The following is a 144,179-nucleotide window of genomic DNA, read 5'->3' on the forward strand; positions in this document are numbered from 1 at the left end:
GTGGATTTGATTCTTCTTTGGGCTAGTCATAGTGTTGATACAAAAGGAGAGAGAAGCACCAAAATTGTTAACGCCTACCCCATTGGCTGTTTCTGATGGCCAGTTTCTTTACCAGAAATGGAAAGTCTTTCACCAATGATACTGAATATCATGGCTGGAAGAAAACATTGCATAGTATCAGTCACTTTATAGGATAGAGACCCTAAATTCATAGGTACCCTCCTGACTGAAACGGACAGTAACCCAACACAAACTAGTAAAGCAATAAAGGAAATTTATTTGCTTATATTACTTTGACGTCCAGAGAGGATCACTGCTTTGGGGAAGTCTACATCCAAGGATTAAAAGCATATTGTCAGTGCTCTGATTATGTTTGTCTCTGAGAACTACCTGGTAGGCAAGATGGAAAGTCCAGATTTTTCCTACTGGAAATTTCAGATTTACACCCTTTCAGTTTTAGTAGCCCCAATAGAAAGAGAACAGCTTTCTGACAGCAGCTGTAGAAAATTCTCAGAGGTTTTGTTGTAACTAGTTCGAGTCAGGTGCCCCAATCAACACTATGGCCATGGAGAGAGCATTTTAATTAGGCAGGTCTAGGACACATGTCCACACCTAGAACTGAGTGCAGGGGTGGGGGGTGTTAATCCCACTCATACTACACAGAATGGGTTTCCTCAAAAAAATGGCATTCGGTTATCAGAAGAAAAAGAGAAAAGAATTGCTGGCCAGACATTTCTCTTGCTGATATATGTGGGTGTATATAAGCATATATAAATATATATATGTATATATACAATAAATAAATATATATATATGTATATATACATATGTATTTGTTTTGTTTTACAAAAGGTCCCCTCTTTAAACTCCCTTCAAGTTTGAGGATTTAAAAGATGGCAATTTCTTACACTTCTCTGTTACCCATTCCAATATTTAATAAATTTCTTCCTTTCAGAAAGCATCTCCTTATTTCTAACAAAAAACACTCGTTTTAATTTACAAGCACATTTACTTTTGTTGTACTCTTGATAGACATCAAACAGCAGTAACAAACTTTGCTTCAATAACCTTATAGCTTGGAAAAAGAGAAAATTAGAAAGAAAAAGAAAAGACAATCAAGGAGAAAAATTACAAATAAAATAGATGCAAAGTAACTCCAAGAGTAAAGAAATATGGTTCTAGGATAATCAGTAGCCTTGGTTATCATTGGAGTGAGTGCTGGAGATGGCTGAGGTTAACACTGGGGTAGAGAGTTTATTACAGAAATTTTGTCAAGTTTTATTTCTTGCCCAATTGAGTTTGTGGTTTGAGATTTGTATCCACTACATATTCCATACTGAACTCATGATTTCCATCTTCCACCTAACCTGTTTGCTTTGGTCTCCTAACTCAGGGAATGCCACCAGGATCAACCCACGTGACTAAATTAGAAACTACATTTAATAATTGACTATTTTTTTCCTTGCCTTATCTTCACAAACATTTAGATATAACAATCTCTGGATCTGGATCTCTTGAATTTGTTCACCTCTCTCCCTGCCCATTCACTTACTCATGCATTCCTCATGAAATCTAGAGTCCTGGGGATAAGGCACATATCCATAAGGCACATACCCAACAAATAATCATATAAATGTTTAATTTATAACTATGTTCAGTGCTATAAAGGAGAGTACAGGGAGGCAGGGTGTCAGAGGAGGCTGTGACATTTAGGGTGAGGCTTTAAAGCTTGTAAGAACTGGTGGGAGAAAGTGGAAGGCCACATGTGTTCCAGCCAGAAAGACCAGTTTGTGTGATGACCCTTCACACAATTGCCTGTGTTACAAGAAAAACGGAGGGGGATTACGATGTGTAGGAGAAACCGAAACCTTTCATTTGGATTACTGCAATCACCCCTTAGCTTCTTTTTCTTCTAGAATTTCATTTTCCTAATATTGTTTATTAGGTCCTTTGTAAAGAGTGAACCCAATCATGTCTCTCTTGCTTAAAATACATTAGTCTCGCCTTATCCAGAGATGTGTTCCAACAACCCCAGTGGATGCCTGAAACCACAGATAGTACCAAACACTATATATATTATGTTTTTTTCCCATACATACATACCCAGGATAAAGTTTAATTTATAAATTTTAGTCACAGAAGATTAATAATAATAAATCATAATAAAATAGGGCAATTATAAAAGTTAGTCCTTGAACAACGTGGGGATTACGGGTGCTGACCCTGCAAAAATCTGAATATAACTTTTGACTCCTCCTAAATTTTACTACTACTGTTGACCAAAACTTTACTGAGAACCTAAACAGTTGATTAACATGTATTTTGTAGGGATGCCTGGGTGGCTTAGTGGATGAGCATCTGCCTTTGGCTCAGGGCATGATTCTGGAGGCCCTGGGATCTAGTTCCTCATCGGGCTCCCAGCATGGAGCCTGCTTCTCCCTCTGCCTGTGTCTCTGCTTCTCTCTGTGTCTCTCATGAATACATAAAATCTTAAAAAAAAAAAGGAAAAAAAACCCCATGTATTTTGTTTATGTGTTACATACTATATTCCTACAATACAGTAAGCTTGATGTTAAGAAAATCATTAGGAAGAGAAAATACATTACGGTACTGTATACTGTATTTATGAAACAAAACAAAACAAAACCCATGTATGAGTGGACCTGCACAGTTAAAACCTGTGTTGTTTGAGTCAATTGTACTCTGTAATTAAAGTTATGTGAGACGGGGCTCTCTCTCAAAATATCCTATTACTGTATTCACCCTTCTTGTGGTGATGTGAGATGATAAAATACCTCTGTGATGAGATGAAGTGAAGTGAATGATGCAGGCACTGTGACAGAGAGTTAGGCTACTACCAACCTTCTGATGCTATGTCAGAGGATCATCTACTTCTGGGTCCCAGTTTACTGTGGTAATGGAAACCTTGGAGAGGCACCTGGGTGGCTCAGGCAGTTAAATGTCCGACTCTTGATTTCGGCTCAGGTCATGATCTCATGAGTCATGAGATCAGGCCCACGTTGGGCTCCATGCTCAGTGGGGAGTCTGCTTGGGATTCTCTCTCTCCTTCTCCCTCTGCTCCTCCCCCCACTCGCTCATTCTTTCTCTCAAAATGAATAAGTAAATCTTAAAAAAAAAAAAAAAAAAAAAAAGAGGTAGAAACCTTAGAAAGCGGAACTGCAGATAAAGGGGTACAGACTGTAAAAGATTCTCCCAAACTTTCAGGATAAACATGTGGTCTCCCTAGTACAGGGTCAAAACCCTTTTTGATGTGGTCTCTGTGTTGTTCTCCAGCCCTCTCTCATGGTTCCCAATAGCCTGTATGGAGACAGTTGATTCTCTTTGCATCTTTGTCAATGTCTCATTTGGGCTTATTTCCATCCTTGCACTTTTGGTTTTACAACCGCTTCTAATTAGAAAGTTCTTTACTCCTGGAATTCTGCTCAACTCATCACACTCAGTGTTTTTTTGTTTGTTTGTTTTGTTTTGTTTTTAAGTAATCTCCACACCCAATGTGGGGCTCAAACTCAAGACCCTGAGACCCTGAGCTCAAGGGTCACATGCTCTACTGACTAAGCTCATCAGTCAGTCTACCCATCATTTAGTCTACTGACTAAACCAGGCATTCCCATCAGACTCAGTTTTTAAGGCTTCTTGGAAAGCCGTGTTATAGTACTCTGTGCATGGCTCTAGCATAGTACTTGGCACAGTCTTGGAGTTCATTCACTTGGCAAAGAATAATATTGTGTAGTTATTATTACTAGGCCCTGCTCTACACACTCAACAAAATAGATACTATGTCAGCTTCATCCCTCAGGCTGTAAGAATCTGGAGGAGAGATTGTGTCTGTATCATTCCCGAACAGATAGCACAGCAGCAGGGCCTAATATAATAAATCTGAACTGAACTGAGCTAGGATCAAGCCCAGGTCAAATTCCAAAGCCCATGCTATTTCCAGGACTATGTGGAATCCAGATTAATCTGAGTCTATAAAATATAAATAGTAGCACTATTAAGAAAAATGGTAGCATGGATCACAACTAACTGGGACCTGGTTCATTATCATGCTAAGTAAATGATGTTATTTTGCCAAATTAAAACTATCATCCTAAAAAACAAAACAAAACAAAAATAAATAAAAATAAACTATTATCCTTGGCTTAATGATTTACCCACTGGCATATTACCATAATTTTTCCACCACTTCCTTCTCCTTCCTTTCCAAACACACTCTGAATTCAGAAATATTTATTACTACATGGTTTATAGGAGGAGAAATTAGATGCAACCTAAATATCTTTCTAGAAGGCACTGGTTAAATAAGATAAGGTAAATTCTTTCAATGGGTTCTTACATAATTCTTTTTATTATTACATAATTCCTAAAAAATTATCAACTGTACTGACATGGAAAGATGTCCATATATCACCTACTGAAAGAAACAAATTACAGAATAGTATGTATAGCTCAATTTCATTAAAATATATATGTGTATAACATGTATAGGAAAAAATCTAGAAGGATCACAAAAACTTCACTAAAGTTTCACTCTAGAGGAATAGTTGGACATTACTTTTAATTTATATACTTTTATATTGTTTGAATTTTTTATAACAAGCTTGTATTATTTTTCACAATAAAAAGGAAGAAAAAGGTGAAAATATAATCAAAGATGCTCTCATAATAGAAACCACTGTTACTTTAATTCCTATGAATTTTAATTGAAGTCAGTTAGTGTGAACACAGTTTCTAGTCTTAGTAAAGTTGGAGTGATCTATGATTACTCTAATTCTGAAACTTGAAAGCTTAATAGTAGGTAACAGAGGGAGAAATTTTCAGATTTTACTCCCATCTCTGATTTCCTCTGATTGGCTTTTGATCATGCCATTTAGCTTCTGTCTATATCTCTATATGCTAATTAGGTAATTAGGCTCAATGTTATGGGAAGCATTAATTCATTTAAGTAGGATGGTTTGGGAGGGTTGCCACTTAGTTACACTTGGGAAGCTACTGTCTGATTCAATAAAGTTTCTGATGGATGATGGATTTCCTTTTATTAAATGGGCATTCAGAGTCAAAAGTGGAGGATAGTATCCCAAAATGAACTTGAAAACCCAAGAGGATAAAAAGGGAAATCCCACCACAGAGAATATTCTTAAGCTGTATCCCACGTTTATTGTACCTAGAATCAAGTTAGCAAAATAACCCAGTTTGGATTCAGTCTCTCACACATATTACAGTCTGTAACAAGGTGCAGCGGATGGGGATGATTACATGTCAGGGTTCATTGTATTCCATTTCTAGAGATGATTAAGCATAAAACATTGAAATAGAAATCCTTTAAAAATATGGTAAAATGTGCTTTTCACGTTATGTACAACAATTTACATGCTTATAGACCTGCTGTACTTTTAAAATTGTTAAAGCTGTGTAAAAAAAGGCTGTGTTTTTGAAGTCACATATGGGCAGAGAACACTTAAACATTTTTGCTGATAATTTGTGCTTATGTTAATGGTGTTCCTCCATAGTTCCTAGTACAGAGGGAGGAGTACAGAAGTGGATGTGCCAATTAGGGAAACTGGGCCATCCATAACTGAAGCCTGGAGGAGTATTTGTCAACCTATGTATCTATTTTGTTTAAGAAGTAAGTGGTTAATTTTCCAGTGTTAGTCCTATATGAGATTTATTTTTTTTTAAGATTTTTTTATTTGAGAGAAAGAGAGAGAGAGCAAAGTGTGTGAGCAGGAGTGTGGGGAGGGGCGAAGGGAGAAAAAATCTCAAGCAGATTCCTTGCTTGGTGAGGAGCCTGACATGGGGCTGGATCCCTTGAGATCATGACCTGATTTGAAGACAAGAGTCGGATGCCAACAGATTGAGCCATCCAGATGCTCCAATCCCATATGAAATTTTAAAACTGATCATAGGAGAAAAATCTTGATAAATTTAAATTTATAATCATGGATTATACTGAGGAAACCTTAATGGAATCAGGAACCTTTTCTAATGGAAAGAAGATTGGAAAAGCTCAAAAATAGTAATCATCCTTATTATGTTCAAATAAAGAGATAATAGGACTAGTACAAAATGTTTTAAATTAAGAAATAAAATCTTATGTTAATTTTTAAAATGGAACATAGGAAAAATGAAGTTTTTAAAATATGGGAATTTTAGAACATATGAAATAATAAATGGGCATAGAAGTGTATATATACTATGACAAAGATATAACACACAAGGAACAAATACTTGATAAAATACATTAAAATTTAAGGTTCATTATTTCTGGGGGATGGACTATAGGTAATTTCATTTCTTTATACTCTTCTGTATCTTTTGAGCTTTCTACCATATATACTATTTTTATACTTAATTGAAATGAATGAACACCAGATTTATTGATCCAGTTTATCATTACATGTTACCATAATTAAGGAGGAGATCATTTCAAAGTGAAAACTATATACTCAATCATTTTTCATGTTACATAACTTAATTAAAATAAACTTTATTTCTTGTAGAACACAGTTGTTTCTGAAACATTCCTCTTAAAAATGTTTTCATTTTTATTAAACAGTCTTTCTTTCATTCAGATAGTATTTTTTTTTTTCATTCAGATAGTATTTATAGAGTACTTACTCTGTGCCCAGCCTTGTGCCAGGTGCTAGGGACACAGCAGGGAACAAAATGGGCTTGGGCTCATGCCTTATTAAACCCACTGAGGAGAGGGACTCATTAAATCGATCAGCACAAAATTGTGAAACTTGCTAGAAAAAAGAGGAACATGCAAATATTTTTAAAAATTATATCAAAGAGAAAGCCTTTGTGAGTTTGTAATTTTTTCCAAGTTAGGTAGTTAAGCCTCAACTCACACTGTCTGTGAAGCACAAGAGTGCAATAGCAGGCCCACAACTGGTAGTCAACAGAGAACAAGAGAGGACCTTTGCACTTGGGCAGTGACTTGAAACAGGTAAGGCTGTGCTGGTGCATGGAACAGGGGCTGAGTGGGTTATGGAGGCTTTAGTCATCTATGCCACCAGTTATATTTACTGAGGACCTTTTATGGGTTGAGTATTGTTTCAGAGAAAGGGAATGAATGGAATACTGTCCCTGACAAGGGTCACAGCACCTAGAAAGGGGGACATACAGGAGAACAAATACTGATACAAATAAGTGTAAATCCATATGAGAGTCCAGAGAAGGAAGTTCTGAGGTCTACCTGATTATGGTTTACCTGAATGTTATCTGAACAGGCTCTCCAGAGACAAGAAACAAGCATTTATAAAGCAGAGAGTGGGAAGGAGAAAGGCAATCTAGTTAAAGGGAATAATATTTGCATAGAATGTTTAAGAATAAGGGAAATTCTGAGAACTGCAGTTAGTATGGGGCTAAAATAAAGACTACATGTGGGGAAGTGATGCATCTAACAAAAATTGGAGAGTTTACATCTGGGCTGAAACTTTGCTATTGCTATGAATAAATAAGAAAAAGGCATAATTGCTGCTTTCAAGGATATTTCAGTTCAGTGGTAGAAATAGTAAGAAAATCAGCAATTACAATCTAGTGTTTACTAAGTGTAGGAGAAATAATAAGGAAGGTCCTGGACCTTTTCAGGATCAAGGTAGAAGTAGGAATGGGTAGATAATTAATCAAGAGGGAAGCCTAGGATTGTACAATGGGAACACAGAAAAAGATATAGTTTCGAAGGACTCAAGGTTTCCGACACAAACATAATTGTTCAGTTCACTTTTTAAAAATGATTAGAAAAGTAACATAGTCTCTTATCAAGTATAAAGAATAAAGATCGTTTGTTATTGTGCCACCTAGACATGCGCATGGTTAACAGTTTTGTAACTATTCAGTTAGATTTTGTTCTTTGATTTACAGTTTACTTAGCCAAGCAATGGAACATTAGGTAGTTTCGTAACTTTTTCTTACTGGTAGGCTGTGAAACTGATTTCATGCCACCATTTTCTTTTTACCAAGAAGCACATCATGATGTTTGTTTATCTTTAAGTTATCTCTACACCCAACATGGGACTTGATCATGGACCCTAGGATCAAGAGTCATGTGCTCTACAGACTTAGTGGTTCAGGTGGCCCCACATCATCATTTTTAATGGCTTCGTATTTTATATATGAATGTACTGTGCCATAATTTGTTTACTCGGTCTCTTCATTTATAGGAATTCAGGTTGTTTCCCAATTTTTTTGTAGCTATAAACAATATATCAATGAATATCTTTAAAATTGTTGAACACCTTTCCCACTATTTTATTAAAATTAATTCGAAGATGTAGAATAACTGGGCAAAGAGACTCTTAAAGACCTTTTTTAAAAAATGAAAGCCAAACTATTTTCCAGAAACGCTGTAGATTTTGATTCTTTTTTTGCTTTTTCTAAAGATTATTTATTTATTTATTCATGATAATCATAGAGAGAGAGGCAGAGACACAGGTAGAGGGAGAAGCAGGCTCCATGCAAGGAGCCTGACAAGGGTCTTGATCCCGGTTCTCCCTCCCGGGTCTCCAGGATCACGCCCTGGGCCAAAGGCAGGCGCTGAATGGCTGAGCCACCCAGGGATCCCCTAGATTTTGATTCTTGATAGAGTTAATGCAAATACGTATTCCTTATAGCCTCATCTGGTTCTGTTCTTTTAAAATCTTTGCCAATCTAACAGGTGAAAAGTAGTATCTCACCATTTTCTTTTTTTTCTGATTTCTAGCGAAGTAGAATATCTTTTCATGCAATTTCTGACATACACATGACTAGCTTGTTTTCGTCCTTTGACTTTCTAAGAGTATGGTTATCTTTTCTGTCACGATTCTTAAGAGCTCTTAACATATTTTGTAAATCGAACATTCTTAGATACCACGGGTAGAACTAAGTATGTATAATTAAATACTAAACAGTTTGCAGTAAATACAATTGTTTCTCCATTTTGTTATTTTTTAGCTTTATGTCTTGTGCCATTGGAAAGGCACAATTTGTGTGTGCTCAAATCAACAATTTCTTTTCTTTTCTTTCTTTTTATTTCTTGAATTGGCATCATGCTTAGAAATAGATGCTGAAGCAGGTCTTGTCCCAATACCTCAATTACTTCTACTGAAGTACTGTGGTGTGGAGGAAAGAATGTGCATGAAGACCCTAGCACATTCATGATGGACCGCCAAGTTGGTGGCACTCGGCTTCCCTGTCGCGCAACCTTAACTACGTTACTTAACCTGAACCAGTTTCCTCATTTGCAAAACGCTACAAATAACGTCCACTTCCTAAGCTGGTGTATGGACGAAGTGCCTGGCACAGATGCGGCATCCAGCTTGTGAAAATGCTCTTTTCCTTTCTTTGCTCTCGGCGAGGTATTATTTGCCCCAAATATCTCTCTCCAATGCGCCTGAACCAAAAGATTGAGAGGTGTAATTTTTGTTAAGTTTGCATTCAAACATCCTATCAGGGAGCGTTTAGAAGCAGTCCATTAAAATACAAACCCCATAACGCATATAAAAGGACCATAAAGGGAATCCCCGGGTGGCTCAGCGGTTCAGCGCCCGCCCTCCGCCCAGGGCGTGATCCTGGAGACCTAGGATCGAGTCCCACGTCGGGCTCCCTGCGTGGAGCCTGCTTCTCCCTCTGCCTGGGTCTCTGCCTCTCTCTCTCTCATAAATAAATAAGATCTTAAAAAAAAAAAAAGGACCATAAAGTTTCTGCGCACGAAGCCCTTGTGGGCTGGGGGAGTACGGAGAGCCAAGGACTTCTTGTTTACTGGATTTTCTCTCTTTGAGACACTCCCCGCCCCCCCAAGCACATGTGGTTACTTTTCTACCTCTTAGAAAACTAACTTCACAGGTTTCAAAGACAGCCTTGAGTTACAAAGCGAAAAAGCATCGCTATTTGAGAACCATGACTACCAGGAAATCCACTGAAAAACAAGCAAACAAAAAACCAAAACTGTGTGGGGTGCGCGGGCCAGGGACCCCGTGGAATAAGAATGCTCACCTCCTGCAGACTTAGCAGGAAGAAAAATGATCAGCACCATCACACCCAGCAGCCGTTTTTGGCTCAAAGGGAATCCGAGCTCAGCTCCCACCGAGTCGGTCTCCGCCCGGCAGCCCGGGCTCCCGTACGTGTCATTTACGCCCGACACACTCGTATTTGCATAAGATGGTGGATCCCCTGCTTCAGGGCGCCAATTAGCCCGGCGCCCGCGCGGCCAGCGCTCCGCCCGCGCAGGGCAGCGCGCCGGCGAGCATGTGATCTGCCTTCCGCCCAGGCCCGAGCGCGGAGCCCGCGAGCCGAACGCGCCGCGGCTGCTGCGAGCGTCCAGGCAGGGATCCCTGCACGCCGCGGCACGCGCCACTCCGGCTCGCGCGGCTGCCGGCCTCCCGGCTCAGCCAGCCCCTCTCACCCTCCCGCAGGCCCCGCCATCCCAGGCTCCCCGCGGCTCCGGGCGGGGGAGGGGCGGGGGGAGGGGGCTCCTGAGCGAGCGGCGGGGAATTCCCCCTTCCACCGAACGTTCCCGATTGTTCACAGTCCTCACGTCAGCAGCAGGGGGTAATCCCCGACTCCAGCTGCTCCTGACGTCACTGCGCGGAGCCACCGCCCCCCACGCGCCCCTGCCTCCGGGGCTTCCTCGACGCCCCGCCCCTAGACGTGGCCACGCCCTGTTCCCCTCCCCCCACCCCGCCGCCCGACGTAGAGGGCGGAGCTTTTCCGGCCGGGGCGTGAGCGGTTGCTTGGGCCAGAAGGTTCTCTGGTGGAGGCGCTCCTCCTGCTGCCCCGCCCCGTAGGTTCGTTCGCACCGCTTCTTCCACACCCTTTCTCCCTCCTCCTTTTCCTCGCCCCGCCTTTCCCCTCCCTTCTCCTCAACCCCTCTAGTTCCTTCCCCGCCTCGCCACCTTCCACGATCTCGCGAGACTTGACCCAGAACATTGCGGATCGGGTCGGCGCCATTTTGGGACTGAGACTGGTTGTGGGGGAGGGAAAAGCGGCAAAAGGGGATTATTCAAAGTACCGAAAACCTCCTCCCGGGATCGAGCGCAGCGGCACCCCCAGGCCAGGGGCACCTCTGGTGTGGCAGAAGGTAACGCCGTCCCCGGTGCTCCGCGCTGGAGTCTGGGGGACGAAGGGGGGCGCCCCTGTCGGCGTCGGGGTTTGAGGGGGTCGGGAGCGGCGTTGGCGGCGCGAGGTGTGAGGCTGCCCGCGGACGCGGCGTGGGGGGTGGCGGAGAGCAGGGAGAGAGACGGCCGGCCGGCGCCGCGGCGCCCCTCCGGGTACCGACTCGGCCCCGGCGGAGTGGGGGCGGCGGCCGCGGGGAGGGGGTGGGCGGCTTAGGCTTGGCGGCTGGGGGCTGCTCGGCGGAGGCTGAGAGCGGGCCCGCCGCCCCCGGCCGGGTCTTCTCCCCCCGGCCTTCCGCACGCGCCCGCCGCCTGTGGCACTCCTGCTCCTCTCCGCGGGCCGGGGGAGTCGAGGCCGAGTTGTGGCCTTCGGCGTTTCCTCAGTAGCGCGCCCGCGCGCTCCGCCTCGCCGGGTCCGCGGCCGTGGCGGTGCCCCGGACTCGCCGCTGCCAGGTCCCCGGAGTCCTTTGGGGCCTGACGGGACCGCTTGTGTTTGCGGGGAGCGCCGCTCCTCATGTGATTCCCGAGGACGGCGTGGCCCCTTCCGCCCCCTCGGTGCCGGGGGAAACCTGTTTTCTTAATTCGAGGAAATCGGGGACCGACACCCTGACCCCACAGCCGCCCTCGGGAGCCGGGCAAGTCTCCCCCTCAGGCGAACTGAAGCGATGGTCCTGCCCCACGTCTCACCTCCTTACTTTCTACCCTCAGTCGGGGAAAGGTCTCTCTCCTTTCAGGCATTCTGCCTCAGAGAGAGCGTCCTCTCTTCGTAGCCCCTTTTCTCTTAAGTTGCATTTGATGCTCCTGGCCCCACACCTGCCTGTTCCATTTCTCTGGGCCCAGAGAATTGAAAATAGAGGTGGTCTTTTATAAGATTCTGGGCCGGTTTCATGGTCTTAAATCTTACTCGAAAACTATAGGAAGGTTTATATAATCTCCTTGTATTATATCCGCACCCCCTTCCCAGTTGAGCTCACTTCTGGTCTCGGTAATAGCCTCTCCTACCTTTCCCTCTCCGTCTAAAGTCTTTTTCATACAGCAGACTGTTTTGGGGGCGATTGCTTGGGCAAAGCTGCTTTCAGACCCCAGTATAATTACGTAGAAGTGAATTTCCCTCCAGAAGTTGACTCTTGGAGGTGGGGGTTAATTTTTAGCTCAAAATTAAAATTCGTTGTGTAATTTAAGGTTTGTTTGTTTTTTTGTGTGTGTGTGACTTTTACAGGTGATCGAATTACTCATATATGAAGATCATCTTCTAGGTTTTGTGTAAAAGGCCCCGGATATTTGAAGTGGCCATTTTGGGATTACAATGTTTTTGGATAATTTTGCCCCAGAAGTTTATTAAAAGTGGCAAGAACCATCTCTGAAGTCAATTTGTAGTAGTGAACAATTCTACAAGCTACTTAAAGAGACCCAGGCATTTCTTCAGTATTTTGGTTCAAACGGATTATATAACTGGTTAAATTATTTCAGCTGGTTTTTTTTGTTTGTTTGTTTTGTTTTTTGTTTTTTGTTTTTTTCCCCTTCCCCCCCCAACCCCCACCCCTCTCCTGTAGTTGTTCTTCAGCCAAAAACTGTAAGATATGTTTGATTTGTGTACTGAGTAGTTTCAGCAGTTTCAAATTACTGTTTAAATATTGCTGAAGTTTCATGGCAGTTTATTTTTACCTTTATTAAAAGTTTTAGGAAATTTTGACCTCAGCCCTTTTCATGTCACAATGGGACAACTTTTCTAAATGAAGACATTGAAAGAATCCAGAGTTTTTTTCATTTTATCTTTTATTTACGTGGAAATTTAAGATGTTGCAGTTTTCCAGCAGCGTGGTAGTATTGAGATAGCTGTATGTCTCTCTATATGCTGATATTTAGGAATGCTCTTCAGATGTGAAATTTTCTTTTTGTTTTTGCTTTTTGGCTCATAAATTGGATATTTCATCTGGAGTGGATAAATACAACAGTGACAAGTACATGGAATAATAAAGAAGACTTTAAAATCTTAAATCCAAGGAACTTGGCTAATTCTGGAGATAGCCATATGAAAACTTTAAAACAGAAGTATGGGTAGCTGACTTGAAGTAACTCTATGTCAAATAGTCATAGGTTAAGTATCTTCAAAGAACTTGGATATTATTTCAGAGGATACAAAATAAAAAAACAAACTGGAAAACATAAAGATTACAGAGAAAAACCCAACACCTTCCTGTGCAGTCCTTTTGGAATTTGTAAGTATTACATGGTGAGCAAACAAATACTCATTTGTAAACTGTAATGAGAGTCAAGTTTATCCTATGTTGGAAGCCTTTCAGTTTCTTGGAATAATACTGCTTGGCTTCAGTTTCCTGGACAGTGTGAAGACTACCATTAAGTGGATTGAAATGCCGAAAGAGTTAAGAATATTTCAGATCAAACAGTCCCTATGTTACCTTTTTTGTGCTTCTGAAGTAAATGAAATCTCTGTGGTCATTATTCATCTTAATTTTTATAGCTTCACAGATTGGGAAAAGGAAAAAACATATTTTATGTGTCTTGCTAGCCAGTTTATATTTTATAAATGTGAGTTTAGGCTGCTTTCTAATGGGAGTTTAGTGTTGCAATTTATTTAGGTAGTTTAGAGTAAATTATAACATGGCTTGGTTTTTAAACCTGATTCACAATAATTCATAATTCTTTTAAATAACTTGATATATTTTCTTTTTGGAAGGTTATGCTGGCTTAAGTTTATAAACAAAACTTGTTTAAGAAGTTGGAAGTAGGGCCACTTGGGTGGTTGAGCGCCTTTGGCTCAGGTCATGATCCCAGTCCCGGGATCAGGTCCCCGCATCAGGCTCCTTGTGGGGAGCCTGCTTCTCCTTCTGTCTCTGCCTGTCTCTCTGTGTTTCTCATGAATAAATAGATAAAATCTTAAAAAAAAAAAAAAAAGTTGGAAGTATTGCTGTAATAGAGATCCTTTGACGAGTGAGAACTATATTTTAATAATTATTACATTTTTCAGTATGGAATAATAGTGTTTTTAGTGACCATTAGTTATTATCTGGTTTTTCAGTGACTCCTAGGCATAGGAATGTTTGTTATTTAAAAACTCACTTATATTTATTTTTTAGACCGTTACTATTAGTGAATATGTGTAGCTAAAATTAGAATTTTTCATTTAATCAGCATTCTGAGGTAAAAGAATGTAGTTTTGAACATTTTGCCAAGATGGCTTTATAACTTGTCAGTTGCTCATTTGTTTCAAAACAGACCTTTTTTTGCTGTGCTATTGAATTATTTCACTTAGAGCATAAGAGATAGTAGAGTCCAGAAGAATGGTATCCAAATAAAACATTTTCTGATCTAAAATTGAGATTAGAATTCAGTAATTCTCTGTTAAAATAGACTGGGCTTGTTTGTGTTTTGTCTGTCAGAGCTGTGTGTAGTACTTCTAATTGAGGTTCCACGTTGATTTATATTAAAAAATGGTGGGACCATTCTCTGCCTTCTTGCTTCAGAGAATATGCTATTTTATGCATCTCTCAATGGGTTTTCAAGTTACTCTTCTAGGAATATGCGTTTTAAATGTGATTAAAAAGTTGAAGTGGAAAAAAAATAAAGTTGAAGTGGAAATGTTCTTTTTTCACTGAAAGGAACATTATTTGATTATTTTCCTTTAAATTATTCCTCTTGATCATTACTCAGAGCTGTGGTATCAGGATAAAGATAATCGAGAAACAGTTTTTAAGAATTAACTTTATAATCTTTGAATAGCTTAACATTGGTGAACTTTGCTTGCGGCAATTGCTCGAGGACAGAGTTACTTGAATGTTTTGATAAATATGTTCTTGGCATCAAAACAGATAGCAATGGTAATTGAAACAATTGCTGGGCTGCCTCTCCCCACCCCCTACCCCTCACTTCTTTCTTCTCTACTCCATTTTTTAAAATCTGTGGTTTAGACTACAGGTCTAAAAACTATAACCATAGTAATTAACATTTGTAGGTGATTACTGTGTCACTTACTTTGCTGTGGACTTTACATTGTATACTTTAGTTTTTAGAATAGTTCTGTGAAGAAAGTCTTAACTAAGTTGTATAGGTGAGAAAACTTAAGATTTTTGGGAGATTGAGACTGGGAGAAAGTAACTTGGTTAGGATCTAGATTAGGGTAGGAATCTTGGGCTCCATATTCTTTTTTTTTTTTTTTTTTTTAAAGATTATATTTATTTATTCATGAAAGAGAGAGAGAGAGAGAGAGGCAGAGGGAGAAGCAGGCTCCTCTCGGGGAGCCCAGTGCAGGCAGGACTCGATCCAGTCATGGACCCCAAGATCATGCCCTGAGCTGAAGGCAGATGCTCTACTGCTGAGCCACCCAGGTGTCCCATTGGGCTCCATATTAATCACTATGCTATACTGCTTTCTTGTGAATTATACTTCATTAATTCATTCTATTTGACATTATCTCTGGTATTTTTGTTTTTTCATCTCATATACTGTTTCTCTTTGATTAGTACTCATTACTAGTGGAACTTGGAGTTAAGCTAAAAGTAGAAGGTATTGTTGGTGTTGCTATTTGTTAGTAACTTATCTGGTAGAACTTAGCTAAAATTAAAGTGTAGTTTCAGGTTGTATTCCTGTCTTATACACCCACATCCTCTTTGCACACATATGAAGCTAAATGCATGTCAGCTTTGATTTACTTTTTCTCTGGTTTTGAACTGAGATAGGTCCATAGATTTATTTTGTGCTAAAAGCTCCTGACACTTGAGAACAGAGTAAGGGGAGGAATAGTAAGGAAGTAACAGTAGTGAGCAGAAAAAGAAAAAACGAAATTTAGAGAGGTACACCGGAAATAGGGATGGGAACTTCTACTCTGAGAGTGAAGTTAGCAGATGAGGATACAATCTAAACAGGCCAGATAATGACTTGGATATAACTAACTTTTTGTTGTTGTTGTTGTTTTATTTTTGGCAAAAATGTTTAGATAGCAATTTTGATCCAGGTAAGGATAGTGATGTAGAAATGTCTGGGAGTTAGGAGATTTTGGTTTAGGGTTTGGAAGATCTAAAAAAGGGCTTAGTGACCCATGTGTATTTACCCAACATCTTTGGTGTTAGCATTCCATAAAACTAATGGAAATAATTTTATATGAAGGCTTTATGTTAATTGTGAAGTGTAATTAATACGTGTGTAACATTTTATTCTAACTTCCAGTATTTTAAGATTCTGATTAATAGATGTCAAATCAGTATTTGTCATAGTCTGAAGTTGTTTCTCCTCTTGTTTCTGTTAATGGCATCACCTGAAACCCATTCATGCTCTGCCCCTCCCCATTTCCAGTTTATTTATTATCTAGCTTGGTCCTTCACTAAGAAAGTAACCAACTAACTCATCTCTGCCTTTTAGCTGCTTTCTCTTTTTCTCCATAGTCTCTTATGTGGCCAGAAATATAAAGTACAGTGGTTTTGTTACTTTAGCAGCCCATACTTAGGGTGGTAGATTTGGCATGTTTAGGGGGACCAGGTTGGAAAGAGATGTATTCCTTGTCCCCTTCTCCCTCTTTTTAAATGTTTTATGTCAGGGTTTCCTAAGGGTTTTTTGATTTTTTTTGGCTATGTAGGTGGGTGTGGGAAACAGTGGTTTGAGAATTCTCTAAAATAGGTCATTTTGGGGATGCTTACATATTTTTCTGGGGAGCGGGTCCATTACTTTGAACAGGAACCTCATGAGAAACAATGTTAGTGTTACTGATAAAACTTTTGTGGTTGGAGGTTTTTCGGTTTTACCTGCTTGCTTTTCCCCTTTTTTGTTAGCTGCCACACCCAGCAAAATAGTTACAAGGGCTTTTGCTCTATATCCTTTCAAGTAATTGCTAGCTTCTGCATCTTTTTATACGAGGTATCCTACTCATTTTCTTGTTCTTGAGTCATCTTTCTGTTCACAGTTTGGTGAGTGCCATGTTTTGGTGTTTCATTTTCTGCCCTTAAATTCAATTTATAGTTTATATTTTTTGAAACCTTTTAAAAAGGTTTTTTCTGTACTTACTTTTAGTCAGAAAAAGTTTTAAAATTGTTAAATATGTACTGTTTCCTTTAAAACTCAGAACTTGCAAATACACTTTAAGAAATTCTTAAACTGAGGGGTGCCTGAGTGGCAGTTGATAGGTGTCTGACTCTGGATCTTACCTTAGGTGTGGTGGGTTTTGTTTTTATTTATTTATTTTTTTTTGGAGAGAGAGGGAGGGGAGAGCGGGAGGGGCAGAGGTGGAGAGAGACTTCAAAGCAAGCTCCATGCTGAGTTCCATCTTACAACCCTGAGATGATGAAATGAGTCTGATGCCTAACTCGATGAGCCACCTAGGTACCCCTCAGCTCAGGTCTTAATCTCAGGGTGGTGAGTTCAAGCTCTGTGTTGGGCTCTATGATGGGCATGGAGCCTACTTAAAAAAAAATTAAACTGAAAAAAAATATTTTTAAAAGATTTTATTTATTCATGAGAGAGAGAAAGAGAGGTGGGGGGGCGGGGCAGAGACGCAGGTAGAGGGAGAAGCAGGCTCCATGCAGGGAGCCCAACATGGGACTTGATCCCGGGTCTCCAGGATCAGGGCCCGGGTCAAAGGCGGCGCTAAACTGTTGAGCCACCAGGGCTGCTCCCTCCCCCCCACCCCCCCCAAAAAAACTGAGAAATTGTCAGGAAGTTCTCTTTATCTTTACATATGCATTGTAGTAAAAGAAATTAGTTTCCAGTGAGTACAAATATTTTCTTAATGAATACGTTTAAAATAATTGTTATCTCACATGATACCTGTGGTTCAGAAGTTTGGCAACAGTTTACCTAAGTGGTTCTGGCTCCCTCTAGGGCTTTCATAAAATCTCCAATACGGTTACCAGGGCTATAGATATTGTTTGGGGCTGGAGGATCCTTTTTGAGATGGTGTACTCCTTGGTCTCTCAGCCTTTGATGCTGGCTGTTGTCTGGAGGACTCTCTCCCTTACTGTATGTGGATCTCCTTTGAGTTCATTGAGTTGTGTGTGTTTTTTTTTTTTTTTTTTTAAAGTAATGTCTACATTTATCTTGGGGCTCCAAGTCACATTCACTGAGCCAGCCAGGCTCCCCTCCTCGAGTTTCTTTAAAACATGGCAACTGCAGCTCCTAAGGCAAGTGATCTGATAGGTAGAATATCTTTTATGACCTATTCCAGGAGTCATTTCTGCCACATTCTTTCTGTTACAAGCAATTCATGAAGTCCAGCCTGAAACCAAGGGATTATAGTTAGGTTTCATCTTTTCTCAAAAGAATTTGTGGACATTTTACAGAACCACAGTAGGAGGTAATCGTTCACAACCAGTAGTTGTCAGCATAATTAGAATTAGCCAGTCTTCACAATTAGTAGGTTGGGCTGTTACAACTTTAGAGAAGAAAGTGTATTCTAAGTTTATATAAATATAGGAGATTTAAATCTTTATACTTTTATAGCCACAGTCTGAGCTTTGGAGGTAAGGTTTTTTTCCTCTCCTTTCCTGCTAACCTTTCAGTCAGTAGAATGAGAGAATTTTTTTTTAAAAAATCCCAAAATTTACCATTTTAGCCATTTTTGAGTACATATTTAAGTGGCATTGAGTATATTCACATTGTTGTGCATTCATCACCACCTTCCATCTCCAAAACTTTTTTCATCTTCCCAAACTGAAATTATCTGTACCCATTAAACATTAACTTTGCATTCCTCTCTCCCTCACCCCTGGCAGTCACCATTCTACTTTGTATTTCTATGAGTTAGACTATTGTAGGTACTTGGCATAAGTGGAATTGTGCAGTATTTGTTGTTTTGTAACTGGTTTATTTCACCTTGCATACTGTCTTCCATGTTCATCCATGTTGTAGCATATAGTAGAATCAAATTCCTTCCTTTTTAAGAGAAAAGAATAATCCATTTTATGTATCGTATGTTTATCCACTTATCTGTAAATCGACATTTTGGTTGTTTCTACTTTTGATAGTATGAATAATGTTGCAGTGAACATGGGTGTACAAATAACTTGTTTGAATCCCTGCCTTTTTTTTTTTTTTTTTTTTTTTAAATTCCTGCTTTTAATTCTTTTGGGTACATACCGGAAGTGGAATTGCTGGTTCATACGGTAATTCTCTTTTTCCTACCAGCAGTGCACATGGATGGGTTCCACTTGATCCATATTCTTTCCAACATTATTTGTTGTCGATGTTTTTAGTAATAGCCATCCTAATGGTTGTGAAGTGATATCTCATTGTGTTTTTTTTTTTTTTTTTTTTTAAGATTGATTGATGATAGATAGAGAGAGGCAGAGACACAGGAGGAGGGAGAAGCAGGCCCCTTGTGGGGAGCCTGACGTGGGACTCGCTCGGGGGACTCCAGGATCGGGCCCTGGGCCAAAGGCAGGCGCTAAACCGCTGAGCCACCCAGAGATACCCTCATTGTGGTTTTGATTTGCATTTCTCTAATGATTACTGATGGCTTCTCATTTGCTTATTGACCATTTTATATCTTTTTGAAGATGTGTATTTAAATCTTTTGCTCATTTTAAAATTTGAGTTGTAGGAGTTCTTTTTGTATTCTGGAAATCAACACCTCTCAGGAGGACTAGATTTTGATAGCTACTGTTTATCAGTGCTTACCATGTTGCCAGGCTGTTCTGTGCCTTTTAACTTGAAGTGAATTAACTAAAGCTCATGGATGGTGTGGGTGGGAATGTCTTACTGTTCTTATTTTACAAATGAAAAAATGAAAGCACAGAGATTTAAGTCACCAAAGTCACACAACCAGTAAGTGATATTTCTGAACCTACGCATTATGTATATCCAGAGCCTAGACTTCAGACTCTGATGGCTCATAGTTAAAGTTTTTAAGGTGATAATATGAGGAAAGTAGAAGTACTACTGTTTCAAGACTGAGAAGATATATTAGCCAGCCACTAACTTTTCTTTTCCTTAGTGAGATAGTTATGACTTTTTTTTATAATATACCCTTAACATGGGTTTATTCTCATTTAGAAGTATATTACTTTTGTATCACTTCATAATTAATGTTTACAATATTTTAGATTAGAAAGTGAAATAAGTGCTATTTCCATTGAATGATTTAAGAAACTTTGAGATTAATTTATGTAAGATCATCAGTAAGTGACAAAGTTAGTATTTGAATTCTGCTCTAAATTCTTCTGTTACGGTGGATTTTCTTAGTGTTCTAAGTAGATTTTACTCTGGAGCAGTGCTGTCCAGTAGAACTTTGAGGGAAGCATTCTTTGCACGGTTAAGTATGGTAATTGCTCGACATAGGACATTATTTGAAGTGTGGATACTGCAGAAGAGGAACTGTATTTTATTTTTATTCATTTATTTTAAAGATTTTATTTATTCATGACAGACACAGAGAGAGAGAGAGAGAGAGAGAGAGAGGCAGAGACACAGGCAGAGGGAGAAGCAGGCCCCATGCAGGGAGCCTGAAGCGGGACTCTGTCCTGGGTCTCCAGGGTCATGCCCTGGGTGGAAGGCGGCGCTAAACCACTGAGCCACCCAGGCTGCCCTATTTTACCTGTTTAAAAAAGATGAGATTGTCTTGTTGAATTGTAAGAATTATTTATATATATTGGGTACATGTATATGAGACATGTTTTGTACATAATTTCTCCTCGTCTGTGGTTTGCCATCATTTTCTTAATAGTGTGTTTTGAAGAACAGGCATTTTAAATGTGGAAGTAAGATTGCTGTGTGCTCTTTTGTGTCCTAAGAAATCTTTTTCTGCCCAAGGTCACAGGATCCCCTGTTTTCCAATAGAAATTTTGTAGTTTAGCTTATCCTTTTAGGTTTGTGATGCATTTTGAGTGATTTTTTTGCATGCCATGTGAGCAAAGGGTTGAGGTTCTTTTTTTCCTTTCATTTTTTTTTTTTTTTAATTTGTAGATAAAAAAAAATTTGTAGATGATGTCTAGTTGTCCCAGTACTATTTGTTGAGAAGGCTTTGTTTCCCATTGAGTCGCTTTGTATAACTGTTGAAAATCTGTTTCCCGTATGTGTGGAACTACTGGTATGCTTGTCAATGATACATATATATATATATGTATGTATATGTGTGTATATATATATATATATATATTTTAAGGTTTATTTAATCATGAGAGACACACAGAGAGGCAGAGACAAAGGCAGAGGGAGAAGCAGGCTCCTCGCAGGGAGCCTGATGTGGGACTGTATCCTGGAATCTGGGATCATGCCCTGAGCCAAAGGCAGATGCCCAACTGCTGAGCCACCCAGGCGTCCCTCTGCTTTATTTTAAAGTCTTGTTGGCATCTTTTGTTTTCTAAAATCTTTTATAGGAAATGTGGACAAAAAGGAGAAATTGTGTGAAGTAAGACCTGTTGCAAAATAATGCCATCTTGAATTGATAGAGCAATCTTTTGTGTGATTTGAAATGTTAGGTATTATCTAATTTATACTTGAATATACTTTAAATGACAATATTTCTATTTTGGAAATGAGAAAGGAGGGCACAAACTATCAACTTACTGACTTTAAAACATTGATTCCCCAGTGTTTCTGGGATTTCTTGAGTGTTAGTCTGCTAGAGAAGATGTTCATTGCCTCAGAAGATGTTTAAGTGCCTACTGTATGCCTGCTGTTTCCTTTGCACTGAGCATTAATTTAGTAGCAAGGCAAAAATATAAGATCCCTGAACTCCTCCAGTTGGTCTGCTCTGAAGTTCTGTGAATGCAGAGTAAATAGAATCCTTAAATTTGAATTTTGGTTTCATCCCTTCTAGTAAATAATAGCTATTTGATCATGGCCATGGCTGCGTTTATAAGACTCTTAATTCCTGCCCTAATAAAACTGGTTCTTTTCCTGCTTCACAAGGTTATCATTAGACTCAGGTAAAATATAATGAGTGCTGAATGTTTTGAAATTGTAAAATGATACAGACTTTATTTAGCAGTACTGTTATGGCTGCATCATGTAGATAGTAGTGATTGAAGGCCATTATGATCAACTAGGAGGGAGAAGACTGGATGGGGAGCAGAGATAAACTGAAAAGACAACTAAACAGAAACCAGGTATATTTACTTATTTATTTATTTTTAAATTTCATTTATTTATTCATAGAGACACACACAGAGGCAGAGACCCAGGCAGAGGGAGAAGCGGGCTCCATGCAGGGAGCCCGATGTGGGACTCGATCCCTGGTCTCCAGGATCACACCCCGGGCTGCAGGCGGTGCTAAACCGCTGCGCCACTGGGGCTGCCCTACTTATTTATTTTTATTTATTTTTTATTTTTTTAAAATATTTTATTTATTTACTCATGATTGGCATAGAGAGAGAGACAGAGAGACACAGGGAGAGAGAGAGAGAGGCAGAGGCACATGCAGAGGGAGAAGCAGGCTCCATGCCGGGAGCCTGATGCGGGACTCAATCCCGGGACTCCAGGATCGTTCCCTGGGCCAAAGGTAGGCGCTAAACCGCTGAACCACCCAGGGATCCCCTACTTATTTATTTTTAAGAGAGATTTTATTTGAGAGAAAACCAGGGAGAAGGAGGGGCAGAGGGAGAAGCAGATGCCCCTGCTGAGCAGGACCCTGGGATGGCAGCCTGAGCCAAAGGCAGATACTTTTTTTTTTTTTTTTAAGATTTTATTTATTCATGAGAGAGAGAGGCAGAGATACAGGCAGAGAGAAAAGCAGGCTCCATGCAGGGAGCCCGATGTGGGACTCATGCAGGGACTCCAGGATCACTCCCCGGGTTGAAGGCAGATGCTCAACTGCTGAGCCACCCAGGCACCCCAAACCCAGGTACATTTAGATTGCATTTTATAGCATGTTTAAAATTGATGTAAACATAATGCATTACATTCTTCTGAGGCAACATTTGTGTAACCTGGGATATAATACCATAGTTTATGGTACGCATTTGAGCTCAAATCTAAATCTACAATCCAGATCTCTTTCTCATATTCTACTCTTGTAATTTAATATTCTACTCTTGTAGTTTAACTGCATTCTTGAGCTCTCTACTTAGTTTACAAATTTGATATGTTCAAAACTGCACTCTTGAGTCTTTTTTAGCTCCATACTTTCTCCATTCTTTTCTGGTTCAATAAATGGATGTACAGTCCATCTAGTCAACCTAAAAAACTTGGAAATAACCTTTGATTTCTGCTTTTCCTCTTGTCTAATCATTTAGCAAATCTGTTTGAAGTAAGTACTTTTTTATTCCACTGCTATTGGACTTGTCCAAGCCCCACCATCTCTGTAACCTGAACTATTGCTGTAGTCTTGTAACTTTGTTCCTCTGCTCTTCTTGCCCCTCTGTAGTTTATTATTCACAGAGCAGGGTGTTCCCACTGGACCTAAGAATAACATGCAGACTATAGCCTTTAAGAATTACTTGTTCCCTTCATTTTTCTGCAGTCTTCCTTAATGTCTTCCTAAACCATTTGCCTTTGGCCCTCTTCTTTCTTTCTTGAACACACCATGCATTTTCCTTCCCGTCTTGGGGCTGTTATGCTTGCTCTTTCTTCTGTTTTCCCTTTGTTAGCTCAATTTTAGTTTATGTGTTACATTCTAGGTGACCATCTAATCATTTTATGTAAAGTGGGCAACCCTGCTTCCTATATACCCTTTGGATTCTCTTGTTTATTCTAAGTACTTCTTTCAAAGTACAGTCTCTTAATTATTTGGTTTACTTTCACTCATATTTATATACTCTTCTGAGGGTGGGGGACCTTGTCTCATTTATTTGTTATGTTAGTAGTTACCTGCAGAGTAAAAGAATGAATATCTTAGATGATTTAGGTTAATGAATGTTTCCCCCCAGAATTGAGTATGTGCAAGTGGTATTTTTATTATAGAACTGCAGTTTAACTGTTTGGGGACTAGGAAAAATTTATTAGGGGATTATTATTATTATTATTATTATTTTAAATAATAAATTTATTTTTTATTGGTGTTTAGGGGATTATTTATAACTTGGTTTGTTAGATTATTTAAAAGTTGTTTTATCTGCCTAGATTTAAATAATTTGTTACAGGAGCTTCTAATCTACTTGCAGAAGACCTGCTTGGGATTTGCTGTTAGCTTCCTGAAAGAACTGCCTGATAAGGACTTAACTCATTATGACCCTTGCCTTTAAAAGGATTCCTTAGGGACACTAAGGCGCCTGGCTGGCTCAGTCAGTAGAGAGTGTGACTGTTAATCTCAGGGTTGTGAGTTCGAGCCTTCTGTAGGATGTGGAGATTACATAAAAGTAAAATTTTGAAAGAAATAAAGTGTTTCCTTGTTTGAACTGGAGGGGTTAAAACCTAGTGAAATTGTCCTCAGGTTTAAAGAGATAAAACAAACTTTAGGTTTCAAGGAGTAACTTTGAAATAAGTGAGCGAACAGAATTTTTGGCTCCTAGTGTCTTTTTTTGAAGAAGAAACATAACCTTATGTTTGCTCCTCAGAGATATAAAAGGAAGTTTGTGCCACAGAGTTTCAATTATTTTTGATATTACAAATTTTCTCAGTGTGATCTTGCTTTAGGTATAAGAGGAGCATGATAAAGGTTTCTTATAAGGGGCCTTTTTATTAAAGCTCTACAAGGATGCTACACTTGAGGCTGTTACAATGAGTGATGAGATAATTTTCATGGAATACTAGCTAGGTTGAAAACTACTTGAAAAATGCATTCAGCTGATAGGACTTCGTAAGGACTTTTCCTATGTAACTTGGTTGCCTTTGTTTTTCTAAGTGAACTGGTAGTTTTCAGATTTTTCACATGAATTACTCTTTGGTTTCTTCCATTAAAATGATTCCTTCTTACAGGGACATTGTGGAAGTGGGGAAAAAAGTGAGTGAAAATGTTATCAACTTAGTCCTTTAAATTAGGACCATCAAGGACAGTTTGAGAGGACAGTCTGTTGGAGACTTAAGTTGGCTTATGTTGGTAGATAGCAAGTTAATGACTGCAGTTGGTACCTCAAAACTATATCTCTTTTATGTGTTTGGGAGATTAAGATCTGTATTTTGTTTAAGGCTCCTTGTAGCTATAGGTCAGTACCTAACAGGTGAAACTAAAACTTAAGCTCAGAGTTTAGAGATTTAAATAGCTATTATAGACTAAAATGTTGTATAAGGTGAGCTCTCTACCTAATAATACCTAAATAATCTCAGTTATTTACAGTACGTATGTGTATAGTGGTTAAGAATTTCACCTACCAGGGATCCCTGGGTGGCGCCTGCCTTTGGCCCAGGGCGCAATCCTGGAGACCCGGGATCGAATCCCACGTCGGGCTCCCGGTGCATGGAGCCTGCTTCTCCCTCTGCCTGTGTCTCTGCCTCTCTCTCTCTCTCTCTCTCACTGCGTGCCTATCATAAAAAAAAAAAAAAAAAAAAAATTTTCACCTACCACTTAAGAGTGCTCTGACACTGGGGACTTGAAAATGCGTTTGTCTATATAAAAACCTGTTTTTTTGTGACGCCTGTGGCTCAGCGGTTTAGTGCCTGCCTTCGGCCCAGGGCGTGATCCTGGAGTCTCAGGATTGAGTCCTATATCGGGTTCCTTGCATGGAGCCTGCTTCTCCCTCTGCCTGTGTCTCTGCCCCTCTTTCTCTGTGTCTCTCATGAATAAATAAATAAAATCTAAAAAAAAAAAAACCAACATGATTTTTGTTGTTGTTAAGATGTAAAAAAAAAAAAAAAAAAGCTATTTGAGAGAGCATGTGTTCACGAGCAGGGGAGGAGCAGAGGGAGAGGTAAAATCAGACTCCCCAGCTGAGTTGGGAGCCTGATGTAGGGGGTTCGATCCTACAACCTGAGATCATGACCCTGAGCCAAAGTCCAACACTTAACCAAGGGAGCCACCCAGGTGCTCCTATAAAAAAACCTTGTTTGAAGAAGAGATTACGTCAATCTCCTGGGGATGTACTGAGCACTAAATGAGATAATACTTATAAAACCCTAAGCAAATTGTTTAGCTAATTGTGTGTGTGCACACATGTGCGTCTCTGTGTCTATTCAGTATATATCTTTGGCTTCATAATCAAGAAGTTAAGGTACTTGCATTTCCAAATCTTTCACTTCATGTCAAGGATCCTGTCCCGGTTTGAATTCTTCTTCTTTTTTTTTTTTTTCTGTTTGAATTCTTTATGAAATGACTAGTTGATAGTGTTAGGCTCGTTTTATAAATTCATTTGTTGAAACTTGTTTATTGGTCTTGGAATGCTGCTTTTCAGCCTGCCTTGGCTTAAGAAAAAGATGGGTAATGTTAAAAGTTAGAGGATTCAAGAAAAGGTAGTCAGAGCAAAGAAAATTACTTTGAATATATACCCAGTGCAGATTACAAAAAGCACAATGATTTTTAGAGAGCAGTCACCCCCTCATCCCCTCATGCCTGTTTCCCAGCGGTAGTTCGTTTTGTTTGTTTGTTTTTTTTAAGATTTTATTTGACAGAGTGCACACAAGCAAGAGGGAGAAACAGGCTTCCCACTGGGCAGGGAACCCAGTGTGGGACTCCATCCTAGGACCCCCGGGATCATGACCCGAGCTGAAAGCAGATACTCAACTGACTGAGCCACCCAGGTGCCCCCCTAGCAGTAGTCTTTATCTGAAGAAATCGCTCTTTAGGGAATCCCTGGGTGGCTCAGCAGTTTAGCACCTGCCTTTGGCCCAGGGCGCGATCTTGGAGTCCTAGGATCTGAGTCCCGCGTCGGGCTCCCGGCATGGAGCCTGCTTCTCCCTCTGCCTGTATCTCTGCCTCTCTCTCTCTCTCTCTCTCATGAATAAATAAATAAAATCTTTTTAAAGAAATCGCTCTTTATGTATTTTTCTGGAGAGACCTTATGTGTATGTAAGCACATACTCTTTTTGATGTAAGCAGTAGCATGAGGTCCACCTTGCTCTACAGCCTTCTTTTATTTAAGGAAATATTTGGAATATTATTCCATATTAATATATGTAAAGCTACCCTGTTCTTTTTATATTGATGGCTTAATGTCTACTTAACCAACTCTTTTGCTGTGCATTGGTTCCTTTTTTTTTTAACTGTTAGAAACAATGCTAGTTGTTATCCTTATAGATGTGAGGTACATTCTTCAAAGTGGAATTTCTTTTAAAGATTTTATTTAATTAATTAATTAATTAATTTGAGAAAGAGGCGCCACAAGCAGGGGGAGCGGCAGAGGTGGGGGAGGAGCAGGCTCCCCACGGAGCAGGGAGCCTGATATTGATGTGGGGCCTCAATCCCAGGATGAGGGATCACGTCCTGAGCCAAGTGCAGGCACTTAACTGACTGAGCCACCCACGCGGCCCCTAAGTGGGAATTTCTGAGTGTAATTTTGAGAGCTATGCTAAGTTGTTCTTCATAGAGGCATACCGACTTACAGTTCCAGCACTAATGTAATGTGGTTTCATACTTTTTCGTGGGTATTTCGCCTGCTTGCTTTCTTTCTTTCTTTCTTTCTTTCTTTCTTTCTTTCTTTCTTTCTTTCTTTCTTTCTTTCTTCCTTCCTTCCTTCCTTCCTTCCTTCCTTTCTTTCCTTTCTTTCTTTCCTTTCTTTTCTTTTCTTTTCTTTTCTTTTCTTTTCTTTTCTTTTCTTTTCTTTTCTTTTCTTTTCTTTTCTTCTTTCTTTCTTTCTTTCTCCTTCCTTCCTTCCTTCCTTCCTTCCTTCCTTCCTTCCTTTCTTTCCTTTCTTTCCTTTCTTTCCTTTCTTTCCTTTCTTTCTTTCATCTTATTTATTTATTCATGAGATACCCACAGAGAGAGGCAGAGACACTGGCAGAAAGAGAAGCAGGCTCCATGCTGGGAGCCCAATGTGGGATTGGATCCCAGGACTCCAGGATCATGCCCTGGGCCGAAAGGAGGTGCTCAACCGCTGAGCCACTCAGGCGCCCCATGCCTTTTTCTTTTGAATTAGAATGAAAGTTTTTCACATGTAAGACCCTTTTCTGTCAACTCTGTATGTTCTTTATTTTTCTTTTCTTTTGATTTGTAAGAACATTTGATGTATGAAGGGAAGTCAGCCCTTTGTGCAATTTATGACAGGTTTTTCCCCCATGTTGTTTCCTTTGACCTTGGTTGTGAATTTGTCATGTAGAATGCTTTTATGTGTTTATACTTATAATTGAATATATAAATATATTTTTTATTTTTATCACTTCTGTTTTGTGTATTATACTTAAAAAGGCTTTCCTTCCCCCTTCTGAGATTATAAAAAATTTTCCCACATGTTCTCTTTTCACACTTAACTTTTGTCAGTAATTTTCCATCCCTTTCAGTCCTCAAATTCAGGACTTCTAGTCTTCTTTGTAAATAAATCTGATGTGAAGTTTCAGCACAATGTAACCAATTCTGGAATTAATTTGATATATCATAATTTAGTCTGCTACATTTCACATTTTAGTAGTTTGAGGATAATCTTTACCATTAATTGCTCCTTTTTTGCTTGTAGTTACGAGGAAGAATGAGCTAATTTCCCTGCCTTCACTTTTTTCCTCCCTCTTTACTACATTCCTTAGTAGTATGCATTCTTCTGGAGGGAGAATATTGTTTAAAGTGCTGGTTTAGAGTAGCTGCTCCTTAAATGTTGATGATTTATGTCTCAGCAAACAAATATATCAGAAATGTTTCTTTATGGGAAGCAGAATTTTCCCAAGTTTATAAAGTAAAATGAGACTTGAAGATTAAGTTATTTTGGTTACTTTCTGAAAATATGTTTGTTGGGGTGGGAGCAGTGCAGAGCAGGAGGATGAGTTAACTTTCAGTAATTTGTGTGGGAGCACTTGAGACATACTGATAATGAACAAAAGAGCATGATTTTTAAGGCAGAAGGATGTTAATTACTTACTGTCCAGGTCTTGTCATTACTGGTCATGTAGCTTAGGGGTAAATTACTTATCTCTTATAAATCTGCCCCTTTTTTTTAGAGAACGTGTTTAAGCTGATCCTAGTATATCTTTTGTCCTTTTTTTTTTTTTTAAGCATATCTGGTTCCTTAATTAAAACCCTCATAACTTTGGCATTTTTCTCCTGATAAATACTTCAGATGAGTAATTTACCTATACCTCAACCTTTCTGATAAAGGATTTGATTCTGCAACTTTTTTTTTTTTTTTAAGCATTTGTTAACTGTTTAGAATGTTCTGGGGGACTGCTTTCTTGAGCCTTTTGAGTATTTTCACTGTTTAGCTAGCACTTTGCTTTGATCACATTGGCTAGTTTATTTGAATTCAGTTTATTCCATTTGAGTCCAATTTGTTTGCAATATAATTTTTAAAATGTGCCATTACCAACCCTTACAAGAAAAAGGGTCCTGTAAGCAGAATAGAAAAAAATTCAGGGATGACTTAACCCACTTCAGTTATAGAGTAGCGCTTATTTTTTGACAGTGAGTTTCACTTTATTTATTTATTTATTTATTTATTTATTTATTTATTTATTTATTTATTTTTGGTAGTGAGTTTTTATGCAAATTAAGTCCTGGGGTTCCTGGGTGGCTCAGTCATTTACACATCTCCCTTTATGCTCTGTCTTCTCGCTCACTCTCAAAATCTTAAAAGAAAAAATTAAGTTCATTAAAGTTTCACAGCTCTTGAGTTACATTGTGTATTATACCTTTAGTAGTCTAGAAATTCGAGAATTAGGGGCATCTTGTTTCCAGTAATGCTTTTTTTTCCTCTTAAATTCTTTTTGGAGGGTGAATGTAGCAATTTTTGTATATAGCAATTTAACAATTTTTTTTTTTAATCAAAGCATGGAAAGATTTTGAATAACTTGAGGTAAACTTTTTTTTAAAAAGTTTAAAGGAAAAGTTTTTTAAAAAGTTAAAAGGAAAGATTTTAAATAACTTGAGGGGCGCCTGGGTAGCTCAGTCGGTTACGCATCCCACTCTTCATTTTGGTTCAGGTCATGTCAGGGTTCTGGGATTGAGCCCAGTGTCAGGCTCTGCACTCAGCAGGGAGTCCCCTTGAGATTCTCTCCCTCTGCCTCTCCCCCTGTTTGTGCTTGCACTTTTCTTTCTCAAATAAATAAATCTTAAAAACAAAAAGGTAAACTGAGAATGAAAAGGGTCTTAGAAATTCCAGGTTAAAGAAGCATGAAGTTAAAACTTTTAAAGGATGGGCATTTGTAATACTCTAGATTTCTTGTGAAATTTATTAATCTGTTAAATTTGAATGCGATTTTAAGTATATTAATAATAAGATACTGGACATTGTTTCATGGTCCAAACTGTAAAAAATAGTCAAGCAGTAGAATAATTTCCTTTAGAGGCCATATTCTGTAGGCAATAATTTTTTCTTTATTTTTATTTTGCAAATTAGGATTTTTAACTTCTAAGTCTTTTGAGAAAGAAGGATTTTTTTTTTAAAGACTTCATTTATTCATGGGAGACACAGAGAGGCGGAGACACAGAGTGGCAGAGACACAAGAAGAGGGAGAAGCAGGACCCATGCAGGGAGCCCGATATAGGACTCGATCCTGGGACTCCAGGATCACGCTCTGGGCCGAAGACAGGCACTAAACCGCTGAGCCACACAGGCGTACCTTTCTTGATGTTTTTTGCAGTATTTACCATCCTTTCCTGATCATCATTACTTTATCTATTTTTTATTTTTTTATTTTTTTCATCATTACTTTAAATACTGGCTTAAAAACAGAATTATAGGGACTCCTGGGTGGCTCAGCGTTTGAGCGTATGCCTTCCACTTAGCGTGTGATCCCGGGTCTGGGGATCCAGTCCTGCATCGGGCTCCCTGTGATGAGCCTGCTTCTCCCTCTGCCAGTGTCTCTGCTTCTCTCTCCGTGTGTCTCATGAATAAGTAAAATAAAAATCTTAAAAAAAAAAAAAACAATTGTAGGTCCTGTTTAATTAGGACCTGTGCCATCAGAATCTACAGGGGGAGGGGCCTCTTAGGAAAGTCTGTAAATCACTCAGCACTTAACAGTGTGCATACTAAATAAAGTTTCATTATGGTATTAGAGCAACGAAAACAAAATTCAGTGGAACAAAATGTCATAGTTTTTTTTTTTAAGATTTATTCATAAGAGATAGCAAGACATAGGCAGACACTCAATCCCTGAGCCACCCAGGTGCCCCATCATAGTATAGTTTTTATTTATTTTTTTTAATTTTTTTTTCATAGTATAGTTTTTAAAAGTTAAAATGTGACTTACAAAAATATGGGATGAACATATGTCACAGACTGATCATTTTTTAAAAATAATTTTCCTTTTATAACTTGATGCATGAAGATTATGGGTCAGTTATGTCTCTCAAGTTGGCATTTCTCGTGTTCAGACAGGCTGTGCTGCTTTGGTTATGCATCTTTGGCTAGAATATTATAGCAGTAAAGCAGTGCTCCCTTTTGCTTATTGCATTCTGTCATTTGGCACACAATTTCAGTTTGTTCCATCACTGATGATGTTCACTTTGATCTGTTCATTAAGGATTTCCCAGGCTATTTGGCTATTTCACTGCAAAACTGTAATAAGTGGTTTTGTTTTTGTTTTGAGGGGTAGAAGGTAACTAGAAATGTATAACCTCCTCCTCCTGTAATTTTTCACTTTATGCATTTATATCCTGATTGATGGTGTTTTATTCATGGGGTTATTATATAGTAGTATTTATTTTTATTGAAATGAAAGTCACATTACATGACCCATTTTAAAACATACAATTTAGTGGCATTTAGTACATTCACAATGATGTGAAACCACCTTTATTAAGTTCCAGAACATTTTTGTCACCCAAAAAGAAAAATCTGTATTCATTTAGCAGTCACTCCCCATTCCTCCCTCCCAGCAATCCTTGGCAACCACTAGTGTGCTTTTCATCTTTATGGATTTACTCACGGATATTTCATATAACTGGAATTGTGCAATATGTGATCTTTGGTCTGGCTTCTTTCATTTAGCATGTTTTTTAGGTTAATCCTTTAGCATGTGTCAGTACTTCATGTCTTTATAATATATATACCACATTTTGTTTATTCATTGATGTATTGATGGATGTTTGGTATACTTCCTCTTGGCTATTGTGAATAGATCTGGTATTGAACATTTGGTGTACAAATATCTGAATACCCATTTGCAATTCTTTTGGATATATACACACATGTATACACATAATACATATACTTAGTATTGCTTGGTCATTAATATATATTTAACTTTTTAATAAGGAGTTATTGAACTTTTCCACAGTTTGCACCAATTTACCTTCCCACTAACAATGTACAGGGGTACTAATTTCTCCCATATCTTCATCAGCACTTGCTATGTACTGGTTTTTTTTTTTTTTTTTTTTTTTTTAAAGATGTAGGTGAGGGGGGAAGAGAGGTCTATCAAGTCCTTTGCCCATTTTATTTATTCATGAGAGAAACAGAGGCAAAGAACACAGGCAGAGGGAGAAGTAGACTCCATGTGGGGAGCCTGATGCTGGAGTTGATCCCGGAAGTCCAGGATCACGCCCTGAGCCAAAAGTAGACACCCAACCGCTGAGCCAACCAGGTGTCCTGTTTGCCCATTTTAAAATTGGGTTGTTTTTGTTGTAGAATTGTAAGAGTTCTTTATATATCCTCGATACTAGACCCTTATCAGATGTTTTGCAAGTATTTTCTCCCATTCTGTCAGTTGTCATTCACTTTCTAGATAATATCCTTTGCCACAGAAGTTTTATATTTATATGAAGGCCATTTTTTTCTATTGTTGTTTATCCTTTTGGTGTCATATCTAAAAATCTAACGCCAAATCCAAGATCATGAACCTTTACCCACATGTTTTCTTCTGATAGCTTTGTAGTTGTAGCTTTTATAGTTAGGTCTGATCCATTTTGAGTTAATTTTTGTATATAGTGTGGATAGGAGTTCATTGACTATCCATTTGTCTCGGCACCATTTGTTGAAAAGACTATCATTTCCCCCATTAAATGGCTAGTGCTTTAAAAAAATTAACTGGCCATATGACTTTATTTCTGGACTCTCATTTCCATCCTATTGGTTTATATATCTTTCCATATGCCATTGCGATTTGATTTTTGTAGCTTTTTAGTAAGTTTTGAAATACAGAAATGTGAATCCTGTAACTATATTCTCCTTCTCAATATTGTTTTGGATGTTTGTGATCCCTTGCAGTTCCAAATGAATTTGAGAATGGCTTTTCTGTGCAAAAAAGGATGTTGGAATTTTAATCGGTAGTATGCCTATATTATATACTCATGTGATTGGTATGCTTGATGGTGTCCTACAGGTCTTTTTGTAGCTGGGGTGCAGAGGTGCAAGAGCAAACAGGCTGGTTTCAGCCACTCGCTGCTGACAAAATCTATAGGCAGAGATATGAGTGGTAGTGAAACAAAGGAATTTATTTTAGTGAGGCCAACACCAAGAAGACATTGGACTAACGTTCTCAGAGACTGTCTCCAAAACGCCAAGAATACTTCAAGGTTTATATAAGAAAAATGTGTGGCAAAGATGAGTGGTTCTGTGCAGGTAGGTAGTCAAGGTCAAATCAATCACTGTCCTGGTGTCATTCACTTGACAGAGGTGTCTTGCTGGCTCAAGGCAGTCTTTAATTGCTTGAGAGGGTAGTTTTCTGTTCCTTTCTGGGTATGCTTTGCTCTTAGGGTCTGCTGACTGAACTAAGAGACAAGCTGGAACGAAGAACCCAACTAGAAAGTTTGAGGTCAAAATTGAGGTTTGACTCTTCCGTAGTTTTTTTTTTTTTCCTTCCTGCTCCAGACTGATAATTTTAATTGACCTAACTTCCACTTAATCTGATTCTTACTTCTGTTGGCTCTTCCATTGCAACTGTTTAGTGAAATTTTTATTTCAGTTACTAATACTTTTTTGGCCCAAGAATCTGTTTGGTTCCTTTCTATGATGCTTAATCTCCTTATGGATATTCTGTTGATATTGCTCTGTTTCCTTTAGCTCTTTGTATTTAGGACAGTTGGTGTCTGTGTTCCATCAGAGGGACTGTTTTGCTAATTTTCATTTTTCCCTCCTGGTGAGTGGGCCATATTTTCATAGTTCTTTGAATGCTTTGTAATTTTTGTAGAAAATTGAGCATTTTTAATATTGTAATTTGGAAACTTTGGGAACCAAATGTTTTTTTCCCTCCTATCCTCAGGGTTGCTTACAGTGGGCATGTAGTTGTGTGTTCATTCAGTGACTTTGAAACCAGTTTTGTAAAGTCTGTGTTCTTTGTTTTGGGTAGTCTCTGAAGTCACCGTCCCTTAGCTTGTGGTCACCTAGTGTTTCTTGTTTTTGTTTTTTCAGATAATATTTTAGTGAAGTTGAAAAAATTAATGCAAAAATTTGTGATGAACAAAATAAAGTTTGAATATGAGGATTAGTATGTTATCTTGTCCAAAGATTACAGATGTTTTCACATGGCTCAAACAAGGAACCAACTCTTACAGTGATTACAGCACAGCTGAGACAGGTTGTAGTCTTTATTTATATATTTTTAAAGATTTTATTTATTTAAGTCAAGAGAGACAGAGAGGCAGAGACCTAGGCAGAGGGGAGAAGTAGGCTTCCTGCAGGAGCCAGATGTCGGACTCGATCCCAGGACCCTGGGACGGCGCCCTGAGCCCAAGGCAGATGCTCAACCACTGAGCCACCCAGGTGTCCCCAGGTTGTAGCCTTCAATAAGATTTGACTAAAGGTTCATGAATGTTGTTACAGAAAGTAATTTCAGGGACACCTGGGTGGCTCAGTGGTGTGTCTGCCTTTGGCTCAGGGCGTGGTCCTGGAGTCCCGGGATTGCGTCCTGCATCAGGCACCCCTGGAGGAGCCTACTTCTCTCTCTGCGTCTCTCTCTCTCTCTCTCTCTCTCTCTCTCATTAAATAAAATCTTTTTTAAAAAATTTAAATAGCAGTTTTATTTCTATTGTCCATGGATACTACTGTTCTGAGAGCTCTTCAAATAAGAGCCATTTTACCAAGGTAGAGACACCGTTACCATGTTCAGCTAGTGTTTTGTTGCCAATGCATGTCAAGCCAACAAGGAATAGAAATAAAGGGAAATTAAAAAGTAACTCTCCCAGTCTTTGCCCATTAGGTCTGTGTTAGGGCATTTCTTCAGTGGTTAGCCAACCATTTATAACTATCTTAGTTCTCATATCCTCTTTTAAATTGAATATAAAGATCAATCTGAGGTGAAAGCTTAGGGTCTTCTGAGGTTTTTGTTTTGTTTTGTTTTGTTTTTTGAGCATGTGTCTGGCCTTGGGGCTCTGTGTGGTTTTCTAAGCTTCCGGGTTATACGGGAATTCTTTTCAGTGTCATAATTTCCCAAAGAAAATTGTCTCTCAGCCTTTCTATGTTTTGGGTGTGCTACTGTTTACTTTTTTAAACCTTTTTCCCAAGGCAGAGGAGATTCATGCACCTTACGCTATTTGTGAGAAATGCCCTCAACATAGCAGCATTTCCTTCCGTGTTAGGTAAAACAAAGGCGAGTACCTCTTGTGATTCCTTAGGTAACCCCCAAGGGGTTATCTGTAACAGGTTTATACAGACAAACATAATTCTGTGAGAATAAGATTTCTAGGGCTCACTCTAGAACCAGAGACCTGGGTCCCACACTGTCTTTTTGGGACTTCTACTGTGCTTGGGAGAGATGGGGGTCAAGGGGAAGTAAAAATGCCACAAAGCTTTTATACTGTTTCAAAGTTTCCGTTTTCTGGATTCAGTGTGCTTGATTGCTGTAAGCCTTTGTTTCAGAGTTCTGACAAAGATATTTCTGACAGATTTTGCTTCATTTTTGCTGTTCTGTTGAAGGGGTAGGTAGGCCCTTATAGTTCCCTGTTTCACCATTTTGTGTTAGTGGTCTTCACATGTGTTTTCTTGTTTTTAATGCTCAAATTGTCCCTGATTTGGCCAGTGGGAACCCATTCAAGCTTGTTTCTATGCCCTTTTGGTATTTCATAATCTTTTTGGACATTTCCTTGCTTTTTGCTAAAGTGAAATATTTTAGGCTTATTTTGTCATCTTTCCCCAGCCTTGGAAATCAGCTATTTCTCAAAGCCCTGGTTTTGTTTAGTGGAAAACGGTTTTTAGAAGCCAAGATCCTGTGTTAAGAATGTTTGTTTATTGGAGTCACTCAGGCCCTCTCAGTGCAGAGTTGGGAGAGGTGTGTATATATACACACACACACACACACACACATACATACATACATACATAAACAAATATGTACCTTTGTGGTATATGTGAACCTTAGTATCTTAGTATGTGCCTGTGAATTAATCATTGATTCTACTGATAGAGTATAACACCACAGCATTCACTAGTTTTCACCCTGTTACTAGTTACTGTGTTCTTTGACAGTATGAAACTTAGCTTTCATTATTCTAAACACTTATTTGATTATTTCTCCTGTATATAATCGGTCTTCTTTTGTGGCCACTGCCACCACCTGTATGCGGACACCCACCTCTCCTTGTTTATCATCTTGACTCTTCTCACTGATGCCCCCCCCCCCCCCCCCCCGCCTTCCTCACTCTTTTCAGCTCAGTTCCCCATACCTGACTGTCCCTCTACGTAGGTGCCTTCCTCATCCTGCTTTGACACTGACATCCTTTTTTTTTTTAATTTATTTTTTATTGGTGTTCAATTTACTAACATACAGAATAACGCCCAGTGCCGTCACCCATTCACTCCCACCCCCCGCCCTCCTCCCCTTCTACCACCCCTAGTTCGTTTCCCAGAGTTAGCAGTCTTTACATTCTGTCTCCCTTTCTGATATTTCCCACACATTTCTTCTCCCTTCCCTTATATTCCCTTTCACTATTATTTATATTCCCCAAATGAATGAGAACATATAATGTTTGTCCTTCTCCGACTGACTGACTTCACTCAGCATAATACCCTCCAGTTCCATCCACGTTGAAGCAAATGGTGGGTATTTGTCATTTCTAATAGCTGAGTAATATTCCATTGTATACATAAACCACATCTTCTTTATCCATTCATCTTTCGTTGGACACCGAGGCTCCTTCCACAGTTTGGCTGTTGTGGCCATTGCTGCTATAAACATCAGGGTGCAGGTGTCCCGGCGTTTCATTGCATTTGTATCTTTGGGGTAAATCCCCAACAGTGCAATTGCTGGGTTGTAGGGCAGGTATATTTTTAACTCTTTGAGGAACCTCCACACAGTTTTCCAGAGTGGTTGCACCAGTTCACATTCCCACCAACAGTGTAAGAGGGTTCCCTTTTCTCTGCATCCTCTCCAACATTTGTTGTTAATTTGCCCCATTCTCACTGGTGTGAGGTGGTATCTCATGGTGGTTTTGATTTGTATTTCCCTGATGGCAACTGATGCAGAGCATTTTCTCATGTGCATGTTGGCCATGTCTATGTCTTCCTCTGTGAGATTTCTCTTCATGTCTTTTGCCCATTTCATGATTGGATTGTTTGTTTCTTTGGTGTTGAGTTTAATAAGTTCTTTATAGATCTTGGAAACTAGCCCTTTATCTGATATGTCATTTGCAAATATCTTCTCCTATTCTGTAGGTTGTCTTTTAGTTTTGTTGACTGTATCCTTTGCTGTGCAAAAGCTTCTTATCTTGATGAAGTCCCAATAGTTCATTTTTGCTTTTGTTTCTTTTGCCTTCCTGGATGTATCTTGCAAGAAGTTACTGTGGCCGAGTTCAAAAAGGGTGTTGCCTGTGTTCTTCTCTAGGATTTTGATGGAATCTTGTCTCCCATTTAGATCTTTCATCCATTTTGAGTTTATCTTTGACACTGACATCCTGTGCTGGGCTTTAGTCCTGAATCAGAAGACCTACTTTTTAAATGAAAACTATTAATATATTAAACTAAGCTTATACCAAAGGAGTATTTCACAGGCTTATTTTCAAAAGAGAATTAAGGTTGAATTTGAATAGTCATCTTCTGGTTCTTATTAATGAAGGGATTGGAACAGTTGGGCTAAATGAAAAATTTAACCTTTTTGAAAGATTGTATGTAGATAGTCTGGTAATAAAGGGTAGTTGTCTTTTAGAACTTTAATAGTTTTCAAGGTGAAAGGTAAGTAGTAGTTATCTAAATTTTAACGAAGAGAAGAAAACAGTCTGATACTAATTTGCCAAAATCATCCAGTCTAGTAATTGGTTGAGTTGATTTGAATCCAGGACCATTGGACTCTGATGCCTGTGTTCTTTCTTAAAAATCTGCCTTAATTAGTTGAAATGCCTTAATCTTTAGTTGATTTTGCATGTTTTTGGTGGGCTTTGTGACTTTTAAAGTTTTTGGTGTCTGAAATTTAAATCATTATAAAGATAGTGTTGGATGTTCATTATGATGAAATCAATTTTAGTTTTTCATTGAAAACATTGGGCATGAACTTGATGGGTTCAGAAGTAAAAACATTAAGGAAATAGGAAAAATCTTATTCATATTTGTGTACTTTTTGCCAAAGTGCGTTTTTCAGTATGAAGAAATCTGTTTTGGATTTTTAGTTAATCAGTGAATTTTGGGGCCCCTGGGTGGCTCATTTGGTTAAGCGGCTGCCATCTTAGGTTGATCCCCACATGGGGTTCCCTGATCAAATTATCATTTTAAATAGCAATGAAGTGGTAATTTATATATTAAAGCTTTTGGTGTCTGAAATATAAATCCTTATAATTCCGAATCTTTGGGAATTTTCTTATAGTTGATGTTTTAGACTTCAGGCATTTATTCAGAAATAGGTTGTAAATTGATTGAGATTAGAAATTAGGATTTTTGTGCCATCAGCATTTAAAAATCTTTATGTCCATATGGGACCATCAGACCTTATAACGGAATCTGATGGGAGATTCCTAATAATCTGGAATTACCATTAATAGGACTACTAATTTGCTCCCCCGCACCGTAGCAGTCTCCTATAAGTACCACTTAATACATACATTTTTGATGAATGTATTTTTTTTGATGAATGTATTTTTAATACTTGTTTGTATTAGTCTTTGTTAAAAGACAATTTATCAGTATATTTAAAGATCAAATTGATTTTTTTAAAAGATTTTATTTATTCATGAGAGACATGGAGAGGCAGAGGTAGAGACATAGGCAGGCAGAGGAAGAAGCGGGGGAGCCCAATATGGGACTCAATCCCGGAACCCCAGGATCACACCCTGAGCCAAAGCAGACGCTCAACCAGTGAACCACCCAGGCATCCCTCAAATTGATTTTTTTCACCATTTTATGAATGGGGCAGCCTCCTACCTGTCCAAAAGAAAGTAGCTCCAAGGAGCTGTACAAAATGGAGCCTTTTATAGGCAGAAGAGGCCAGGGACAAGGAAAAGGTGGATAACCTCCTCTTTCATTAGGAAATGGTGGAAGGGGTCTATCAGGTGATTACCTCACTAGTGCTGACCAGGAAATTACAGATTGACCAGTTAAGATTTCCTATCTGGGAGGGTCATTTCCCCTCTTTTTTATAAAGATTTTATTTGAGAGAGAGAGATCATGGGGGGTGTGGGGTAGGAGCTGACTCTTCACTGAGCATGGAGCCCAACATGAAGCTTGATCTCAGGTCCCCAGGATCCCCAGGATCATGACCTGAGCTGAAGGCAGCTGTTCAGCAATCTGAGCCACCCAGGTACCTCTTTTTCTGGGAGGATCTTAAAGTGCAATCAGGTAGGTATTCTTGTTGATGGGGTCTTAGCACAGGTGGCTCAATTTTGGGCCTTTTGTTTCTTTTTAACCTTTGCTAGGGAAGCCATAACAAACTACTGCAAACTGAGTGGGTTAAGTAAGTTTATTTTGTCATAGTTTTTTGGAAGCTCAGAGTAGTACAAGGTCAAGACTTCACAGTTGGTTTCCTCTGAGACCTCTCTCCTTGGCTTGCAGATGGCCACTCTCTTTCTGCCTGTTTACATGGTCTCTTTTCTGTGCAGCCTTGGTGTCTCTGTGTGTCCAAATTTCCTCCTCTTAAAAGGACAGAGGATTGGAATGGGGCCCACCCTAACAGCCTCCTTTAAGTTAATCATCTCATTAGGGCCTTTATCTCCAAATATGGTTACATTCAAAGGTGGGGAGAGGTTTCAATTTGGACTCAAGAATCTGTGTGTGTGTAGTGGGGGCACAGTTCGGCTCCTAATATTACACAGGGAAAAGAAGATAGAATGAATTTGGATGGCACTAAGTGTACTTAAAAGTAAATGATAGGGTGGTTCTTTTGAAAGTTTAATTGCCTTTACACTGGTTAAGGGAGTAAAATTTCTTTCTTTTTCTATCCTTCTAGGTTCCCGGGTTTGGGGACCTGTAACTGTAAAGTAGATTAAAAAAGACAGATCAACAAGAGAAAACAAAAGTTTGTTAGAGGGTGCTCCCACATGGGAATAACTCAGGGATGGTTAGAATTTGCCAATTCTACCTAATTCCATAGGGGGAAGTGGGGGGGGGGGGTGAAGGGCACTTAAATGGAAAAACAGGTGACTTCTTGAAAGATAGGTAAATGGGCCCTTAGGAGAATTGATGGGAGAAATGATAGTTTGTGGCAATGTCTGGGTGTGGTGCTGATTTTGTACCTGTGTCTGTAGGGAAGAGTTGCTCCAGGGAAGGGGACTGATAAATTCTTTTTGGAGGCTCTGTTTTTAGGTAGGTAAGAGATAGCAGGAATTAAAATGCCTTCGTGAAACTTAAAGCTATTCTTATGTTATAAAGTGGCATATTTTGGGGTGGCATATTATGATTCTTAAACACACTTGTGTAAATGTCTTAGTATTAGCTAATAGTGTTCTTTACCTTTTTTCAGAACTTGAAAACTTTTGCCATTAACTATTCATACTTTATTTTTTCAAAACTAGATTTAAATTAAAAAAAAAACGAACATTGCAAAAATGAATAGGTAATATTAGTGGTTAGCCTCCTAGGGATTATTTTTAATATATAAATTACCACTTGACTATTTAAAATGATAAGCTTTAAATTCTTCATTATTTTAGATTCTCCTCAATTTTTGTGAAATTTTTTGGTACAAACTATAAAAATGATTTTTCATTCCCTTTAGCTATTGAAAGTGTAAATTTAATGTAGCATCGTATCATAAACATCACAAAGCAGCTTAGTATGTAGCTTAATGTCAGAATGGATAATATCCTTTATCCAGAAACACTTTAGTTTTCATTTTAATTTTTGAATACTTCAAAATGTATAAGATGGTCTAGAGCTTAGAATGCCTAAATTTTTATGTAGTTTCATTTTTGTTAGGTATACTCTTCCATTTGTTTCATAAATGTATTACTGGAATTGGTCATTTCTGGTTAATCAAATTGTATCAGGGTTTTTCCCCTTTTGCTCATGGCTCATATCATATGAGCTTTTACCTAAAGTTTAAACATTTTCATTGCCATGGTGAGTTAACCATTTGTGTCCATTTCTTGTATTTGTCCCCACTTAACCTTTTCTTAAATAGTTCTCTGCAGTTTGTAATAGTGAAAATGGAATATTTCTATAATTTGAGAATTTTTTAAAAAGTATTTTAGCAAGTTGGTATGATGTTAAAGGATTCTGCTATAGAAGCAGAAAAGGAAAGATAAACAGTGATATTCTTTTGTTTTTTAAAATTTCACTTTTGAGATTATACAGTTTTAAGTATAAACATTTGTTAATAGTAAACTCATTGTGATGCACAGAAAATTTGATTCCTTCATCAGTTGATAGCTTTATATTGAAATGAGTACAGTTGCTCAGTTGACTTCTGCCTTATTTAAAGAAAAAAACAAAAACCACTGAATTTGCTGTTTACATTGGGCTGGCAACTTGAAACTTTCAGTGATGCAGTTGATAAAGGCTCCCAAAAAGTTAAATTTAGAATGCAGAAAAGGAGTTCTAAAATACTTCAGATACTCATCGTGATGATTGTAATTAAAAAAACAACAACAACAAAAAAAACCTTTTCATTATGGAAATTTTTAAACATGAATGTAACTAGAGAAAAAAGTGTTTACACACCTCCTTGTACTAACCTTTATAAACATGTGCAACCTCTTTTCAACTATCCTTATTAGCATTCTGTGGTTTTTAAAACAGATTCTAGATATATCCATGTAATTGTAAAGACTTCAGTTTTTTATGTACCACCAACACACTAACCATTATCACATCTAAAATGAGTAGTAATTTCTTAATGTCATTTAATGTTCCACTAATGTTTAAAATTTTGATTCATAATTTTCATTTTTTTAAAGGTTGATTGGTTTGAGTAAGGATTTGTATAAGGCCTGCATGTTTGATCTACATGTTAAAAGCCACTTATTTGTTGGCGGGGGACCCAGTCATTTCACCTATCAAGTATCCTGTGATCTGAATTTATTGGATTACTTCCCTTCGATTTCCTTAATTTCTCTCTGTTGAACTTCCTGAAAGTTAGTAGTTAGATCAGATTTCAGATTCCCTCTGGGGTATACAAGAATACATTATAGATGATGTCATGTACATCGTAGTGTGTCACATCTAGAGACACTTGATGTCTATTTGTGATGAGAACATAGTAATTTAAAAAAATAAAGTTTACTGAGATAGTTTATTTACAGTGAAATTGGCCAGTATTAAGGGTACAATTTAATCTTTGAGAGATGTGTACCTTTGTGGAACCACAGTTAAGACAAAATCAAGAAAAACCCTCCCTTTGGGTCATAGCCCTATACCCCTAAACTTCAGCCCCCCCCCCATCTAGTTTCTGTTATATTTTTGCTTATTTTAGAATTTCATTATAATTGGAGTCTTATAGTAGTATGATCACTGTCATTTAGAAGAGCATAAGAAGATAATTTTGGCAAGGAGCTCCAGGTCTAATTCCTTCCATTTTTATATGACAGGGACTTGCCATGAGGTGTTGAAGCCTTGTTTCACTGAGTTGGAGAGACTGGACCTAAATGGCGCAGCATGACTTTGCTCCAGCCTGGCTTAATTTTCCTACTCCACCATCATCAACAAAGGTACTCTTTCTTGCATTTCTCTCTTTGTGTCTACCTCTCATTTGTTCTTGCTGTACACAAATGTAGTTGAAATGCAAAGCCTTTAATGTTTTTGTGGAGAAAAATTTTTTGTATTACCATCTATGCTATTTCATATGGGATCTGTTAGTTTTTATTGTTTAAAAAGTTAGTTTTCCGTCATCGTCTGTACCATTTATTTCAGTTGTCTTTTGTACTAATCAAAGTTCCGCATATTTTTCAGTTAAATCCATTGGACACATTGCGTCTTACCTTTATTTGTACTATTCTTTAGATAACTTGCTTTACTTTCTGTTCTATAGGCAAATATGTTAAAAAATCTGATGTTTTTGAGGTCTTTCCTAATACCCCAAGGACTACTTTTTCAGATAAATAAGACTGAATGAGGCTTCACTAAAATTTCAGGAGTGATGAAAACTTTGCATCATTGTTAAATATCATACATAAGTAATCTAAGAAATACTGTCATTTTACTTAAAAACCAAAACAGAATAGTTTGAATAAGACTTGCTAGGCCTTGCAATTGTTTTCACTTAAAAGACTTGCTAAAAGAGGAACCTTGGAATTTGTTAAAATCAGTCTAACTGGCTTAATAGCGGTCCTTTGATTTTTGTTCTTTTTTATTGTGCAAAGGAATCAAGGGAGAGTTTTGATCATCTGTTTGCCTGTTAATCATGCTCCACCATGATAAGGGGTTCATCTAACACCTTTTGGGGTATAGGCAGCTGTTACAAAAACAGTTTATTAAAAGCAACTCTTATGGGAACAGTTTTTATAATTTGCAAAGTTGTTCCCCAGTAAGGACTTGTCAGATCATAATAAATTGGCCCATATTTTGGCCCATAATATTGTACAGATGGATTCTCTGAAAGGTTAATTGACTTGGCCTGTTTTTCACACAGTGACTATGAGTCTAGACTAGAGTCCAGGATGCATTTCCTATTCTGTACTCTTTACATAGGACTCATTTGGGAATGCTGCCAAATGGTTAAACATCTCATTTCATAGCCTATGCAATGGGATTTGAAATGGTTAGAAAATGGTGGCTTCTACTGATTAAGGTGCTGAGATCACTTCTTAATTACAGATTCTTTGTTTGCCCCTTTTCCTCTTACCTGCAGGTCTTTGCAATTTCCTCCCGCCTTCCCCCTTCTTTTTAAACCCAGCTGCTCTAATCTCGCCCCTAGCCAGCTCATTTTTCAGGCTTACTTCAGAGCCTGAACACATGAGTTTCCTGCTACACACTTTTCTTTTTTCTATTTTGTTTAATTTCTCTGAAATAGGTATAAGACTTGTTTTCATTTTCAAGCAAGTTGATAAATTATCAACATCTGGAAAGTTATAAAACATTGAAAATATTGAGAATAATTTTTGTCTTCATTTAGATGTTAATCGGAAGTTGATTAACTTTTTTTTTTTTTTTAAGATTTATTTTTCATGAGAGACAGAGAGAGAGAGAGGGGGGCAGAAACATAAGCAGAGGGAGAAGCAGGCTCCTTCGCAGGGAGCCCAATATGGGACTCAATCCTGGATCCTGTGATCACATCCTGAGCCAAAGGCAGAAGCTCAACCGCTGAGCCACCCAGGCATCCCTAACTGTTTGTTTATATGGTGAAATCCTACTGCTTTGCAGAACCTGACCCTTGATTTGGGTATAGGTCTTCATGAATGATGATTTTGAGCATTGGGATTGCCTATTCTAAATCTGTTATTCTCATTTATTCTACAGTACCTACAGAAAATTTATTTGAACTCCTCACTACTTGAAATTATTTATTTTGACCTTACACAGTGTGATTTTGACAAATACAGACCTTTTGTAATGACTTCTTACACCTTCCATCTTATCCTTCCATGTCTCAAAATCACTATTTATGGGTTCTCATTTATAATTAACCTCTAGTTTTCTGCCAGAGCCCTTTTAATCTTACCATGAATAAATGGAACAGAGATTAATTTACTGGGGTTGGGGGACTCTCTGTTGCAACTTAATGTAAGTCTTTCATTTACTTGTTCAAAGGGATGAGGATGTGAAATAAAAAGTAAAGACAGTTTTGGAAGTGCACTTTTTCGTGGTTTTCTGAGGTGTATAGAATTTTAGCCCCATCATGTGGTGAAATTTTAAACTGCATGTGGTTGATTTTATGTGGAATAAGGCATGGACATTTGAGCTGTTGATTGGGATCCAATAAAAAGTAAATTTTACATATGTTTTTGTATATACATAGGTTTAACTAAAATAATTGTCACACATCTGTAGTGCATCAGTACTTTATCTTGTGGTCTTCTGTTCTCTTATTCCATTAGAAAATGTAAATTGATACTGCTACTGTGATCCTTTAATAGGTCTGTAGTTCCATTTTAGGGAGTAACATATATTATTGAAGCAGTACTAAACTGAAATGATTGTAGATACTGGAAAAGTTTAGATGCCTCTTTGTTTTAGATGCTTCTTCTGGCCATCTAACTCTAGGAAGGATAATAAAATCATCCCTTTAATCAGGTTGAGGTATTCTTTCATAGTCTTTTTAGAAGAAGGAATATTCCAGGAGCACCTGGCTGGCTCAGTCAGAAAGGCATGTCACTCTTGATCTCAGGGTTGTGAACTCAAGCCCCATGAAGGTTGTGGAGTCTACTGAAAAAAAAAAAAAAAAAAAAAAAAAAAAAAAGATTCCAGGGGTGTGAAAATACAGGAATTTTTATCCTTTTTAAGTATAAGGTAATACCTGTTTTAATGATATTCCACTACAGAAGGTACATATTCGTATTTGTATTCAATATTCTTTAGTTACCTCTCTGGCTAGAGTGTAGCATTAGTGCTAGCATTAGTAGCATTAGTGATGGATTCTTCTGAAAGAATGGATTCTTTCATGGTAACATCTAAAAAAGTGATTAATATTTTGCCAAAACTTCTTTTAATAATGCATAAACAGTGTCGGTTTGCATTGAGAATGTGTATTTAAAGTTCAGGCTAAGAGAGAATTGGAAAATTCAGTCAGACTGATAGTAGAGTTCATTGAAACTTATTTACTATGTAGAGTTTTTGTTAACTAGTGGCTCATATTGTGGTCATCAAAGAAGAAATGGCTACATTATTTTTTAAAGGAATCCAGAGAAAGATTTTAAGTATGTAAAGGGATAGGGATGGTCTCTTTCTTGCCCATAGTAACATGTTTCTTTTTATTCATTATTACATACCAATGATTGTATAAAACAATTTGTGTGAATAAGAGGTAAATTCTCTGTTTTTTTTCTTCCATTTACAAAAGGCTATTTTAAATGGTTTGAAGTTGAGAGAAGTAGATAACATGCCCCAAAGTGCTGGAGCTAAGATAGGCATTCATGTGTGCATGACTTTAATACTTACCAACTTACTAAATTTCTTTTCTCGACTATTAGGTAGTACACTAATTTTCAGAAATGAAATACTATCATGCTTTTATGCATACACCAGAATGTATTTTTATCCTGGTTTGGATAAATGAAATTTTTTTCACTTCAAAGATGGCATCTCCAATTTCTATCATCACTGCATGCACATGTAACTTTTCAGTGTCCATGCGTAATCTTTTATTGAGCAGATATACATGGATAATTTGATTAGTTTACCTATTGATGGACTAAGCTGTAGGAATGTCTAGGCATCTCTTGAATATATTTGTAGGGTAAATTCTTAGTAGAATCAGTAAATCAGAGGGTTTGTACATATTGATAGATAATGTCTAATAGTTCTCAAAAAAGGTTGTACTGGGGTGCCTGGGTGGTTCAGTCAGTTTTAAGTGTCCCAACTCTTTAATTTCTGCTCAGGTCTTGATCTCAGAGTTGTAATTTCAAGCTCTGTGTTGGGCTCCATGCTAGGCGTGGAGCCTACTTTAACAAAAAAAAAAGTTATTTAAAAGCCCATCAGAATTTTATGAGGGGGACTAATGTTTTCAGTTTTGGCAATGCTGCAATTTTTAAAATTTAACAGAAAGGAGTCTTTCTTTTTTTTTTTTTTTTTAATAAATTTATTTTTTATTGGTGTTCAATTTTCCAACATACAGAATAACACCCAGTGTGCATCCCGTCAAGTGCCCCCCCCTCAGTGCCCGTCACCCATTCACCCCCACCCCCCGCCCTCCTCCCCTTCCACCACCCCTAGTTCGTTTCCCAGAGTTAGGAGTCTTTATGTTCTGTCTCCCTTTCAGATATTTCCCACACATTTCTTCTCCCTTCCCTTATATTCCCTTTCACTATTATTTATATTCCCCAAATGAATGAGACCATATAATGTTTGTCCTCCGATTGACTTACTTCACTCAGCATAATACCCTCCAGTTCCATCCACGTTGAAGCAAATGGTGGGTATTTGTCATTTTTAATGGCTGAGTAATATTCCATTGTATACATAAGACCACAGCTTCTTTATCCATTCATCTTTCGTTGGACACCGAGGCTCCTTCCACAGTTTGGCTATTGTGGACATTGCTGCTAGAAACATCAGGGTGCAGGTGTCCCGACGTTTCACTGCATCTGTATCTTTTGGGTCAGTCCCCAGCAGTGCAATTGCTGGGTCGTAGGGCAGGTATATTTTTAACTCTTTGAGGAACCTCCACACAGTTTTCCAGAGTGGTTGCACCAGTTCACATTCCCACCAACAGTGTAAGAGGGTTCCCTTTTCTCCTCATCCTCTCCAACATTTGTGGTTTCCTGCCTTGTTAATTTTCCCCATTCCCACTGGTGTGAGGTGGTATCTCACTGGCCCCATTTCCCTGATGGCCAGTGATGCGGAGCATTTTCTCATGTGCTTGTTGGCCATGTCTATATCTTCCTCTATGAGGTTGCTGTTCATGTCTTTTGCCCATTTCATGATTGGATTGTTTGTTTCTTTGCTGTTGAGTTTAATAAGTTCTTTATAGATCTTGGAAACTAGCCCTTTATCTGATACGTCATTTGCAAATATCTTCTCCCATTCTGTAGGTTGTCTTTTAGTTTTGTTGACTGTATTCTTTGCTGTGCAAAAGCTCTTTTCTTGATAAAGTCCCCCGGGTTGCTTTTCGTACTGATTTATGACAATGTACTTCTGTACACACTATGTATTGTATGTATGTATGTGTGTCATTTTTAATGTCTTTAAAGTTATTTTTTTCAGTCTTGCATATATGTTTCATTAGGTTTATTTGAGTACCTTATAATACTTGTTGGCTATTTTATTTTCTTTGTTGGCTATTTTAAATGGTATTGACTTAATGTAATATATTTTTTATTAAGTAAATTTTCTGTCCAACGTGGGGTTTGGGCTCATGACCCTGAGATCAAGAGTCACACGCTCCACAGAGTGAGCCAGCTAGGTACCCCTAAATGATGTTCTGAAGAGCTTTATTACTGGAGTGTGTGGCTGATTCAGTTGGTAGAGGATGGGACTCTTGATCTTGGGGTTGTGAGTTCATGCCTCATTGGGCATAGAGCTTACTATTTATTTGTTTATTGCCATTTTGTTTTATTAAAAAAATTTTTTTTATTGGAGTTCAGTTTGCCAACATACAGCATAACACCCAGTGCTCATCCCGCCAAGTGCCTCCCTCAGTGCCCATCACCCAGTCACCCCAGCCCCCCCACCTCCCTTTCCACTACTCCTTTATTATTTATTTGTTTTAATTTTTTTCCCCACTACTCCTTTAGAACTTAATTTAAAAAGCTTTATAATTAAGTCTTTGTCACAGATACATCTTGTGGTAGTGTTGTATCTAGCAACTTTAGTTCATACTCTGTTATATTTTGGATTTTTCATTCACAAATAACAGTTTCCTATCTACCTTTTTAGCCTTATTACTTGTATTTCTTCTTCTTGTTATTGTGCTGTGTGTCAATCTGTGAAGGGTCTGGGTTTTATCCTACTTGTAAGCTAACATAGGTGCTAGCAGGAGACATGAGATTCCTAGATCAAGGGCCAAGAACTTTATTACTTACTAGCATGATAAGCATGATTTTGGCAGTGGTTCTTCATGCCCCCTAAAGCCTTTGATGGTTGCCATGGAAGGGTCCAGGTGGATGCTACTACCCTTGGTGCTGAGTGGGGAATCTTCCACATTTATAATAAGCCTGCTCTTTGTCCCAAAGATGGATGTTACCTGTCATCTCATAAATGTTGCTCACTGTAAACATAACCTTGAGAAATGGGCTATACAAAGAGTGGTGGAAGCCTTGCATTCTTGGCACACAAGGAAGAATGGAAGGGAATGCTTAGAGCCCATGGTGGGTTGCCTGTACCAACAATCAGCTGATCAGCCCTACATGTTCTTGTCCAAACTTGAATTTTTGTATGGTTGTACTACTCTGTTAGCCACTCTGATTATTCTAACAGAGACTAGGACCAAATCCATTTAATTGTTTTATACAGCATTTAATTAAAGCTTCTATTAACAAAAGTTGGTGAATTCCTTAGATTTCTTTTTGACCAGACCATCACCTTGAGAGGTAGCTTGGCCTGTACTTTCTCTTAGGGGAAAGAAGCATCATGTCAAGAAATAATCAGGGCAGAATCCTGGTATTTTAAAAGTATTAATAACTTCATTTTTTTTTAAATCATAATTCCTACCTAGGAAGTGGTTAAGAAGAGATGATCTCTTTTTTGGATGTGCTACATTCATTGACCAAATTGTCTCATTAAAGTGTATGAAGAGTTGAGGAATGTAGGTTTATAGGTTGTTGTGAGTTGAATGCTGAGACTATTCCTATTGTTTGACGATACTGGATGTCTTTGGATAGTATGGAGTGTAGAATAACTTGAATATTAATACTTGAATATTGACGCATTGCAGGTTGGCCTTTATGACAAAAGATGTACTATTATTGGAATGTTGATGGCCTGGAACACCAAAAAAGTGACACCAAAATATATGACATGGATTAATTTCAAGGGTCACATTCCTATTAACCAGTCAGATTGCAATAGCAACACTGTAACTGAAAATTTTCAACAGTGATGAAACACTGTTGATAACTCTTAAGTGATCAAAGGTTTCATATCTAAATATGGCCTCCTTCACAGTGGGACAAATGGATCAACTTTAGGCAGGCTCACAGACTGGCATGCAGAGGTGGCTTCTCCATCAGGAAGAAAAAGTAGTCTTATTTTGTGACCAGTCTATGGTGGTGGACAGTTAAATATCTGGTGTGACGCATGCTGCGGACTTAAGCAATATTCTGATTTTAGTTGTTCTTTATGCCAGCAATCTACTGTAAGTATCTGAGTAATTCAGATTATCTCAGCAGCAGCAATATTTTCACAGTTTATAACCCCAAAGAATTACCTTGAAATATGCCAGTCTCTAGTTTTTAAGGTGATCAATCAGATGACTGGGACATTGGCAACAGTCCCAAGAAGCAGAAAAACATAAAATATGTAGTTCTTAGACTTATCCTAAGGCCAGGGTTGTTGTTGTTTTTTCCTCCTCCATTTTAGCCCATTGTGATGAATGACAATCTACTTGGTCTTCCAGAGTTCTTGGGGTCAGATGGCTGCTGCCACCCAACGGACAATGCCCTCTTTTAACATGGTTGAATCAGCAGAGAATGAACCGACCCAGGCGTTTAGGGGATTATGATTTGAGAGCCTTATTGAACCGGGAGCTTGTTAAGGTATCAGGAAAGGGATAAGGTTTACCCTAGAGGGTAGTTGTCATTTCATGCAAAACAGATGTCTCAGTGGGGGTCAGCTGCATTCTCAAATACTTTACATTTGATCAAGAGTTCAAGTGGGCCCCCTTTTCTGTTCTTAGTTTGAGTTCACTTTCTTTTTTTTTTTTTTAAGGATTTGGGGGGTTTTTTGTGTTTTTTGTTCTTTGTTTTTTGTTTTTTATTTATGATAGTCATACAGAAAGAGAGAGAGAGGCAGAGACACAGGCAGAGGGAGAAGCAGGCTCCATGCACCGGGAGCCTGACGTGGGATTCGATCCCGGGTCTCCAGGATCGCGCCCTGGGCCAAAGGCAGGCGCCAAACCGTTGCGCCACCCAGGGATCCCCTGAGTTCACTTTCATTTTGAGAGCTCAACAGTAGGGCAAGAGCCGTATTCCCTTTGAAAAAGGGATGTACATGTCAGGCACATGGTACCGCTGTACTGGAAAATAGCCTCCAACTACTATATCTCTGCTTTTTTTTTTTTTTTTTTCTTTTTTTTTTTTTTTTCTTTTTTCTCTCTTTCCTTCTGGGAGCCTGTAGTGCTTTTGCTAGACTACCTGAAGGGGGACAGGAATTACCTGTCATCTTGTGGTATTCCGAATGGAAGAATCTTGAGCATTTTCAGTACAAGCATGTAACATTAGTACCAAGCTAAGACACAACAAACAATAGTACGTTGAATTGGCTTAAAAGCCTCACCAGCAAGATCACCCTAATTTCTCTTTCCTGCTGCTGAATTTTCAAACTCCAAAATCAGTTAAATTGAGTCATTGGGGCACCTTATCTCTCAGTGCAGGGCACAAACTAAGAAGTTTTGTACATGCACTTCAGGGTTAAAAATCAAGCTTACTGGAGATTACATGATTTCTTCATCAATGAATGTGGGAAAGTACAGGGTGGAGGAGAAAATAACTCCTTTGGGGATTGCATGGATGGTTTGTAAACTTACTGTTTCTCTTCTGATTCCTCCACCCAAGGTTGGTGTTGCTTCCTACTCTGTGTACCTTCTGGCTTCAGCAGACTGCCAGGATGGGGTCTTTCCTGTGCCATGCACTGCACTGACATGTCTTTGCCCACATTCATCAATATTTTCAGCAACCCCTACTTTCTGTTGTCTCCTCATGGGAGTGGGTAGCTCATGAATTGTGCATGTGTGTCTAGCAGAGCTATAAAAGTTTGTTCCCTTCTTAAACACCAGCATGTTAGACATTCTCATTAAAGTAAAGCTGCTGAGGTTGATGTAGTGGGGAAGAGAAAGGGACCAGGAAGTACAAAGCGCACAGAACACTTCCACTACAGGAAGCTAGGTTCTGCATTTATTTTGTTTCCAAGTAGGCTGTAACCTTAACTTTTCTTTTAATGGGTTTTTAATCTTTCTAAAACTGTATCCTCATTGTTGGCATCAAGTGTTTCATCTTTGGAGTTACCTTGACTCAGCAGCCACAACAGTATTGTTGCGTTTCAGGTGGGACCCCGTTGTCATAATAAGAAATCCAATCATCTAACTTGGGAGAGTTAAAAAACCTAAAGCACCGTTTGGGCACCTTGTTTCCCTTCCGCCCTTTGCCAGTTAGCTGCTAAGCACATTGAGGGACCCTTGCTTCCACCTATCACTTGGATGACAGCACTTGCTGCCAAAATCTTGAGAGTCTTTGTTTACACCCTAATGTGGCCTGGAGACCCTTGTATTTGTTTTTTTTCCAGGAAATTTAGGTTCTGTTAGCATTACATCCTAATCACCAGAACTGTTAGGGGGCTGTGAATGGTTTGCTTTTTTAACCCTACTTGGAGGCTACTGTGGTAATGTGTTAGTGTTTCATGTATGCTGGCTGAAGGTATGAGACGAGACTATCTTTCATGGTGCAATACATAGCATGAGGCTGAGGCTGGGGGCAATAGGGGGGAAGCACCAGTAAGTCCTGCAAGTGACACTGTGGAAGGGACTAGTGGCTGACGTGGGTATGTGCACTGGGTTTACATTGCAAATGAAGAACACTGCTCATTGTCCTAGAGGCAGTTGTAACGTAAGTCCAGTCCAGAGAAATGGTCAGGGCAGCTTATTATTTTATTTTATATTTTTAAAATTTTTATTTATTTATTTATTCATGAGAGACACACAGAGAGAGAAGCAGGCCCCATGCAGAGAGCCCGACACGGGACTCGATCCCGGGTCCGCAGGATCACACCCCTGGCCGAAGGCGGCACTAAACTGCTCAGTCTCTGGGGCTTGCCCGGTCAGGGAAGTTTAAAAAGAGTTTTGAAGTTTTGATTATGATCATAAGAGATTAATGGACTGATACAGGGAAGAACAGCAACTTTTATAAATAGGTGTGACTTTTTATGGGTTTTCATAGATTCCTAGTTTTTATTTTTATTTTTTTTTAAAGATTTTATTTATTTACTCATGAGAGACAGAGAGAGAGAGGCAGAGACACAGGCAGAGGGAGAAACAGGCTTCATGCAGGGAGCCCGAAGTGGGACTTGATCCCGGGTACCCAGGATCAGGCCCTGGGCTGAAGGTGGCGCTAAACCGCTGAGCCACCAGGCTGCCCCTATAGATTCCTAGTTTTTAGAAATAGTTTTTATACATTATTTTTTTTCTTAAGATTTTATTCGTAAGTAATCCCTCCAGCCAACATGAGGCTTGAACTTAGAACCCTGAGTTCAAGAGTCGCCAGCCCCACAGACTGAGCCAGCTAGCTGCCTCTATATTATTATTTTGATAATTTAAAAGAAAACCCAAACATTTGTTTTGGGGAAGAGGAATTTGGAAATAAGTCTGAAGAACTTAGAATTTCAGCTTCATTTGTCATGACTTTCTGATGTTGAAAACCTTGAGCTACTTAAAATCAAGTAATATATGATAGAGTATTATATTTTGTTACATAAGAGAAGTACACTAAGTTTTGCCTTGTTTTCCTTAGAATAGTATTTTACTTTTAAAGTTTTTGGGTAAGTATATGTGGTTATTAAACTCTTTCAGAATGGTTTCCATTAGACAAAATAGACCAACGGTGCAATCTATCTTAATAAGTTACCAGTTACCAAATGTATTGAAAGTAACTACAGAATATTCTTAGCCATTTAGAATTCTTGGAAATAAATTGAGCCAGGTTTTATACATATGTTTACCTATGTGCTTATTTTGTTTCAGTCGTCATTAAATTTTGAGAAGCATTCTGAAAACTTTTCATGGACAGAAAATCGTTATGATGTGAATCGTCGACGACACAACTCTTCAGATGGCTTTGATTCTGGTATTGGACGTCCTAATGGAGGTAAAATTTGCTAAGAAATGAAAGTTTAAGGATAATTTTCTTGATCTTTTAAGAATGTTGATAGTGATTGAATATTTAAACAGAACTATCTTTAAATTTATAATACTTTACCATTATTAAATAAAGGTAATTTTGGAAGGAAAGAAAAAAATGGATGGCGGATGCATGGAAGAAATGGTACTGAAAACATAAATCATCGAGGGGGATACCATGGTGGAAGTTCCCGTTCTCGTAGCAGTATTTTCCATTCTGGAAAAAGCCAAGGACTACATGAAAACAGCATACCTGACAATGAAACAGGGAGGAAAGAAGACAAGAGAGAACGCAAGCAGTTTGAGGCTGAGGATTTTGTAAGTTTCTAATAATTTTAATACAACTGAGGTTTTGACAAGTGCCATTTTACCATCAAGGCTTTCTCTCTCTTTCTCTCTTTTTTTTTTAAAGACTTTACTTATTTATTCATGAGAAATCCCTTATTTATTCATGGGGGTGGGGGCAGAGACACAGGCAGAGGGAGAAGCAGGCTTCCATGCAGGGAGCCCGACATGGGACTCGATCCCAGGTCTCCAGGATCAGGCCCTGGGCTGAAGGCGGTGCTAAACCACTGAGCCACCCAGGCTGCCTGCATCAAGGCTTTCTCAGGAGATTTTATCACTATGGTTCATTTTCTATAGAAATCAGACCTGACAGGTTCAATTATTTCTTATGTTTATTTTAAAGATTTATTTTTTTATTTTAGAGAGTACACAAGTCTGCTTGAATGGGAGCAGGAGGATGGGCAAAGGAAGAGGGAGAGAATCTCAAGCAGACTCCCTGTTGACTACAGAGCCCTACTCAGGACTTAATCTCATGGGATAATTATATGAGCCAAAATCAAGAGTCAGATACTCAACCCACTGAGCCTTGTGTTTCATGCCTGGTAGTTTATTTTTCTGTATATGCTCATTTTTCATTCTGTACATATTTGAGTGGTTGTCGGTAGATGGGACAAGATAGGAAGGTCCTTACTCTCATTGAGTTTCTATTCTATTTAGATGCATTATTGATGTAAAAAGTAGTATTTTGCAAGAGAACTTAGACAAGAAGTGACTTGATGGTTACTTTGAGAGGTCAGGAGAGGTTTCCCTAGGAAGTGACATTTAATTTGGGACCTACTTTGGTTAAGAGGTGAGCTTTGTTAAAACTGGAAGGAAGAGAGCAGCCCGGGTGGCCAGGCGGTTTAGCGCTGCCTTCAGCCCAGGGTGTGATCCTGGAGACCCGGGATCAAGTCCCACGTTGGGCTCCCTGCATGGAGCCTGCTTCTCCCTCTGCCTGTGTCTCTGCCTCTCTCTCTTTCTCTCATGAATTAAAAACAAAACAAAACAAAACACAAAACTGGAAGAGGGGAAGGCCTCTAACTAAGGTTAGAAGTGAGCTAAGGCCTCTAAGGTTAGACGTGAGCTTGTAATGTTTAAGGGATAAAAAGGTCAGTATGGGTAGTGACTATTAAACCAGGTTAGAGAGGTTGCAAGGGGTTTTGATTGAATAGGACTTTGGCAGATAAAGGTAAATAATCTTCAATTATTTTAAACCTTTAAATTCAGTTTAATTACAGATGTAGTAGGAGGAAGCCCCTTTGGAGGAAAGTCATGTGATCTCATTTAAATTATATTTATTTTAAAATATTTTATTCATAAGAGACACAGAGAGAGAAAGGGTGGGGGGCAGAGACATAGGCAGAGGGAGAAGCAGGCTCCCGAAAGGAGCCCAGTGTGGGACTCAGTCCTGGATTCTGGGATCATGCCCTGAGCAATGGCATATGCTCAGCTGCTGAGCCACCCAGGCGTCCTTCATTGAAAAAAATTTTTTAGAAGACTATTTCAGTTGGATCTTGAATGGATTACAGTGAGAGGAGGGAGACCAGCTAGGAAGCAGTTGTAGTAGTTCCAGAGAAAACAATGGCTTAAACTGGGTAGCTATGATTAGCGAAGATAATGTTTTGGGTATGGTTTAATGGTAAATTGGGTGGAGGGTGGAAGTGAGTCAAAGGGTTTGATAGATTGGATTTAGGGCAGGGGAGTGGTGAGAAGAAAGAAGAACAAAATATTATTCTTAGGTCCTGTAATGAAGTAACTGTGTAATTGCTATGCCTTCCCACTTTAGTGGTTCATTTTTTCCACTTGCTAGTTGCCATAAAATGGAATTTTTGTAATATAAGTAAATTAGTAATGATAATAGTATGATTTCATAGTGTTGTAGGGTTAAATGAGTAATGCAGTAAATCACTTAAAAACAGTGTCTTGACACATAGCAAGCACTCAATAAAACCTTGTTGCTATTGTTACTGTCTCAACCCCCACTACTGAGTTGGCCTAGCCCTGTTAGAAATCACCTATAGCCTCCACCAAAGTCTTCTGACGTCCTATTTAGTCGGTATCAAGAAATCATACTGGTATGCATACATACTCGTGTGTGTGGGGGGACTTCACAGTAACGTCAGTATAGTGTTAAGAGTTCACTTTTGTGGGTAAGTAAAATACATGAGGATTTCTTTTTTTCAGCATGTTAAGTACCTTTAAGGTATACTGTGTTGCTAGGTAATATGGAAAAATATCTGACTGGAAATTTAGGATCTTAAAAATTAGCTTGTAGAATACACATTCAATGCTGAACTCAATTTTCTTTTTAATATCCTGTGAATCACTTGTTGAAATAAAAATTTGTACTTTGCTTGGAGAATGTGTGTGTTAACTAATTCATGCAGCAATGAAAACCTGACAACTGTTGGGGAGTAGTCTGACTTTTCTCTTCTTTCCTCTTGACCTTAGGCTGAAAGAGTAATTTTTCCAGTTGGTACAAAGACCACATTGCCTTGAGTTTGCTGTGGTTTTTCTTTTTTTAAATTCACATATTATCCTCAGATAGTTAAGGATAAAAATATTTAAAGATTATTTCTGTGTTTTCCTTCTAGAAGTGAGAATAGACAGTAACCATTTTGATTGTTAGCAGAGTGAGCTGAAAGTAAGGTTTATGAATAGACTTTAATAGTTGATTGTATCATGCCAGGTTTTTTCTGTGTGTGTATATATACACATATACATACGTGTGTGTGTGTGTGTGTGTGTGTGTATATATAGATTTTATTTATTCCCTGAGAGACACGGAGAGCGTCCCATGCAGGACTCGATCCCAGGACCCTGGGATCACGACCCGAGCCAAAGGCAGAGACTCCACCACTGAGCTACCCAGGCATCCTTGTATTATTATTTTTTAATTAATTTATTTGAAAGCTTGAGAGTTGTGTGCCTGTGGAAGGGAAGGGAGGGGGGCAGGGAGAGAATCTCAAGCATACTCCTGAGTGCTGAGCCCCACATAGGGCTCCATCCTACAAGTCATGAGATCATGACCTAAGCTGAAACTGAGTCTGCTCAACTGAGCCACCGAGGTGCCCCTTCACTGTGGTTTTGAGATTACTTTAGAAAAGGTTTATTTTTTTAAAATGTGAGCAGTGTTAACATTTGTTTTATTTTTATTCCAATTTCTTTCAGCCATCTTTAAATCCTGAATATGAGAGAGAACCAAATCAGAATAAATCTTTAGCTGCAGGTGTATGGGGTAAGTAATTTTAAATCTATCTTTGAGGGGTATAAAATGTTATTTGTAGATTTCCCTTTTTTTGTGTGTTTTTAAAAATAAACAGGCTAGAATTAAACTTTTTAAAAATATGTTTTTGAGTGCTCAGCTACATATAAAGGTAGCACTTACCTTTTAAAAACAGGATACCAGGGATGGAGAGTTTGATTTGAAATACTTGGTTTGCACATATAAGTACATTAAGTATACTCATGAGTTTTGTTTGTTTTTTAATGGTTGTAAGTTAATGTAATTGAATCAATGTCATTTCAAGAGCAGCCTGATAATCTAAGGAAACAAAAACTTAGTTTAATTTTTAGTTTTTCACAGTTGAAAACTTAGTTAACTGAAAACTAAGTACTTCTAATCATCATATGACATAAAATTAATCTTTTTACGTATGAAAATGGTTATACATAAAGAGTGTTAAATAATTGTATAAATTTGCCTATGAAACTAATCTATGATTGAAATTATTTGCCTTTTTGATTGTCAAAGCTTAATGACATTTTTGGGTAATAACTCCCTTTTCATTAAAACTGCTGAGTTTAATTTGATAGCATCTTACAGAAGATTAAACTGCACTCATTACAAATCAGACAGCTTCTTAAAGATTCAAGTGAAGTTTAAAATAATGGAAAAAATTTAAATGTGAAGATTTGATATCTGAAAAATAAATTTAATTATTTGATGCCAAATTCAAAGGTGATGAATCCACTTTGGAACTTAAACACATGTTCATTTGTATTTTCCTATTGAAAATTATCAGCTTACCAAAAGAAAAGAAGGATTGTGGCTTGTGACACCATACTAGTCCTAATGACAAAGGCATTATTTTAAACTTTGCCACTTCCTGTGCTGTTCTTTATTGTATTTATGGGGTTGATACTCTGGGGAATTATTTTGTTTTCTTTTGATCTCCCGATTTATTTAAGGGCTTTTTAAGGGTGGGGGTGGGGGTGGTCAGACACTTTTGTTAGAACCATGTGAATGGCATTGTTTTTTCTGTATTGCAAATTAGTATTTCTACCACTCTCCCCAGGCCTACACGCCCAGACACACACATACCCAACCAAAAAAATCTCCCAAGCTCCTCTCTTAGGTATGTTTCCTTATTATTCAGTTTTTCTGGGAACAGCTGATTGCATAAGAATATAGAACCACCTGGAAGGTGTTAAATAGAATCTCTAAGAAATTAGGAATAATTTGGATTTGACTAGAATGAAAGTAAATTAAAAAATCAATGTCAGTGAGCATTTGTCATATAAAACTACCTATAGATACTATTGGTACTGATCCTTGGTTAATTTAATAATTTTAGAGATGATTTAAAGGCAAATACATTTTTGAAACTATGAGAATAAAATGTATTAATATAAAGATTTTGGTTCTACTGTTTCAGGGTTGGTCTAAGGATTTTGAGCACTAGTTGAAAAGATGTTTAAAAGGAAGATGTACTCTTTACTGTGCTTTAGGTAAACTAAGAAGTGTGTCTGCATTAGAAAAAAGAAAATGGTTAATTGTGGTTTGATTAACTGTTAAATTCCCAGTACTTCTCATAGGAATACAATGAAGCTTTCATTGTATTACACTTCACTATTCCTTTCTCACCTCCCCCCCCCCCGGGTTCCCAAATACTGTTTTCCCCATTGCAACATTTAAAATAGCAATGTTCCTGAGGAAGACATGAGAGAATTTTAGGAAAGACTTCAATAGAACTTATCTAGTGCTACTTCCTTCCAGGTAAGTAAAAATTTAATAACGGGAATGTAATATGTATTAAAAAAAACAAACTAGTTTGTCCCTGAAACTATCCTTTTGTAGATCAGAAATTGCAAGAGTCTAAACATAATATCCCAGCTAAAAATAATACCTTGAGGGAAAGTAATTACACTGTTTAAAATACAGTTACATAAGTTTAATTCTACTTAGAACTTAATTAGTTTTGGATACACCTTCATGTAGCTTTTATCATGTCTTTATTGTTTTGATCTTAGGATCACTTTTTGAATGTCTACGAGTAATACTAAATCTATCCCTAGATCCTTAATAATTTAAAATTAAAAGAAAAATTAAAGGTACTTGAGTGTGCCTGTGACAGTTGTAAAATATTAAGTTATGTAATTTTTTGGGATGTGAGAAAGAAAAAAATGTGTTTCTATGCTACTTGAGACGTGATTAATGACTGTTCATTTGTGTGTTTTCAGAAGTCCTACTGGCTGTTTTTGTGTCGATGAATTATGTCAGCAATATATTATTGGCAGAGGCTAACATTTAGTACTTAAAATGCTAAATAGTGAAAATTTCATTCACTAGTAATTAAGCATAATCTTTCAGCTCAGCATTTATTTTTGTGTCTATTTCTTGATAACTTGATGGACTTTTCTGATTTTTTGCTCATATCTGATAATACTACTTAAAAGCATTGAGGTTAATTTTTAAGATTTTGTTTAGCTTTCTAAAAGCAAATTAGTGACTATTTCTTAAAGGTGGGTTATTTTCTAGAGAATTCCAGTGATACTAGCCAAAAGTATACAGATGGGTGACAAGATTGCATGGAGTTAGATGAAAACCAGTTTTTTAAAAAATGAAGTTTGTAAATAGAATTTAAGAGAAAGGAATAATCTTTATTGAATTTCTTTGTAAAAGCATTGTTGGTAGTTTATACATGGAAAAGACTCAACTTTCCTTCAATATCTTATGTGAAAATAATTGTTAAAATAACAACAAGAAGGTATTGCAACATATGTTAAGTTGAGAAGGGAAAATTAATAGGACTTTATTAGGCAACCTGACAGAAGTAAATTGGACTAATGGATTAGAGTTAGAAGTTTTATTTATTCATCATGTAAGTTGTTTCAGAAGTTTTGAGTAATGTAGGGGGACCTTGTTAAAGAAAAACACCATACATACCCTTACTTTTGACATAAATTATTAAGTTAGTGAAACTCATTTGTTTGAAACTCCTACTATATCAAATTAAAAAAACGAAAGCCAAAAAAGATGTAAGTTGCATCAATTTATGTAAATCAGAAACTCTAATTTTCTGCATTAAAATTAGTGTTCACAATAGGAATTTTTTTTAATTGCTGTGGTACAGATTGAGTTTGATATTTGTGTATTACTGTGTTTTATGTGACTAAATTTCCTTTTCAAATTAGTGTGAAAATTTAATTCACATGTAGTTAACCCTTTGTTTGGCTATATGCTATTGTTCACGCATTCAGGTTGCCTCTTATATCAGGATGATAACCTTAATCAGTAATTTGGCATCAGAAAACAGTGGACTTTGACTTCATTTGATAGTGTACACTTACAGGCTTCTCATTCTGAACAGTTATAGGCTTCTTGTATTTTTAGTTGGGGATAGTAAACATTTTGAAGTACTTGGCCTAGCTATACTTTAATTCTGTTTTGTCCACTGGTATAATAATGTAGTGGTTAAGGGTATTTGCTTTGGAATCAGACCTGGGTCTAAACTTTAGGTCTTTTACCTAATGGTTATTTAGACTTTGGGCAGATGACTTAATCTGAGTGAATTTTCTGTGAGATGAGAATGTTTACAATAATTATAATGAGAAAAGCGTTGTTAATAATAAATTGTGTAAGAGGTTTAAATTGTGTAAAGTTGATCTGTTGTGTAAAATCTTTGATCACATTACAGGTATGTAATGAATATTAACTACATTATGTTCAAATCTAGTAAGCAGTACATATTCTAGTAGATTTATTAAAAAACAAAAAGAATTTCTAAGTGAGATCAAAGAATAAAGTAGTAAGTGACTGAAACAAAATATATACAAGACACCTATATGGAGAGTATAGTGAAAGACAAAGAGGATGAAAAATTGAGATGCCTGCTCTGAACCATACATGTTACCAAATTACTTTGTATTATAGATGGCACTATTTTATTTTATTTTTGCATTTTTTAAAAGATTTAATTTATTCCTGAGACACGCAGAGACAGCAGAGAACAGGCAGAGGGAGAAGCAGGCTCCACGCAGTGAACCTGAGCCAAAAGTAGACACTCAACCACTGAGCCACCCAGGTGCCCCAAGATGGCACTATTTTAATTCTGATTTTTTTCTCCAAAGAATTGAACTAGTCCTCTTCCCACCATTGAATTTGTATTTAAGGAAAAAATTTAAGATCACGTATAATTTTTTACACCCCTAAAACTTAGTACTAATAGTTATTATTGACTGGAAGCTTTACTGATAATATGGTCAATTAACACGTATTTTGTATATTGCATGTATTAGATATTCTTACAATGAAGTAAGCTAAGGAAGAGAAAATATATTTACAATATTACACTGTATTTGTCAGAAAAAACTGCATATAGGTAGACTGGTGCAGTTCAAACCTTGTTATTCAGGGTCAACTGTAATATAAAGTGAATATGAATAACTCAGGTTTGGTAATTAGTGCTGCCATTATCCTTTACATTGCTGTTATGTAATCATTGCTATTAAGAACACTGTTTTTATTTTTATTTTTTTTTAAGGTTTTGATTTATTTTGAGAGAGAGAATGAACGTGCAAGTAGGGAGAAGGGCAGAGGGAGGAGAGAATCTCCAGCAGACTCCACGCTGAGTTGCAGAGCCTGACGTGGGGTTCGATCTCATGACCCTGAGATCATGACCTGAGATGAAATCAAGGGTTGGATGCTTAACTGAGCCATCCTGGCGCCCCCACTTTGTTTTTAAATGGGCAGGTTTATGTGGTATATTCAGGGTAGTTGTATAGGACATAAGTTAGTCTCTGTTATGTTTATTTCTGTCAGTGTTTCTCATTTTCTATAATGTAAATCAACCTAAAATTTGATATAATATTGAAATATAATTGGGAGTGTATTTTAGTGGGGGACAGTCTGACTTTTTTAGGACATTTCTAGTATTTTTGAAAAAACATTTCATAGTAACTGTGACACAGGAACTATTGTTTTTAATTTTATAGATAAGATAAATTCATGTGATTGGAGCAAGATTCTGTAAATTTGGTACAAAGTACATGTTTCTTAAACTCTACTATAAGAATTGAATATGAATGCCTAATTAGTGCATTAGCACTATGTCTGCTTCTCTTTCCTTGCAAACCATATCATCTTCCTTTGGGTACCTTTATTTTACATTGCTCTTGTCTTTTTTTTTTTTTTTTTTAAGATTTTATTTATTTTACAAGGAGAGTGCACACAGGTATGTGTGCTCACAAGTAGGCAGAGGAAGAGGGAGAAGCAAACTCCCCTGCTGAGCAAAGAGCCCGATTCGGGGCGTGAACCCAGGACTCTGGGATCATGACCTGAGGGAAGGCAGATGGTTAACTAACTAAGCTACCCAGGCTCCCTGCTACTTAGCCTTTTATAATTTATTTCTTAGGCTTCATCTTTCTTTCTTCTTTTTAATTCTTCACATCTGTGGAAGCTTGAATCCACTACTGTGAGATCCAGTGTTGCGTGCTCTACTGAGCCAGCTAGACATCCCTTCACCTTTTTTAGAGTATTCTCTCTTTGCCCTGAAGGCCTTTTTGAGGAAGAAGCCAGAATATTTCTTGCTCTAGATGTCTAAGAATCAAATTTTAGGAAAGTGAACTTTGTAGTCAGGAACTATGTTGAGGCTTACAGATAAAATATGTTTGCTTATCCTTTTCTATCTTTTAATTTTGATTGTTTATGCACAATAATTTCTTGTTAATTTTTTGTTCTTGTACCTTGTCAATTTTTTGTTCTTGTACCTCAGCTTTCTATGTGGGACCATTCTACTTCTTGCAGTACCTTGTTTAGAATTTCCTTCAGTAGGAATTTTTTTCTTAGTGATTGATCTTTGAAAAGTTTCACTTCTGTCCTTTGCCATATATGGTTTTTTCGAGTCCCATTTATAATCCAAGATTCTGTAGGGTAAATTAATCCCATCTTCAGCTGTTAGGTTCCTTTGTGGATACTCTAAAGTTTTTTTCTTTACTACTTTTTCTAAAAATGTGGGTTGACATGACTCCTTCCAGATGACCCTTTTCCTGTTGTATTTGTTTTCTTCTTAGAGTGACTTTAACGTAAGGACCTACTATAAGGTAAAGAAGAGATGAGCTTGTGTGCTTAATGGGCCTTGTTGAACTAGAAGTGCCTATGAGTCATGTTTGAACTCCTTTAATTGTGATGTACTGATAGAAATGTCCTCTGTTTCAACACTTGAATTCCTCCGGGACCTTGCAATGCTTAGTACCTTTTCTCAGTTACCAATCATTCTGATTCTTGAGTTTCATTTAATTTAGAGTTTGAGTACCAGGCTGTTAAGATTTTCTCTTACATTTTAATTTTTAGAATTGCTAATTTAAATCTTTTTTTTCCCACAATTTTACTCACACACTTACATCATCTGTTTACCAGAATAATTTACGAAACTTAAATTGTTGAGTGCTATTTCTAGTGTTCTACATTCACCTGCATTTGAGATCTTTATTCTTAATTTTTGTTTTGTTGACTTAATTGTGTAGGTTCTTTAGAAAAGCTATGTATTACCGATTTAATATCTGTGTTGCGTGCCTGAAGATTTCTTCCTTAGCCCTTAAGACCCTCAAGAAGTTGAAATGTTTGCCTTAGTAGTTGAGCCATCTGTTTATTAACTTTTAGGAATATTGCTCATTTTACTTTAGGTCCTTGTTCTTTCGTACTTTACCATTAAAATAAATGAAGCATCATACCAGCTCTATATTTTGAGGAGTTTGAAGCTCAAATGAACTTTGAGAGTACCTTCGTATCCCTACAAATCCTTGTTTAGTTTTTAAAATGGTCCATAGGAAGTTTGGTTTGGTTTGTTTGAAGTGAGGCATCCTCACAAACATGTAGACAACTTGGCATCTCACAGGATCTTATCTTATTTCATACACAGTGCTAATTTTGTTTTAGATTTTCTGAGCTTTCTCTCAGTTCTTTTACCCTAAGCTCTCCAATTATGATGAAACTGATACTTTGAGATTTTTTCTAAGGGAAGAAAGACATTTTACCACAATAATTGTGAACAAGCTCATGTGTAATACTGCACTAAATTCTAGGAGTGTGTAGAAACTAAACTCAGTTTTTTTCATGTTTTAACAACTGCAGTTGGTCTTGAGAAGAAAGCTTTCCAGTTGTTGTTGCTAGTACTATCTTCAGAACGATTGAGTTCTTAGCCCTGTAGTATATATAATGCCTTCATTGTAGTTAGATGGGCAATGAGTATTTGACTTGGTATTGTGAAATAGAATCCTGTTTTCTGCTAGTCATAACTTCAGGGAGAAATTTAAAAATAAGGGAACTATATAGTTCTTTGTTTATTGGTGATAACTTTTTAAGTGAGATAAAAAGAATGAGAATGGGTTAGGAAAAATGTCTTTTTAAGGAGAAGGCAAAAATAAAATGTACTCTATATTCTGAGCATTAGGTGCAATTAGGGTGAAGTTTGCATTTAAAAAAATTAAAAATATGCTAAGAGTATAAGTTAATCTTGAATTGGTCATAGTTAACATTCTAGGCCACTAGTGAGCTGAAATCATCTGTATTACTTGACATTGCTCAATTCTTGCTATATTTTTAATTATGTTGTAGCTTTATTTTTGAAGCAGGAAGCTCATGCTTATAGCTTATATAGCTCATGCTTATATAACTTAATTATTTTACCCTGGAAGCAGCTATTATTCTTAAACATAATCCAGGTTTGGAATATGCTGCTTTTTTGGTGGTTTAATTTTTTGCTAAAATATAAACTGTATGTAACCCTTGCTCGTGCTTTATTTATGCAGAGTATCCTCCGAATCCTAAATCTAGAGCTCCAAGGATGCTGGTCATTAAGAAAGGTAATACAAAAGACTTACAGCTATCTGGATTCCCAGTGGTAGGAAATCTTCAGTCACAGCCAGTTAAGAATGGGACTGGTCCAAGTGTTTATAAAGGCTTAGTCCCTAAACCTGCTGCTCCACCTACAAAAGTAAGTTCTACATTTTTAAAAATGCAAGTTTTAAGTTGGTACCAATTAAGTTACTTCAGGAAAAGAATGTTAAAAATTTTACACCAAAGTGTGGGGGTGGGGGTTGTTGGTGGGTACTGACTTTTAAGTGCAAAGACTTGGCTCACTGTATGTCATTAATTTTAATTATCTTTTAGATGCTGTGTGTGTTTGTCCATGTATGTTTTATCTTCTTTTAATAGCAAGTGAAATCTAAAATTTTGTTTTCCCAGATGGATCTATGATATATTTGCTTAATAATATATAGTGCTGTTTCCTTGGTGTTCACTTTTAGGTTTTTGGAACTCCTACTTGTATTTTCTTGATAGTAGGCAAAGTAAATCTAACTTTAGATTAATAGAACTTTGAAAAAATAGCATAGTAGTCAGATATTTTTATCTGAATATGAAGCTTTGGTTTGATTTGTAGAAAGAGAAATAAGTAGGAATGATTAAGATACATTACAAAAATGATTGTCTTTATGAGTCTCATAGTAGTCATCTTTATTTTATAGAGTTCACTTTTTCTCTATGTTCCAGATGATCTGTTTTCGATGCATATTAATACTTGAATATTTTTCTTTAGCCCACACAATGGAAAAGCCAAACTAAAGAAAATAAAGTTGGGACTTCTTTCCCTCATGAGTCTACATATGGTGTTGGCAACTTCAATGCTTTTAAATCAACTGCCAAGAATTTTACTCCATCAACAACTTCAGTGAAAGAGGTATGTCATTTAAAATTATTCCTGAGGAATGCAACATATCTTAATCATGATAATTCAATTAACTGAGCAAAGGGCATAGATACATTAAATGAGTACATTTAAATGAGATATTTCAGTGTTTTCAGAATACTTGATTCAAAAACTTAGCTCTTGCTAATGCTAATCATTTTTGCACTTTAAGAATAATTTAAGTATTTTTATTTATTTAATTTTTAAAAGGTTTTATTTATTTATTCATGAGAGGCAGAGACACAGGCAGAGGGAGAAGCAGACTCCATGCAGGGGAGCCTGATGTGGGACTCAATCCCAGGACTCCAGGATCATGCCCTGGGCTGAAGGCAGGCATTAAACCACTGAGCCATCCAGGGATCGCCAATTTAAGTATTTTTAAACAAAATCCCCAAGTATCTTAAAATGTAGAGAAACTAATAGAAATACCTAGTTACCAATCAGCTATAAGTAAAAATTTTTAAGAAAAGAATGATGACAATTGCAATTTTGCCATATGTGATAGAGTTACACTATGCTCTAAGATTGAACCTTGACTAAAAAAGGAGGATTTGTATTATATAATCTTCCTTTGGGGATGATTAGTGTTAACACTCAAGGGGCCAGAGAGGAAGAGAAGAGGAAGAATGCATATTATTATTTTATGGACTTTGGCTGCTTTTGGTAGCTTAAGTATTTTTTTTGTCATTTGACCAAGTTTCTGAAGCTTCTAGATCAGGGAGTTCCATGATGAGTTCAGGGTCAAAGGCATTTGTTTCTATGTTGCTACACTGGAAATTGCTCTGTGTATTGTATTGGAACATCATAGCCCCTCATTTTACTGGTTTTTAGTAATAGAAATTTAGAACTGGGATGAAAGGACCAGCATTCTCAGTTGGTATTATGGCTTAGATTCCTTATAGTCTATAGACATTTATTGCCAACACTTTGGCATTATGGTAGTTTTCCATAGATAAAAATCTCTAACATGGAGTTTTAACATTCTGTTTTCTACTGTGTTCCACTGTCAAAACAAAATAAAAAAAAGGACTCTAGTACATATCCCCCCCACCTCCTTCCAGCCCTACCACAAACATTTTCCTTCATGAAATCCTACTTGATAAACTCTGTATCTGTGTGTATATAATTATAAAATAGATCTTATTGGAGTTGTTATTAGGACCTTAGAACTCTGTGGGACACAGTTTTAAAAACCACTCCAATATGTATTATAGGCATATTTAAGTAGCTTTAGAATGGATTTTACGAAATTATTTAAACTCTCAATTTAGAACAGTGGTTGTTAGTAGTGCCAGACCTTAATTGTTTTATGGGATAAAAAAAAAAAAGAATTAAAAAAAATTCTTTTGTTTACTTATTCAGTGGGATAAACTTATACAAGTATAGAGGGAAATAGGCTTTAAAATCAATTTTGTATTGTGAATAGGGTGAAATAGGAAGTTGTAGTAGTTAAACTTTATATTGATATTCTTTGTCTCTGTATTTATTACTATTTCTGAATTTTTTCTTAGTGTAATCGCTCAAATTCCTCTTCACCTGTTGACAAACTTAATCAGCAGCCTCGTCTAACCAAACTGACACGTATGCGCACTGATAAGAAGAGTGAATTTTTGAAAGCGTTGAAAAGGGACAGAGTAGAAGAGGAACATGAAGATGAAAGTCATGCTGGCTCAGAGAAGGTAATTGAACTAGCAGTAACTCTTGGTTTGACATTAACATGTCATTGGAATATTTGGTCAGATATCATTCAAGACCTTTGAATAAACTTTAATCAAAATAGTCATCTCCCTGAAAGCAAGCTAGTTTACTATATGTATAAAGAAGGACTTCTTTTCTGAAGTAGATTTTTCTCGTTCTGTTGTTGCTGTGCAGAAATAATGTTTTGTTTTGTATTTTCTGTCTTGCCTGCCTTCATCCTTTTGATTTGCCTTTGTTGAATAAATGTGAAGACATAGAGTCAGAAAACTGTGGGTATTCTTCACAGCTTACTTTTATATTTTCTGAGAATATCTCCTAAATTTAATGACTATAATATTTATGTATTATCTGGAATCTATTAAAGTTTTCAACAGATGTAATCTCTAACTCCTTTTTCTTTTTTAACTTCCTACAAATCAGGATGATGATTCATTTAACTTGCATAACAGCAATAGTACTCATCAAGAAAGGGATATAAACCGAAATTTTGATGAAAATGAAATTCCACAGGAGAATGGCAATGCCTCAGTAATTTCCCAGCAGATCATTCGGTCTTCAACCTTCCCACAAACTGATGTTCTTTCAAGTTCACTTGAGGCAGAACACAGGTTAGTGTTCATTTTTACTTTTTTCTTAGCATTTTTTACATCCAGGGTTTTGATATTATTATAGAATTGTGACTTATTTGAAGTTTTTTTGAACTGTTTACCAAATTCCCTCCATCTTACATGTAGAGTTACATGATTTTTGATACATTCAGAGCTGTGCAACTGACATCACATTCTGATTTTACAGCATTTCTGTCCCCCCTAGAAGAAGCCCTGTGCTCATTTGCATTTAATTTCTCATTTTTCCTCTATGTCCTGGGCAATTACTAATCTACTTTCTTGATAGTTTTGCCTTTGCTGGATATAAATAGAATCATATATTGGTGTTTTATGCCTGGCTTCTTTCACTTAGCATAATGCTTTCAAGATTCATGTTGTATCTTGTGTCACTATTTTGTGTATCTTTAGTGACAAGTATGCGATATGGCTCTGTCACATTTTGTTCATCAGTTTTGTTGGGTATTGAGTTGTTTGTACTTGATGAGTATTCAGGATAATGGTACTTACTATCTGAAAATTCCTGTACACGTTTTTGTATGGACATGTTTTTGGCATTTTGGGTGTGGGTAGTTACAGGAGTGGAATTGCTGGGACATAAGCTCAACATTTTGAGACTTCAAACTATTTTCTAAAATGACTATACCATTTTACGTTCTTATTAACAACATATGAAGGTTCCAGTTTCTCCATATTCTTACTTAACCACTCTAATGTTGTTTGTGTTGAGTATCTTTTCAAGTACTTGTTCGCCATTTGTATGTCTTCTGTGAAGAAATACCTATTGAAATTCTTTGTCCATTATTAAATTGTATTATTTGTCTTACTGATTGTAAGAATTCTGTATGTATTTTGAATATAGGTCCATAATCACATGATAATTTGCAGATATTTTTCCCCATTCTGAGTTTTTCACTTTTTCAGTGGTGCCTTTTGAAATGCAAAAACTTTAAATTTCGATAAAGTCATTTTATCATTTTTCCCCCTTTTATTCTGTTTTGCACATTTTTTGAATGTTCGAAGTATAGAGGTCCAAATTCATCCTTTTCCATATGGATATCCAGTTGTCTCACTATGTGATTTATTTTTTTATTGCAGGCTTTCAAGAGCACTTTATGCTTCCATTATTGCAGTTTTTAAACACTTTTTAAATAGTGAAGTCTTAAGTGATTTAGTAGTCTAAGAATTGAAGAGTATTGAAGTCTAGTGTGAACTTTTAGGTTTTTTTTTTCTCCTATGATTCCCTAGGTAAGATAAGAGCAGGTATTTTTTAAGAAATAAATGACTTACCCTTCATATGGTCTTGAAATAAACCACGTAGTTCAACATTAGTAAATGAGGCATTTATGGACTAAAGCTTAATTCCTTCTGATTTTTTTTGTCGTTTTAATTAAGCAGATTTTTATTGAAGCTTAAATTGTGGTACAGAAATATACTTCAACTGATTGAATTACCAACACCATGAAGGGAGAAATGATGGCACCAAAACTTACCTCTCTACTATGTATACTAGTATTAGATTACTATTCAGTCTGTAATCTTCATTTTTTTCTATTACAGATTTTATTTGAGAGAGAGCTTAAGTGATGGTGGTGGGGGTAGCAGAGGGGGAGAGAGAAGCAGACCTCCCCACTGAGCAGGGAACCCATGGGGACCTTGATCCCAGGACCCTAAGATCATGATCTGAGCCAAAGGCAGACATTTAACCAACTGAGCCACACAGGTGGCCCTGTAGTTTTCATTTTTATAGGCTTTTTCCCATACATATTTATGCAGTTTTTCAGTGTAACTACTAAAGCAATAAAATGCTGATATGTGTAGTTATATTGTCACATATCACTCTGTAATTGCCTTATGTAAATTGAGTTGTTCTTCTGTTAAAAAATTTTTACATTGTTTAGGACCAGGCTCAGTGAGGAGTGATATGTATATGTTAACAGCCTCGGTGGTTGACTTGACTTTCTGTTTAGTTTAATGCCATTTCTCCTAGAACTTTATTTAATTCTAAGACAGTGGGGATGTAAGCTATACCTACCGTAGAATAACTTTTAAAATATTTAGATTAAAGACCTCTTTAAGTCTTTGTCTTTCAGGTCCAATTCATACATTATTCTTTATCTCCATAACGGTTTTTGCTCCCCTTTACCAAATGATGTCCTGCCCTTTTTAAATGTAGCTGTAACTATTATATATGAGAATACAGGCATTTGTTTTAATTTTGTAATCTTCCTATACTAACTTGAACTTCTTTTTGCCTAAAATAATTTATTGGGTGGGTGATAAATGTTGAATGTTCATTTGCTGAGAGTTAAACTAGATTAATTTGGGCTAACTTAACTAGGTAATATCTATAAATTTACTTATTTGGGCAAACTGTATTTTGTTTCTATGCATTTAGTATGAATGGATCAGTAACCATACTTTTTATTCCCACCCAAAGGGTAGAATTCCCTTTTACTTCATGCTGTAGTTACTGACTTGTAACTCTGATCGTAGGCCAAGTAATGGCTGCAGTGTCATACAGTGCAGAAAATGGTAAACACTAATTCCTTTTTAAAAAGATAGGCAGAGGTAGACATTTTGGTATTTCCCCCCCATTATTCTAGTAGACCATCTTATATATCTCATTTGCAGCTACGGTTCTGTAGTATGAATATAATTCATGAAACTTGTTTACCTATTAATTTGGGATCTCTCCCTGTACTTTTGTTTGTTTTTTTACAAATAATGCTGCTGTGAGGCACCTGGGTGCCTCAGTTGGTTCAGTGTCTGACTCTTGATTTTGGCTTAGGTCATGATCTCAGGATTGTGAGGTCAAGCTCCTTGAGTTTTGTGCTTAGCATGGAGTTTCCTTGAAATTGTCTCTCCCTCTGCCCCCTCTCCGTGCTTTTGCGCGCTCGCTCTCTCTCTCTCTCTCTCTCTCTCTCTCTCAGATATATAAAATCTTAAAAAAAAACCCCAGATAGTTCTGGTGTGAACATCCTTGTATTTATATATCCTTAAACATATGTATAAATGTGTATAAAACAGACTACTAGGAATGAAGTTAAATGGTCAAATGGCACACAATTGTAATTAAAATAATCAGATTTTACTTGAAGATGTTTTTCCAGTTCCCAGTCTCACCAATAGTCATTTAAATATTTTTAGTCTGACAGTTAAGTCCTGTGCAGAGAAAAGAAATTATACAAACCCAGATGTTCTAATGATTATAGTAAAAGAGGAATTACCTTTTAAAAGGAGATACAGGGTATCCCTGGGTGGCTCAGCAGTTTAGCGCCTGCCTTTGGCCCAGGCCATGATCCTGGGGACCCAGGATCAAGTCCCATGTCGGGCTCCCTGCGTGGAGCCTGCTTCTCCCTCTGCCTGTGTCTCTGCCTCTCTCTCTTTTTCTGTGTCTCCCATGAATAAATGAATAAAATCTTTAAAAAAAAATTAAAGGAGGGACGCCTGAATGGCTCAGCAGTTGAGTGTCTGCCTTCAGCTCAGGGTGTGACTCCGGGGTCCCGGGATCAAGTTCCGCATCAGGCTCCTCATAGGGAGCCTGCTTCTCTCTCTGCCTGTGTCTCTGCCACTCTCTCACTCATGAATCAATAAATGAAATCTTAAAAAAATAAAATAAAGGAGATACAGCATAGGCAATAAAAGAATAAAGATAAATTTTTTACCTGTAGAAACTGTGTTAAGACTGTAGTAAAAGTTGAAACTTAATGGTAAAGTTGGAACTTAGTATCTTTTTTGTTTTTGTATTTGCCTGCAGTATTTTGTAGCAAAAGGAAGTTGAGCCACACAGTTACATAGAAAATACTCACTCCAGTACCTATAATGAATGATTTAACTTTATTAGTTCTTCATCTGCAGACATAGTAATGTAGAAAGCATTTTGGTGTTTTCTTGCTTGATTCATGAAGATGCGGGGAAGAGAGATTTGCCATTCTATACCTCAGCAGAGTGTGATCTTCTTCAGGTGACTACTAATGGGAGAAAATGGAGAGAATAGGAATTCAGAACTAAGCCACATAGAGCAAGAAGAGAAGTTCCAAAATTGGGATAAACTCTAGGGGGTTGGTAGGGAACCCATAGTGCATAACGAGATTAACAGTGATGACTACCTGAATGAATATTTCACTTTGTACGTCATCGTCCTTTTTATTTTTTTTTTAAGTCCTTATATTATTTTGTGGAAATGTTGTACATGCTAAAAAAGATCTCAAGTCAATAAAAAAGGAAGTAAATGTGCTACTACTTTGGAAGCATTTTAACTTAAATTTCTTAGTTTGAGTTTTTTCTGCTTGGTGTATAGTATATGTTTAGAAGTATTCCACAGAAACACATTAATATATATTTTGAGGTAACAAAGTTAATGGCTTCTTTCAGATTATGAGTTTTATTTCTCTGAAAATGGTGGAGTGATACTTCTTTTCCATGGCTTCAAATTTCCATAAACTTTATGTGCATATTAAGTATTTACATTGGTTGAATTTAACAAATCAGGTGTCAGTGATAAAGTTCTCAGGGATAACAATTCTTAGTTCGTATGTGTAAACTAAAATACAAAATGAAAAATACGAAACATATACAAAAAACACGTTATTATTAGTTTTCTTGTCAAGTTTCAATATTTCATCACGATAGTGAGGATAGTTTGAATGTTAAGGGTGGGGAGTAGGTAAGCATCAAATGAGTGCCAGAGAAATTCAAGGGAGTTTGGGATAGATCTCATGGCTTGAGTACCAGTCAGAAAGAGTAATTCAGAGCTAAATTAAATCTTTAAAGATGAGACAATAATAGGACAGGAAGGGGATGTGAAAGGATATTTAGGGTTGAATACATACTTAAGGGGCAGTGAGTGAAGTATCTTGAAGGAGTGTGTAGTCCTTACTGGAATTAGAGATAACATTGAAAAGGCAGGGCCTTGGAGATCTTTGCAAACTCCTTGATTGCTTCAGATGAAGAATTAGCTCAGGGAAGTGAAGGAATTTGCCTTTGGCTTATATACCTATTTGTGATAGAATAGGAATTGGGACCCAAGTACTCTGCTTCTAAATCTATACTTTTTCTAATGTAAGAAATTTGAATTTGTGGTCATGAAGTTAAGGAGTTTATTCTTTAGAATTGGGAAGCCATTAGAAACACTTAGCAGAGGCTAGTTATTGTGAAAGTATAAGATGTAAGGGTGATAGTCAAAGTGTAAGATGTAATTGGTGTAATAGTTTGAGGGAATGAGGAGAAACACTAACAAAAAAGGAAAGGCGTAGATCACTGTCACAGTATATTCCTAACTGTAGGGCAAAGCATTTGTTTTGAAAGCTCTTCCAGAAACAGTTAATAGTTACACCTTCTGGAGGGAAGGGGGAAGGTGAGATTGGACATTTATACTAACTTGGAAAGAGAAGACTAGAATTCTGTTTGCTTCTTTGCCATCAAGTAAGCAAGTTATTTTACCTGATCTTGATTATGTGTAAAATATGGGTGTTACGTTAAATCAGTGCTCAGATTCTCTGAGCACTGATACTGAGATTATTTGAAAAGGTACAAGACCCTTGTGGCTGGTTCAAGTTAAGAGATGAGTTAGGTATAAATAGAGTAACAAAATATTAAAAAACCAACATGGACCAATACAGTACATGTGGCTATGTAAGAAACTTTGAAATAGTTGAGTCAGATGCATCAGCTGTGGCTGGTTTTCATATTTGCCTGACTGGAGAAAAGTCATTGGCTCCCTGTTACTTATTTTTTAAAGCTCACTGTGCCTTAGATGGAAATATTCTTTTTAAAAATTGGAAGGAGGGCAGCCCCAGTGGCACAGTGGTTTAGCGCAACCTGCAGCCAGGGGTGTGATCCTGGGGACCCGGGATCGAGACCCACATCGGGCTCCTTGTATGGAGCCTGCTTTTCCCTCTGCCTGTGTCTCTCTCTTTCTCTGTGTATCTCTATGAATAAATAAATAAAATCTTTAAAAAATAATAAATAAAAATTGGAAGGAAAAGAGAATAACCATATTAATTATTTTACTTAGATCTCTTCATCGGAAGAGCTTTTAAAAAAGTGGTCTGCTACTGTAGAACATAGTGCCCCTTTCACATTGAAATATATGTTGAGGTTGATGATTGGCATGTACGTAAGAGGTGATACCAACTATAAAATGCAAGGTAGGGGTAAGATAGCTCAACTTTTTCTTTCCAAAGTAAAAAAACTTAATGAGTAGCTAAGAATATGGTAGATTGTGGTGATATTAAAAAAAAAGAAGAAGGGATCCCTGGGTGGCGCAGCGGTTTGGCGCCTGCCTTTGGCCCAGGGCGCGATCCTGGAAACCCCGGATCGAATCCCACGTCAGGCTCCCGGTGCATGGAGCCTGCTTCTCCCTCTGCCTATGTCTCTGCCTCTCTCTCTCTCTCTCTATGTGACTATCATAAATAAATAAAATTTAAAAAAAAAATTAAAAAAAAAAAAGAAGAAGAAGAAATACTGCTTTTACTTTCTGTATAAGAATTTAGCAGTTTTTGTTTTATTTTTACGTTTCTGGGCTAGAGACCCTTTCCTAAATTTCCAGCCTAGAGAACCTCTGAGGACAAACTTAAAACAGTCGCACACAGTTCATTCTGATCTTCCTAACAGTTTATTGGGCTTTAATTTTACCTGTTCATTTTAAAAAAGATTGAAAGCGTATAGTAAGAAAGTTCTTTTTTATGTGTTTTGAGGACTTTATAATGGATCTGGATGGTGTTTTCTTACAGTGTAAATGGAATTATTCTACTTGGGTGAAGCTATAAATTAACCTGTTTTCCTGACTCCTTTTCAGATTGTTAAAGGAGATGGGCTGGCAAGAAGACAGTGAGAATGATGAAACATGTGCTCCCTTAACTGAGGATGAAATGAGAGAATTCCAAGTTATTAGTGAACAGGTGAGAAGACCTGGATCATAAAAATTCACTTTAAATTGCCTTTCCTTAATCAGAATGACATACTATACTAAGCATTTTTTAAGAGAAGAGAGATTTTATACCTTTCTATTTAGGAGTTTATTAGACATCACAGTATAGGTCAGAATTGAATTTGTTTTAAATTGCATTTGTCTACATTGCTTAGAAATTAGTATAAAATGTCTATGATTTGTCATGTCCAGCCTTTTTTTTTTTTTTTTTAATAGTATGGGGATAAGTAAAAAGCACCACTGTCTTCACCCTTTCCTTGCATAAGAATATTTTGTGTTCTGAATCCTCTTGTTTTTTGTCTCCAGTTTCTTTTTTGAAAGAGTGTTAGGAAATGTTTGATAGAATTGCTGAAATAAAAAAAATTTTAAATGTGAAAAAAAATGAAATTGCTAGGTCATATGGTCGTGTTTAACTTTTTGAGGAACCACCATACTGTTTTTCCACAGTACCTGTACCATTTTACATTCTCATCAGTTGTGCTCAGGAATTGATTGATTGAGAATAGCTATCCTAATGGTTGCTAAGTAGGTATTTGATTATGGTTTTGATTTGCTCTTCAGTATTAGTTAATTAAATAGGTGTTTGAGCATTTTTCTTGAACTTGCCATTTGTATATCCTCTTTGGAGAAAGTTTATTCAAGTACTTGGCCCATTTTTTAATCAGGTGTTGAATTGTGGTACTTCTATATATATTGTGGCTCTTAACTCCTACATGAATTACAGTATTTTCTCACATTTGGTAGGTTGCCTTTTTACTCTTTTGATTGTATTCTTTGATGCATAAAAGCTTTAAGTTTTGGATCCAACTTAACTATTTTTTTCCTTAGTTCCTACTCCTATTATTGTCATATTCCAGAAATCATTGCCAAACTTCAATGTCGTGAAGCTTTTGCCCTATGTTTTCTTCTCTGTTCTCTAGTTTTGGTTCTTAGGTTTAAGTGTTTGATCCATTTTGAGTTAGTTTTTGTTTGTGTTGTAAGGACTTACCTTCATTTTTTTGGGTTATATCTCTGAAAACTTTGTCAAAAATAATTTGAGTATGAAGTTGCTCCTTGAAGAACACAGGTTTCAATTGCATGAGTCTACTTAGATGCAGATTTTTTTTTTTTTTTGCGATACTCTACATATATTTTTCTCTTACGATTATCTTAACATTTTCTTTTCTTTTTTTTTTTTTTTTTTTTTTTACCCTTATTGTAAGAATACTGTATAGCATACAATCTTTTTGTTATCTATAGGGCTTCCTAGTTAACAGTAGACTCTCAGTAGTTAAGTTTTGGAGGAGTCAGAAGTAATACATGGATTTTCTACTCCACTGGGTGGGAGAGGGCAGGTTGGTGCCCTTAATCCTTGGGTTGTTCAAGGATCAACCATATATGTAAGGGTTTATTTTGGTTTTCTAATCCATTGGTCTTTTCTGTTTTGTTTTTTAAACCAGTACCACATTGTCTTGATGACTCCAACTCTGAAAGAAGTTTAGAAATCAGGAAGCATGGAACTTCCAACTTACTTGTTTTTAAAGATTATTTTGGCTGTTTGGAATCCCTTGAGAATTCGAATTGAATATGAATTTCAGGATGGGCTTTTCTATTTCTGCAGCAGATAGCTTTGGGATTTTGATAGGGGTTATACATTTTTAATCTAGATTAAATATAGATTATAGGTTGCGGGATCCCTGGGTGGCGCAGCGGTTTGGCACCTGCCTTTGGCCCAGGGCGCGATCCTGGAGACCCGGGATCGAATCCCACATCAGGCTCCCAGTGCATGGAGCCTGCTTCTCCCTCTGCCTGTGTCTCTGCCTCTCTCTCTCTCTCTCTCTCTCTCTCTCTGTGACTATCATAAATAAATAAAAATAAGAATAAAATTAAAGAAAAAAGATTATAGGTTGCATTTTAATCTATAGATTGCTTTGGATGTAACATTCTCATCCTAGTAAAAAGTCTTTTAATCTAGGAGTGTGGACTCTTTTACATTTATTGGTGCTTTGAAAATTTTTTCAGCAATGATTTGTAGTTTGCATGGAAGGAATTTTTGGCCTCTTTTGGTTAAGTTATTTCTTATAGTGTGCATATTTACCATATTTGTTCTCAGTTTTTATGTGGAATCTTTAGGGTGTTCTACATATACGGTCATGTCATCTTTGAACAGATAATTTTACTTCTTTTCCAATTTCGTATTGCCTTCCCAGTTTAAAGTTTTTATTCAGAAGTTATTTTTTTAAATATCTGTTTATTCATGAGAAACAGGGAGAGGCCGAGACATAGGCAGAGGGAGAAGCAGTCTTCTCACAAGTAGCCCAATGTGGGACTCGATCCAGGGACTCCAGGATCCCGTCCTGGGCCAAAGGCAGGCGCTAAATCGCTGAGCCACCCAGGTGTCCCTTGAAAAGTTTTTAGTTATTTTTCATAACAGGATTGTAAAGCTGATAGGTAATAGTTACAAGGATTTTTTGTCTTGTTTATTGTACTGTATATTTTACATAAAAACATTGACTTTATGTATACAGTTGGATGAGTTTTGACAGATGACAGATGCATTATGCCCCTTAGCATTCAGTTCTTTTACTTTCAGCTCCAGTCCCTGGCAGACATTTATTTGTTTTCTGTCACCATAATTAGCCTCTGGAATGTTTTAGTAATTGAACCAAGCACTGTATAGTCTTAGATTTGGCTGCTTTCATGTTTTTTGAAACTCACCCATGTTTGGTGAGTAATAGTCCATTTTATGGATTTACCAGTTTGTGGATCTGTTTAAACAGTTCGTTCTGAATGTGGAGAAAGCCGTCAAGAGAAAGCCACCCCGTACAATTACCATAAGGTAGTAGTTCCAAGGAACAAAATACTGTTCGATCAATATAGTTGGCTTTCAACTTTGTGATAACTGGGGCAGGTGGATAAAATCCTACTGAGTAATATAAAAATTTTGTGCATTCTGTATGTTGGAAAGCAGTGGTATGTAAGTATAATGTCGAATTTTTTCTAAACAAATGATAAGGACATTGATATGTTCATATTAATGGTGACATATCATTTGGCATAGACACCTGAAAATTATTAGGGCTTGAGATTTATATATGTATATATAAATATATATATTCTTTTATATATATATATAAAAGAATTTATATTTTATCTGATAACAGAAGAATCTGATTTCAAACTCCCTTTTTAAAATTTCACCCAAGATACTATGGACTTTTACATAAATGAGCCCCTGTCATAGAGTGACATTTTGAGCGGGTAGATGGATTCCCATATAAAGCAGAATGTGATGGTTTTCATAATATTTAAGATGAAGGCAGGAGAGAGAGCCAGTGTGCTGGGTATTTGTTTTAAGGGGTGTGAAACAATTGTTTGTACATAAGTACAGGTGTAGTCTAAAGTGTACGTTGGAAGACCAAAAATCAGAATGATTACTTGGGGAATATATTGTAATAATTAGAGGAAGGATAAATGAGGGCCTAAAGTAGAGAAATGGTAGTAAAAAATAGTCTTGATGAAACTAAAATCTGAAATAGAATCAGCAGGATTTTGAAATTTTTCAACCTATGTACTGATAATTGTATCATAACAAAAGAGGAATACAGGAGGAGCTGGTTCTTAGGAGGCTTTTAAAAAACTTGCTAATAAGTTAGATGTTTGTGGGGACAATGCAGACATTTAGAGAAAACAGAGAAAAGATTTAGTTTTTTTTTTAAAGATCTTACTTATGGGACGCCTGGATGGCTCAGTGGTTAAGCCTCTGCCTTTGGCTCAGGGCATAACCCTAGAGTCCCGGGATCAGGTCCCACATCAGGCTCCCTGCATGGAACCTGCTTCTCCCTCTGCCTGTCTCTGCCTCTGTCTCTGTGTCTCATGAATAAATAAATAAAATCTTTAAAAAAAAAAGACAAGATCTTATTTATTAGTGCACACGAGTGGGAGAGGGACAAGCAGATTCCTTGCTGAGTGCAGAACCCTACATGGAGCTCCATCCCCAGGACCTCTGAGATTATGACCTGAGCCCGAGTCAGATTCTTAACTGACTAAGCCACCCAGGCATCCCTCTCCCCCCTTTTTAAAATCAAAGTTTTTCAGTTGATATCTTTCCACAGCTTTGTGGCATTGATGATAACGATTTGAAAAGCAAGGGTAGAACTTTGGAGGATGGTAAAGGTGTACCTTTAAAAAAGGACCAAGGTGTATCTGTAATCATCACAGTGGCTGAGAACACCAGGGGATACATATGTGGGCCATGGTTTTTCTCAGTAAAGCTAATATGAGGTCATTTGTTCAAAGTGAGGGGGAGGTTAGCTTAAACTTAGTATTTAGGTAGAAAGAAAATCTGTGGAAAATAGAGAAGTAGGGCAAAAAGAAATTGAGGGCTAAGACTCTAGACTTATTTCTTGTTTGTTAAGATCTGTAACAAAATAAACTGTGATTTAAGTGGCTCTTTTCCTTTGCATCCTAACCTAATGCTCAGGATTTAGCGATTTTAAAAAAAAACCTTTCTAAAATGTGAAACTTCTAGACAGATCCAAATAATATTATATTCTTGAATTTGGTCTTACAGAAGGTCGTATTTAGAGATTTTTGGTATAAATTACAGTCTCCTTTTTCATAAATGTAATTCAAAAGACAAGTGTTATTAGAGAGTGTATGTTACCATTATTAATTTATCTTAATTTTGTGTCTTTAAATAATTGTTTCTAATTTGGATCAATCATACCCCCTTCCCCTATTTGTGATCTTTGGACTCTGTTCTTATTTATTTTACCATACTAACCCCTTTCGTTCTGATATCTCTCGTTTTCAAAAATAGAAGACCCCCCCCCCCACCCCGTGTTGGAATCTCTGTGGTTAAGCCTTTAAAGGGCTCTATTTGATTTTGTTATTTTGTGTACCTTACTTGAATTACTTACCTTCTGGAATAGTTTGTATTCTACTTATTCTGCAAAGTGGGAATAAAGCAGTTTCCGGAGTGTGTTATAATAGCCCAGTTTGGTCAGAATAATAAAATAACAGCCAAAGCTTAATGGCTGGTGATTATATTCTGGTTAGCATCTGAAGGTGTTTAGTATTTAGTGCAACTTTCAATTAAGGAGATGAAAATTTGGATAGGATTATTTAGTATCTTAACAAGTGATACGGTTACGTCCACACCTACCCTGTCTTGATTGACAACCTGCTCTTTCCACTACAGTAGTAACACATTAATTTTATTCACTTTTTGCTTTGGTTGATGTTAATTATAGTTTTCTAAAAGGTAAGGATTTATTCCTAGGAAATAATTTGTTAGAACTGTTGGATCAATTACCTGTATTTAACTAGTTTTCTGGAAATGATATCATCTGGAATTTTCAGCATAGAATATAATTTTATTAATGTATTCATGGTTACATTGAATTACTATAGTATTCTTAATTTATAAGTAACCCCTGGAGGATAGGTTATGTATTTAATTTACTTATTTTTGATCTTTTAGTTACAGAAGAATGGTCTGAGGAAAAATGGTATTTTGAAAAATGGCCTGATCTGTGACTTCAAGTTTGGACCCTGGAAAAACAGCACTTTCAAACCCACTATTGAGAATGATGACACAGAGACAAGTAGCAGTGACACATCAGATGATGACGATGTGTGAAGGATTTCCTAACAGCTTTAGAAATTTTAGTGTGATACATCTCTCATACAGTTTGGGGTGAATTGTAAAAATGAAGAACTATAATTTATGTAGTAAAATACCCCATTAGAAGATGATTTTTTTGAGGGACTTCACTATGAAGAAAACCAAGAATGTTGTGTTGGGCTGTGTTGAACATTATTTCTTTGTAAATGAATGTTGTAGAAATGAGGACTTTGGTTGATCCAACATTGACTTTCTTCATCACTGCAGCATTTCTCTGACTAGCAATGTGACGATGTAACAAATGAGATTTTCTCATTTAATAATAAAAAATTGTGTAATGTTTTGCAAAGCTTCTGTCTTAAAATGTCCAGGTCTTAAGAAAAAAGGCAGCTTACACTGTTTTGCTTGCAGAGTCATATCTTTTTCGTACAATGGAAATCCTCAAGTCCACTTTGTGCCCCCCTGCCCCCAAAAGGACAATGTAGCATGTTGGCTAAAACTGGAGCAAAGTGCACTAAAACATTAATTTCCTGAACTCAAGTGTTGTACTAGTCACCTTTTAAAACATAAATTGCTCTTTAGCCATTTGTTCGGTTAACGTTACAGGAAAGACTTGACACACTTTCTTCCAAATTTTAAGAGGCGATTTTCAAGAACTTTATTTGGGTATGTTGTCAGACCAGGACTTTCAGAGTTGATGGAAGAGTCTTGTGGGAAAACTTATTTTGATAAATTATTACACATGCAGAAAAACTGATCACACTGACTGGATCTGTCCACACATGGAAAATAAACTGGATTTTCAGAATATTGTTGTTCTCTCTAGTGTTCAAGGTTTTGGTCTCTAAACACAATGTGCTTCATTTACTTATTAAAACAAAGTTATACCTTCTTTATTAAAGATAGTGATTAGTTTAGAAAAACTTATGGAAAATAGCCTTTTATTATCAAATGTTTAAGTTTATTAAATCAATGAATGTTAAACAGTCACTTTATTTTCATTTGCATATCTTTAAAGTCATTTCTATTTCATTGACTGGAAGAGTAATTTGGCTCTGTATATTTATATTTCAGTTTTTCTAGTTTTGTGTTCCTGCATTTGCTTATAGCTTCTCTCATCCCATTTCTATCCATGTTTAAATATATGCTGATTGTAAAGAGTATAATCTCAGAGCAAAATGTAGGTTTTAGGTTAGATTAAGCTAATCCACATTTTTTTTGTTTTGTTTTGTTTTAAACTGTATTTTCTCAGAACGTTGCAGTGTTTTTGCTATTTCTACCTCAGGATCCTGCTCAAACTCCCCAGCTTTTCAAGAGAAGCCAGATTTTTTGTTCACACTGAGACTGGTGGTGATAGGGAAATTGAAAAACAACAAAAGCACACTTTTACCCCCACAAAACTCAGAGGATGAGTTAGAGTGGTAACAAGTATTAAATACATCTTAAAGTTATCTTTTAAATAGAGTCTTACTACATAATATGCCACACTGCAATCTAGTCACCTAGAGAGTTAGTGTAGTGCATACATCCACAGGTGAACCTAAAGTATGCTTTGACAAAGCTCTGTCTGTATCAGATACTGAATGTATTGGGGACTCTCAGATTGCACTGTTTGGTTAACAGATTAATGAAATCTATCAGATGGAAAATGTATTTGCTAACATAAACTAGAAGGGACTTGAAATGTGGTTTACATTAAAATCTACCTTACTGTTTCCACTGAACAGCTTTCAGAAAAAGATTTCTTAAGAAAAATTTTAAGTATCTTTTCTGCTTTATAATTCAGATAATTTTTTTGGCCTTAAGTCTCATCTGTCAGCATTTAAGTAATGTTTTTTGTGCATTCATGCATTAATATGGAATGTGTTTAGTAGTTTACCTTTTATAAGTATGGTAGGGTACAATGAGGTGGTTATTCTACTTAAGTGATAGCATCAACAAGTTTGCTTACTGACTGGGAGAATCCATACAAATGTATTTCAATAGAACCATTAAAGCTTAGCAAAATTACTCTCTAATGGGTAGCTGGTAAAGACTTGGACCATATGGGTTGAAAGGGAGCTCATAAAGTACAGAAACGAGTTAAATTGCACATCTAGTGTAGATTTGTTTAACTCAGAAATAGGCCATGGATGTCTTAAAAAAAGAGTACTTTGGACTGCTTCATACTCAGCTTCTCTGCAGCAGGTTGTTTTTTACAAACCACTTTATTAAAGTGTAAATTGATAAAAAAACATTTAAAGCATATAATTTGTTAAGTTTTGACTTCTGTGAAACCATCACTGCAATCAAGGTAGTGAACAGTATATGTCACTCCCAGACATTTTTTGGTGTCCCTCCTTTGTAATCCTTCCCTCTTATTACTACCTCCCTCCTCAGCACCCCTCCCCTTTTGGTATGAAATGTAATTAATGAGCAAAAATCTTATGGTAATGGGTTTAAAATAACATTTCAAAAATTGTATCTTATTTGCTTTATATTAAGATAAGGATTAGAATTATTTATATTTCCATAAATCTATTTCTATTAAAGTTGAAATAAATGTAGAAGTGTAAACCTAAAAATAATCAGATTGATTTGATAACATCAGATTTATATTAACCCTTAAAAATTCAATGTCTTCAAGGGCCTGGTTCCTATAAACACATACCTTAAGTTCAGTTTACTAGTGTTTATTATGTATTGTTGTTAGAATATGGTTATGCAAACATATTTTGGACTTATTAGGGATGTCTCATAAATGACTTTTGACCCTCCCTCCCAAATCGTTAACCTGAGATCACATTCTACTTGGATGCTCCATAATCTCCTACTCATGACTTTATAAAAGATGTTTTATTAAATAGTGCTTTTATTAGAATGTAAGTATCTGGATTTAGAAAAGGCACACCCTTTTGAAATTTTTCAAGTGAGAATTTTTATTTTGGGTTACATGATAAATTTAGGAATATATTCCTAGGACTTTTAAGTAATAGGATATCACTGATTGAGAGCTGGGTATTATGTCTTTGTCTTTTGAACAGTTCATGTTTCTGGAGGTTATAGTGGCCACCTGGTAATGGTGGGTAGAGTGGGCAGGGTATTTCAAACACTAGAAAACCCCCCAGAGCCTTCCCAAGTATTGCAAAGAAGCTTTGCTTATTCTATTTTGCTAGTTAATGTTATTTCCTTGCCTAAGGGCAGCATGCTAGAACTATAGACAGTTTTGGTGCTCCAACAAAAGTAGTGGTTGTATAGAATATGAGCACTTTGGGACACGGACCTGAAAAATTGCAGAGCTTGGAAATGTGTAATTCAGTATTACTTTTTTGTAACTGAGTTTTTCTTGTTTACCTAAGAGACCTAAATTGTGCAGTTAATCCCTTGATGATGTTTAATTTATCCTGTAAGTTTACTCCACTTACTTTTAGGTAGTATTTGTTTTGTGGAAACTTAATCTGGCACAATGATTGAGGTTTATAGTGTGTTAAATCATGAGATGTTTGGGAAGAACACTTTTCATGTTTAATGCAACAGGGTCCTTACTCTTTGTATGCATAAGAGTCGTGGTTCCCAAACTTGTCTGCACATTGGTTTCACTGGAAAGCTTAAAAAAAAAAATGGTGATTTGAGAACTGGCTTTGCCCTTTATGAGCTGTGACTTTTTTTTTTTTTTTTTTTAAGATTTTATTTATTCATAGAGACAGAGAGGGGCAGAGACACAGAGGGAGAAGCGGACTCCATACAGGAAGCCTGACCTGACATGGGATTCGATCCAGGCTCTCCAGGATCACACCCCAGGCTGCAGGTGGTGCTAAACCGCTGTGCCACTGGGGCTGCCCATGAGCTGTGACTTTAATCCAGATACTTAATGCTTCTAGATGTTCGTATCCTAAAGAGTTACTGTGAGAATGAAATCATGAGTGCACAGTAGCAGCTGCATAAATATTTGAGCTTTTTTTTTTTTTTCTGCTTAACACCATGTTATTCAACAGAAAGCTCTAAGGAGCATGTAGTGTGTTTTTAAAATTACATGTTAGAGAAAGCAGGTTGATCCTATTCCAAATAGGTGTATATGATAAACATCTGGTTGAGTTCTCAATGAATTAAGATTGAGCTGTTTCAATCTCTGCTTCGTTTTTTTTTTTTTTTTTTTTTTGGTATTATGTTCAGCTATGAACTAAGCTTGATAATCTGATTTAATCTTAGAGGTTTACCAGTTTTCTGAAATGTAATCATTGCACCTTAATGGTAAATCATGTCCTCGTGAACTAATTATAAAGATAGGCTTCAGTGCTTCAAATCTTCAAAAATAGAGTTGGATCCAACAGTTCCATCTTTTCGTGATACTATTTATGGAAATAACAGTTCTAAGCCGGAGTTTGACTCCATTTCTTTTCAATATTTTTTTTTCCCTTTTTCTGGGATGCTAAAGATAACAGATAATGGGCTGGTGAGTTGTGATGAGAGAGAACCTTTTTTTGGCTTCTTACCCTTATATGGACACTCTATCATGAGAACAAGCTCAGTGAGTCTCGGTGACATGATTTGAAAAGTAATTCATAGGTGTCAACTTCAGCATAAGAGGCTTATGATTCCATGATGGCGTTTTTATTTAGATATGAATGCCTTTTTCATTGGGGAATATACTTTTGTCCTCATAGCCTTAATTCCATTTTAACATGGTTTCTTTAATGATTGAGAAAAGCGCAAACTAGCAATAGACTGAAATTTCAGTTAGTCTGAATACTGTTAATAGGTAGAGTGTAGTTATTTTCTAAGAAGTTCATTTGGTGAGGTGAAAAAGTTTTTTCCACTTTTTAAGTTTTATTAAAACGTAACAGTGTAGTTTGAGTTGTACAATATAGTGGTTGAACTGTACATTACTCAGTGCTCCTTATAACAAATGTACTCCTTAATCTCCAGAGGTGGAAAAATATTTGGAAATTTTCCCCCTTATTTTTGGATGTAATGCTCTGACAGTATTAAGCAATTTTTACTATTTTCATGAAATGAGTTTAGAGTTAGTCATTATGCAGAATAGATAAAACCCGTGCGTTGAGAAGTAAGGAGACTAGAGACTGTTTCTCATGACCAAATAGAGGCATAGAGGTTTTGTGCCACCTTTTAAGATGTGCGATGTTTCATTTTGGGAGATTTTTTTCTGAGTTGGATGTTGTCAAACTTTCTGTCAAGGATAGATACTAAGTATTTTAGACAATATAATCTTTTGCATCCGTTCTGCCACTGTAGCATGAAATCTGCCATAGACCATACATAAATTAATTGAGAAGTCTTCTGCAGTAAAACTGCCCAGCTGGAGATAGTAGTTTGCTGATAGCTTCTAGATATTAAGGACCAAATCTTTAACAACTTTAAAGTGAAAGAGATGTGTTTTTTGATATATACAGTATTACCAGGGTGATCATTTAGTCTTAGAAATTGCTTAACTTGTAAGAAATTGATTTTGCCCCTTTTAGTCAAACATGGTTGTAGTATTATGTCCACACAGGATAAAATATATTGCATCCCGAATCACCCTGAAAGAAGTGCAAATTTATCACTGCAGTACAGATACTAGTAAATCATGGGGACACTTTTGAAAGGGCAGCCCTAGTTTCCTTTTGTCCCCTAAGAGTATTTCTTTCCTGACTTGTTACTCTGCCAGCATTCTCAACTATACATTTTAGAAAGTTAAAAAGTTCTTCATTTGGATTGTGCCTGTGATATTATGGACGATTCTAAAGAAAGATGGCCTTTGGTGGAAACTAGAGCTTTTCTCTGAAGTAATAGAGAAGTATTTGGTAAAGAGTATGTGATCTTTTAAAAGATTTTATTTATTCATGAGAGACATAGAGGGAGAGGCAGATTCCCAGTAGGGAACCTGATGTAGTATTTGATCCCAGGACCCCTGGATCAAACCTGAGCCAAAGGCAGATGCTCAACCACTGAGCCACTCAGATGCTCCCCAAAAGTGTCTCTACCAGCAATAGGACATAAAATGGAACAAGAGCTTTGAAATAAGTGAGGGTCCAAGGTTTGTTATTGCAAGTTGCTATTCCAAGGCATCACGTTCACATCAGAATTTCAGTGCCTGCATTTGAATTGAAGTCTAATGGGTACCAGTAAGACAAGGCCCAGGTAATAGCTCAGGTAATAGCAACAGGTGGTGAAGTTAAGTCTTCAGTAGTGCATGCTTCAGGCTAACAACTAGGCACAGAGAAGACAGTACTGAAATAATTTCTGGAGTGGAGGTGAGGGAAAGATGGCAAGTCTGATAGGCAAGAGGTAGAATCAGTATGTCAAATCTGAACTGAGGAACTAGATATCAGAAACACTTAACTCAGCTTTAGTGAGGCTGCAAGCTGGTGATGAGGTTAAGCCACACCAGAGGTGCCACATGGTCAGTAAACCCATAGACTAACACGTTGCATTAAGGACTCAACCCCCCAAAAAAATAAAAAATAAAAAAAGGACTCAACCCCACCATACCTAGTGAGAGGCAGGGCTAAACAGCTTCTAACGAAATGAAGTTCAAATCGCTTGCTCTATCCAACCTGAGTAAGAACAGTTCTGATTGAAGAGTAAGTGTACATATGAAGCCTACACTAGTTTACATTTTAAGATCTTATCTATTCATCCGACAGAGAGCACATGTGGGGTGAATAGCAGAGGGAGCGGGAGAAGTAGGTTCCCTGCTGAGCAGAAAGTCCAATGTGGGGCTCCATCCCAGGACCCCGGGATCATGACCCGAGCCGAAGGCAGACAGACACTTCACTGATTGAGCCACCCAGGTACCCCTAGTTTACAATCTAATGTCAATGTCTTAATAGTAAATATTTCTTGAATCTGCAACTTCTCAATTTAAATCATAAGCTGACTAAAATGAGAGCCTAGTAGGCCAGACTCTGCTGATTAGTTTGAAGAATAAAGATAACCCCTGGCTGAAGTTGATTACAGCCTTGTAGGAAAAACATTGCAAATGAGTTTTCAAGTATGTGTGGCATATAGGGTTAGTATAGGGTAAAGTCAGAGGGTTCAGGGAAGGCTTTCCAGAGGATGTCATAGCTTGGTTTCAACGAATGGATAACAGTTTACTAAGGCACAAAGAGCAGAGGGAAATTTTAGGCAAAAGAATTGGTTTGTGCAAGGGCATGCTACAGCCAAACGGGTTCAGGAAACCATAAATAGTTCAGTAGAAGTACAGGAGATGGAGGTTAGGCTGCAGGGACCAGATCACAAAGACCCTTGTTTACTGTGTTGACCAAACTTTGATTTCACCCTGCAAGCAGTGAGGAACCATCAAACACACTAAAATTGAGCCATCAGACACAGTGTTCCTTCTGGTTAGCTTTAAAAATCCCTTAACATGATGGTCCGTGTATGTGATTGCTTAAAACTGTGCAAGGACAGGGAGCCTGGCTGGCTCAAAGGAGCATGTAACTTCATCTTGGGGTCATGAGTTCGAGCCCCACAATGGGTATAGAGCTTACTAAAAGAAAAAAACAAAAAACAAACAAAAAAACCCTGCAGGACAGTTTGAAGGGTTAACTTGTGAATGCCACATTCCAGGTGTGACTTTAGGTAAAGAATTGTCTAGGTAGAGGAATACATGTTAGCAATGAAAGAGGCAAACTGCTCCAGGCATGTCAGGGGAAAGTTGATGAAGTCCATAGTGACTTCAGAAAAATGAAGTTCTGGGCAGCCCGGGTGGCTCAGCAGTTTAGCGCTGCCTTCGGCCCAGGGCATGATCCTGGAGACCCGGGATCAAGTCCCATGTCTGGCTCCCTGCATGGAGCCTACTTCTCCCTCTGCCTGTGTCTCTGCTCTCCCTCTCGTGCTCTGTGTCTCTCATGAATAAATAAATAAAATTAAAAAAAAAAATGAAGTATTTTTTTTTTTGAAAAATGAAGTTCTAAGAAGTAATTTTGTTCTTAATAATAAGCCTTTTTCTCCCCTCTGTGTCCAAAGTAAATCTGAAAGTTTACTAAAAAATAATTGAATGATTTTGGGGAATTACCATAAACATAATGTAATGTTAGTGAATGAGGAAATCCAAAGATAGAAAGATGTGGCCTTGGCTCAAGAAACATGATCTCCTTAACCCATATATGTGTATCGATATAACTAAGTCCAGGGAGGCTAAATCTTGAATTCTTTGAATAGATAGCTAGGCACAATTCAGAATACCTGAAAAAAAATTTTTTTCAAAAACCTCTCTTTGAACAATGCTTTTGACATTTCTAAAAATATACTGAATTTACACTTAAAATGTATTCAAAGTCTTCATGGTTTATGCACTTTTCTATGGTTTATTTCACAACTGGGAGAAAGAAGGAATTCCACTTGTTAAATAGTGACCTGTAAGGCTAAGGAGAGCTACTATCAAAGATAGTTAAACATATAACTTGATTTAGGAGAACTTAACCAAAAGTATTCTAAAAATGCTTTAAGCAATGGCAGCATCACCAAAATCATTCACACACTGAGCACCTGCTTTCTCAGTGCCTAGCTCTGTCCTGCATGTTTGTGATGCAAAGCCTACCAATATTACTCTGAAAGGAATATTAGTCTTTTGGATGGTCCAGTTCCAATGTGTCTGTCAGAAAAATAAAAATCACATTTCTTTCTTTACTAAGATGTGACTTTAGTGAAAACATTTGAGAGTAATATTGGTTGTTTGCCTTGAGTTTTAGCTTTGGATTTGGTAGACAAAAGTTCTGAAATTGCAGCTGCTAACTGACAAATTTTCAAGCTGTTCTTTTTGACTTGGGGATAATTATGAAGAGAGGTTGGATTCTTCTGGAATGTCTTTCATTCCAGGCTGGGTGGCTGTTCATGAGTGTTTGCCTTGCTGTACCTGAGTAGCATAGGCATTCTTGAGTCTCAGAAGGTCCACTGATCAATTGCTTTTGACTACAGGATTCTGAGCCAGCTTCCTGGCCAGGCTATTCTGAGCAATAGATTTTTTGTGCAAGGGTGCCCAAAAGATAAGGCCAGTAGAGAGCAGGTAGCAAAGTTGTCTTCAAGTATTTAAAGTATTATTAGGAAAAGAGATTAATTGGGTAGTTTTTGTGTGTTGGTTGAATGATCTGACTTGTATGTGCCTCAATTTACTGAAGTATAAGATGGGATATTATTTGGAGCTGTCTCAAAAAAATACATGTAAGGCCTTTATGAGAACTTGGCACACAGTCCACTCAGAAATATCAACTTAATTTTTTTTCTGTGTATCTCAATGGAAAGAACTCTAGCAGGATAATTTTCTAAATGGGTATTTCATGGATAAACATGTTTACCAAGAAGTTTTAAACATTGAACCTTAACCATTTGCTGGGTGCAGTGGAAAGTATGAGTATTCCCCATTTGTACAAGGTGAAACTCAAGAAGGTTCATAATCTCCCCTAAAGTCTTCCTGTGAATACATGAGTGCACTGATTGGTACTTGAATGAGGTCTTCTAACTTCCTAAGTCAATGTGCTTTCTGCTTAATGAAACAACTAGGGCCAATCCAAGGATGTTGGAGGGATGCAGAGTTCAGTCACTGAATGAGAAATCTTTTTACTAGAGTTCTTATGAAATAGTTTGCTTGTGAGAGAATGAGCAGTGGCAGTCAGTATTCAAGCAAGAGCTTGGTGACCAGTTTTCATAGATACTGTGAAGGACTTCTTTCATTTGGGAGAATCTTGCCCTAGATGACTGTAATGGTCCCTTTGACTTAGATTGTATGGTCTTAAGTAAATTAAGTTTGTTAGCTCATATTTTTAAAATTTTAATTATTTTTCATTGTAACTCATCTCAAAGTCATAAATAATGTAAGCTACTCTCACTTAAATGTTTTGTGTAATTTACTTGCCTTATACTTTCTGGTAGCAAAATGTGAGTAACATGACCTGGTACACTTAGCCTTAGGTATACGTCACATTGCATCACAGAGAATATTAAAAAGATATGTACTCCAGGGTTGAAATCTAGCAAAATCAGCAACTTTTACTGTTTTAGCAGAACATTCTTAAGTGAAGCTGTTATTCCCTCCTCCCTTACTGTTAATATCTGGGAGTTAAAAAATAAAATGATTACTGATACTGTTCGGTGTCACCACCTCGATTCAAAGTGACGTACCAGCAATTTACTCATTTCTTTTGTACTATCAGTGCAAATATTCAACATAATTGTTGCAGTATAAACTCTGTGATTCAAAAAGTTAGTCATTGCTTTGACTACCTCAGCATCACTTGTGTTGGCAAGTATTCACGTAAAAGAAGATATTCTTTGATAATGGATTGGCACTAAGTACGAGGTGAATATAAGCAAAATAGTTAAGTTCAGCACATCTATAGATGCAGCCTTTTGTAAGGCAAGTACAGTTTTGAAGATGGGCTATTAACTGAATCTTCACAGTACAATTAAAATTTTTGCTTGATGAATATCATTATCATGGATAATATCAATATCCATATCATTGGAAAATGGCACTCCTGGGACTTCTATACTGAGTCTTCCTGTATTCAGCAGTGTCAGTTGTACCAGGGATTTAAATTAGCCTCTCAGTCGATAAGTGTTTTTTTCCCAGTCAGTGCAATACAAAAGATTTGTTTGATGTTTCAGTGGCTTTTATATTTTGGGTTTGGAAAAGCAGGGTACAAACAATTTTTGGCTTTTAAAGAGCTCATGACTTTGATGTTTAAAATATATGCTTTAAACAATATAAATTTTGTTATCTCACAGTTCTGGAGCCTAGGAGTGTGAAATCAAGGTGTTGGCAGGGCCATACCCTCTCTGAAGTCTCTGGGGGAAGAGGTTTCCTTCACTTTTCCTAGCTTTGGGTGGCTTCTGACAATCTTTAGCATCACTTGGTTTGTGGCAACATAACTCTAATCCCTGCCTCCATCTTCACATGGCTGCTTTCCCTGTGTGTGTCTGTTTGTTCCTGCTTTCTCTTCTTATGAGGATACTAGTCCTTGGATTAGGGCTTAATCTAGTATGACCCATCTTAGCTGATTACATCTGCAAAGACCTTATTTCCATAAAGTGACATCCTCAGGTTCAGGGTAGTCATGAATTTTGGGCCCACTATTTAACCAGGAGTACAGTATTCCATTCCTTTTTCTTTAAACTTTTTCTTTACTCTTGGGGCTCAAACTGATGCTACCATTTAAGTAACATGGTGAAACTATTTGAAAGAGTTCTACTGAATAAGACACAGCAAGTTAAAAACATCCATAAAGCCGAGAGGAAGATGTTTTCATTAAACTTTATGTATAGCTTTTTGCAGTTTTTTTGGAGTAGATTCCTTCCTTCCATGAGTTCATTACTTTCAACATCTTTATGTGCAGTGTAGCTCTGAACTGTTGAAAATCAGTTTTTTGATCTCCCTAGGTTAAGCCAACTCCCCTTAAACATAAGAAAAATACATAGTGAATTTTAGCAAGAAATATTAAGTTACAAAATAATACTTCAGATACAAAAAATCTAGAAAAAGTTTTTAAGAATTAAAAAATATCATGAATCAAGATCTCAGCGTGTACTTAGTAATGTTTCCACAGAGGTGTAAGAAAAACTTGTGGGTTCCAAAAGCATGATTTACTGGATACTGTGCAGAAACCATAGCAAGTTTAACTGAAGATAGCCACCAAGAGCCCAGTAAGAATACAGAGAACAGAGTTAATCTTTGAAAATGCACAAAATGTATAGTCTGAAGCAGCTACCTTAGAATTTTTGTTTTGACCGAAGGACTAATTTGTTCATTCTGATATGTTCTAACCTGTTTATTTATCCCTCCACAGAACCACCTGTGGTGTGGGTTACAACCTGGGTCCTCGAATCTGAAATCTGATGAGGCTCCCTCTTCCTTAATTTTGTGGCTTAACTTGACGCATAGTTTAGGCAGAACAGGTGTCTCCTTTTGGATACTGCAGAAGGAAGGGTGGGGTGCAGAGGCATACCCATAAAAATGGCCAAACCAGGAGGCAGGTGGGAAGACAGTCTCTCCATAAAGGCACTTTTACTTCAGTAAGAGGCTGGGAGTTGGCTTGGGAGTGTTGTAGGGACAAGGAGGAGTTATTTCGATGAAAGTGTTTTTTGCAGGCTGCAGAGAGAAATGAAGGGAGCTCACCTACACTGGGCCATCCACTGAGTCAGTGGGGCTGCTGTATGTCCTTACTGTCACAGGGTAGGTGAGGCATAGACATTATACCAAAGAGGCACATAGGGATTAGGCCCAGTAACCCTGCAATGATTTAGGAGTGGTTTCCTCTCTCAAGAAGGACAACAAGGAGGTCATTGGATAGAGGATGGCCGCGATGAGGGTGTGGAAGAAATCACTCCAAGGCCAGTGATGATCTGCATCTTGGTGTGCAAGTCACACATATAGATTGCAAAAAACCCCAGCAAGGATCATCTCATCCACTGTCAGGGAGGAGTATCCTGGTGTGGAGGTGCTGAAGCAGATCCGAATCACCAGCCACCATGTAATCTCAGCAAACAGGAGAATTGCCTTTAGGGGTGTGAAAAGTTGGTGCAGGCTGGTGGTGGGGAGGGCAGATGCAGGGCCCAAGAGGCACTGGGAATCTGCCATGGGGTGAGCCAGAGTTCCTAGGGGCACAGAAGATCTCGCGCACGGATTCAAGGATGTTGCACACTCTCTTGACCACACTCCAGCTGGGGAGGCCCCCCCTCCACCCCCGCACCTGCACCAATGAGGGAGTGAATCACCTTGCTACCTTAGAAATTTCTTAAAAAAAAAACACGATATACAAGCATATTTCATTAGCAGAGCAATAACATTATCACATCATGAAGTCTCTGGAAAACACTACAGATGCCTCAGAAAAAAAGTGACAAAAGCAGAAACATGTTGGTATTATAATGAAAGTAGTGTGAACTGAACCAATCCTCTAAGAGTTTCAGAGACTCTCGGGAATCTGGGCCCTAGTTAGAGAAGCAATGTCTAGGATAGATTGAATATACTCATATCAAATGACACTAATTATGGGCCCAGCCTGGCAAATGACAGTATTTAATATGGAGCATGACATTCTCCTCTGCAGCCAGCACTAAGGCCACTCCCACTCATTCACTAAGGCTACTGATCATATTTTATTTGTGTTTGTATCATCATGTCTCTTTGTTCTTTTTTTTTTCGTCTCTTTGTTCTTAAAAAAATGAACAATGCTCAACAAATGTTCATTGAAAAGAATTTGAACAACTTTATTTCAGTGGCGAACGTGGTGAAAATATTTTTAAGCCTTTAGTGCCCTCAGGTGGCACAATATTGCAAAGCAATGTAGAAAAATACTGCATGTATTATTATTAGCAGTAGTAGTATTTTTTAAATCTTGAGCCCAGTTTGAGTTTAGGTTGCTATTTCTAGGTATTAATTAGTCTTTTCTTCCACTCCAAATTATCTTGCATAAGTCAAATAAGTTATTTGGATATCTTCTATACCCACTTGCATTTCATGTTAATATAGGTTGAAATGTCAATATTTGTTACTAAATGGTTTCTCACTACAGTTATTCAGTTGACTAATCTACTATACTCCACCATTTCTTATTCTCCTGTGGCCAAGAAAAATTGAGTGGTTCACATTGTTGCAGTTAGTCTTCTGATGAGAGAGGTGAGTTGTATATTTGAGTCCTTTTCTTTCTTTCTTTCTTTCTTTCTTTCTTTCTTTCTTTCTTTCTTTCTTTCTTTCTTTCTTTCTTTTTCTTTCTTTCTTTCTTTCTTTCTTTCTTTCTTTCTTTCTTTCTTTCTTTCTTTCTTTCTTTTCTTTTCTTTCTTTCTTTCTTCTTTCTTCTTTCTTTTCTTTCTTTCTTTCTCTTTCCTGTAGCATTCTTATGCTACCTTTGGGCTTTGATTTAATTCTTCACTATTTAACCTCTTTTTGGATCTTCATTTCTTTTGAGTGAGACATTTATTTCGTATTATGTATGTCCAGAATATTTTTGTATCTTCATTTTGTATTTTTTCTTGTTACTGTCTCTTCCAAAATAGATGAGTTTTTTACTTTGTGAATCTGTAGGTTTGCACATTTCGATCCAAAAGAGCAAGGGTGACCCTACTCACAGGCAACTCTTAGATAAATAGAAAATGTTGGTGTTTTCCCCAGTTATTATTAAGGAGTTCGGCAAATGTGATGACATGACATAAGGTGTATTGAGTTCCTTTTACTACTAAAGTTGTTAAAAATATTTCTAGATCATTCAATCACCCTGATGATCAGTGCAGTGGAAAGAATCAGGAGTGAAAAGAACCAGGAGTGAAATACTTGGTTTAGGAATACCCAGTCCAAGTTCAATTCATTGTGAAGAAGCTGGAGTGTATTTTTTCCCCTTTTTTGTGGATGTTCACTAAAGTGATTAAAAGGAAAGGTTGGAAGAATTAAAATTGTTTGTCTAGGGGAAAACTCTAGGGGAGAAGCATACCCAATTTATAATATGACTACTCTTCTATTATTTAAATATTTTGTTTTGTTACTTCAACAAGTATTTATGGAGAATTTAATATATATCAGCCACTGTCCTGGACTCTGGGAACATAAATAGGGGAGAGGAGAGCAAAGATAAAACCAAGATATTACTGTGATCTGCATAAAGGCATTTCAGAAAATTCCCTGCAAATATGTAAATTTCTCCTTCTTATTTTGAGAAATGTTAGCTGGATGGTGGAGGAAAGGGTGTTTCAATGCAAGAGCTAGTGTGTGAGCAGTATTAGAGGAATGTGTGTGGAGGAATGGGTAAAGGCCACTGTAGCAGACGGAAATCTTGACAATGAAAATATCTGCGATGTTGTCCTGGAGGCAGTGAGGAATTACTGAAGAGAGGTCATATGAGCAGATACATATATTTTAGAAAGATCACTTTGGCCACAGTGTAAAGAAAAGCTAGGAAGAGGGTGCAATGAGAAATAGGGAGACAGTTCAGAGTGTTGGAATAATACTGGCAAAGAATGGAAAAGAAGTGAACTAAGACAATTGCAGTAGGAATGAAATTGAGGTGTTAAGGAGAGAGAGTCGCTAGGATTTTGTTAGTAAGAGAATCAAGAGGTCAAGGATATCGCTCTGTGCTTGGCTTAGGTGGTTGTGTCATCCGTTAAGAAACTGAGAGTGGTGCCTGGCTGGCTCAGTTGGAAGAGCATGCGATCCTTGATCTTGGGATGGTGGATTCAAACCCCACATCAGGTCTAAAAATAGAAAATCTTTAAAAAAAAAAAAAAGAAAATAAATTGAGAAGGAAGAGTGTATTTTGAGAGAAAAAGAGGGTCTACTTCAGATGTTGAATTTGAAGCATTCAAATGGCAATGTCTAGAAAGCAGTTAGTCATACAGATTTGGAATTCAGAAAGGGGTCACTGGAGAGAGAGACTAGCTAGCAAAATCTGGAGGGGGGTTGATCTTGGAGAGAAATGAATGGGACTGACTTAGTTTCCTATTTTGATGACTTCTAGTCTAAGTCAGGACCTAGTTAGGAACAGTTAAAACACCAGTAGAAAACCTGTCTTCCTGGGTGGAGAACCATTGAACAGAAAGTTAGGGGTGACTTCCAGAAGTAGATGATCCACAGAAGGAAAACTCCTGATTCTGCCTATAAATTCTGCTTAAATCCTTTGGATAGACTTAGGTTAGAGCCTTAGAGCCTGACCTGGGACAAGGTACTTCATAAAGCCTTAGGTTCTTCATTTTTATTTTTATTTATTTATTTATTTATTTATTTATTTATTTATTTATTTATTTTTAAAGATTTATTTATTAGAGAGAGAGAGAGAGAGAGAGAACACAATCAGGGGAGGGGCAGAAGGAGAGGGAGAGAGAGAGTCCTCAAGCAGACTCCCTGCTGAGCATGGAGCCTGCCGTGGGGCTTGATCCCAGGACACTGAGATCAGGACCTGAGCTAAAACCAAGAGTCAGAAGCTTAACCAACTGAGCCACCCAGATATTCCAGGTTCTTCATTTTTAAAACGCAAAAACTAATATTTTGCAGTGTGGTTTTGAGGAGCAGAAAATGCAATTGCTCATGCAGTGTTTCACACAGTGTCTTGCCATATAGTAGGCTCTCACTAAATGACTGTTTCATTAATCAGGATTCTGCTAGTGGCAAGTGACAGATCCTGATCTCAAGTTTGTCAAGCAGAAAAGGTGTTTGATCAATACTGAGGAAGAACAGGGGGTAGTCAGCGACTTATTGTCTCTAGCACTTCAGTGCTCTCTCCCCCTCTCCTACTCTCCTCCTCCTCTTTCATATACATCCTACCTTGTCCCCTGCGGTATTGTCCCTCCTTATTGTCCCTTTTGTTGATGGCTTCCTCCTTTGGGAGTGGGTGCAGGTGTGGATGTGGAGAAGCCTGGTGCAGAGCGGTCCAGGCTTATCTTCTCTGTGGTAGGAACAGAACAGCTTCCAAAGATGTCCATGTTCTAATCCCACAAACCTGTGGCTATGTTATCTCACATAGCATAAGACTGCAATTCGGGAGCATCTGAGTTGCGCCTCTGCCATTTTTCTAGCCCTCAGTCACGTGGGCCAGAGATGCTTCTGGAAGCAACAGCACAATGGCTGCCCAAGGAGAATCCCAAGTCCAGTTCAAACTTGTATTGGTTGGCGATGGTGGTACTGGAAAAACTATGTTCATGAAATGTCATCTGACTGGTGAACTCGAGAAGTATGTAGTCATCTTGGGTGTTGAGGTCCATCCCCTTATGTTTCATACCAAAAGAGGACCTATTAAGTTCAATATATGGGGTATGGCTGGTCAGGAGAAATCTGGTGGGTGGAAAGATGGCTGTGACATCCAAGCTCAGTGTGCCATGATAACGTTTGATGTAACATCAGGGTTACTTACAAGAATGTGCCTAAGTGGCATAGAGATTTGGTACCAGTGTGTGAAAACATCCCCATTGTGCTGTGTGGCAACAGAGTGCACATGAAGGACAGAAAAGTTAAGGCAAAAATCTATTGTCTTCCACCAAAAGAAGAACCTTCAGTACCATGACATTTCTGCCAAAAGTAACCACAGCTATGGAAAGCCTTTCCTGTGGCTTGCTGGAGAACTAACTGGAGGCCCAAGCTTAGAGTCTGTTGCCATGCCTGCTCTTGCCCCTCCAGAGGTTGTCGTGGACTTAGCTTTGGCAGCACAGTATGAGCATGATCTAGACTTGCTTGGACAACTGCTCTCCTGGGGAAGGATGGTGCCCTGTGAGAAGGTACATCTGGAGCCCAGCATCAGGAGCCTCGTCTTACGGGCAACGGTCCTGCGATGTCAGTGGTGCAGCGTGTTTGGCACTTGATTATACAGCTGAGCAGAACATGCGCTTAATCTCTGGGACGGAGATGAATCGGCTTCAGAGTGAATGTGGCAGTTTAAACAGTACCTACATTTTTTGGACCCACACACTTAGCTGTTTTGGAATGCAGCTGTTTTCTTCCTGAGTTTCAAATATAAGACTACTATTGTCACATCACAATATCCTGTGGTGAAATCTCACATGTTATTGTTATTTCCATTCTCTTTCATTTATAACCAGAATAAAGTTGTATTTCAAATATAAAAAAAAAAAAAAGACTGCAGATGAACAGGGATATTATCCTGGATTATCTACATTGGTCCAGTGTAGTCACAAGGACTCTTAAAAGTGGAAGGGCTGAGACGCCTGGGTGGCTCAGTGGTTGAGCGTCTGCCTTTGGCTTAGGGCATGATCCCAGGGTATGGGGATCGAGTCCCACATCTGGCTCCCCACAGGGAACCTGTTATTCCTTCTGCCTATGTCTCTGCCTCTCTCGTGAATATATAAATAAAATCTTTAAAAAGCTCAGGTCATGAATTCAGGGTCGTGGGATCAAGCCCCAGGTCAGGCTCCACACTCAGTGGGGAGTCTGCTTGAGATTGTCTCCCTTTGCCCCTCCCTCACCCCAGTCAGGCACACATGACTCTCTCTCTCTCTCTCAAAATAAATAAATAAATCTTTTTTTTTAAAGATTTATTTATTTATTCATGAGAGACACAGAGAGAGAAAGGCAGAGACACAGGCAGAGGGAGAAGCAGGCTCCATGTAGGGAGCTGGATGTGGGACTCGATCCCGGGACTCCAGAATCAGGCCCTGGGCCGAAGGCAGGCGCTAAACCACTGAGCCACCCAGGGATCCCCTAAATAAATAAATCTTAAAAAAAAAAGATGAATGAGAAGGAGGCAGGAGAGTACCAGGGAGATGTGGCTACTGGATGTCAGAGTGGTGGATGTGAGAAGGAATTGACCACTGTTACTAGCTTTGAAAATAGAGGAAGGGATCACAAGTGAAGGAGTGTGGACAGCCTCTGAAAGCTAGAAAAAGCAAGGAAATAGATTTTCCCCTAGAGCCTCCAGAACGAGTTCCTCTGTGCCACTGATTTTAGCCCAGTGAGACCAGTGTAAACTTCTGAAACCTATACAACTGTAAGATCATAGATTTGTGTTGTTTACACCTCCAAGTTTGTGATAGTTTGTTAAAGCTGTCATACGAAACACCATCCCAGCTTAGGTGGGGTGTTTTAGGTTTTGTGGAGCCTAAAACTAATGCAATTTGGGGGGCTCTCTTTAAGAAAACTTCAAAAGAAAGAGACTGTTCATTTAAGATTTTAAAAATTTGTTCATTTGAGAGAGAGAGGAAGCATGAGCAGGAGGGGCAGAGGGAGAGGGAGAATCCGACTCCCCGCTGAACAGGAGCCCTACATGGGGCTCTATCCCAGGACCCTGGGATCATGACTTGAGCAGAAGGCAGATGCTTAACTGGCTGAGCCATCTAGGCACCCCTATACTATTATTCTTTAGGTGGAACAGAAAGACAATCCACTCTTCCCTCTAGTGTCCTTAACTGGAACAAATGGAAAGACTACTGAAGAAAGCATCCAAAATCCAGAAGCAGAGAGTGGCAGACTTCAGCAGACACCTGGACAGCCTCATGGGGCACTATGACATCCCCAGTCAGCTGGGTGAAGTAGCCTCCCCACCCAGGTTATGGAGAAGCCTTCCACCAAAGGCAAGCAGAAGGCAAAATCGGGGATACGCTTGGTGCCTGTTTTCTTCTAGAAATATTCTCTTATAAAACACTCTTGTGTCTTCTGCTGCGACAAGTGCTTTCCAAAGCAGTGTGGCCTTTTTCTGTAACTTGATTAAAAGTAAGACAGTCGTTGTAGCACGTGGGTGGCTCAGTTGGTTAAGTGTCCGCCTTCGGCTCCAGTCATAACTCCAGGGTCCTGGGACGGAGTCTCGCATTGGGCTCCACATCGGGCTCTCTCCTTGGTGGGGAGCCTTCTCCCTCTCCCTCTGCCTGCCACTCCCCCTGCTTGTGCATGCTGTGTCAAATAAATAAAATCTATTAAAAAATAAAGATGGTCCTTTTACTATAAAAAAAATTCTATCTGTCCATCTATCTATCATCTATCTATCTGCAGGAAGTTAACAAGGACCTGTGTAGACAGGTTAGGGCTGAGAGAGGACTACGGCCGAGGTGCATCCCAGCACAGGAAGGCAAGGTGTAGGGTATATGACAGGCAGTGAGCCGCGGGCAGCAGCGCCCAATAAGAGTAGAGCCACGTGGGGCACCTGGCCGGCTCAGCAGTTGAGTGTCTGCCTTCAGCTCAAGTTGTGATCCTGGGGTCCCGGGATCAAGTCTCGCATCACACTCCACCCAAGGACCCTGCTTCTCCCTCTGCCTGTGCCTCTGCCTCTCTCTCTCTGTGTCTCATGAATAAATAAATAAAATCTTAAGAAAAAAAAAAAAAAGAGTAGAGCCAGGTAATGAAGTAGAAAATGGTGTCAAATGCTGGCAAGTGGCTAGAGAGAGATCACACTTAAAGAGTCAAAGGCCTGACATCAATGGCTAACCACTTAAGAACGCTTTGGGAAACGTTAAGGTCATTAACACTGGGTTTGGAGAAACTTTGGTTTGAATCCTGACTGGCGGCCCGCGTCCATCTCTTCATGGCTGACGGTGCTGCCTCCCTCCGCCAACATGTACGCTCCGCACAACCAGATCAAATTCCTAAAGCTGCCGTCTCCATCTCTGAAGGCCAGGTGGACACACTCCCTCTCACCAGTATGGGCACCTGGCCGCCGTCGTCGTCCCCTCAGGGGCCCGGGGGACCTTACAGGACACGCACAGGACCTGCCTCGACGTCTCCAACGAGCCTCAGTGGTCGGCGGAGCCCGCTGGCACCGAGCCCTGCCCGCTCCACTGAGGAAGCCGCGCCGCGCACAGGAGGGCCGGGGCCGCGCGGGGAGCGACGCCCGGTGCGCGGCGAGGCCTGCGCTCCTGCGTCACCGGCGTCAGCCCGAGCGAGGACACCCGCGATCGCCCCGCGCGACCGACCGGCTGCGGCCTCCGCGAATCCGCGGCGCGCAGCCCGGGCCCCGGCAGAGCCGCTCCCCCGCTCGGGAGTCACCCCCTCGCCCGGCTCCTCTCGCCGCGGCCCCGCCGCCCCCACGGCCGCCCCGCCGGGAGGGAGCCCCTGCCGGCCGCTGCCGCCCCGCCCGGAAGAGGGCCGCGGGGGACGGGGGGCGGAGGTCACGGGAGGTCATGACCTCGGGCCGACCCCTGGGAGGCGCCTCGCCGGTGCGGCCTGAGGGGGCCTCGCGCGGTGGAGACGTCGGGGTGGGGCCTGGCGCTCGGAGGCGCCGCGGGACCGCACAGCCCGGCCTAGCGGGGGCGGCCGCCCCCCTCCCCCCCCCCCCGCCCCCCGCGCTGGTTTGCAAACCAACCCCCTCCCCCCGCCTTTGCTTTCTCTGAAGAAGGCCCAGTGTCCTCAGGCCGGCGCGTCCTGTCCTCTTCCCGCCCTTTCGTCTCTCCGCTCAGCCTACAAACTTTTCCGGGTCTTGTCTTTTTTCTTTTTTCTCTTTTCTTTTCTTTTCTTTTCTTTTCTTTTTTTCTTTTCTTTTCTTTTCTTTTCTTCTTTTCTTTTTTCTTTTCTTTTCTTTTCTTTTTTTCTTTTCTTTTCTTTTCTTCTTTTCTTTTCTCTTTTCTTTTCTTTTCTTTTCTTTTCTCTTTTCTTTTCTTTCTTTTCTTTTCTTTTCTTTTCTTTCTTTTCTCTTTTTTCTCTTTTCTCTTTCCTTTCTTTTCTCTCTTCCTTCCTCCCTTTCCTTTTTCCTTCCTTTCTTTTTCTTTTTCTTTTTTCCCTGATTTTATTTATTTCTATGACCGAAGGGGTGGGGAGTGGCAGGCAGAGGGAGAGGGAGAAGCAGGCTCCCGCCGAGCAGGGGGCGGCCGCGGGACCCCACCCAGGGCGGGAGATCAAGCCCCGAACTGGAGGCAGCTGCTTAACCAGCTGAGCCACCCAGGCCCCTGTCGAGGCTTCTATATCCGAAAAAGAAACAGCTTTTCACAGAACCTGCCTCTTCTTCCCTCTGGTGGTTGTTGGTTAGCAACAGGAGCGATTCTTCAGGGTGGGGTCTCGGATGGGTTAGGAGGTGAGCCTCAGACTTCCACCTCACCCGCTGCTCTGAAACGTCTGAATTTTTTCATAGTCACAGCCTAATCCCCCAGGCCTGGAGTCATGGGTTCCTTTTTTTTGGAACCATATAAAATTTTTAGTTGCTCATGTAAAAAAAAAAAAAAGGTTGAAATTAGCATTTTTCATATCATTTCATCTAAAATCTTTCTTTTTTTTTTTTAAATTGGAGCTCAATTTGCCAACATATAGCATAATACCCAGTGCTCATCCCATCATCCCGTCAAGTGCCCCACTCAGTGCCTGTCACCCAGTCCCATCCCCCCCACCTCCCTTTCCACTACCCCTTGTTTGTTTCCAGAGTTAGGAGTCTTTCATGTTGTCTCCCTCTCTGATATTTCCCACTCATTTCCTCTCCTTTCCCCTTTATTCCCTTTCACTATTTTTTATATTCCCCAAATGAATGAGACCATATAATGTTTGTCCTTCTCCGACTGACTTACTTCACTCAGCATAATACCCTCCAGTTCCATCCATGTTGAAGCAAATGGTGGGTATTTGTCGTTTCTAATGGCTGAGGAATATTCCACTGTATATATAGACCACAGCTTCTTTATCCATTCATCTTTCAATGGACACCGAGCTCCTTCCACAGTTTGGCTATTGTGGACTTCGCTGCTGTAAACATTGGGGTGTAGGTGTTCTGGCGTTTCACTGCATCTGTATCTTTGGGGTAAATCCCTAGCAGTGCAAATGCTGGTTCGTAGGGCAGATCTATTTTTTACTCTTTGAGGAACCTCCACACAAGTTTCCAGAGTGGCTGCACCAGTTCACACTCCCAGCAACAGTGCAAAAGGGTTCCCCTCTCTCACATCCTCTCCAACATTTGTTGTTTCCTGTCTTCTTAATTTTCCCCATTCTCACAGATGTAGGGTGGTATCTCTTGGTGGTTTTGATTTGTATTTCCTTGATGGCAAGTGATGCGGAGTATTTTCTCATGTCCTTGTTGGCCATGTGTATGTCTTCTTTGGTGAAATGTCTGTTCATGTCTTTTGCCCATTTCATGATTGGATTGTTTGTTTCTTGGATGTTGAGTTTAATCATTTCTTTATAGATCTTGGAAACTAGCCCTTTATCTGATACGTCATTTGCAAATATCTTCTCCCATTCTGTAGGTTGTCTTTTAGTTTTGTTGACTGTTTCTTTTGCTGTGCAGAAGGTTTTTATCTTGATTAAGTCCCAATAATTCATTTTTGCTTTTGTTTCTTTTCCCTTCATGGATGTATCTTGCAAGAAGTTGCTGTGGTCAAGTTCAAAAAGGGTGTTGCCTGTGTTCTCCTCTAGGATTTTGATGGATTCTTGTCTCCCATTTAGGTCTTTCATCCATTTTGAGTTTATCTTTGTGTATGGTGTAAGAGAGTGGTCTAGTTTCATTCTTCTGCATGTGGATGTCCAATTTTCCCAGCACCATTTATTGGAGAGACTGTCTTTTTTCCAGTGGATAGTCTTTCCTGCTTTGTCGAATATTAGTTGAGCATAGAGTTAAAGGCCCATTTCTGGGTTCTCTCTTCTGTTCCATTGATCTATGTGTCTGTTTTTGTGCCAGTACCACACTGTCTTGATGACCACAGCTTTGTAGTACAACCTGAAATCTGGCATTGTGATGCCCCCAGATATGGTTTTCTTTTTCAATATTCCCCTGGCTATTCGGGGTCTTTTCTGATTCCACACAAATCTTAAGATGATTTCCAACTCTCTGAAGAAAGTCCATTGTATTTTGATAGGGATTGCATTAAATGTGTACATTTCCCTGGGTAGCATTGACATTTTCACAATATTAATTCTTCCAATCCATGAGCATGGAATATTTTTCCATCTTTTTGTGTCTTCCTCAATTTCTTTCAGAAGTGTCCTATAGTTTTTAGGGTATAGATCCTTTGCCTCTTTGGTTAGGTTTATTCTTAGGTATCTTATGCCTTTGGGTGCAATTGTAAATGGGATTGACTCTTTAATTTCTTTTTTTCAGTCTCATTGTTAGTGTATAGAAATGCCACTGATTTCTGGGCATTGATTTTGTATCCTGCCATGCTGCCAAATTGCTGTATGAGTTCTAGCAATCTTGGGGTGGAGTCTTTTGGGTTTTCTATGTACAGTATCATGTCATCTGCAAAGAGGGAGAGTTTGACTTCTTCTTTGCCAACTTGAATGCCTTTTATTTCTTTTTGTTGCCTGATTGCTGAGGCTAGGACTTCTAGTACTATGTTGAATAGCAGTGGTGAGAGTGGACATCCCTGTCTTGTTCCTGATCTTAGGGGAAAGGCTTCCAGTGCTTCCCTATTGAGAATGATATTTGCTGTGGGCTTTTCATAAGATGGCTTTTAAGATGTTGAGGAATGTTCCCTCTATCCCTACACTCTGAAGAGTTTTGATCAGGAATGGATGCTGTATTTTGTCAAATGCTTTCTTTGCATCTATTGAGAGGGTCATATGGTTCTTGTTTCTTCTCTTGTTGATATGATCTATGACATTGATGGCTTTACGAGTGTTGACCCAGCCTTGCACCCCGGGGATAAATCCCACTTGGTCATGGTGAATAATCTTTTTTTTTTTTTTTTAATAATCTTCTTAATGTACTGTTGGATCCTATTGGCTAGTATCTTGTTGAGAATTTTTGTATCTGTGTTCATCAGGGATATTGGTCTATAATTCTCCTTTTTGGTGAGGTCTTTGTCTGGTTTTGGAATTAAGGTGATGCTGGCCTCATAGAATGAGTTTGGAAGTACTCCATCTCTTTCTATCTTTTGGAACAGCTTTAGTAGAATAGGTATTGCTTTTTCTTTAAACATTTGATAGAATTCCCCTGGGAAGCCATCTGGCCTGGACTTTTGTGTCTTGGAGGTTTTTGATGACTGCTTCAATTTCCTCCCTGATTATCGACCTGTTCAGGTTTTCTATTTCTTCCTGTTCCAATTTTGGTAGTTTGTGGTTTTCCAGAAATGCGTCCATTTCTTCTAGATTGCCTAATTTATTGGCGTATAGCTGCTCATAATATGTTTTTAAAATAGTTTGTATTTCCTTGGTATTGGTGGTGATCTCTCCTTTTTCATTCGTGCTTTATTAATTTGAGTCTTTTTTGTTTTTAATAAGGCTAGCTAATGGTTTATCTATCTTATTAATTCTTTCAGAGAAATAACTCCTGGTTTTGTTGATCTCTTCCACAGTTCTTCTGGTCTCTATTTTATTGAGTTCTTCTTGAATCTTTATTAACTCTCTTCTTCTGCTGGGTGTGGATTTTATTTGCTATTCTTTCTCCATTTTCTTTAGGTACAAGGTTAGCTTTAGTATTTGAGGTTTTTTTAATGTTTTTTTGATGGATGCTTGTATTGCGATGTATTTCCCTCTCAGGACTGCTTTCGCTGTAGCCCAAAGATTTTTAATGGTTGTATCTTCATTCTCATTAGTTTCCATGAATCTTTTTAATTCTCTAATTTCCTGGTTGACCCTTTCATCTTTTAGTAGGATGCTCTTTAACCTCCACGTGTTTGAATGTCTTCCAAATTTCTTCTTGTGATTGAGTTCTAGTTTCAAAACATTATGGTCTGAAAATATGCAGGGGACAATCCCAGTCTTTTGGTATTGGTTGAGACCTGATTTGTGACCCAGTATATGGTCTATTCTGGAGACAGTTCCATGTGCACTTGAGAAGAATGTGTATTCAGTTGCATTTGGATGTAAAGTTCTGTAAATATCTGTGAAATCCATCTGGTCCAGTGTATCATTTAAAGCTCTTGTTTCTTTTTTTTAATGTTTTTTATTTTTTTAAAGATTTATTTATTTATTTATGATAGACATAGAGAGAGAAAGAGAGAGAGAGAGAGAGAGGGGCAGAGACACAGGAGGAGGGAGAAGCAGGCTCCATGCCGGGAGCCCGACGTGGGACTCAATCCCGGGACTCCAGGATCACGCCCCGGGCCAAAGGCAGGCGCTAAACCGCTGAACCACCCAGGGATCCCCCAAGCTCTTGTTTCTTTGGAGATGTTGTGGTTTGAATATCTGTCATTTACAGAAAGCACCGTGTTGAAGTCTTCCAGTATAATTGTATTATTATTTAAGTATGTCTTAACTTTGGTTATTAATTGATATATTTGGCAGCTCCCACGTTAGGGGCATAAATATTCATGATTGTTAGGTCCTCTTGTTACATATACCCCTTAAGTATGATATAGTGTCCCTCTTCATCTCTCACTACAGTCTTTGGGATAAACTTTAATTTATCTGATATGAGGATGGCTACCCCTGCTTTCTTTTGAGGACCATTTGAATGGTAAATGGTTCTCCAACCTTTTATTTTCAGGCTGTAGGTGTCCTTATGTCTAAAATGAGTCTTTTGTAGACAGCAAATAGATGGGTCTTGCTTTTTTATCCAGTCTTAAACCCTGTGCCTTTTGATGGGATCATTAAACCCATCACATTCAGAGTTACTATTGAAAGATATGAATTTAGTGTCATCATAATACCTATTCAGTCCCTGTTTTTGTGCATTGTTTCCTTGGACTTCTTCTTTCTTTTAGAGTCCCCCTTAATATTTCGTGCAGAGCTGGTTTGGTGGTCACATATTCTTTCAGTTTCTGCCTATCTTGGAAGCTCTTTATCTCTCCTTCTATTCTGAATGAGAGCCTTGCTGGATAAAGTATTCTTGGCTGCAGGTTGTTCTTCTCATTTAGGACCCTGAATATATCCTGCCAACCCTTTCTGGCCTGCCAGTTCTCTGTGGAGAGGTCTGCTGTTAACCTAATATTTCTCCTCATATAGGTTAGGGATCTCTTGTCTCTTGCTGCCCTAAGGATCTTCTCTTTATCTTTGGAATTTGCAAGTTTCACTATTAGATGTTGGGGTGTTGAACAGTTTTTATTGATTTTAGGGGGGGACCTCTCTATCTCCAGGATCTGAATGCCTGTTTCCCTCCCCAAGTTAGGGAACTTCTCAGCTATGATTTGTTTAAATACACTTTCTGGTGTAAGTGTATTTAATTGGCGCCCTCTGGAACCCCAATTAAACATAGATTTTTCCTTCTGAGGCTGTCATTTATTTCCCTTAACCTTTCTTCATGATCTTTTAATTGTTTTTCTCTTTTTTCCTCACCTTCCTTCCTTGCCATCAATTTGTCTTCTATGTCACTCACTTGTTCTTTTACCTCATTAACCCTCGTCTTTAGGACCTCCAATTTTTATTGCATCTCATTTAGTTGATTTTTAATTTCAGCCTGATTAGATCTAAATTCTGCAGTCATGAAGTGTCTTGAATCCTTTTTTCCAGAGCCACCAGTAGCTTTATAATTGTGCTTCTGAATTGGCTTTCTGATATCGAATTATAATCCAAATTCTGTAACTCTGTGGCAGAGAGGACTGTTTCTGATTCTTTCTTTTGTGGTGAGTTCTTTCTAGTCATTTTGCTCAGTGCAGAGTGGCTAAAAAGTTGTACTGGATAAAGGAAGGAAAAAAAAGAGGAAAAAAAGGGGAAAAAAAACAACAAAAAAGAAGAAGAAAAAAGAACAAAAAACAAAAACAAAAAACAAGGAGGGGTATCCTCTGGTTCTATACATTGTAAATCCCTCAACTTCCCCTAGAGCTTTCCAGCGCTGCTCAGTCAAGAACTTGCTCTTCCCCTGTCCTTCCAGCTGGTCTTCTGGGGGAGGGGCTGCTATGCTGATTCTCAGGTGTGTGCACCTGGGGGAGCTGCCCCGCCCCCTGCCAGGTGCACGGCTCAATGGGAGCTGTTAATCCTGCGAGGTTCCTGCTCCCTGGCGGCCCTGCTCAGTCCCAGGCACAAGGTGACACCAGGAGGAACAACAACAGTGGCAGCGGCCAGCTCGCCAGCCCTGGAGTCAGCTCCCGCAGTAACCACCGCAGGCTCCCAGTCCTTAGGGGCCTGGATGCTCTGGGGGCGGGGGGGGGGCGCTGACCTGCACAGCTGGCAGGGGTAGGGCACCAGGGGCAGGAGCCCTCGCTGTCCTGGGCCCTCCCGGCCTCTGCCTGTCCCCGGGGGAGTGCAGGATCCCGGCTGTGTCCCCCAGCGCCCTGGGCTCCGGCGCCTGTGCTGCTGGAATCGTTCTGGGGCCATGCAGCCACCTCCGCACGGAGTGGCCGCCTGAGCTGCTCCCAGGCCCTTTGGGGAGCTTGGCCCGCGGGGTGTGGCCTGCTCTCTCCAGGGTGCACTTCCTCTGTTAGTGACCCCGGGGACCTGGGGGCTCCACTGCCCCTCCTGGGATCCTGCCCAAGTTCCCTGCAAGGGCCTCTCCCTTCGGGAAGATTGGTAAAGCTCCTGCTTCTCTGGGACGGGGCTTTCCTGTCCTGGGGGCTCTCGCCACCCCCCTTAGCCCGGCTCCTCCGGGGGCCTCTTCCCCAATGGATTCTTTTTTATTTTTTATTTTCCATCTTCCTACCTTGTTAGAAGCATGAACTCTTCTCACTGTAGCATTCTAGCGGTTCTCTCTTTAATTCTCAGGCCGAATTCGTAGGTTTTCAGGATGATTTGAAAGTTATCTAGGTAAGTTGTTGGGGACAGATGACTTGGGGACCCTACTCTTCCACCATCTAGCCCCGCCCCCCCTTGGGTTCTTTCTTGTTCCTTTGCTTCAACATCTAACCTTGCACCTCTGCAAGAAACACCTCTGTCTTCTCTAGGCAGGATTGGGTAGCTCTCAAGGCATTTGGGGAATTGCAATAAAAATAGATGTTAAGGGCTATCATTTATTAATTGCTTACTACATGTTAGGCATTGTGCCAAGCATTCTTTCTATATTGCTTCATTTAAATGTATAACTCTCAAATCCCTTGTCAAGCGTGCTGTTTGTTTATATATTTATGTTCCCCAGTAGATAGAAAACTTCTAGAGGTCAGGGCTAGGTGGTCTTGATTTGTATACTCCCAGCATGGAATATAGGGCCTGCACATAATGGGAATTCCAGCATTATGAAATGTTTGCTTTGACATGAGGGTCTAACCCATGAGGGTCCTAATTGTGAGGGAGCCAATATTCCTCAGCTTGACCCAGAACAAGGCAACCTTCTGGCTCAAGGGTTGGCAAAAGTTTTCTCTAAATACCCAGATAGTAAATATTTTTGACTTTGTAGGTTATTTGCCCACTCTCTTGTAGTTACTTTACTTATGTAATGAGAAAGCAACCCTAGAAAACATGGAAACAAATGAGTGTGGATGTTTTTAATAAAGCTTTATTTACAAAAACAATTGGCCACTGTCACTGTGCATTGCTAAACTCATATCTGCAACCTGTCAGCTAGTTTAGAACATGAACTTTCCAAGTGTCCAAGTGTAAAGAGCAGAGAGGTACTTTTCATCCTCCTATTTGTCTCCCAGTGACTTGAAGATTTCTGGAGAGCATTCTGATTTTAGAATGCTTATATCTAGAGGAGGGGCAAGATGGCGGAAGAGTAGGGTCCCCAAATCACCTGTCCCCACCAAATTACCTAGATAACCTTCAAATCATCCTGAAAATCTACGAATTCGGCCTGAGATTTAAAGAGAGACCAGCTGGAACGCTACAGTGAGAAGAGTTCGCGCTTATATCAGGTAGGAAGACGGGGAAAAAAATAAAGAAACAAAAGGCCTCCAAGGGGGAGGGGCCCCGCGAGGAGCCGGGCTGAGGCCGGGGCGAGTGTCCCCAGGACAGGAGAGCCCCGACCCGGAGAAGCAGGAGCTGCACCAACCTTCCCGGGCGGAAAGGGGCTCGCGGGGAGTTGGAGCAGGACCCCAGGAGGGCGGGGATGACCTCGGGCTCCCGGGGACAGTAACAGACACCTGCGCCCCGGGAGAGTGCGCCGAGCTCCCTAAGGGCTGCAGCGCGCACACCTTGACCTGAGAGCAGCTCGGAGGGGCTCGGGGGCGGCTCTGCGGGGAGGGGGCTGCGGGGCGGAGCGCGAATCCAACAGCGCAGGCCCCGGAGCACAGGGCGCCCGGACACAGCCCAGGATCCGGCCTGCCCCCGGGACAGGCAGAGGCTGGGAGGGCCCAGGACAGAGAGGACGCTCCTGCCCCGAGCTGAGCAGATCAGCGGCCCCGCCCCGGAGCCTCCAGGCCCTGCAGACGGAGAGCTCAGTAGTTCCTGCGGGAGATGAATCCGGGTTTCCAGACCTGGCCTCCGCCACTGGGGTTGTTCCTCCAGGGGCCTCACGGGGTAAACAACCCCCACTGAGCCCTGCACCAGGCAGGGGGCAGAGCAGCTCCCCCAAGTGCTCACACCTGAAAATCAGCACAACAGGCCCCTCCCCCAGAAGACCAGCTAGAGGGACAAGTTCCAGGGGAAGTCAAGGGACTTAAAGTACACAGAATCAGAAGATACTCCCCCGTGTTTTTTTTTTTTTTTTTGATTTCTGATTGCTTCCCCCACCCTTTTCCCCCCTTTCTTTCTTTTTCATTCTCTTTTTCTTCTCTTTTTTCCTTCCTTTTTTCTTTTTTCTTTTTCTCTTTTCTTTCCTTCTTTCTCTCTCTTTTTCTCCTTTTCCCAATACAACTTGTTTTTGGCCACTCTGCACTGAGCAAAATGACTAGAAGGAAAACCTCACCTGAAAAGAAAGAATCAGAAACAGTCCTCTCTCCCACAGAGTTAAAAATCTGGATTACAATTCAATGTCAGAAAGCCAATTCAGAAGCACTATTATACAGCTACTGGTGGCTCTAGAAAAAAGCATAAAGGACTCAAGAGACTTCATGACTGCAGAATTTAGATCCAATCAGGCAGAAATTAAAAATCAATTGAATGAGATGCAATCCAAACTAGAAGTCCTAACGACGAGGGTTAATGAGGTGGAAGAATGAGTGAGTGACATAGAAGACAAGTTGATGGCAAAGAGGGAAACTGAGGAAAAAAGAGACAGACAATTAAAAGACCATGAGGATAGATTAAGGGAAATAAACGACAGCCTGAGGAAGAAAAACCTACGTTTAATTGGGGTTCCCGAGGGCGTCGAAAGGGTCAGAGGGCCAGGATATGTATTTGAACAAATCATAGCTGAAAACTTTCCTAATCTGGGAAGGGAAACAGGCATTCAGATCCAGGAAATAGAGAGATCCCCCCCTAAAATCAATAAAAACCGTTCAACACCTCGACATCTAATAGTGAAGCTTGCAAATTCCAAAGATAAAGAGAAGATCCTTAAAGCAGCAAGAAACAAGAAATCCCTGACTTTTATGGGGAGGAGTATTAGGGTAACAGCAGACCTCTCCACAGAGACCTGGCAGGCCAGAAAGGGCTGGCAGGATATATTCAGGGTCCTAAATGAGAAGAACATGCAACCAAGAATACTTTATCCAGCAAGGCTCTCATTCAGAATGGAAGGAGAGATAAAGAGCTTCCAAGACAGGCAGGAACTGAAAGAATATGTGACCTCCAAACCTGGTCTGCAAGAAATTTTAAGGGGGACTCTTAAAATTCCCCTTTAAGAAGAAGTTCAGTGGAACAATCCACAAAAACAAGGACTGAATAGATATCATGGTGACACTAAACTCGTATCTGTCAATAGTAACTCTGAACGTGAATGGGCTTAATGACCCCATCAAAAGGCGCAGGGTTTCAGACTGGATAAAAAAGCAGGACCCATCTATTTGCTGTCTACAAGAGACTCATTTTAGACATAAGGACACCTACAGCCTGAAAATAAAAGGCTGGAGAACCATTTACCATTCAAATGGTCCTCAAAAGAAAGCAGGGGTAGCCATCCTTATATCAGATAAACTAAAATTTATCCCGAAGACTGTGGTGATAGATGAAGAGGGACACTATCTCATACTTAAAGGATCTATCCAACAAGAGGACTTAACAATCCTCAATATATATGCCCCGAATGTGGGAGCTGCCAAATATTTAAACCAATTAATAACCAAAATGAAGAAATACTTAGATAATAATACACTTATACTATACTTGGTGACTTCAATCTAGCTCTTTCTACCCTCGATAGGTCTTCTAAGCACAACATCTCCAAAGAAACGAGAGCTTTAAATGATACACTGGACCAGATGGATTTCACAGATATCTACAGAACTTTACATCCAAACTCAACTGAATACACATTCTTCTCAAGTGCACATGGAACTTTCTCCAGAATAGACCACATACTGGGTCACAAATCGGGTCTGAACCGATACCAAAAGATTGGGATCGTCCCCTGCATATTCTCAGACCATGATGCCTTGAAATTAGAACTAAATCACAACAAGAAGTTTGGAAGGACCTCAAACACGTGGAGGTTAAGGACCATCCTGCTAAAAGATGAAAGGGTCAACCAGGAAATTAAGGAAGAATTAAAAAGATTTATGGAAACTAATGAGAATGAAGATACAACCGTTCAAAATCTTTGGGATGCAGCAAAAGCAGTCCTAAGGGGGAAATACATCGCAATACAAGCATCCATTCAAAAACTGGAAAGAACTCAAATACAAAAGCTAACCTTACACATAAAGGAGCTAGAGAAAAAACAGCAGATGGACCCTACACCCAGCAGAAGAAGAGAGTTAATTAAAATTCGAGCAGAACTCAACGAAATCGAGACCAGAAGAACTGTGGAACAGATCAACAGAACCAGGAGTTGGTTCTTTGAAAGAATTAATAAGATAGATAAACCATTAGCCAACCTTATTAAAAAGAAGAGAGAGAAGACTCAATTAATAAAATCATGAATGAGAAAGGAGAGATCACTACCAACACCAAGGAAATACAAACGATTTTAAAAACATATTATGAACAGCTATACGCCAATAAATTAGGCAATCTAGAAGAAATGGACGCATTCCTGGAAAGCCACAAACTACCAAAACTGGAACAGGAAGAAATAGAAAACCTGAACAGGCCAATAACCAGGGAGGAAATTGAAGCAGTTATCAAAAATCTCCAAGACACAGAGTCCAGGGCCAGATGGCTTCCCAGGGGAATTCTATCAAACGTTTAAAGAAGAAATCATACCTATTCTCCTAAAGCTGTTTGGAAGATAGAAAGAGATGGAGTACTTCCAAATTCGTTCTATGAGGCCAACATCACCTTAATTCCAAAACCAGACAAAGACCCCACCAAAAAGGAGAATTACAGACCAATATCCCTGATGAACATGGATGCAAAAATTCTCAACAAGATACTGGCCAATAGGATCCAACAGTACATTAAGAAAATTATTCACCATGACCAAGTAGGATTTATCCCCGGGACATAAGGCTGGTTCAAAACTCGTAAAACAATCAATGTGATTCATCATATCAGCAAGAGAAAAACCAAGAACCATATGATCCTTCATTAGATGCAGAGAAAGCATTTGACAAAATACAGCATCCATTCCTGATCAAAACTCTTCAGAGTGTAGGGATAGAGGGAACATTCCTCAATATCTTAAAAGCCATCTACAAAAAGCCCACAGCAAATATCATTCTCAATGGGGAAGCACTGGAAGCCTTTCCTCTAAGATCAGGAACAAGACAGGGATGTCCACTCTCACCACTGCTATTCAACATAGTATTGGAAGTCCTATCTTCAGCAGTCAGGCAACAAAAAGACATTAAAGGCATTCAAATTGGCAAAGAAGAAGTCAAACTCTCCCTCTTCGCGGATGACATGATACTGTACATAGAAACCCAAAAGCCTCCACCCCAAGATTGCTAGAACTCATACAGCAATTTGGTAGTGTGGCAGGAGACAAAATCAATGCCCAGAAATCAATGGCATTTCTATATACTAACAATGAGACTGAAGAAAGAGAAATTAAGGAGTCAATCCCATTCACAATTGCACCCAAAAGCATAAGATACCTAGGAATAAACCTAACCAAAGAGGTAAAGGATCTATACCCTAAATAGGGTATAGGACACTTCTGAAAGAAATTGAGGAAGACACAAAGAGATGGAAAAATATTCCATGCTCATGGATTGGCAGAATTAATATTGTGAAAATGTCAACGTTACCCAGGGAAATGTACACGTTTAATGCAATCCCTATCAAAATACCATGGACTTTCTTCAGAGAGTTAGAACAAATTATTTTAAGATTTGTGTGGAATCAGAAAAGACCCCGAATAGCCAGGGGAATTTTAAAAAAGAAAACCATATCTGGGGGCATCACAATGCCAGATTTCAGGTTGTACTACAAAGCTGTGGTCATCAAGACAGTGTGGTACTGGCACAAAAACAGACACATAGATCAGTGGAACAGAATAGAGAACCCAGAAGTGGACCCTGAACTTTATGGTCAACTAATATTCGATAAAGGAGGAAAGACTATCCATTGGAAGAAAGACAGTCTCTTCAATAAATGGTGCTGGGAAAATTGGACATCCACATGCAGAAGAATGAAACTAAACCACTCTCTTTCACCATACACAAAGATAAACTCAAAATGGATGAAAGATCTAAATGTGAGACAAGATTCCATCAAAATCCTAGAGGAGAACACAGGCAACACCCTTTTTGAACTCGGCCACAGTAACTTCTTGCAAGATACATCCTGAAGGCAAAAGAAACAAAAGCAAAAATGAACTATTGGGACTTCATCAAGATTAGAAGCTTTTGCACAGCAAAGGATACAGTCAACAAAACTCAAAGACAACCTACAGAATGGGAGGAGATATTTGCAAATGACGTATCAGATAAAGGGCTAGTTTCCAAGATCTATAAAGAACTCATTAAACTCAACACCAAAGAAACCAACAATCCAATCATGAAATGGGCAAAAGACATGAAGAGAAATCTCACAGAGGAAGACATAGACATGGCCAACATGCACATGAGAAAATGCTCTGCATCACTTGCCATCAGGGAAATACAAATCAAAACCACCATGAGATACCACCTCACACCAGTGAGAATGGGGAAAATTAACAAGGCAGGAAACCACAAATGTTGGAGAGGATGCGGAGAAAAGGGAACCCTCTTACACTGTTGGTGGGAATGTGAACTGGTGCAGCCACTCTGGAAAACTGTGTGGAGGTTCCTCAAAGAGTTAAAAATAGACCTGCCCTACGACCCAGCAATTGCACTGCTGGGGATTTACCCCAAAGATACAGATGCAGTGAAACGCCAGAACACCTGCACCCCAATGTTTATAGCAGCAAAGTCCACAATAGCCAAACTGTGGAAGGAGCCTCAGTGTCCATCGAAAGATGAATGGATAAAGAAGATGTGGTTTATGTATACAATGGAATATTCCTCAGCCATTAGAAACAACAAATACCCACCATTTGCTTCAACGTGGATGGAACTGGAGGGTATGATGCTGAGTGAAGTAAGTCAATCGGAGAAGGACAAACAGTGTATGTTCTCATTCATGTGGGGAATATAAATAATAATGAAAGGGAATATAAGGGAAGGGAGAAGAAATGTGTGGGAAATATCAGAAAGGGAGACAGAACATAAAGACTCCTAACTCTGGGAAATGAACTGGGGGTGGTGGAAGGGGAGGAGGGCGGGGGGTGGGGTGGGGGTTAATGGGTGACGGGCACTGGTGGGACACTTGACGGGATGAGCACTGGGTGTTATTCTTTATGTTGGAAAATTGAACACCAATAAAAAATTTATTTATTAAAAAAATAATAAATATAATACAAAAAAAAATAGAATGCTTATATCTCTCAACCTATGAAGTCCATAAGGTCTTTTTGTTCCCCATCCCACTTCAATTCATTCTGCTTTTCACTAAAATAAGGCCCTCCTTAGTGTACTAAAGGAAAGAAACGCACTAGCCTGTGAACTTGGCATCTGTTTTTTTTTTTAAATATTTTATTTTATTCATGACACACACACACACACACACACACACAGAGGCAGAGACACAGGGAGAGGGAGAAGCAGGCTCCATCTAGGGAGCCTCACGTGGGATTCGATCCCGGGTCTCCAGGATCATACCCTGGGCTGAAGGCAGCACCAAACTGCTGGGCCATCAGGGCTGCCCAGGCATTTGTTTTATTAAATAGTTATTAATCTTATGTTTTCAGATAGTTCCATGGTTTTGAATAGTTTTGTAGTGTGTCAGTTATCTTAAAAAAAAAACCTAAAATTCTCTGCAGAAAGAACCATGTGACTGGGAATGTGGTGAATTAGTCAGAATTTTTTTGGCTACAAATGGTGAGAAGTAAACTGCAGTTATCTTTAAAATGGAATTGCTGGGGATCCCTGGGTGGCTCAGCGGTTTAGTGCCTGCCTTCGGCCCAGGAGTCCCAGGATCAAGTCCCACGTTGGGCTCCCTGCGTGGAGCCTGCGTCTCGCTCTACCTGTGTCTCTGCCTCTCTCTCTCTGTCTCTCATGCATAAATAAATAAAAATCTTAAAAAAAAATAAACTGGAATTGTTGGGGAGGGAGCCATTGCTGCCTGTCAGCTCTGTGCAGCTCTGTGTTGTTTTGCTCTCAGGCAGGCTTTGTCCTCATCGTAGCCCAAGAAACTCCAAACTTACTTGCTTGCAGCTAAAGTCCAGTGAAAAGCAGGAAATTTGATTAACAAGCAGTTGCAGTGCAAGTAGTTACCAGTTTATGTATTTAGCTCTGTGTGATTTGGATAAATAATTTAATCTCTTTAGGTCTTAGCTTCCCCTTCCCCTTAACTTAGAGAAAGCCTGTCAGCTTTTGAACTAGAAGGTTGCCTTATTCTGGATGAGACTGAGGAACGTTAGCTATATTAAAATATAGGACCCTCATGGCCAACAAACAAATAGCTTTCATTATCTAATAAAACCATAAATTTGTATGCCCTTTGATCTAATACTCCTCAATAAATGGCAGGATGTAAGATATTGTTAATGGTTCTTTCTTTTTTCTTTTTTTACATGAGTATATATTTATGCATATGTAATTATAGTGTTTTTGTCACTATATTACATATAAATGATATATGTGTATATTTCTTATATCTATATGATATGGTAGCAAAAAGTCACTAGAAACAACTGAAATGTTCCCGAATAAGGGAATATTGGATAAATCATGATACATCCATACTATGATTATTGTGAAACTATTAGAAATAATAAAATATATATGTTACCTGAGGAGGCATCTTTGAACTATTATTAATTATTATTATTTATTTAAAAATATTTTATTTGTTTATTCATGAGAGACACAGAGAGAGGGAACCAGGCTCCATGCAGGGAGCCGGACATGGGACTCGATCCTGGATCTCCAGGATCACACCCTGGGCCAAAGGCAGGCACTAAACCGCTGAGCCACCTGGGCTGCCCTTAAAGATCTCATTTATTTGAGAGACAGAGAGAGAGATTAAGAGGAAAGTGGCATGAGCAAGGGGAGGGCCAGAGGCAGAGGGAGAAGCAGGCTCCCTGCTGAGTGCAGAGCCTGAAGTGGGGCTTGATCCCAGGACCCTGAGATCATTACTTGAGCTGAAGTCAGACACTTAACTGACAGGTGCCCCATCTTTGAAATATTATTAAGTGGAAAAAGGAAATTATAGAATATTATGTGTCGTCTAATCCTATTTTAAAAAATCAAAAAGAAGAAAGTATATGTACATGCATAGTTGTATATTTTTGTATGAGCATAGAGAAAGTTATAGAAGGATTCTTAAGGTTGGTTACTTTTGGGGACGTGGGATTGGGTGGGGATGGAGAGAAGATTACCTTTGCATCAATTTTTAATTACTCAATTAACGAGTCCATATATTTGTAAGCTGGCATCTCTGAATACCACTCCAGGCCCTTTTCATTTCCCTCTCTCTTGTTATCTGTTTAGTATGTGGCCCTCCTGGTATTTTCCATGTGTTTACATGGTTATATATGCACATGGAGAGAATTTATAATATTAAAAAAATACGTGACATCATGCTGTATGGATCTTTCTACAATATACTTTTTCCCCTTCACCGTATTTTTTGGATATATATCCACGTTAGCACACGTAAACTACCTTATTCTTTGAAAATGCTGAATAGCTTAAGTAATCAACCATCTACTTTAGCTACTCTCCTGCTGATGAATAGTTAGATTGTTTTCATTTTTTAGATATTACAAACAATTCCAGTCTCCACTTTTGCAGCCTTGTATACATGTTTCTGTTTCTCTGAGAGAGTCACTAAGTAGTGAAATTGTGGGGTTATAGGGTATGTAATTAAAAAAAACTTTCAAAATATTTGGGGAATTTCCTTTAAAAGATGTTGTGACAACTTAAAAAGGTCTAATCTTTAAAGCCAACAAGTAATACTTAGGTAATCAAAAATAGAGAAAATCCATAAAGGTATTTGCTAACTCTCTGTAGATATATGGATGAGGTTAGGTGGATTTTTACGTGTCTGGGCTCTCTCCAGGGATTCCTCCCATCTGAGGCAGGAGGTAGAGGAAGTCCCCTCAGACAGCAAAGACTAATATGTAGAGAACTTGTTTCTGTCCATATGGCATCTGGAACTTAACTACAAGGATGAAAAAAAATCTTTAAATTTACTATTTGGCATTCTCTTGCAGCTCTAGCATGAAAGAAAAGCATCTTTGAGTAGTACCAGAAAAAATTTTATTTATTTGTTAAGTTTTTTAAAAGTAAATGCTACCCCTAACTTGGGACTCAATCTCATGATCCTGAGATCAAGAGTCATATGCTCTACTAACTGAGCCAGCCAGGCGTCCCCAGATTTTATTGGAGTATGTGAAAATAATGGCTGAGGGGAAAAAAGTTATTTGGAATTCACAGAAAAGTGTGAAATGGGAATATTTCCTTCCGTGACATTGTTACGGAATGTAGAACATTCTCAGATAATTTAATGGGATTTTTAATAGAAATGAAACTACTCAACTAATGAATTTCTTAGCTTATAGGAGGTTTTTAGTGAACATTCAAGTACTCTCAGACTCCTTGACAAGTTGTATCACTTACCAGCAGAGGGGGCCAAAGAACTTTCCATGATTGGGAGATTCCCTGGCTCCAGAATGCGGATCAGAATCACCTTTGCCTGCCTAAATTAATGGTGCTGCCTATACAGTGTTTAAACTTTGGTGTCCAAGAAACCACACCACAGCTTTCATTAACATTATTAAAAAATATTTTTTTTAAAAAAGATTTTATTTATTTATTCATGAGAGACACACACAGAGAGGCAGAGACATAAGCAGAGGGAGAAGCAGGCTCCCTGAGGGGAGCCTGATGTGGGACTCGATCCCAGGACCCCTGGGATCATGCCCTGAGCCGAAGGCAGATGCTCAACCACTGAGCCACCCTGGCGTCCCAACATTATTAAAAATTTATACATAGAATAACATATGCATATTTTAAAAAATATACCAAAACATTAACAACAAATCTTTTTGTATATAAAAATAGAAAATGATACAAAATATCCCTACACTCTCCACCCCTTAATTCTCTCCAATTCTACTGCACAGGGGCAACTATTTTCAACTCTTGTTTCTTTTGCCTTGGAAAAAATCATGTATCTTTTTAATAATATAACATCAAAGTACAGATTTAAAAAATACAGAGGGATGCTTAGTGAAACATATTTTTCTCTCTCACTTGCTTCCCTCATCTCCCATTTCCCTTCACTAAGGGCAGCCACTGTGAGCAGTTCATTGGTTTTCCTTCCAGAGGAAATCCATTTGATGAATCTTTAACAAATAGAATAACTCCAGAAAAGCAATATATTTATATGGATCAAAATTCAAAAGCTATCAAGAGGAATTCAGAGAATGGGCCCCTTTCACCTCTATCTCTCAGAGGCAAAAAATTAAGTCATGTTTCTGAATTTATCAATCTGAGACATTAGCTATTGGCTTTATATTATGGTAGATGGTTTGCCTTTTGGGCTCCCCATTCCTTTTTTCAACCTCTTGATATACATAACATTGACATCATTTTGTAAACCATGTTCTTCATTGCTGAGCTTAATATGGGAGTGATTTTTTCCTTATGTGAAATTTGGTTAACCTGGTGTTAATTGTCTCACTTTTTCATTGGCTTAGCTTTGTTGTGCACTTGGCACTTATTTTGCACACACATCATCAAATTGTCAAGTGCCAAATAATATTTTCCAAATTACCAAAAATATCTTCCCCATTCTCTGTCTTCTTGCCCTAAGCTGAACTGCTTGTGCTCTGAGCCCGTGCAGAGCTCCTGTCCTCTGACTTGCCTTCACCCCTTCACTCTGTTGGAGCTCCTTTTGCCTAGATCCCCTTTGTCTGGTAAATTAATGAAACAAGGAGGCCACTAGGCTGAAGAGGTTCTAATGCTGTGGTGGCCTATGCAAGCAAACCCAAATCTAAGCCTGGAAATGCCTCAAGGTTACAAAACTAAAACAGTAGAGACAACCAGTCCCAGACAGCCAACCAGTTTTTAAGCTTTAGCCAATTATATACTTTCCTTTCTTCTCTTCCACACCTTTTCTATCTAATTCTTTGCCGTGCTCCTGTTGGAGGAGCACTCTTAACCACCTCTGGTTTGATGCTGACCGATCAAATTAATTTTGACTCAAACTCTTAAAAATTTTGATGTGCCTTGGTTTATCTTTTAACACGTTTTCCTTTTCTGAGCTTATTCTTTCATTTTCTGGAGCACATCTTCCAGAACCTTCCCAAAAGGGAGTGCACCTTTACCATTTTGAATTCCTTGCAAGTCTGACTGTGTCTTACTTCTTGATAGATACTTTGGCCCAATATGTATTTCCAGGTTAGTAATCTTTTCCCCTACAGAATTTCTACATTGCCTTTCAGTGTCTCTGGTTGAGAAGTCTGAAGTCACATTGATTCCTGATCCTATGAATGTGACCTGCTTTTATCTTTGTTTATTCCTAGGCCCATGGAATTTTGTGAAAGTATTACTTTGTGTCGGTCTTCCTTCATTTATTCTTTTAGGCATTGAGGAGGCCTTTTCAAGTTCTGGGAACTTTTCCTATATTTCTTTAGTTTCTTCCATCCAGCAGGTCATCTGCTGTTTGTGTCCTCCCCTATAAATTTGTCTATGTGGTTTTATTTATTTATTTACTTAAAGATTTTATTTATTTATGATAGACATAGAAAGAGAGAGAGGCAGAGACAGAGGCAGAGGGAGAAGCAGGCTCCATGCTGGGAGCCTGACGTGGGACTCGATCCCGGGACTCCAGGATCGCGCCCTTGGCCAAAGGCAGGTGGTAAACCACTGAGCCACTCAGGGATCCCCCTGTCCATGTGGTTTTATATGTCTCATATGCATTTCCTATTACTTTAGTGAAGTCCTGAAAAGACTGAAGAGATAACATGGGTGCTAAGTTGGCCACAGTAAACCAAATGTATCTGTCCCTTTACTTTTTGGAGGATTTCTGAAGGCGGGGCCCAGTGTGAATCTGTGGAAAGCATCCTTGGAAACACAAAACACAGAACCAGCAGAATATCTTTACGTAAATGGTTCCCCTAATAAAAGGGGAATAAGTAAATGGTTTTATTAGAGGAATGTTTTAGAAGAGGTCCCCTTCTCTTTTGACCTTGTCCCTTCCTTGTTACTAGAATTAAAGTGGGAACTATAGACAGGGAAGGGCTGCGTTTCAGAGAGATTGACAAGGAAGAACAAGCAGAACGTGGTGACTGCCTGGCTATGGAGAATAGGATCAAAGAGGGAACAGGGCAGACTAGCAGCAGAAGCTTCTTTCTCCAGTGCTTCTATCCCCCGCCACTCCCGCCCACCGCCACCCATACTAGGGATCCTTTCACCTTGGGTGTCAGATCCCAGAATCACCGTAGAGAGGCCCTTTTTTGGCCCTAGACAAAATCCTAAACTACAGTGCTTCATTTGCCATCAAGAAACTTGACTTTTTTTTTTTTTAATTTTTATCCTGTCCTTTAGGTCTTTTCTATACACATCGGTCCTCATTCGTAGTTCAGCGGTTTTCAAAGCTGAAACTATCATGGAATTAGTTGAAGAGTTTTAAAAAATACAACTGTCCCAGATCTACTTATTCAGAAGTCTCGGGGGTTGAGGCCCAGGAGTCTAAATACTGCTCTGCAGATGCCCAGCCTGATTTGGGAAGTGCTGGGGGTAGCTAATAGCTTTTCTCAGGTAGAGAATTAACCTCTCCTTAAAGAGAACATGTTGAAGTGAAATGGTGGTGACTTTTGTGGTTCTGGCTTTGTCATGTGGTCCTTGGACTCCTTCCTAACCTGTTGATGGCACTGGTTGGTGAAGGACAACTGGAAGAGAAACAGAAATCGTGTTTGTGTTCTAAGTAACTGTCATGTATGTAGTAAGAAGAGCCTTTAATTTAACTTAGTTATGATTTAATTTGGCTATTTCAGTGACACTCAAGGAACAGTTTTCTTTGGAAAGACCAGGAAGGAAAGGAAAACAGTAAGGATTATTATAAAGATTTGTCAAACATTTTAAATAAAAAGATGAACACGAGGGGGCAGCAAACCACCGTTCAGGGCAGGGTCTGCACAAAATTCAGCAGGGCAAAAAAAGATTGTTTTCTTAAAGATCCGATGTGTTTGTTAAATATCTTCTTAAAAAGGTGGCCCTGATATCAGAGCCACTCTTCCCTGAATGATAGTTTTCAATATTTTCAATGTTTCCCTCAACATATCCTCATATTTTCTCAAGAAGCACATTCTCATATAGTAGCTGACACTTGTAATGTTTACACACCCTGGGGCCCTCGCAGGGAACCCTCCTAGTTCCTTTTCCAGAGGCTCCTCACGTTGATCCTCCAAGGACACACCACCTCTTCCAGAGAGAAGCAGCTGGAGTAGTTCATTGCCTACATCTTGAGAAATGAGGAAGTGGAAGTCTCTCAGTACAGAGTCCACGAAGGCCCTCACACAGGTGATAGGACTCAGAGACCAGGTTAGGTGTGCGCATGCTCAGGGAAGACCCTGAGGCCCTGCACTTTGCTGAGGGACATTCTGTATAGCCAAAGGCTAAATGGCATATGGCTAGGTCTTTTATTCGATATCACCTAAGTCTGGGAATTGTTATCCAGGTTGTCATTCTTATTCTTCCTTTTTTAAAAAAGATTTTACTCATTCATTTGACAGAGAGAAAGAGAGAGAGAGAGAGAGCGAGTGAGCACGAGCAGGGGCAGTGGCAGGCAGTAGGAGAGCCCCGTGGAGCAGAAAGCCTGATGTGGGGCTCCATTCCAGGGCCCTGGGATCATGACCTAAGCTGAAGGCAGACACTTAACTTATTGAGCCTCCCAGGCACACACCCCCGCCCCCCCCTCCCAGGTTACCTTCTTAACTAGAACTTTCCATAGTCTATCCAAGCAGGAGAAAAAAAGATGTGCTACATTTTGGTGCTTAAGTGGCCTTAATTTGGGGTCTTGGTACCATATGATGTTTTCTTGGTACCGTATGATATTTTTGGTTGCTTAAGTGACTTTAATTTGGGGTCTTGGTACCATATGATGTTTTCCTCTGCCAGAGCCTGGAGTGTTGGGTTACCATGTTCTTCTCCATAAAATGTGTGACCTTGAGCAGGTCACATAACCTCTCATTTGCTAAAGGAAGGAGTTAGCTTAGAAGGTGGCTCCTAATCAGAAGTCTGCACTTCCGGGTCTTGTTTGAAGCATGTGGATCCACAGGCTGTGTCGTCTTTCACAGAACCACAGTCTCTGGAGGTGGGCCCCTGGCATGTGTGCATGGCTGGTGGAGGCAGGGAGAGTGGAAACTCAACCCACTTCAGGTGGTTCTGGTTAGCTCCTCAGGGGATGAATGTTCAGGCTAGAACATTGCAAGTGCTCCTTCTGACAGTCATTCATTCATTCATGTATTCACCAAAAGTTCAGCACAACTACACTGATATAAAGGTCTTCATGAGTCCATTTGGAATTCAGATCCACTAAAAAAATTACCAAGACCATCCTATAGAATATGCCATACACACGCACACACACACACACACACACACACACACACGGTTCCAATAAGTGTAGTAGCAGGCACTTGGTTAGGTAATATTAATATCATTATTTATTTTCTAAATCTCAGTGACCTGACAGTAGCTGATGAAATGAAACCCCTTAGGACATATGAACCAAGAAATGAGTGGCACATAATTAAGTAGCTGATTCATGGGGGTGTGATCTGGGCAAAATGTCTTGAGTTTCTTCATCTTTATTAATGATTGCTTTCTAAAGGGGATTGTAAAAACTACTGTTTATTGCCTGGGATGAAGACTAGGATTAAATGAGATCGCATGTGCAAAGGCACTCTGTAAGCTATAAAAGCCATAAGCCTTAATAATAATATTGCTGTCATGGCCATCGCCTCTTCTATCAAGCAGGAGTGGTAGAGTTTTCAACCCACATCTCTCTTTTTTTTTAAAGACTTTATTTATTTATTCATATGAGAGACACAGAGAGAGGCAGAGACACAGGCAGAGCAGGCTCCATGCAGGGAGCCTGACACGGGACTCGATCCCCGGTCCCCAGGGTCAGGCCCTGGGCCAAAGGCAGGTGCCAAACTGCTGAGCCACCCAGGGATCCCCTCAACCCACATCTCTTAAAGACCACAGTAGACTCAGTGGGTTTTTGGTTTGTACACGGTGACCAGTGACCTCTCTAGATTTTCCCTTTTACTTTCTATGAACCACAGCAAACCCACATCTTCATGTACTCAGCCCGAGGCAACTCCGCCCCGGAGCCCCCTTCACACAGCATCCATCTCCTCCAGAAAATAGGCCCTGTGGTCCAGAGTACCTCAGCTGAAGGCTTCTCCGCTGTATCATTTAGTTTCTTTGTAAATCATAGGTTTTGTGGTGAATGGTGGCTTCGGAGATCCCAAAGCTCCATTTTTGTTTACTCGGGAAAAGCTTTCCAAGAAAACAGAGCTGAGTGAGCCTGAGAAATCTGAGGAATGTGTCCTGCACTGTCCTCCTCCTCCCTCCCTCCAGGGGCAGGGACCCTTCATATCCCCACCTTTGGCTTCAAGGGAAACCTGTCTTGCTTCAGATAATGAGGAGGGTCTTTTCCCCTGCTGCTCCTTCATTTCTAGAGTGAGGAGAGGGCTTCGTGCAAGAGGGAAGGAATACGTTGGTTACTGGGAGAGGTGCTTTGGGATCAGATGGACCCAAGAAAGGGGTATGAAGGTGCCACAGCCCTGTTGTTCCTGGGAAACACGGTGCCCTTTCCCCTTACAGTTCTCTCCCTAGGGGGAAGGCAAGGCATGAGATGACCCTATGCAGGATCCCCTGGTAATGCTACATTTCTAATGAAGTCTCTGCAAGGTGCTCAAGAGGCAGTTTCTTTCTACTTTTTTGTTTAAGACTGATGATTTTTTTTTGGAAAGATTTTATTTATTTATTCATGAGTGACACAGATAGAGAGAGAGGGAGAAACAAAGGCAGAGGGAGAAGCAGGCTCCATGCAGGAAGCCCGACGTGGGACTTGATCCCAGGACTCCAGGATCACACCCTGGGCCAAAGGCAGATGCTCAACCGCCGAGCCACCCAGGGATCCCTCTTCCTACTTTTATACACTGCAGGGGGCAGGTTCTGAGCTCACCAAAGAGGACTTAGGAGATGACCAGCCCAGGTCCCCTGCACTCCCAGATCTCCTGGCCCTGTCTTCTCTGGGATCGCTCTCAGCGGGCAGGTCAGGTTGCTCCTTCCCAGGACACATGCTGTGCCCCTAACTACTTCCCAGATGAAGACAGATGGGGAGTTGGGGCCCTTCTCATCAGCACTGAACTTGGGGTGGTTTCTGAGCTTCAGATACCCTCTGTGGGGGAGGGTCAGCTTTAAAAAAAAAGGTCCTCGTCCATCACAATTCTAATAGATATGACACTACTCTGTCAAATTTTTATAAACATTTCAGAAGAATTGCTTTCCATTGCCACCTGAATTGGTTCTGTAACAGTTCTCCCCTCGGGATAGCTGTATGGCCGGTACTTTGGGAAGCACTGACCTGGAGGACTTTGAAAGCTGGCACTCTCCTGTCCTGGACCATCACTGGTGGCTGTGGCAGGGTGCCTTCTCTGTGCCTCAGTCTCCTGGCCTGCAGATAGAATAGGGCAATGACCTGCCTCATGGAATTGTCTTGAAGATGAAATGTGTTAGTACACCTCGACCTCTTAGAACAAAACATTGCTCTTATTAAAATATGAGCCAAAGGCCATCAGTCCTAATTGACAATCAGCTCTTTATGTTGGAGGTTGTTTGTGTCCCTGGGATGGTAGCCAAGCTGGGAATAAGGGCAGAACTTAGGGCCACCTGCCCCTGCTCATCTCAGTATAGATGGCAAGACTTTCCTTCTCTCACCAATACTCATTTAGGTGAGTTGGAACTGCAAGCATTTCATGCTTTTTGCTTTTTCTGCCTTTTTTTTTTTTTTTTTTTTTTTTTACAGTGTGCCTGTACTTTTGCTTGGAAAATGAGAATCTATTGGGTTGTTGTGTTTATCCTCTTCATTTCTGGTTAGTTTCTCTTTCTAGTTAAAATATACAAAAAATTTTAAGCTCACAGTATGTCAGGGGGATGTTTAGATCTAAAATAAACTCTTTTGTCAAAATTAAGAAACAAGAAGGACTCATTCAATACATGTACCTTTTCCTTTAGAGATCCTAAATTTTTCTCTTAGACTAAGAGCACCATTCCTTTTAATTAGTATAAATCGTCTTATTTCTGGTGACATTTTAGGTTTTGACGTATTCTGAAAGCGGAACATATTATTAGTAAGATGTTTTTAACAACTGAATCATTCTTACCAAGTAATCAGCCTAAAGCTGACATCTATGACATTAACATTTCCAAAACAACCAATTTACTATATTTCATCAGAACTTGGCCTCATGTTTACATTGTATTTTCCCTAAGATACACACACACACACACACAAAGAAAGAAAAAAAAAAAGAAAGAAAGAAAAAGGAAAAGAAAAAACAAAACCTACAGTGAGAAATTTCTGTTTACATTGTGAATCCTGTTTCTCCACTGGCTTCTGTTTTGTTTAGGAGTTGCCTTTTCACAGCAAGTGTTTTGACTTGAGCACAAAATAAAGGCTGTGTGGTATTTCTGTGTTGAAAGGTCTCATTCAACTCTTGGGGGAAATTGGTCAGATGAACAATTGATGTTTGGCTCTCTGTACACCTACAGAGTAATAAACCGCAGTGAATACACTGCACTAAGGTAATTCACAGGGATCTTCTCCTTCCTCTTCTTCTCCTTCTCCTTCTCCTTCTCCTTCTCCTTCCTCTTCTTCTCCTTCTCCTTCCTCTTCTTCTCCTTCTCCTTCCTCTTCTTCTTCTTCTTCTTCTCCTTCTCCTTCCTCTTCCTCTCCTTCTCCTTCTCCTTCTCCTTCTCCTTCTCCTTCTCCTTCTCCTTCTCCTTCTCCTTCTCCTTCTTCTTCTTCTTCTTCTTCTTCTTCTTCTTCTTCTTCTTCTTCTTCTTCTTCTAGTGGTGGTGATTGCAAAGTACTTCACCTATGTGTTGCTAGCCTCACCTGCTCACAAGTTATAAAGTGAATGGCACCAATCCACAGTTCCCAGTGTTGCGTGACCACTGCTGATGCAGGAGGGCACTTATTTCACATTGGCCACCGCCCTGCTGCCCCTAGAAGGCTGTATCCAAGGCTCTTTGCTATTCCTTAGTTCCCAGCTGCTCTTTTCCCTGAAGTCTTGACTGAGCAAATGCCAAGTTATGTTCTGTGATGGGCTTGAGACAGTCACAGTGACAATTCTGAGCTATCACCATCCTTTGTATACCAGAGCACCTGCTGTGCCCTTCTTGAAAGCGATTCTTTCAGATTCTGCTGTAGGGCCCTCTCTGCCTGGGTCCAGCAGTGAGTCCTGGGTGTCTCACCCAGGGCACAGTAGGTGGACTGTGTTGTTGGCTTCTTTCCCCTTAGGAACACTCACCTAAGTGCCTTAGATGTACTCATTCAGCTGCCAGCCTCTTTCACATCAACACCTTCAGAACCTTTCTCCCAAACTAGGGTGTTTCTTTTTGGATAATGTAACTCACCACTGGTGTTGAATTTGTTCTTTGAAGTAAGCGTGCATGGGGGAATGATGTAAATATTTGAAGCATTTCAATTGTATTGATTGAAAAGTACTTATTTGAAATGGGTAAATGTGATGGTCCTCTGTGAATACTCTGCCCCCCACAGAGGCACCCTGTCTGTCACTAAGTGGTAGAGTGTAAGATTACTTCCAGGAGCCCCGTGGGAGGGACCTCTCTACCTGCAGAATAGGACAGTCACCTGCCACATATCTGTTTCAGGGCCATTCTCTCTTCTCTTCTTCTGGGTCTCCAGCTAAACATGTTTGATCTTCTAGCTGTGGCCTTTATATCTTTTCTCCACTCCTTTCTGAATTCCATTCCTTTAATCTGTATTTCATTGTTTCGTATGATGTAACTTCCAGTTCACTAATTCTTTATTCAGCTTTCTCTAATCTGCTGGTAAACCAATACATTATTTTAAGTTTTGGTTATTGCATTTTTAAATTTTGAATTTCAGCTGATTTCCTTTTCAAATCTGCAATGTTGCCTTCTCTCTTTTCCAGTTTCCTGCCAAAATTGTTTTGTTTTGTTTTTTTCTCTTTGATCATGTTGATCATGGTAGTTTAATAGTTTTTATCTGGCAATGTATTATTTGGACTACCTGGAAATTTATTTCTATTGTTATTGTGCTGCTGTTGTTCATATTGCCCTGTCTCTTTGAGGCCTGGTTATATTTGATTGTGTGTTGGACTTTATGTTTGAAAACATTAGTTACAGAAATAATTTGAGGCCTAGAATAATATCTTTCCCCACAAAGGATATTCTTTTGCTTCTGGTAGATTTCTGGAGGTAATTAGAAATGCAGTGCAGGATTATGGTAATTGCAGGGTTTGAGACTTTTGGGCCACTCTAATAACTTTCAATCTGGCTGCAACTCAGAGCAGGGTTTGTTTGATTTATTTATTTATTTATTTATTTATTTATTTATTTATTTATTTAATCTTTTTTTTTTTTTAAAGATTTTAATTTATTTACTCATGAGAGACACACACAGAGAGAAAGGCAGAGACACAGGCAGAGGGAGAAGCAGGCTCCATGCAGGGAGCCTGACATGGGACTCGATCCTGGGTCTCCAGGATCACGCCCTGGGTGGGGGGTGGCGCTAAACCACTGAGCCACACGGGCTGCCCAGAGCAGAGTTTTTAAATTTTTTTTTTGATTGATTGATTTATTTTAGAGAGAGAGAAAGAGAACATACAATATGTGCAAGTTGGGGGAGGGGCAGAGAGACAGGGAGAGAATCTCAAGCAGACTCCCTGCTGAGTGCAGAACCTGACACAGGGCTCCATCTCATGACTGTGAGATCATGACCTGATCTAGTATCAAGAGTTCGATGCCTGACTGAGCCACCCAGGTGCCCCATGAGAGCAGGTTTAATTGCAGTTCGCCCTCATGTCTAGAGTGTAGCTCTCAGAATACCCACCCGAGCACCGAGTGGCTCACTAGAGACCCTTTGTGGCAGGGTTTGTACTCTGTCTTTTGCTCTTCTATCCTCATGAGCTATTGAAAATACTGCTTTGCTTTTTAACTACCTTTTTAGGGCAAAGGCTGGCCCAGAGGTGGGGCCCATCTCTCTGAATTTCCATTTTTAACTAGACTATAGCCCATGTAATTCTTCCCTCTTGTTAGCTATTTGATCCTTTTATGAAAATATTTTTGTATAATTCACCTAGCTTTTAAAAGTTGTCTTCGGCAGAAAAGTTGGTTTGAATGATCTAATCTGTCTTTAATGGAAATAAAAGTTGGGAACAATTTTGTAAAGGCTGCCTAGTGTCTGTCACCAAGGAGAGAAACTTCCAGCTGCTTGTTCTCTGCTACTTTGCTGTCAGAAGTCAGGCATGTGGTCACGGGTGCCCTCCACAACAACAAAGGAAGCACCTCACCTGGGGGCCTCTGGTCCTGTCATCCCGTGTCATATATCCAGGGCAGCGTGAGGATGTAGCAGGTGGCAAAAATAAAACTTGAGTGAATACAGAAAACTCCTAGTAGTACACTCTTAAGCTCTCAGTGTGATGGCAAAATCTTGAGCCTATGAAATGTGAGGGAAGGGCCTCGTGGCTGAGAGAAGGCCACAGAACCACCTCTCCAGACCTGAGCTAGAGTGCACACAAAGCAAGTATCTACTCCCACACTGCTTCCTACCATGGACTCTGCACTTGTAGGATCATTATTTAACTTCTTGCATGCCTCTACTCCACCAGCTTTCAAACTTTAGCATGCATGAGAATTATCAGAGTGCTTATTTCAACACAGGTCCCTGCCACCTCCTGCCCTCCTAGAGTTTCTGACTCAGTAGGGCTGGAGCCCAAGAATTTGTATTTCTCATAAATTTTCATCTGGTGCTGTTGGTTTTGGAAGCACACTTTGAGAATCCCCAGTTTACTCCATTCTTTAACTAGATTATAAATCTTTTAATGATAGAGATTGTAACTTTTCCTTGGTCTCTCTCCACCTGGCTCCCTGCTAGGAGCCACAGAAAACCTGTTTATATAATGCTTGTTGACTAAATACATTCAAGTATTGTGTGCGTTGGGGTTTCCTAAAGTGTCCTGAGGGTTTCATGGTAGCTCTGCTGTCTATGGTAATAGTCACTAGGACACTTGACCTGTACATTTCCTCTGCTCTGGTTGTAGAGACAAAAGTATTCTGGGCCAGTAACTGTTGTTAAGGCACTTTCCCCTTGAGAGCATTTCTTCACTTGTTACTTTGAGAAATGAATGTATTCTCTCATAAGCAAATGCTGGTAGCAACAGGGCGTAAATGCTAGAAATTAGGGTGGTTAAATTTAATCTAATCCCAGCGACAACAGAACATGAAGCCAGAAGGAAAAGCAAAATAAATGTAAAGATAAAAAGTTCAGAAAAGAGAGGAAGAAAGAACCTTCAGAGTCCGAAGCAGCTGGCTCACATATGGTCTTTGGCCATCACCTAACTGCTTCTGGAGAAGGATCCTGGCAGGTAGGCCCTGGTGTTTGCTGTCTCTGGCTGGCAGGTAGGGAAGGACTGCTCGGTAGGTAGGTGGTGAGGGAGGCTGAGCTTTTCTCAGGCACTTGCTTGTTTTCTCTGAGGAGCCTTCTACCTTCGGTGACCCCATGTTCTCCTGATGTTAGGGGTCCTTCCTGTCTGGTGAGCTGGTATGTGGCTGGACATTAGAGTATTAATGACTGAGGGGCATTTTCAGTTACTTTATTTAAGTTCCACAGACCTTAATAATCAATGGATTATCTGCCAAATGCCAGGTATCTCTAGCCACTGGAAGGAAGGAAGGAAGGAAATGCCACGTGTGGCCTCTCATTCTAATGGGAGACGCAAGGCCCTGTGGCAGGGGCAGGTGGAAGGCAAAAATGAGTCAATTGACTGGGTGCTTCCTTATCTAGATTGGAACACTTTAGAGGTTGAAAGGAGATACTAAAAAAGAAAAAATCAGAGTGCAACAGTGTGAAGGAGGTCACCTTTTTTTATCAGGGGCTCAGGGAGCAAGGAGAAGGTCTCTTTAGTCCAACCTAACCAGTGGGTTGTGGGTGGGGGCTTGGACCAGAATTACAAAAAGTTACTTTGTGGAAATTGTGCTTGTGTTGTGTCTTAAGGCCTGAGCTTTTGCATTTTATTTTATTTTTAAAATATTTTTATTTATATTTTCATGAGAGACACGGAGAGAGGCAGAGACATAGGCAGAGGGAGAAGCAGGCTTCCTGTGAGGAGCCCAATGTGGGACTTGATCTCAGAACCCCTGGATCACCATGACCTGAGCTAAAGGCAAATGTTCAATCAGTGAGCCACCCAGGTGCCCCTGAGAATTTGCTTTTTTCTTTTTTTAGATTTTGCATTTTAAACCAGGACCCTGAGGAAGAGGAGCAACTGTTTCTGCCTAACGCCTCATTGGTGGAATTTAGGGTGGTTACCCCTGGGGGTGCACAGGAGGAAAGCATCCAAATTACACTACTCTGGGTGACCAATAGACCTTCTTTATTTAACAAGCATTTATCATTTGTAGGGGCAGCAAAAGTCATTTGATAGTTCACTGTTCCTCATTTCAGAGAAGTAAAATGCCAGTTGATGAACTCGAGCTCTTAGTTAGCTCAGAACTCTTAGAAGCCCTTTCCCCACCTTCTTTATACTTTTCTCTGTCTCTCTCGCAGTAAAAAGTAAGTAAGCCATGGTGGTAATAAGGTCAGTCCCAGGCTAGGAGATAATTAACCCCTCATATAGCTCTTAACATTTAGACAAAGTTAAATTCTTTGCAGTATAGCTAAATGGCGTCTACTGGGCATGTGCACTCCCTCACCAGGCCTCTGCCCCCCGCTTTGTCTTCATTGCCAGATTTCTTTTCTAATCACCTGGCCTGGGCTTCCAGTCTCACCTGCTGAGAACACATTCTCACAGTAGCATAATTGCATAGCTGTGGCTTGTATTTTGCTACTACTTTGGGTTCCGTTTGCTGCAAGTAAGGACATTTACAGTCCCTGGGAGATGTTGAAATGGTCCCAAAATAGCAGACATGCAAATGCTTTGCCTGATTAGCTGCTACTTATTAAAACATATGGTTTAAGGACTGAGTACCAATTTTATGTTTCCCGAAAGTACTGTGTGGTCTTGTATAGTGAGGAAAATGGTGGAATATGATGTTTATGGAGCAGTCGGGTCTGTGCATTTCGTAGGCACAGGCCATGAATTCTAACTCGGAGTTCATGTTAACATAGGCTTTTTGCATTATGGGTTTTTTTCTTTTTTTACATTATGTATTTTTAACATTTTTCACTTTGGTGAGGATTGAACTCTGTTTCCCTTGTTGAAGTAGAACAGGAGATTGCACAACTATATGGCCAATCTTCAACAAAGCAGGAAAGAATATCAAGTGGAAAAAAAGACAGCCTCTATGATCCCAGGGTCCTGGTATCGAGTCCCACATCCAGAAGTCTGCTTGTTCCTCTACCTCTCCTGCCTGCTTGTGTACTTTCTCTCTCTCTCAAATGAAGAAATAAAATCTTAAAAAAAAAAAAAAAAAGACAGCCTCTTCAACAAATGGTGTTGGGAAAACTGGATAGCAATGCAGGAGAATGAAACTGGGCCACTTTCTTGCAACAATACACAAAAATAAATTAAAAATGGATGAAAGACCTAAATGTGAGACAGGAATCCATCAAAATCCTAGAGGAGAACACAGGCAGCAACCTCTTTGACGTTGGCTGTAGCAACTTCTTAATAGACATATTGCAGGAGGCAAGGGAAACAAAAGCAAAAATGAATACTGGGACTTCATCAAGATAAAAAGCTTCTGCACAGCAAAGGAAAAAATCAACAAAACTAAAAGGCAGTCTACAGATGGGGGAAGATATTGCAAATGACATATCTGGTAAAGGGTTCGTATTCAAAATCTATAAAGAACTTATCAAACTCAACACCTCAAAAACAAATGACCCAGCTAAGAAATGTGCAGAAGACATGAGTAGACACTTTTCCAAAGATGACATTCCAATGGCTAACAGACACATGAAAAGATGCTCAACCTCACTCATCATCAGGGAAATACAAGTCAAAACCATGATGAGATACCACCTCACACCTGTCAGAATAGCTAAGATGAGTAAAACAAGAAAGACAACAGGTATTGGCAAGGATGCAGAGAAAGGGGAACACTCTTGCACTGTTGGTGGGAAGGCATCCTAGTGCACCCACTCTAGAGAATGGTATGGAAGTTCTTCAAAAAGTTAAAAATAGAAATACCCTATGATCCAGCAGTTGCACTACTGGGTTTTTACCCACAGGATGTAAAAATACAGTTTTGAAGAGATCCATGCGCCCCAATGTTTAAAGCAGCATTATCAACAATAGCCAAACTATGGAGAGAGCCCAAGTGTACATTGACTGATGAATGGTTAAAGAAGATATATAAAATAGAATATTACTCAGCCATCAAAAGGGAAATCTTGCTACTTGTAATGACATGGATAGAGGTAGAGTATATTATGCTAAGTGAAATAAAGCAGTCAGAGAAAGACAATATAATTTCACTCATGTAATTTAAGAAAGAAACAGATGAACATATGGGAAGGGGTGAAAAAAGGAGAGAGGGAAACAAACCATAAGAGACTCTTAACAATAGAGAACAAATTGAGGGGTGATGGAGGTGGGTAAGGGATGGGCTAGATGGGTGATAGGTATTAAAGAGGGCACTAGTGATGAGCACTGAGTATTGTACATAAGTGATGGGTCACTAAATTCTACTCCAGAAACCAATTTTGCACTGTATGTTAACTAAAATTTAAATTAAAAAGAAAGAAAATAAAAGGAAAAAACAAAAATTCAGTAGACTATAGAATTCACATTAAGGCAGTGTGTCTGAACTGATTTGAACAAAGGGTACTCTTCAAATTATAGTGAATTGGGGCAGCCCCGGTGGCTCAGCAGTTTGGCGCTGCCTTCGGCCCAGGGCGTAATCCTGGAGACCCAGGATCGAGTCCCATGTCTGGCTCCCTGCATGGAGCCTGCTTCTCCCTCTCCCTGTGTCTCTGCCTCTCTCACTCTGTGTCTCTCATGAATAAAAAAATAAAATCTCAAAAAAAAAAAAAAAACAAATTATAGTGAATTGAAAAAGCATCACAGGAACTTATGAAATAAAATTTGCATGTGAATTATAGTAGATAGCAAATGTGGAATCAATATAAAGTAATTGCTGTAAGAAATTAAAATTTTTTTTTACAATGTAATGGGAAAAATTAGATAAATGAAAATTTTGTTAGGAATAAAAAATAAACTGTACACATTGAGCAAAAATTTATTTTACATACTTTACCTAGAACAGTATTTTTGTTGCTATCGTTGAGGTGTAATTGACATATTAGTTTCAGATGTGCAACATAATGATTTGATATTTGTCTATATTGCATACCACTAGAAGTCCAGCTAACATCTGTCGCCATATATAGTTACAATTTTTTTCCCTCGTGGTGGGAACTTTTAAGATCCACTCTCCTAGCCAAATATGCAAGGCAGTATTTTTAACTGCAGTCATATTACATCCTTATGACTTACACATTTAATAACTGGACAATTTTTTTTACGTTTTATCTATTTATTTATTAGAGAGAGAGAGAGAGCAAGTGAGCATGCCTGAGCAGGGGAGGGCAGAGACAGAATCTCCAGCGGATTCTGCACTGAGTGTGGGCCTGATGTGGAGCTTGATCTCATGACCCTGAGATCATGACCCGAGCAGAAACCAAGAGTTGGATGCCCAACAGACTGAGCTAGCCAGGCACCCCTTAATAACTGGAAATTTTTACCTTTTGACTTCCTTCACCCATTTTGCCCACCCTCCATTTCCTCCTGCCTTAGGCAACCACCAGTCATACCCATGACTCCATTTTTGTTGTTGTATTTTGTTTGTTTAGTGATTTCACATGTAAGTGAAATCATACAGTATATGACTTTTTATGTTTGACTTATTTCACTTAGCATACTGCCTTCAGGGTCCATCTACATTGGCCTAAGTGGCAAGATTACATTCTTTTTTATGGCTGAATAGTATTCCATTGAATATGTGTACCACATTTTCTTTATCCATTCACCCATGAATGGACATTTAGGTTGTTTCCACGTCTTGGCTGTTGTCAACAATGCTGCAGTGAACATGGGTGTGCAAATGTCTTTTTGAATTAGTTTTTCAAGTTAGTATTTTCATTTTCTTGGGATAAATACTCAAAAGTGTAATTGTTGGATCATATGGTAGCTCTACTTTTAGTTTCTTAAGGAACCTCCATTCTGGCTTTTTCCACAGTGATTGCACTCATTTATATTCCCACCAACAGTGCACAAGTGTTCTCTTTTCTCATCAGCCTTGCCAATACTTGTTATTTCTAATCTTTTTGATAATAACGGGTGTGAGATGATAAGTTGTTGTGGTGTTGATTTGCATTTTCCTGATGATTAGTGCTGTTGATCATCTATTCATGCAATTGTTGGCCATCTGTATGTCTTTTTGGGAAAAATGTCTATTCAGATCATCTGCCTATTTTTAAATGAGATTGTTGTTTTTTTGCTATTGAGTTGTATGAGTTCTTTATATATTCTAAATATTAAGCCCTTACCAAATCAGTGATTTATAAATATTTTCTTCCATTCAATAGGTTGAATTTTTCATTTTGTTGATGATTTCCTTTGCTAAGCAGAAGTATCTTAGTTTGATGCAGTTCTATGTTTATTTTTGCTTTTGTTCCTTTGCTTTTGGTATCAAATCCAAAAAATAATTGCCAAGACCTATGTCAAGGAACTAACTTCCTATATGTTCTTCTTAGAATTTTATGGTTTTAGGTTTTACATTCAAGTCTTTAATCCATTTTGAATTAATTTTTGTGTATGATGTAAGAAAGTGGTCCAGTTTCATTCTTTTGCATGTGGTTGTCCAGTTTTCTCAACACCATTTACTGAAAAGACTACCCATTCCCCATTGTATGTTCTTGGCTCCTTTTTTTTTTTTTTTAAGATTTTATTTATTTATTCCTGAGAGACACAGAGAGAGAGAGAGAAAGAAAGACAGGCAGAGACACAGGCAGAGGGAGAAACAGACTCCATGCAGGGAGCCTGATGTGGGACTCGATCCTGGGACTCCAAGATCACGCAGGTGCTAAACCGCTGAGCCACCCAGGGATCCCTTTGGCTCCTTTGTTATAAATTAATTGATCATATAAGTGTAAGCTTATTTCTGAATTCTCTATTCTGTTCTATATGTTTTTTCTGTCTGACTTATTTCATTTAGCATACTGCCTTCAGGGTCCATCTACATTGTCGTAAGTGGAAAGATTACATTCTTTTTTATGGCTGTACCATACAGTTTTGATGACTATAGCTTTGTAGTATAGTTTGAAAATCAGGGGCATGATGCCTTCGCTTAATTCTTCTTTCTCAAGATTGATTTGGCTATTGAGGGCCCTTTGTGGTTCCATATGAATTTTAGGATTATTTGTTCTATCTCTGTGAAAAATGCCTTTGGAATTTTATAGGGATTGCACTGAATCTATATGAAAGCAGTGTTTTTAATCATTTTTCTTTGTCTGCTAAATTTTTTAATGATATTTCTGAGTTAGTTTCTCCTATCAAAAGCTGTGTGGAGCTTATTCTTATATGTTTTAAAATTATAGTCTAATTTGGAAATTCCATTTTGTATTAGGAGTGTTGTAGCAGGAGGAAGATTAAGATCACCTATACATTTTATAATATTCTGGTCAATATGAATTAGACCGCTTTAATTTCATTACATGTTTTGTCTTGGACAACCTTTCTCAGTTTCTTAGAAATCCACAACAGAAATTTTTCATTTTTACTTTGGAGCATTCCAAATTTTTGTATGTTTGATTTAGATACATTTTGGGAGCTACAAACCACTCTACTTCTTATGCAAGGTATCTTTCTTTCAGAAGTAGCACTGCAGGAAGTATATGTGTGAGGTATAGATGTTCAGTACTCAATAAAATAAAAAATATCAAATCCATACCCCAGACCAGCCTGGGGTATGTCATCATTTAAGAGACATATTGCCTGCCTTGAAGATATGGTTTGCCCTGGCCACATCACCAAAATTGCCATGTCAGCTTACAATTTGCAGAAATGTCTGGTGCCTAGTATCCTAGCTGCCTGTGGGTCAGGTCAGACGGTCTCTTGTACAGTTACAAGGTGAAGTATTTCATTGCTTTGAGACCCAGTGATTGCACCATTGATTTAATAATAGCTTTTTAGGAAAAAAATATGCCACATATCAGTTACTAAGATCATATTGATTCCAGAAACTTTATTAATTTTTTTTGTTTTTTTTTTAAAGATTTTATTTATTTACTCATGAGAGACGGAGAAAGAGAGAGTCAGGGATACAGGTAGAGAGAGAAGCAGGCTCCATGCAGGGAGCCCAATGTGGGACTCGATCCTGGGACTCCAGGATCACGCCCTTGGCCAAAGGCAGGTGCTAAACCTCTGAGTCACTCAGGCGTCCCAATTCCAGAAACTTTAAAATGTGAAAAAATTGATTCATTTTAGAATGAGAGAAATAATAAAGCTATGCATATGTGCCTAGCATTTTTCTAATTTTTGTATATTTAGAAGAAAAATATTGTGTCCTATATATCTATATCATACATACATATTTATTTGGAACATAGTTTAGAAACACTGCCATAAGTTAAAAGGGAATACAGAGTATTACTGAACAGAAAAATATCTCTCATAAAAGTGGTACTAGCCAAAGGAAGCTGAAATGGTGAGAAAGGGAAGTGAAGGCAGGTCTGAAATATTCACTGACAGCAGATCAGGACCTTGTAAATGGGATGCCAGCAAAGTGCTCTGTCTTCCCATGGTATGTCACCACAAAAGGAAATTAGTGTAAAATTTGGGCAACTGTTTCAAAAACCACAAAAGAGCATCTGAATGTTGTATCATTTTCTACATTTGTTCTTGCTTAGCTGAGAACAGGAAGGTGCAGGAAGGTCTTATGAGTTGTGGGGTCTCAGAGCACTTTCTTGGCCATTAGGGACACTTTTGGGAGGGGCCAGACTCCTATTGTCCTGAGTTCAGTCATGGCCTTCCCTCCCTGGTCCTATCCCTACCAAGCCAAGGTGCCCGTGCTGCCCTGGTACTGTGCTGGAATATGTCTGGTGGTGATGGGAAGGGGAGAGTATTTCCATATATCTTCAACTGCAGATTCTTTGGGGGCCAGATTAGCAGTTTGAAAGTACTGATTACCACTCCCTTCACCCCTAGCCTTTTAGGTGTTCCAAGTTTCATTAGAACTTCCTGCAGAAATTTGGCCAAAGTACAGAAGAGACATGGTTTCAAATGTACATATTTTAAAGTATCCCAAAAAGATTTATTGGAGAAATAAGTTAAAATTGATGAAGTAAAGTTTTCAGATCTTTTGTGAGGATGGTGGCTGACTTGAGCCAGTGATCAGGGTTCAGACTAGGAGTGTGTAAAGGATGCCATGCCTGAGTGTCTACAGGATTCTAGTGTAGCCGTTCTGGCCCCATTAGGAGGACAATGATAGTGACAGAAATTTTTTTCATCCCTCGCTTATTGTTATTTTTCATCATCATCATTATTGTTATTTTAGTTTTTATTATGGCAAAACCCACATAATACAAAATTTACCATCTTAATCATTTCTAAATGTACAGTTCAAAAGGATTAAGTGCATTCGCATTGTCATACAACCAAGCTCCAGAAACGTTCACCTTGCAAAATTGAAACTGTATACTCATTAAAGAACACTACCCCGGATCCCCCCTTCCCTTAGCCCCTGGCAGCCACTATTTTGTTTTCTGTCTCTGTGAATTTGATTACTTTAGATGCTTTACATGAGTGGACTCATAGAGTATTTGTCCTTTTATATGTGGCTGATTTCGCTGAGCATAATGTCCTCAAGGGTCATTCATGTTGTTACACGTGTCAGAATTTCCTTCCTTTTTCAAGCTGAAGGGACAGACATTTTTAAAGAATCTAGAGAGTAGATCACATGGGCTGGACACATAGAGGACACTTACTGAATAGTCACAGGATAATTTTTATTTTTCTGGTCATGTTTCTTAAGGTCTTTCAAGAATCTGTGTTTCCAAGTTTCAATAAGCAGAACCGATAAGAATGTCCTGTGGACATGGATGACGGATGGAGGAGACCTATCTGAGGATGCTCTGAGAGTTCCTGAATGTTCTACAAATAGTCTCTGCCCTTGCTGGTTTTTTAAAAAAGACTTTCTTTTTAGCTTTGAGTGGTGGTCTCAACTCACGTGGAGCATGTTTCTGCCCTCCCTCCAGGGGACATTTGGTGTAGTTTGTGGGCATTTTTGGTTGCCACAACTTGGGTGGTGGTGTGCTGTTGGCATGTAGTGGGTAGAAGCCAGGGATGCTGCTAAAACATCCTACAGTGCACAGGACAACCCCTCAATGAAGAATATCTAGTCCAAAGGTAAATAGTGCTGAGGTTGAGAAACCCTAACACAGAGGCAGAAATTCAAGAAGGTCACACTGTGTATGTAAGTTTAGTCAACACAGAACATCCAATCATTACACGCACTGATGATTCTCCTCTTTGAGAAGGTCTGGCATATACTGAAATAGAACAACGTCCATCTACGTCAAATGCTCAAAGTTGATACAAAAGATCACATCAACAGAGGCTTTCTTACCTAAACACCATTTATCTAAACAACAAAGCCCTTTACACAGCTGACATTCAGGGAACACAGCCCCTTGCCCTGCTCTAGGAGCCCCAGCCCAGAATATTTCATGCTAATGTAAACAGGATAAGCCTTCTCAGCTGCAGTGCTGTTTACCAGGAACCTGCTAGAATAAACTAGGTTGTTAAGTTTAATTTAGTCAGCAGCAGTAATCACTGGGGTTCTTTCATTTGTTGAGAAGCAACAAATGTGTGGGCACATCTGACAGATGCTGTAATCTGGATTTGCCAAATGCTGAGGAACACTTTGGAAGGCTCTTTCTCCCAGGCAAATGATGAACTTATCAGTAACAGTCTCCCTCCCTGATAGGAAGGAACCAGTTTAAAAGTGAAAGAATCAAGTCTCATGGCTGTCCTCTGAAGGCAGGAATGGAAATGACCTCTGGAGGTCCTCATTACAGCCAGGAATCAGTGAGTCAGTGACAGGGTTGAAAATGAAATATGGAAGGTTTCTATATTATTTTTCTCCCCATAGGTGGAGAAAATACCATTTGATGAAAGTCATGGGATTTTTTTCACGGTTACCATATTAGAATTCCCACCTAGAGGAGAACAGGGAAAAAGCTCTCAGCCCCGGGAAGAAAGATAGACGTCTAGTTCTATCCATTAAGAGCAGAGGCATCTCTTGTTGTAGTAACTGTATTTCTGTGCCAAAATGGACAGCCTTGCCTCTAATTTCTGGCCAGCCTTGATGAGTTAGAGGGGGATTTTAAGTGTGGTAAATGCCACACAGGGAAACACTAGTGAGTTCACAGGGGGCTCGTTTCAGCTACACCTTTTCAATGATTTCCTCCTGTCTTTGGCTCTGTTTGACATACTACAGTCGTAGTTGTTCGTCTGTGCTGGGCTTAGGAGTCCAGGCTGTAGATTAGAATCTGCAGGTTTGAATCCTGACTCCGCTGCTATACTGGCCGAGTGCCCTTTTGCATTACCTTTTCCTCACTTGCAAAAATAAGGATGAAAGTACCTGTACCTACCTCATATGGGTATGCAGACTTAAATGACTTAATATTAGGAAAGCACACAGAACAGCTCCAGACAAACGACAGATACTGTATTTACTGAATAAATGGCATTTGACATCTTAAACTGGAAGCTTTAAATTCACACATTAGATTGTAACTTGATAGACTTTGGATCCTGGAGCTAAATCATTACGGGGTGCAGGTATCCTAAAAGTTAACCTGTGTTTGCCAGAGAGCTTGCTTCCCTGGGGCTGATTTTAACCACTTGCAAAGGACTCCACCATCTCAGGCCTGCCATGCGGACAGGGCCAGTCATCCTGGAAAAGGTGTCAGATGGTTTTTGTCGGGTCAGCAAGAAACAGATTGTCTGCCTTTCTATCCCCTGAGTGGGTGTGGCGTTGGATTAGCTGCAAATTGGGTGAAGCTGGGAGCTGGGTGTCAGGGGACAAGCTCCGCAGGACCTCTGGTGCGCAGCTGTTGACAGCAATCCGGGCGGCAGGTGACAGGGCCCTGGCGGAGGGGCAGAGCTAGGAGCTTGCGTCAGCTGCAGAACAGGGCCATGCTCATGGCCAGCTGTGGCGAGAGAGGCCACACTAAGTGACCCATTCAGTGGAGAAAAGGGAATCGGGAAGGGACATTTGCTGCTTCGTGGAAGAGTTCTAATGCCCACTCTGTCACCATCTGCTGGATGGCGAGGACTTGACCTTCTTCCTCTTCTGGGCCCCTGGAACCCTTTATCTTAAGCCCCCATCCTCCAGGAGGAGGGCAGGCATCCCTTTTGGGGAAACTGGCTGAAGAGAAGCAGTCTACTGATACTGGATCTGAGGGTCCCTCAACGAAACGGTGATGTTTTGTCTGATTACAGTGAAGCCCACCAATCGACAAGCCGCGCTGATGCATGGGAGCTTGTCTCAGTGCTTTCTCCTTAAATGTGGATGTGGGTCAAGGACCACTTGGACCAAGGCCAGCCGAGCCTGCGCGGGGCCACAGCAGGGAGCAGGCTGGCACTTCCGTCCCAGCCTGGTTCTCTGGCATCTTCTTTCTCTAGAGCTTTCCTCTCCCCCTATGTAGAAGAGGGAGGGCACAGATGCTCTGAAGCAAACCAACAAACCAACAAAATGACTTGGAAAGCAATTGTATACAAATAGCTTGCCTACTCCCTTGAGTTCTGAAGAAATTTAGCCAAAACACAGCCAGAAAATCTCCATAGGTCCCAAGTGCCCGTGTGAGGGCCAGCAGGGGCACGGCTTCACAGGCTTTGGAATGACCAAGAGATGCAGGGACGTAACGTGTTGCTGTCTGCAAGTTGTTACTTCCCACTTGATACCTTTTTCCTTTGAATTTGCCATGGACATTATGCTTGGTATTCAGGGTTGAAAAGAGTGGGGAAGGAGTCAGGAAGAAATTATTTGGAGAGAAGCTGGTAGGATGAAGACTGGCAATCAAAGACTGGCAATGACTTCCCATCTGCCTTGAATTTGGAAGGAGAAGCAAATGAAAAGGCTGGTTCTGAGTAGGGAAAGCCTAGGGCCCAGCACACCTATTGCTTTCTCAGATTTAACTTGATTTTTATTCTTCTGTTTGAGGAGAGAAAGGACTGGCCCTCAGAGAGCAAGGAGGTCAGGCATATCTGCTCCTCTCCAATTATCAGCTTCCTCATTCTTTTTTTTTTCTTTTTAAAAAGATATTTATTTATTTATTTATTTATTTATTTATTTATTTACTTACTTTATGAGAGAGAGAGAGAGAGAGAGAGAACAAGCAGGGGGAAGGGGCAGCTGGAGGAGAGAAGCAGGCTCCTTGCTGAGCAGGGAGCTGGACAGACATGGGGCTGGAGCCCAGGACCCCAGGATTATGACCTGAGCCCAAGGCAGATGCTTAATGGACTGAGCCACCAGGTGCCCCTCAGCTGCCTCATTCTTAAAGGGAACCTTTCAGACGTTAGCCCAGAAACCTGCTCTCCATGACCCAGGATGGCCATGGTTCTTCTGAAAGGCCAACACATAATTGTCCCACTAACTGTTCCCAGGGCTGAGTTTTCAGCTTAGTTGTCAGGACACTTTAGATCAGGTCTTGTTACGACTTGAATTGTGTTCCCCCAAAGTTCATATGTCAAAGTCCCCTGTGAATGTGACCTTATTTGGACATAGGTCTTTGTAAATATAATTAGTTAGGATGAGGTCACTAGGGTGGGTCCTAATTCAGTGTGATAGAGGATCTTATAAAAAGAGACACAGGCAGCAAGGAGAATGCCTTGTGAACTAGAAGGCAGTGATCACGGTGATGCTTCTACAAGCAAGAAGTACGGAAGATTGCCAGCAAACCCCGAGAAATGAGGTGAAGGGCATAGAGCTCCCTCATTGTCCTCAGAAGGAACCAGCCCTGCTGACACCTCAGTCTCGGACTTCCAGCCTCTAGAACTGTGAGACAATAAATTTTGGTTGTTAAAGCCACCCAGTCTGTGGTACTTTGTCACCGTAGCCCTGGAAAAATAATGCAGGCACCATTTGCAAGTTTGGACTTCCTGGAAGAAAACA

General features: G+C 39.1%; 1 protein-coding gene, 1 long non-coding RNA gene and 1 pseudogene across 5 annotated transcripts; 2 read left to right on the top strand and 1 right to left on the bottom strand.

The window, feature by feature from the left end:
• Nucleotides 1-10,676: 10,676 nt before the first annotated feature.
• On the top strand, nt 10,677-81,939 carry GPBP1 (GC-rich promoter binding protein 1). Of its 4 annotated transcripts, none has more exons than XM_077897870.1 (13): nt 10,677-10,784; nt 12,331-13,330; nt 42,886-43,005; nt 53,838-53,961; nt 54,088-54,311; nt 57,489-57,555; nt 58,616-58,675; nt 65,349-65,533; nt 66,137-66,277; nt 67,798-67,965; nt 68,405-68,592; nt 75,392-75,494; nt 80,988-81,939. In XM_077897870.1, exons 3-13 carry the CDS (start codon nt 42,943-42,945, stop codon nt 81,144-81,146), a joined length of 1,482 nt encoding a protein of 493 aa, XP_077753996.1. In that variant the 5' UTR covers nt 10,677-10,784; nt 12,331-13,330; nt 42,886-42,942; the 3' UTR covers nt 81,147-81,939. The 4 variants fall into 4 exon arrangements, with proteins under 4 accessions (XP_077753996.1, XP_077753997.1, XP_077753995.1 ...); XM_077897871.1 differs by lacking the exon at nt 10,677-10,784 and adding an exon at nt 10,874-11,077 and having other exon boundaries at nt 12,331-13,344; XM_077897869.1 differs by lacking the exon at nt 10,677-10,784 and adding an exon at nt 10,875-11,077.
• Nucleotides 81,940-92,350: 10,411 nt separating this feature from the next.
• On the bottom strand, nt 92,351-101,319 carry LOC144314113 (uncharacterized). Its single transcript, XR_013379787.1, has 2 exons — nt 101,173-101,319; nt 92,351-95,461 (listed from the first exon to the last, which is right to left on the bottom strand). It is a non-coding gene; the product is annotated as an uncharacterized LOC144314113 (long non-coding RNA).
• Nucleotides 96,890-98,525, top strand: LOC144314112 (GTP-binding nuclear protein Ran-like; annotated as a pseudogene).
• Nucleotides 101,320-144,179: the final 42,860 nt, after the last annotated feature.

Source organism: Canis aureus, chromosome 5 (assembly GCF_053574225.1).
Source record: "Canis aureus isolate CA01 chromosome 5, VMU_Caureus_v.1.0, whole genome shotgun sequence".
NCBI classification, from domain to species: domain Eukaryota; kingdom Metazoa; phylum Chordata; class Mammalia; order Carnivora; family Canidae; genus Canis; species Canis aureus.

Bases quoted from the DNA above. Each gene is read 5' to 3' on its own strand.
- GPBP1 (XM_077897870.1), top strand. From the start codon at position 42,943: ATGGCGCAGCATGACTTTGCTCCAGCCTGGCTTAATTTTCCTACTCCA. The intron at 54,312-57,488 runs GTAAGTTTCTAA...AATTTCTTTCAG, and splicing joins AGTTTGAGGCTGAGGATTTT to CCATCTTTAAATCCTGAATA. The intron at 67,966-68,404 runs GTAATTGAACTA...CCTACAAATCAG, and splicing joins GTCATGCTGGCTCAGAGAAG to GATGATGATTCATTTAACTT.